We start from the raw sequence: 136,656 nt of genomic DNA on the forward strand, positions 1-136,656 counted from the left end.
CCATGGTATATAGACTGGTACTCTCCTTAAAGTAGGTGTGTCTCTTTCCACCCCCTGTGGAGTGAACAACAGCTACACTGATCCAATAAGGGGATGCAGGAAGAGCATCATACAGCATGGAAGGCCGCAATCCTTACCAATATTTCTGCAGGGAAGCAGAGGAAAGAATGGAACTGCTGTTAGATCTGACCAATGCAATAAATACCGTGGAACCATATGCGTGTGAATCACTGTCTGGGGACATAGAAAGGTGTCAGCATGGACCATCCTACTGCCACAGGATCCTCGCTGACCAGAGGCGCTGCCAATGAATAAGGTACCCTGCAAACCTGTCCTGATCATTGTCGTGGGAGAGGGGGTTTGGCCCGGTATTAAAGGGGTTACACCCCATTTGGCCACCCCCTGCCCTCACCTGGGAGGCGAGAGGTTAACTGGGCTGAGGTCCAGTACTGTGTTTATGCCCCTGCTTCAGCACCAAATGTGTATCCCCCTGTGAATATGTATTTTCCCCATTCCAGTGTCTGCACCAACACTTACACTGGGATCCAGACGGGAGGGAAAGGGTTAATGTTAGTTTAGTGATTATAGCCCTTTGTTCCTTTTTTCTCGCCTTTGCAGGCTCCATTTTGCAGTCTCTCCATAGGTCGCCATTGCAGCTCCATGTAATCCTATGGGGATTCCGGCGATTTGGGCCTGATATCGTAGAAGACCTGCAGGTGGCGCCCGAGAGGAGGAGCGGCGGTTCCCCATTGAAAGTCAATGGAGCCATACATTTCAATGGGGATTCCTCGACTCAGACCTCCAGGAAAGGGTTGGCAGCCATCCAAACCGCAGACCGCAAAAGCGGAAACGTTATCTTGAAAAGTGCTTTGATCAATCCCCAGTCAAGTTCAGGTACAATTGGCGTGGGAAACTTAGGTTCTAGGGCATCCCGGAATAAAATTCTTTTTGGCCCTAGATCCTAGGAACCCCCTCACTCGACCCCAACCGGATCCGACAATCAATGACCCCGGTAAAGGGTCGCGCTCGCTACGAGGGTCGCACCATTGACTCTAATGGCAGAGGTAACAGCCGCGAGTATAAACGGCTAAGTCAGAATGAGCAGAAACCTTGAACCCATAACTCCGGTTCTGTTCAACCTAGAGGGCTGAGATTTGGTCACCATGTAGTCATAGTTCCGGCATGACTGCATGACAAATACCGACCCTCTCAGAGCAAAAGAACGGAGTCAGGTTAATGGTTAAGTTTGGGTTTCTGCCATTGACCTGCATGGCAGAAAAAAGCCTCTTTTGTAAATGTACTTTTAAAACTGTGTTTGTGTAACTCCGGTCCGGTGGGTCACAGCGAGCTGAAACTTGGCCACCATGGAAAGTCCCCTCCGCCATGAGGGTCTGGCAAGTTTCAACCCGCTCGACCCAGCCGAACGGATTATTTTAATATGTTTAGATATTAAGAAATGTACTGTATTTTGGGTCTGGTATAAAAGCCCGCGAAAGATACTGGCTCTGCTAAATGTAAATGCTCAAGGGGGTGGCCACTTGTCTACAACAGACCCCCTGATCAAAGGCTTCACCACTCTGATTGTGTATACTAGGGCCGAGAAACGCAGAGCTTGAGTGGTCTGGAAGTGTTGTAATTCATACTTACAGACAAAGGATTTCCTGACCAGATACATGTCTGGTAGACTGTAAGGCGCCTTTCCTTTAGTGTGGGGCTAGTGAAATGAGACCCCAGGTGGAAAATGTGTGCATGTGCCAACTAGCTGGGGGCATGGTCCAACAATGCTTCCAACGTTTGCTGGCACAGAGGGATTGGGTGCAGGTAATTGTTAAAAACAACCGCTGGCACCCAATGCTAAGGTATAGGGCTGGAATCCCATATAAACCAGTGTAAGCCCTTTACCCAGTGTCTTCGTTATTACATCTACTTGATTCCTGATGACTGAATGAATTGCCAATCCTCTACCTGATTGCTTCATTACCCAACGCTAAGTAAGTGTTATATTCTTGTATGTTATTTGTATAATCCTGTGTGCTCACCTTCAAGGAATAAACTATATTTATTATATCTAAGTCATGTTCAATTCAACCCAGAGATTTTGTGTATATTATATCCCGTCACAAGTTACCGTGACAATCATCACTCCACCATCGCAGAGCACTCAGCCCTCCTGTTACCTCACAGGTATGCACAGCATTGCATGAAAGACACTAGTAACAGCTAAATCTCACAGAGGGTGGGAGGTAAAGGTGCACACACACACACGTTATGGTGGGTAAAAAAAAAGGTGTTACATATATATATGTAACACATCCACACCGGGGGAAGGAACAGCACAGATAACATTCCAAGCGACATTGTTTTTAAGTATACCTTTTGCTTCATTCATTGTAACATCGCCGGAAGAAGAGATCAGTGTATCTCGAAAGCTCGCACAAATAAAAGCATTTCGTTAGCCACAGAACGGTATCATCTATTTATTTTTTGATTATTGAAGCTCGTCTAAAACGGTACTGATACCTCTACATGTATATATATATATATATATATATATATATATATATATATATATATATATATATATATATATATATAATCAAAAAATAAATAGATGATACCGTTCTGTGGCTAACGAAATGCTTTTATTTGTGCGAGCTTTCGAGATACACTGATCTCTTCTTTCGGCGATGTTACAATGAATGAAGAAAGCAAAAGGTATAATTATAAACAGTGTCTCTTGGAATGTTATCTGTGCTGGTCCTTCCCCCGGTGTGGATGTGTTTTAAACGCCTGTCACGGGAGACGCGCTTAATAACACATTTACATTTCGTGGGTCCTGATTGAGCAGAACAGGTTGAGCAAAATAAACTGAGATTTATTCCCTTGATAGGCAAACACACGACAACTGCAGAATAAACTTAAGTAATGAAGACTACCCCATCGAGGGAATTGTAAGGGTGCAACTGGAAATACTCCAACTGAACACCGGCAAGAGACACCCCATATATATATTGTGACATAGTCCAAAGATGTTAGGCAGCTTTCTGTCCCATTTTAGGTCAGAAAGTGCAGGAATAGTTAAAAATGATCCGTTCCACATCTTCCCATTAACTCAGGCAGCTGGATGGAAAATCCAGACCACAGATTACAATGGCTCTAGTTCTCCCTCACCTGCTCTTCTAATCACATGCACAGGTACTTAGAGCAGAGAGGTTTTGCATTTCACTCTCTCTCCTTAGAGCCTGGAGGCTGGGGGTATCGCTGCTCCCCTGTTTCCAGTTTCGGGGTTGACGGCCCCTCCAAGTATCACAGTCCCAGAGGATTTGCCGGACACCTGGGTCCGAGTACCCACCACAAAACAGATAAGCCAAACAAAGATGTATTACTGTTTGTAATGGACTATGCTGTATCTAGTGACCCTAATTGAGAGGGCATTGTTTTAAACTGGGGGAACCAGGTTAGTTGGCCCAGCAGCAGTTAGAGGCTGATTCTATGTGTAGTTAGATCCCTGAAAGGGATAGGATTTTGTTTATATCATTTGGTTTCTTTTTACTTGAAATAACAATGTGGGAAATACTGTAACACTGAAATGTGTGAACTGCTGAATGAAAGTATCTGAGTACCTCTAACCTTCACATGTTAAAGCTGCAGTACATTACTTGGATGAAAATAAAGCAGGCAGAAGCCTGAGTTAAGCAGCTTAATACTTTGCATGATCCTGTTTTTGTATTAAATAACCCTAGAAGACTGTGTCAGGAAGAACCCAGACAGGCGTCGGCACTACAAAAGAGGGGCGTTTGTCACATATGGTGGAGAATGCGGGTCGACACTAAAAAGTCTGTGGGTTTGCAAATAAATGCGGGGGTTTAAAATGGCCGCCGAGCTGAACTAAAGTACAGATGCTATGAGTGAAGTCTGTCCCAATGTGTATATCAGTTGTGCTTCTAGCATACACAGAGAATGTGCGAAGTGTGGATGCAATAGCACCCTGAACCCAAACAGAAAACCAAAATGTTTTGCTGAAGAAAAAATTTTTTTTTTGCATCTAGCAAGTGCTGTTTGTAAAGCTAATGCCTTTTGCTGAAGTGAGTGAATTTGCAGCTAGCAAGTGCTGTATGTAAGTTGCTGAAGTGAGTGAAATTGCAGCTAGCAATTGTCCCTACCGGGTTTCTAAAATGGCCGACTTGAAATGTTTGTTTTGTAATGTACATAATCATGAAAAACAGTGTCCCTTCAGGCCATATGACGATGATGATGATGATGATGATGATGACGATTCGTGTGTGGCCCCTGGAGGAGAGCCATACCTACGGGTGAATTTGGTGTGCTGGACCTGTCGTGAAGTGGGTCACATGGAAGATGTGTGCCCCAAATTTTTCAAAGACAAACAGCTGCAAAAGCAAGCAATGCCCTGTGAGTGCAAGCAAGATGTGGAAGCTGATACCAGTGAGTGTGTGCCCAGTACCACTGATATCTCTGGAGCTAATAAAGCAAAGAGAAAGAAGAAGAAAAAGAAAACTGTTCCTCAAGTTACAGGGGAAGTGACCGAGCCACTTGAACCTGCGCTGTCAGGACATGCGTCAGAAAGGCGCCGAGATGTGCTGCAGACCGGAGGGACCGGCAGAATTGTCACGGGAACAGTGGCAAAGGAAAAGGAGGAGCAGAGGGAAGCTGAATCCTTGAACCAGGATAAAGAGGCTTTGGTTTCTGCACTCCAAGCTGCCCGCCAAGATTATGAAGTCCTGTGGCAGGATTTGGGGAAGGAGCGACAATGTTATAAGAAGGTGCAAGAAGCGAACGCAGAGTTACAGAGGTGTATACTCCCAGCTTTACAAGAGCACGAGGCTTTGAAGAAAACAGAGTCTCTCTTACGGAGTGAGCTGGAAGAGGTGACGACTAGTCTGGAAAAGGCCAACACCGTAATTACTATCCTAAAACAGAAATACGGGAAAGCTCTACAAGAGATTCACGCACTCAGCACAGAGGTGCAAAACTCACGCCTGGAGGGCCACGGTCTGAACACAGAGCTGGGAATGTTGAAGCAAACCCATGAGATTGCCCTGAGTGAGTTAGAGACTGTAAAGCAAGAAAATGAGACTCTGAAATTCGAAAATTCAGATTTGAGTGACCAAGCAGAAAAAGTAAAGAAACAGTTGACTCAGGAAAAGTTAGAAGTGCAGGAAGCACTGATGCACACTCAGAGCCAGCACCAGGAAGAAATGGACGCTCTGAGAACAGAATTGCGACATGTATGCACAAAACAGAATTCTCTTGCGGAGGAACTTAACGTTTTGAAAAAGGAGAAAAGCATTAGAATAATTCAGAAGCACTGCAAAGCTCTTATCCAAGGAAGAAGGGAAAGAGAAAATTATCGGCGTAAACGCGCCGCAACTATCATCCTACAGGCTGCCTACAGAGGGATGAAAATTCGTCAGTTTAATCGCCGGAATAAAGCAGCCTGTGTACTTCAATCATTCTACCGTGCCCGCATGGTACGAAACAGGTTCCTCATTATGAAAGGAGCAACTATAAAGATCCAGTCTCTGACTAGGATGACACAGAACAGGATTCGCTATCAAACCCTGAGAAATGCGTCACTGGTTATACAGCGGTATTTCCACCTTAATAAATGTAGGCCTCAGGAAAGAGAGGCCCAACACTACATGCCTGCCAGCTGCAAAGGTAAAATGCCTCAGGGTACAGCCGGAGTTAGTGAGCGCCCCATCAAGGTAAACAGTGCTTCATCTTCTAAGTACCATATAATTGCCCCAGAGGGGAAATCCCAAATCTCTGAGAGTGATGGTCTTGAGAAAATACATGGCAGTAAGAAGTACCATAAAGGTTCAAAGGTTGCAAAGCAAAAGCGACGAAGGTCAACGCTGGCCTTGAATTTTTCCGGATCTCGCCACTCTGGGCCACAATATAAAGACAAAGACTATCCGGCCCCAGAGTTCTGTCAGAGGCTAAAGAAACAGTCTAGTCATTTGCAGGTTGCAGCAGCCTATGAAATAAAGTCAGGAAACGTAATGGACTGGAAGTCAAAAAAAAAAAAAAACAGTGTTTGGGGAATTGACCGATATTTTTTTTTTGTTATTACACGTGTGGACTATGTCACGGACACTTAACTATGCAAATAAGCTATTGTAGTTAAGGTATATTAGACCTCTAGAATAAGCATTTTGTCAATGTTACAATGTTATATTGGTTCTCTGTGTTGAAAATGTAGCTAAACTACAAATTAATATACAGGGTTGATGGCCCTTTCGGTTGGTAAATTATATAATGAAGTTCATATTCGTGTCATGTGAATACTTAATGTTGTTCTGAAGAATTAGCTCAAGTATTTCAGGTAGGACGCTCACCTCAGTGAGGTCCATGGCCGCTCACCCCAGTAGGTGTGAGCTGGGGAGGGGGATATGTGACATAGTCCAAAGATGTTAGGCAGCTTTCTGCCCCATTTTAGGTCAGAAAGTGCAGGAATAGTTAAAAATGATCCGTTCCACATCTTCCCATTAACTCAGGCAGCTGGATGGAAAATCCAGACCACAGATTACAATGGCTCTAGTTCTCCCTCACCTGCTCTTCTAATCACATGCACAGGTACTTAGAGCAGAGAGGTTTTGCATTTCACTCTCTCTCCTTAGAGCCTGGAGGCTGGGGGTATCGCTGCTCCCCTGTTTCCAGTTTCGGGGTTGACGGCCCCTCCAAGTATCACAGTCCCAGAGGATTTGCCGGACACCTGGGTCCGAGTACCCACCACAAAACAGATAAGCCAAACAAAGATGTATTACTGTTTGTAATGGACTATGCTGTATCTAGTGACCCTAATTGAGAGGGCATTGTTTTAAACTGGGGGAACCAGGTTAGTTGGCCAGCAGCTGTTAGAGGCTGATTCTATGTGTAGTTAGATCCCTGAAAGGGATAGGATTTTGTTTATATCATTTGGTTTCTTTTTTACTTGAAATAACAATGTGGGAAATACTGTAACACTGAAATGTGTGAACTGCTGAATGAAAGTATCTGAGTACCTCTAACCTTCACATGTTAAAGCTGCAGTACCTTACTTGGATGAAAATAAAGCAGGCAGAAGCCTGAGTTAAGCAGCTTAATACTTTGCATGATCCTGTTTTTTGTATTAAATAACCCTAGAAGACTGTGTCGGGAAGAACCCAGACAGGCGTCGGCACTACAAAAGAGGGGCGTTTGTCACAACACACACACACACACACACACACACACACACACACACACACACACACACACACACACACACACACACACACACACACACACACACACACACACACACACACACACGCCGGTAGAGGCACGAAATCATCCCTCCCACCATCTTCGCTGCTGTCTGTCGGCTCCCTGCTCCCTGCCGTGCTCGCGCGTGGCCCTTGTATAGAAGGGCTGGCTGACCTCAGCCATCTATAACTGGCGTGCGCGTGCACGGCGTAGCGCGCACCGCCACTGTAGAACCAGCCGAACCCTGCATTTCAAAGCCCAGGATTACACACCCTAAGTGTCACCTCCTGTTCTGGACTGAATGACGGCGAATCCCCGCCTGTCTATAATGTCAATTTCCGTACTCTTATAACTTTAAAATACCAAAATTACAGGGGGCATTCATTTAATACTGGGGGTGAACGTTAATGCTCAGAAACATCACCCCTTTATGCGTTCGTACCTCAGTAATTCCCACACCAAATATCATCTTTCTAGGATGCTCCTGACGAAAGTTACCGATCGGCTTTGATGTGGTTTAAATCTTTTATTTTAATAAAACAAACGGGCTCAGTCTTATACCTGACTGGAGTGTGGGGTTAAACATTAATCCCTTATGCCCCGTGTAGGTTGGGGGTATTTTTCACACAGTCACAGTAATGCATACACAATGCCCGGGCCCAAGAGCTGACATTCTACATTTTAACTTAAAACCCCTATAACTCTCTTCACCTTATCCCTGGTGAGAGATGTACTGAACCCCACACTGGGGTCTGGGGTTTGGGCATATTCCGAGAACCTTTAATGCAATTCAGTTCCCTGCCCGGTTTTACTGCCCTGGTTTGTGCTGAAGCAGGGGAATTTGGCGGTTGTGAGGATTCGCCATTCCGGCAGTTCTGCCCCTTTAACCCTCACCTCTCCTGCAGGTTCCAGAGTGGTCCGGTCAGGCACTCCAGCGCGGGTTCTCGTGCACGGCGCGCGTTCAGTGCGCGGTTCCTGTCTGTCTCCGCGATTCCCAAGTCTAGGCTGCGCGGCCCTTCCAGCAACGGTGACGCGTTACGCATGTGCGGTGAACATTCCTCCTGGTCTTCCGTGGCCTCCGTTCCCCGACTCCACCCCCGTCCTAACGACAGCGGTGGGCGGCGCAGCAGCCGCACACGCCCCTCCCCCTTCGTGTCTGGTCCCGCCTTCGGTCTCCGCTCCTGTACTGACGCGGGTGTCGTGACGCCTGCGACTGACGTGCGACCGGGTCGCCAACGTGATGCGCGGGTTACGCGTGGGGCGTGCGTGTCCTCCAGAGGTCGCACCCCCATACTTAAACAGCTGCACAATACGACACAACTGCGCGATCCAGCAGCCTATCAGTGAGCCCTCCCGTGCTTCCTGGTTGCCTCCCACTGGTTGGAGGACCTATTTATACCCTCTCTATGCTCTCCTACCTGGCCGAGCATAACTCCTGTTTGTGTGATGCTAGTCTCTTCACCTTGTACCTGTCTGCCTGAACCCTGCTGCCTGGATACTAATCTGTGATACTCTCCTGCACTGACCCTGGCTTTGGAACCACGACGACGCTGCTCTCTCCTGCACTGACCCTGCCTTTGGAACCACGACGACGCTGCTCTCTCCTGCACTGACCCTGCCTTTGGAACCACGACGACGCTGCTCTCTCCTGCACTGACCCTGCCTTTGGAACCTCGACGACACTGCTCTCTCCTGCACTGACCCTGCCTTTGGAACCACGACGATGCTGCTCTCTCCTGCACTGACCCTGGCTTTGGAACCACGACGACGCTGCTCTCCTGCACTGACCCTGGCATTTGAACCACGACGACGCTGCTCTCTCCTGCACTGACCCTGGCATTGGAACCACGACGACGCTGCTCTCTCCTGCACTGACCCTGGCATTGAAATAAGACGACGCTGCTCTCTCCTGCACTGACCCTGGCTTTGGATACGATGACGCTGCTCTCTCCTGCACTGACCCTGGCTTTGGAATAAGACGACGCTGCTCTCTCCTGCACTGACCCTGGCTTTGGTACGACGACGCTTCTCTCTCCTGCACTGACCCTGGCTTTGGTACGACGACGCTGTTCTCTCCTGCACTGACCCTGGCTTTGGAACCACGACGACGCTGCTCTCTCCTGCACTGACCCTGCCTTTGGAACCACGACGACGCTGCTCTCTCCTGCACTGACCCTGCCTTTGGAACCACGACGACGCTGCTCTCTCCTGCACTGATCCTGCCTTTGGAACACGACGACGCTGCTCTCTCCTGCATTGACCCTGCCTTTGGAACCACGACGACGCTGCTCTCTCCTGCACTGACCCTGGCTTTGGAACCACGACGACGCTGCTCTCCTGCACTGACCCTGGCATTGGAACCACGACGACGCTGCTCTCTCCTGCACTGACCCTGGCATTGGAACCACGACGACGCTGCTCTCTCCTGCACTGACCCTGGCATTGGAATAAGACGACGCTGCTCTCTCCTGCACTGACCCTGGCTTTGGATACGATGACGCTGCTCTCTCCTGCACTGACCCTGGCTTTGGAATAAGACGACGCTGCTCTCTCCTGCACTGACCCTGGCTTTGGTACGACGACGCTTCTCTCTCCTGCACTGACCTTGGCTTTGGTACGACGACGCTGCTCTCTCCTGCACTGACCCTGGCTTTGGAACCACGATGACGCTGCTCTTTCCCGCACTGACCCTGGCATTGGAACACGACGACGCTGCTCTCCTGCACAGACCCTGGCATTGGAACACGACGACGCTGCTCTCTCCTGCACTGACCCTGGCATTGGAACACGGCGACGCTGCTCTCTCCTGCACTGACCCCGGCTTTGGAACCACGACGACGCTGCTCTCTCCTGCACTGACCCTGGCTTTGGAATAAGACGACGCTGCTCTCTCCCGCACTGACCCTGGCTTTGGATCACGGCGACGCTGCTCTCTCCTGCACTAACCCTGGCTTTGGATCACGGCGACGCTGCTCTCTCCTGCACTGACCCTGGCTTTGGATCACGGCGACGCTGCTCTCCTGCACTGACCCTGGCATTGGATATGATGACGCTGCTCTCTCCTGCACTGACCCTGGCATTGGATACGATGACGCTGCTCTCTCCTGCACTGACCCTGGCTTTGGAATAAGACGACGCTGCTCTCTCCTGCACTGACCCTGGCTTTGGAACACGGTGATGCTGCTCTCTCCTGCACTGACCCTGGCTTTGGAATACGACGACGCTGCTCTCCTGCACTGACCCTGGCATTGGATACGATGACGCTGCTCTCTCCTGCACTGACCCTGGCTTTGGAACCACGACAACGTTGCTCTCTCTTGCACTGACCCTGGCTTTGGATACGATGACGCTGCTCTCTCCTGCGCTGACCCTGGCTTTGGAACATGGCGACGCTGCTCTCTCCTGCACTGACGCTGGCATTGGAACACGACGACGCTGCTCTCTCCTGCACTGACCCTGGCATTGGAACACGACGACGCTGCTCTCTCCTGCACTGACCCTGGCTTTGGAACACTGCGACGCTGCTCTCTCCTGCACTGACCCTGGCTTTGGAACCACGACGACGCTGCTCTCTTCTGCACTGACCCTGGCATTGGAACCACGACGACGCTGCTCTCTCCTGCACTGACCCTGGCTTTGGATACGACGACGCTGCTCTCTCCTGCACTGACCCTGGCATTGGAACATGGTGACGCTGCTCTCTCCTGCGCTGACCCTGGCTTTGGAATATGACGCTGCTCTCTCCTGCACTGACCCTGGCTTTGGAACATGGCGACGCTGCTCTCCCTGCACTGACCCTGGCATTGGAACCACGAGGACGCTGCTCTCCCTGCACTGACCATGGTATTGGAACCACGATGACGCTGCTCTCTCCTGCACTGACCCTGGCATTGGAACACGGCGACGCTGCTCTCTCCTGCGCTGACCCTGGCTTTGTAACCACGGCGACGCTGCTCTCTCCTGCGCTGACCCTGGCTTTGAAATATGACGCTGCTCTCTCCTGCACTGACCCTGGCTTTGGAACACGACGACGCTGCTCTCCTGCACTGACCCTGGCTTTGGAACCACGGCGACGCTGCTCTCTCCTGCACTGGCCCTGGCTTTGTAACCACGGCGACGCTGCTCTCCCTGCACTGACCCTGGCTTTGGAACCACGGCGACGCTGCTCTCTCCTGCACTGACCCTGGCTTTGTAACCACGGCGACGCTGCTCTCTCCTGCACTGACCCTGGCATTGGAACACGACGACGCTGCTCTCTCCTGCACTGACCCTGGCATTGGAACCACGACGATGCTGCTCTCTCCTGCGCTGACCCTAGCATTGGAACACGACGACGACGCTGCTCTCTCCTGCGCTGACCCGGGCATTGGAACCACGACGACGCTGCTCTCTCCTGCACTGACCCTGGCTTTGGAATACGACGACGCTGCTCTCTCCTGCACTGACCCTGGCTTTGGAATACGACGACGCTGCTCTCCTGCACTGACCCTGGCTTTGGAGCCACGACGATGCTGCTCTCCTGCACTGACCCTGGCATTGGAACACGACGACGCTGCTCTCTCCTGCACTGACCCTGGCATTGGAACACGACGACGCTGCTCTCTCCTGCACTGACCCTGGCATTGGAACACGACGACGCTGCTCTCTCCTGCACTGACCCTGGCTTTGGAACCACGACGACGCTGCTCTCTCCTGCACTGACCCTGGCATTGGAACCACGGCGACGCTGCTCTCTCCTGCGCTGACCCTGGCATTGGAACCACGGCGACGCTGCTCTCTCCTGCGCTGACCCTGGCATTGGAACATGACGACGCTGCTCTCTCCTGCACTGACCCTGGCATTGGAACCACGACGACGCTGCTCTCTCCTGCACTGACCCTGGCATTGGAACACGACGACGCTGCTCTCTCCTGCACTGACCCTGGCATTGGAACCACGACGACGCTGCTCTCTCCTGCACTGACCCTGGCATTGGAACATGACGACGCTGCTCTCTCCTGCACTGACCCTGGCATTGGAACCACGACGACGCTGCTCTCTCCTTTACTGACCCTGGCATTGGAACCACGACGATGCTGCTCTCTCCTGCACTGACCCTGGCATTGGAACCACGACGATGCTGCTCTCTCCTGCACTGACCCTGGCTTTGGAACATGACGACGCTGCTCTCCTGCACTGACCCTGGCTTTGGAACATGACGACGCTGCTCTCCTGCACTGACCCTGGCTTGGCTCCATGACTACCCTACGCTCTCCGACTCTGGCTACGTACCCCAACAATCCGCTGCTCTATACTCCAAGACCCGGCAAGTTCCTCACTTACGCTGTCTTCTGTTACCCTGATCCGGCCTGCACGACTATCCTACACTCTAGACGCGCCCTCGCGATTGTGGCTGGCAGTCTATACAATTCCCTACCTCAGCCGGCAGTCGCGCCTCGTTTGTGGTGAGCTACGCTTTACAGCGGTGAGCTGCAAACTGCGTTCTAGGGAGGATTTTGTCCGGTGATCTGTGTTACTCATGTCCTCCGGAATCTGGAGGGATCTTCACGCGGAAGGTGCAGCCGCGCCGCACTGCAAGATTTTTTAAACTCAATGAAATTTAGTTTAAAATTTGCGACGGAGGCGTGGCCACGCCCCCACCGGGCGTTCACCCAATGAGGGCGAACCAGCCGCGTGATGTAATGGGCACGCCCCCGCAAATCCCCGACCACGCCCCCTCCCGTCGCAAGCTCCCTCTCTCCTCTCAGACCGCAGATCGCGGTTAGCGCTGTGCACGCGCCGCCCCCTCGCCGGGCGCGCGTGTCACAGACATGACTGGGACCGCAGCCTTATTATACCAACAGTTATATACCACAATTGGGTTGAAGAGCTGACACTCCACAGTTCCCCAATATAGCTCAGGGGCACATTTCACACACACTATCATAAATTTTCAGGACTGCAGCCAGCTTTGGACTGCAGAACTGACACTTCACAGTCACCTTTTATGACTCGGGAAACCCCCAGCTGGGCATAATGCTTTAATTGGTGGCTTGGGGACCCCTTCATCGTCACAACTGGGGCAACTCTGAGGGACACGGGGGCGACTCTGAGGGACACGGGGGCGCGTCTCTGAGGGACACAGGGGCGCGTCTCTGAGGGACACGGGGGCGCGTCTGAGGGACATGGGGGCGCGTCTGAGGGACATGGGGGCGCGTCTCTGAGGGACACGGGGGCGACTCTGAGGGACACAGAGGCGCGTCTCTGAAGGACACGGGGGCGTCTCTGAGGGACACGGGGGCGTCTCTGAGGGACACGGGGGCGTCTCTGAGGGACACGGGGGCGTCTCTGAGGGACACGGGGGCGTCTCTGAGGGTGGTACTACCACCGTGGGTGATGTTTATGTAGCCCTTGTACCCACCCCTAAGTGAGATTGGGGGGGGGGGGTGTATGCTCTTTTCAGCTTCTCTGGTGCTGTTTCTTGACCTGCTGGTAACAGGAGGGCTGAGCACTCCGCGGTGGTGTGGGGAGAAAACAGTACATGGACAGGTTACCTGGATCTCTCTGGTGCAGCGCCTCCAGCCAGCAAGGGTCCCCTGTAGATATTCAGGGGATGGACCCTTACTGACACCCCTTCATTCTCAGAGACAGGAACACACACAGCATGACACTTCTGTACGTTATTGACAGGCAGCTCCAGTACAGAGAATAGCAGGGTCACAGGTTTCTCATCCTCATCTGCCTATTTCTCTCCATGTTCTCTAACTGAGAGCTCTGCCCTAAGCAGCATAATTCCCCTCCCTCCCAGCCCCTCATGGGTGGGAGGGAGAGACCTCTCTCTTTTCTCTATCTGCTCACTCCAATCCTTCCAGAACTCAACTGAACTAATTTGGGAGGATGTCCCAATTTCAATATCTTTGGGGAGTGTCTCTGACTCATAGCAAGCCAGAGCCGGATACAGATTGGCCCACACACACCAGGGGGCGTTCCAACCAATATCCACCCCTCAGATTGACATCCTCAGAGTTGCTAGGCCTGCCCTTGAATACTGATACATCATTCAAGGCTGTAACACACACACAGGCCTAAGGAAGGAATTAACCTTTCCACTGCCTGCACTAACAGGACTGACAGAGGAAAGGCCCAGGAAATGAAGCAACTGCCGCCAGGCTATGTTACATTTATTTGATTAATAAATATATTGATTTTTGACCACCTGGCTCCCTGGCAGTGCGCTGCTGTTCTCTTCTTTTTGCGTTGGATCTTCACACCAGCGGCTGGACACGCCATCAGGGACTCATGGAGGCTCAGGAGTGGGTAAGAAACTAGCTTTATTTCTCAATGTTTACAAGGTTATGCAATACCAGTTTTAATTTAGTTTGACTCCAATGAGTTATTTTCACCTTGCTGGTTCACTTCAGGAGACACTATATTATCAACTGACTGGTAATTCACTTATGCTATTAATCCAGACCCACTCCATAATAGAGCATCACTCCAGGGCCTGCATTTATATCATTGATTAAGAAGGATATATATTCCAGACACTTTACTATATTCATTTGTCTGTAGTAACACCCCAGTTTTGGCACCAGGAGGCGCTCACCCCTTCTATAATATGCAAGGCGGTTCTAATGAGGGATTCTGGTTTTGGTGTTTATCTGCGCACTTTGTTTATTTATTTATTTATTTTATAAAATATTTTACCAGGAAGTAATACATTGAGAGTTACCTCTCGTTTTCAAGTATGTCCTGGGCACAGAGAAAAACAAATAATACATGGTTACAAATACAGTTACATAAATGAACAGGGTATACATTATATACAAGACATTGCATGCACAGTTAAAGAAAATATATATTATGGGCGTATGAAACAGTTACAGACCAGATTAAAGTGTGAGACAGCCTTAGATTTGAAAGAACTTAAACTGGTGGTGGATGTGAGAGTCTCTGGTAGGTTGTTCCAGTTTTGGGGTGCACGGTAGGAGAAGGAGGAACGTCCGGATACTTTGTTGAGCCTTGGGACCATGAACAGTCTTTTGGAGTCAGATCTCAGGTGATAAGTGCTGCAGGTGGTAGGGGTGAGGAGCTTGTTCAGGTAGCTGGGTAGCTTGCCCATGAAGAATTTAAAGGCAAGACAGGAAAGGTGAACTTTGCGCCTAGACTATAGTGATGACCAATCTAGTTCTTTGAGCATATTGCAGTGATGTGTGTTGTAGTTGCATTGGAGAACAAAACGACAAATTGAATTGTAGAGGGTGTCAAGTTTGCTAAGGTGGGTTTGAGGTGCCGAGCCGTATACTATGTCTCCATAGTCAATAATTGGCATTAGCATCTGCTGTGCGATACGCTTTCTGACCAGGAGACTTAGGGAGGATTTGTTCCTGTAAAGTGCCCCTAGTTTGGCATAGGTCTTGGTTGTCAGGATATCAATGTGCATCCCGAATGTTAAGTGGGAGTCAAACCATAAGCCCAGATATTTAAAACTAGTGACAGTGGTTAGGGTGGTGTTAGCGTTGGTTCTAATCAGGAGCTCAGTCACTGGAAGCTTTAAAAATTTAGTCTTGGTCCCAAATACCATTGTTACAGTCTTGTCAGTGTTTAAAAACAGTTTGTTTTGGGAAATCCAGTTTTCGAGTCTCAAAAAGTCAGACTGATGTATGTGTTGAAGGTCAGAGAAGCTATGGCTGTGTGCATATAGGATTGTGTCATCTGCATACATGTGTATTGAGGCTTCCTTACAAGCTGTGGGAAGATCATTAATGAACACTGAGAAGAGTAGGGGCCCCAGAACAGAGCCTTGCGGGACACCACAGGTGATGTCCAGGGGGTTGGAGTTAGAGCCTGAGATGGACACATGTTGGGATCTTCCTGATAGGTAGGACTGAAACCAGTTTAAAGCAAGCTTCCCTATTCCAGAGCTCTGGAGTTTGTTAAGCAGGATAGCATGATCAACTGTGTCAAAAGCCTTTGCAAAATCTAGGAATACTGCACCAGTGAGTTGACCCCGTTCCATTCCACACTGGATTTCATTGCAAACTGTTAGCAGGGTAGTTACGGTGGAGTGTTTGGGGCGAAAGCCAGATTGGAATTGGCTAGGGAAATTTGTCTTGTTATAGTAATCGCTTAATTGGGAGTGAACACGTTTCCATGACTTTGGATAGAATTGGGAGAAGATAGATTGGCCTGTAGTTTGAGACAGTGTTTTTGTCCCCACTTTTGAAGATTGGGACAACTCTGGCAGTTTTCCAGGTCTTAGGGATATGGCCAGCAGACAGGATAGAGTTGACTATGGACGCAATTGGTTTGGAAATGGCTGGGACACCAATTCGTAGGAACCTAGATTGTAGTAAGTCAGGTCCGCATTGGCTGCTTAGTTTTAATTTGAGGAGCGCTTGTATAATCTCTTCAGGTACTGGGCCAAATTGAAAATTGTGGGCAGTGTTGGGAGGGGGTGGGACTATAGGGGTACTCCCAGGATGAGATTCAGGTTTGTGGTTTGGGCTGCGTTTTGCTAATAAGTTAGTGGCACACCCCACAAAGTAATCATTGAATGCATTTGCAATGTCAGTGGGGTCTGTCAGAGTAATATCCCCCTTAGTGATATTCCTTGGCTGTTGATGGTTAGAAGGCTGTAATATGTTGTTGATAACCTTCCAGAAGTTAGCTGGGTTTGCTGTATTCTGGAGGAGATTGTCAGAGTAATACAGGCATACCCCGCATTAACGTACGCAATGGGACCGGAGCATGTATGTAAAGCGAAAATGTACTTAAAGTGAAGCACTACCTTTTCCCACTTATCGATGCATGTACTGTACTGCAATCGTTATATACGTGCATAACTGATGTAAATAACGCATTTGTAACAGGCTCTATAGTCTCCCTGCTTGCGCACAGCTTTGGTACAGGTAGGGAGCTGGTATTGCTGTTCAGGACATGATGACAGGCGCATGCGTGAGCTGCCATTTGCCTATTGGGCGATATGTACTTACTCGCGAGTGTACTTAAAGTGAGTGTACTTAAAGCGGGGTATGCCTGTATTGTGCTTTTGTATGCCTTGTTTGCCTTGTGCACACGTTCCGCAGGCATCTGTAGTGATTGAGATCCTTGGTAGTGCCAGTTACTTTGTAGCTTTTCCACAAGGTATCCCTGAGCTGGTAGAGTGCTATAAGGTCAGGTGTAACCCATGGAAGGTGGGCCCCCCGTACCCTTATTCTGCGTAGTGGAGCATGGGTATCGCAGAGTTTTAAGAACTCTGATTGGAAATAGTCGAGCGCAGAATCGGGGTCGGGAATTAAATCGATTCTGTACCAAGGGCAGTTGGTAAGGTCATCCAGAAACTGTTGTGGGTTAAAGTTTTTAAATGTTCTAGTGAGGAGAACTTTAGGGCTTGAATGGGGCGGTTTAATTTTCCTTACACAGTACACTATTGCATGGTCACTGAAAATGTCAGGAAGGATGCCAGAGGATTGGATTCTGCTGGGGTTTGAGGAGAGAATCCATTCTAGCAAGGAATGGTTATGCGACTTCAGGTTTATCCGTGTGGGTACTCCCCGTTGTGTCTTTGTGTCTTTGTCTCCGAGCCGTGGCTGCCACGAGACGTTGAATTTAATAAGAAAGGAGGCTTCATTTCCAGGGCTTATTGGTTTGAACAGAAAGTGCAGGAGGAGCAGTCGTGGGGTTCTGTGTTTATCGGTTAAAAGCTCAAATCAGAATCTCTATTTAGAATATACATGTATATTCCTCTGGCCTAGCACTGCAAGTCCTGGTAATGGCAGGCAGGGCTAGAGTTAACCCGCAGCACATGGCCTGCATGTGAGTGAGTTCCCCAGTATAGGTACTACTGTATGTATGCGTGTGTATGTGTATCTATGTTTTTATTTATATAGCACCATTAATGTGCATAGCGCTCCACAGCAGTAATACACGGGACAATCATAGAAATAACAAATAATACAAATAACAGATTGTCCTGGAACAGGATTCATATATCTGTTTACTACCCCCCACCCCCGTTTGCAGCTCCTTATTTCAGCTGCATGTATATTTGCTCTGAAAACACACTGTGCCTGTGGAACTGATACATTTGTTGCATTTGGGCTTTCCAATTAGCTCATAACCAGGTTGTCTTGGCAACCCCCTTAATCCCCCTGGTTTAGTGGCGTTTCCCTTACTCCCCTGTCTGTATTCACAGATAGTCTCATCCTCAGACTGTTCCTGTTCCCAGAAAGCCATATACTTCCTTTCCCCCCAGGACACTGAGTGAGTGAGTACCTGCCTGCTAACACCTCTGGCAAGGCCTTTCTTACCACAGTCTTACCCTGATATTAGCACTTCATATAGAGAAGCTCTCTCTACCCACACTACGTCTGCAAGTACCTCTCATCCGATGACACTCCTTCAATAAAACTAAGAAAGACAAAAGGACTTGTTGTGCTTTGGAAGAAGGAAGACAGGAGTTAAGCTAACTGGAGCCATTCATACACCATACGTGACCCTGGTTCCAGGATACAGATCATGGGAAGAAGTGCTTCAGGCAAAAGCCCCAGGGGAGGGGGGAGGGGGAAGGGGGTGCACATATCATGGTATAGGAAAATGATCATGCAGGAGCTAGGAACATACAACCTGCACTTTGGGGCTCATTATGTTGGGATCGAGGCTGAACAGTCCGTGGGAATGGGGGAAGCTTCGGTGAAACGGGGACTCCCGTGTTGATCTTGGGTGGGGGAGTCTCACCCCGATTCTCTTTTCCGCAACATCCAAAGATCAGGAACGTAACCCGGGGGCGGAGCTGCTACAGAGACGGCTGCGGTCCAGCAGAAGTTCCTCGCAGGAGAGCTGAGACTTGCGGGTAGTTGGAGGGACTTCGCGGGAGAGGGATGGAAAAGGGCAAAGAGTCCGGGTAAGGTGCGGGGGGGGGGGCAGTGGAGTGGTGGGACGGATGGGTGGGGGAGCGAGAAGCTCGAGCCAGGAACGGGAGCAGGGGGTTCAGAGGGCCGGAGGGGGGAGAGGAGGAGAGAGTGCGCCTCCTCACAGGGACCGGGAATCCGCTCCACCCTCCCCACCCCCCTCTAGATCGATGGCGGATCAGTAGTTGATGGGACCTGCTAGGGCCCACGACCAGAACGACTGCGGATAAAAATAGGGGGTCCTCCGAGAAGAGCTGGATCCTAGTGGGGAGGGTGGAGGGTCCCCGCGGCAAAGGGGTGGTGAGAAGGCAAAGGACAGGGATGGGATGTGGAGGGGCAGTGGAGTGGTGCAGCGGCCGAGGGGGGAGGGGGGAAAGTGGGAGAGTGTGGGTCCCCTCCTGGATCAGCCATCTTGACTTCTGGCATGGGGAGCATAGCAGGTAGGTCTCCGGGGAGGGGCGGGAAGGAATGGAAAGAGGCAGGGAGGGGTGGGGGGGGGGACATCACGTCCATTCCCCCCCCCCCCACCACTCCCTGCCTTTTTCCATTCCTTCCTGCCCCTCCCCAGCGACCTACCTGCTATGCTCCCCATGCCAGAAGTGGACGTGAGGGAGGGGGATATTGATCGTGAGATCGGTTCCTTGCTTGAGGCTTGTAGACCAGGTAGAGCTGGAGAATCGAGAGTATGTTGGGCGTCTAGGGTGGCCGGTTGTTAGGGGAGGCAGGGTGGACCTTTAGGCACGTAGTGGCGCAGGCAGCGACCGTAGCCCCAAGGGGACACAGTGGAAGTTCAGTGAGGCTTCTGGTTGGCTATGCGCTCCGATGCCCGGGGGTATCTGAAGGGTCCGGCCTTGTTGCAGTACGGGGGGGTCGGTCATCCTCTTGCGGAGGGGGCAGTCTAAGGGCTTTCAAGAATTCCTGGGAGTCCTCTGGGGCTGTGATAGTGAAGTGGCGTCCGTTGCGGAGCGCAAGCAGTTTGAAAGGAAAGCCCCATCTATATTTGACTCCCCGGTCTCTCAGATAGCTTGTAAGGGGTTTCATTTCTCTATTTTAACGATGGTGACCCTGGTAAGGTTGCTGAAGATTTGTATGTCGGTATCTTCTATGCGGATGCTCCTCACTCCTCTGGCGGCAGACGTGATTTTTTTTCTGCGTGGTGTAAGCGTGCAACTTCACGATGACGTCCCTGTGGCGGTTCGGGTCCGAGGGCTTGGGAACTAGGGCCCGGTGCGCCCGGTCCATTTGGAGGTCATGTTCGGTCAGTTCCGGGACCAGCTGCAGGAATGCTTTTCGGAGGTAGGTCTGGAGATCATCGTGGGAAACATCTTCAGGAATATTTCCGAGGCGGATATTTTGTCTCCTCTCTCTGTTTTCCAGATCCTCTAGGGCGCTTTTTAGGTCGTTTATTACATAGCCACACCTGGCCACCTCATCCTGTGTATTTGTTTGGGCGGTAAGGACTCCGTCCATTTTGGCCTCTAATTCGTCTGTCCTTTTGGAGAGGGATCCCAGGTCTGATCTTATCCCTTCAAGGGCCGTCTCTATGTCCTCCTGGAACCCTCTCCTCATCTTTAGAAGTTGGGACTCAAAGAATTCCCTGTTCAGGCCGTGATATTCGGGGTCAAATTGCTGCTGCAGACCACTCAGAGCAGCGTGCTCAGGCTCTCCGTCGCCATCTTGGAGCTCGGGGCTCTGCTCTGTCTGCCGTGGCGTGGGAGGGAAAAACGGGTTTTGGGCTTTTCTTATTTTCGCTGCCATGTGCTCAGCCTCGGGTGCAGTGTTGTGAGTTTATTTTCAGCGTTTTTTGGTGGTGAAAAATGCTCTTTCTAGTAGATTTCTTTGGAGGGTGTCAGGAGCTCTTCCCCTAGTCGGCCATCCACAGTGATGTCACCGGAAGCCTCCCCTTTATCTGCATTTTTAACCACAATCTCAGTGTTGTTTTTCAGGGAAGAGATAGCATGTCGTAGCTCTGGTTGTAGATTATCACCGTGCTGAGGATGAGCAGTAAACTGAATTCCTTTCGCCAGGAGTGATAGATCTCTTTCAACCACCTGTTTGAACAAATTAATAACATTATCATTTGTGGTATCTGGACAGAATTTCGATTTATTACATAGTCCTGATGGTTATAGTATTAAATACTATAACCATATCCTGCAGAGCACCTCTCACTTTACACAATTCTCTTGTTATACATGTTGATGCGGTCCCACTAATCTATGCTTTGATAGTCCTGATGGTTGCCTGCCCAAAAAATTGGTTGATAGATCAGATGATTCTTTGTGTTCTTCTGATAGTTCTATCATATCACGAAGGAACCATTGATCGCGAAACGTCATCTGCTTTGAAATGTCAAAGATTGGTAATGTGTGTTCAACTTTTTCGTGAATCAAAGCATTAGAATCTTGTGGTATGGTGGTATGACCAGTGTGGGTTTGTCTGCCCTTCAAATCTTTTGAGAGATAATTTTCTAGTAAATTTATACAAATCTACAATGGTAGAGAAAAGATTGAAATCTCTATTAGGAGCAAAAGTCAAACTAAGGTCTAATACTTTTAACTCTGCTTGTGATTGATTTTTACAGATATTAATGACATTTGTGTCTTCAATTTTCAATATCGACTCCTCTTTGATGTATTTGTTCCTGGATTGTGATTTCGTCCTGTGTCCTTTCTTTCTCTGTTTTTTTGACGACGTTTGGTGTCTGCTAGATGAATTCTGACTCACATATGATCTTCCTGAAGTGCTGGCTTCATCAGCTGATGATGCTAGGGAACCGTACTCAGAAAAAGAGACCCCGTGTATGATGGATTCACTGTCTGTTATTTCTGAACCTGTATTTCTTTTATCAGAATGTTTAGACTTATTTGGTTTCTTTACAATGGATTTAGATGGTTTGCTGCCTCTTTGAGAATGTGTATTTTTTGGTGAGATTTTTTTTGCTGGCTGTGGTTTATGCCCGATGTTTACCTGCCCACGTTTGTTGTCAAGTCTATCTCTGTCATATTTATTCTCTTTAACTTGCATGCTGTTGTTTTCAAATTGTTTAATATTAATGGCTAATTTATCATATTCATTAAATTCATCAATGTGTAAATTCTTCTAACTTGGTCTGTAATTCTTCTACTAGTTGTTTGGCTATTTTTTTCTCTTTCTGTCTATGTTGTATGATAAGGTCAACGAGTTTGAAAGAGCAGTCATCTAGTATAAGACAACACTGCTTTTCAAAATCTCTGTCTGCAAATCCACACGTGGGTGCTTTGGTCATTCTCAACCCTCTGGGGATTCGTTTGGTTTAATTGGTAATTCTCAAGTGTAGTGATTTCCCACCAGATTTTTTTTTTGTTTCAAATTTTATTATTAGGCATTTATAACATTTACAGCTTTTTGAATATTTGTCAACCTTTTAGCCTAATACAAGTTTTCTAACTTTTGTCTGAGGCGGGGGAGAAAGTCCCAACGTTCCCCTGACCTTCAGAGGTCTGTCGGGGTAGCGCGGTTTAAGAAACAGAAAAGGGGAGAGAGAGTGATAGAGGGGGGGGGGGGGTAGGGGGTGAGGGGGGTTGAGATAGGGAGGGGGTGGGATTTGGCTCCCTGATCTTTGGCTGCCTTAGTTTGGGTCTTTATTTATTATTGCTATGGGGTATTTTGGCGTTGGGGGAGCATATACATTAGCCATGAGTCCCAGGTATTGTTGAAAGAGTTGGTGGACCTTTTCAGGAAGGCTGATAGTCTTTCCATTTTTCCCACCAGATTTTTAAGTCATTTGAGATTAGTTTTTCTAATAAAGTAAAATATTTCTTTAGATCTTGAGAATCTTCACAGAATCTCATTATTCTTATCAAATACAGAATTGGCTTTTTTTTTGTTTCTTTCTGTAAGATTAAAACAATTAAAGGCGAAATGTGATTTCGTATTAGATTGTATATTTGATTCCATTTTTGATGTCGATTCCATTATGGAAAACAGTCAATGCAAGTAAAGTCCAGATGTTTTATGGTGTGTCTATAAGTTGCACAAAAAAAATGAATACCACTAAGAGAGTTCACTTGTATGCTTGAAGGAGTTCTTTGTAGAAAAATTGACATTATTTTGGGTTTCTTTGCCATGCTTTGAATATTCCCATTTATGCTATTTTTGGAGCTGAGAGTAGTATCTATCTATACCAGGTGGCAGATAGCATGGTCGGAGTCACAGGCAGAGGTCGGAGGCAGGGGGCAGATAGCGTGGTCAGGGTCACGGGCAGAGGTTGGCAGCAGGGAATCCACAGGGACAGGGCAAGGGACACACAGGGAACAAGCCTATTTGCAGGCAAGGACCTTTTATTCGCAAGGACAAGTACAGGAATCAGGAACAGGTTGTGACAGAGCAGTCCAGGGAATACAAAGCAAATGCTAGGCAGCAAACAGGAAACTATAAGGACTGGCAGAGACAGAAGACAGGAGCACCCAGGAGGAGACAGACAGAGGAAAACCCAGAGCAGACAGAAATAGCAGCACAGCCGGGGAACAGACAAAGGAACTGTGAGAGGGAGATTTAGGAAACTATGTCAGGGCTATTCCTAACACAAGGATTGCTGCCCAATGGGGTGACGTGCTGGGTCACATGACAACCATGGGACAGGCGGTAAAGCAGAGTACTGCCGAGTATGCCTGGAACACTATGGCGTCCAAGGAAAAGATTCTTTGCAGTGAAACCATTTTATTGGAGAAAAACCATAATACACAGAGAGCAGATATACAGCAATCACAACAAGAGTCACAGTAGGCAGGCGGGCGTTCTGGATTTATATTAGTGTTCCTGGCGTGTTATATCAGGGTCACGGGCGTGTTGTATTAGGGTCACGGGCGTGTTGTATTAGGGTGGCTGCTATAGACCTCACATAGCCAGGCATAAAAGAACACGTATCCCACCCTATCTCAGAGAGCTAATACAGATAAGGGGGCGGGGGAGAGAGGGGGCGCTGCCTGTGTAAACTCTTGCTAAACACACAGATATCTGGCAGGGAGCAGCCAGAGGAAATCACCCCCTCCCAAGTCTCAGCTCATCATGTTTACAAACCCACCTACTTTTAGGAGTCAACCACCCAGATGTGACCCCTTAAACATGTCACTGGCACTATGGCACTTTGGCCCGGACTCCAAGGGGGGGGGCTGACCTTTAGGAGACAGAGGGGGAGATTCACTAAGGTCAGATAAGGCGGCTGGAAGCTCGATCTGGTGACTTTCATTCAAGTCAATAGCAGTTACGCTCTGATTCCCCTTATCAGAATTCGGTGAACCCCCCCCCTCATCTCTATCTTTCCCTGTCTCACCCCTCCTCGTTCCCTCATACTACCTTCCTCCCCTCCTTATTATCTTTCTGTTTCCCCCTCCTCTCCCCCTCATACTATCTGCCTCCCCCCTCCTCTCTCTATCTTTCCGCCCCCTATCCTCATTATCTTGCTGTCTCCCCCACCTCTCCCCTTCATACTACCTGCCTCCCCCTCCTCATTATCTTGCTGTCTCCTCCACCTCTCCCCTTAATACTACCTGCCTCCCCCTCCTCATTATCTTACTGTCTCCCCCTCCTCTCCTCCTCATACTACCTGCCTCCCCCTTCCTCCTCTTTATCTTCCCCTCCTACTCCATGTCTATAAACCCTCCCCCCCTCTCCCTGTGTCCCCCCTGGTTCTGTCTCTCAGGATTGAGACCTCAGTGGGTCTGCAGGTGCAGGGCTATCGGTACTGGGGGTTATTGTGGACGGGGTACAGAGGGGACACATTGTTGCCTCTGTAGTCAGGTTGAGGTAGAGTTGGATTCCCGGACATCTCAGGCTGAGTTGCAGAGACCATGGCGATCCTGAAACCATTGCCCCCCTGATTCTCATTGCTGGGGGGCACAGGGTAGGGGTTTGGGTTCCCTGAAACCCCTGGAGGAGCGACACCGACTCCAGGAATCATATAATCATTCTGCATCACAAACACCTGTTGGGTAAAAACATGATACAATGTGACACAGTATGATACCAAATGACAGTGCACCATGAAACAATGTGACACAGCCCGATACCATGAAACAATGTGACAAAGCCCGATACCATGATACAATGTGACACAGCCCGATACCATGATACAATGTGACACAGCCCGATACCATGAAACAATGTGACACAGCCCGATACCATGAAACAATGTGACACAGCCCGATACCATGATACAATGTGACACAGCCCGATACCATGATACAATGTGACACAGCCCGATACCATGATACAATGTGACACAGCCCGATACCATGATACAATGTGACACAGCCCGATACCATGATACAATGTGACACAGCCCGATACCATGAAACAATGTGACACAGCCCGATACCATGATACAATGTGACACAGCCCGATACCATGATACAATGTGACACAGCCCGATACCATGATACAATGTGACACAGCCCGATACCATGAAACAATGTGACACAGCCCGATACCATGATACAATGTGACACAGCCCGATACCATGATACAATGTGATCCAGTATTATACCAAATGAAAGTGCACCATGAAACAATGTGACAGCATGATACAATGTTACACAACGTGAACGATCATGATACAATATGACACAAGAAAACATGACATAATTGGGGTTATTCATTAAGATGCGATAGTGCCACACGGAGCATTATTTCACGGAAACTCACTATCGCAGTTACATTAACCCCAATATGAAATGGCACAACATGATATAATGTTGCACAGGACAACAGGATACAACGTGATACAATGTGACACACCACATTACCATGTGACAGCCCGGCACCATGATACAATGTGACAGTACATCACGTTTCTCCCTCCTTCCTTTCTAATTGACCCCTCTCTCCTTCTCCCCCCTCCCCCCCTCCATCTATCTCCTCTCTCCCACCCATCACAGCGCTGACCCTGTGAAACCAACTAAACTGTGGTAAGTAACACAGATCAAGAAGCTTTCTAAATGTGCGACAATACACTCAACAAGAGAACTTGGAGTAATGAGGCTCAAGCCTCGGTATCCAATGTCACCACTGGCAGATTTAATCTGTCAGCCACAACAGAACAGAGTCTCTCACCCCTCCCTCCATCTCTCCTCCTCTCACCTCCCTCCTCCCCATCTCTCTCCTTTTCCCTCCTCCCCCATCTCTCTCTTTTTCCCTCCTCCTCTACCTCCCCCTCCATCTGCATCTCCTTTTACCTCCTCCTCCTCCTCCTCCTCCTCCTCCTCCTCCCATCTCCTTTCCCTCCTCCGCCTCCCCCTCCATCTCTTTTTCCCTCCGCCTCCCCCTCCATCTCTTTTTCCCTCCACCTCCCCCTCCATCTCCTTTTCCCTCCTCCTCCCCCCCCATCCCCCTTTCCTCCCTCCGCCTCCTCAGCATTGATTTAGGCTTTCCTTGTAGGTGTATCTGCCAGACTCTGGTTCTGTCCGTCTCAAACTGGACACACGACTCCAGGTGAGATCACAAAAATGGTCCATAAAATGTTCTTCTCTGCTGGAGATGGTACCCAGAGTGCAGGACACCTCATTGCCCGCAGCATACACACTTACCAAGCCAGCAGGTCATGGTAACCCTCCTCCTGCAGTGCCCACCACATCTTACCTGGGGAGGTGTGACAGATTGGTGACGCAGAGAACGGCATCCGAAGGTACAGAGAACAACAGAGATGCAGAAATGCAGGATGGAGGCAATGATCAGGAAGATGAGAGCTGTGACTCTGATATCCTGCACAAGAACAACACAACAATGTCACAACAACATCACACGAGCAGTACTAAGACAAAAAAAACCCAACAAGAACCGCACAATGTCACAGTATTTGTTTAGTACCAACCTTTTCAGATCATGAAATAAAAACATATGGCAATAATCAGTGGTCGACAAATCACCAAACAATCTACTCGCCACACAAAAAAATCTACTCGCCACCTAGTACCAAACGTGTGCTGCTTGGGCCAATATTTACTCGCCCGGGGGTTAAATCCACTCGCCCGGGGCGAGCAAATGTATAGGTTTGTCGAACACTGGCAATAATTTGTATTGAATCTTAAGTGTAAAATATTTCCTGTTACCAAAGGGTGCAGTCGTTAATCCCACACTGAATAACAGTAATATAGGAACACGTATCGCCAGGTAATGAAATCTATAAATTGATTAATTTATTTATAACATGTTACCAGGCAGTAATACAGTGAGAGTTACCGCTCGTTCTCACGCATGTCCTGGGCACAGAGTTATAACATGTGTTACAGGCAGTAATACAGTGAGAGTTACCGCTCGTTCTCACGCATGTCCTGGGCACAGAGTTATAACATGTGTTACAGGCAGTAATACAGTGAGAGTTACCGCTCGTTCTCACGCATGTCCTGGGCACAGAGTTATAACATGTGTTACAGGAAGTAATACAGTGAGAGTTACCTCCCATTCTCACGCATGTCCTGGGCACAGAGTTATAACGTGTTACAGGCAGTAATACAGTGAGAGTTACCTCTCGCTCTCACGCATGTCCTGGGCACAGAGTTATAACGTGTTACAGGCAGTAATACAGTGAGAGTTACCTCTCGCTCTCACGCATGTACTGGGCACAGAGTTATAACGTGTGTTACAGGAAGTAATACAGTGAGAGTTACCTCTCGTTCTCACGTATGTCCTGGGCACAGAGTTATAACGTGTTACAGGCAGTAATACAGTGAGAGTTACCTCTCGTTCTCACGCATGTCCTGGGCACAGAGATATAACATGTGTTAAAGGCAGTAATACAGTGAGAGTTACCTCTCGTTCTCACGCATGTCCTGGGCATAGAGTTATAACGTGTTACAGGCAGTAATACAGTGAGAGTTACCGCTCGTTCTCACGCATGTCCTGGGCACAGAGTTATAACGTGTTACAGGCAGTAATACAGTGAGAGTTACCTCTCGCTCTCACGTATGTCCTGGGCACAGAGTTATAACGTGTATTACATGCAGTAATACAGTGAGAGTTACCTCGTTCTCACGCATGTCCTGGGCACAGAGTTATAACATGTGTTACAGGAAGTAATACAGTGAGAGTTACCGCTCGTTCTAAAGCATGTCCTGGGCACAGAGTTATAACATGTGTTACAGGAAGTAATACAGTGAGAGTTGCCTCGTTCTCACGCATGTCCTGGGCACAGAGTTATAACATGTGTTACAGGAAGTAATACAGTGAGAGTTACCGCTCGTTCTAAAACATGTCCTGGGCACAGAGTTATAACGTGTTACAGGCAGTAATACAGTGAGAGTTACCTCTCGTTCTCACGCATGTCCTGGGCACAGAGATATAACATGTGTTACAGGAAGTAATACAGTGAGAGTTACCTCTCGTTCTCACGCATGTCCTGGGCACAGAGTTATAACGTGTTACAGGCAGTAATACAGTGAGAGTTACCTCTCGTTCTCACGCATGTCCTGGGCACAGAGTTATAACATGTGTTACAGGAAGTAATACAGTGAGAGTTACCTCTCGCTCTCACGCATGTCCTGGGCACAAAGTTATAACGTGTTACAGGCAGTAATACAGTGAGAGTTACCTCTCGCTCTCACGTATATCCTGGGCACAGAGTTATAACGTGTATTACAGGCAGTAATACAGTGAGAGTTACCTCGTTCTCACGCATGTCCTGGGCACAGAGTTATAACATGTGTTACAGGAAGTAATACAGTGAGAGTTACCGCTCGTTCTAAAGCATGTCCTGGGCACAGAGTTATAACGTGTTACAGGCAGTAATACAGTGAGAGTTACCTCTCGTTCTCACGCATGTCCTGGACACGGAGTTATAACATGTGTTACAGGAAGTAATACAGTGAGAGTTACCTCTCGTTCTCACGCATGTCCTGGGCACAGAGTTATAACGTGTGTTACAGGCAGTAATACAGTGAGAGTTACCGCTCGTTCTCACGCATGTCCTGGGCACAGAGTTATAACATGTGTTACAGGCAGTAATACAGTTAGTTACCGCTCGTTCTCACGTATGTCCTGGGCACAGAGTTATAACATGTTACAGGAAGTAATACAGTGAGAGTTACCTCTCGTTCTCACGTATGTCCTGGGCACAGAGTTATAACGTGTGTTACAGGCAGTAATACAGTGAGAGTTACCGCTCGTTCTCACGCATGTCCTGGGCACAGAGTTATAACATGTTACAGGAAGTAATACAGTGAGAGTTACCTCTCGTTCTCACGCATGTCCTGGACACAGATTTATAACATGTGTTACAGGCAGTAATACAGTGAGAGTTACCTCTCTTTCTCACGCATGTCCTGGGCACAGAGTTATAATGACAGATACATGGTTACAAATACATAGTTACATAAGTGAACAGGGTTATACATTATATACAAGACATTGCATATGCAGTTAGAGATAATATATATTATAGGCGTATGTAACAGTTACAGACCAGATGAAAATGTCAGTGTGGCAGGACGGCTTGTAGGCAAGGTCAGACAATAATCCACACGTGTAGTTTCAGATTTAAAGCAAATGTTAAGTGGTTTTATTTCTCCACAGCAGAACTAAACATTTGGGCACACTGTCCCTTAAAGGCAACACAAAACTTAGCAAAATAACACCTACTCCACATTGTGAGGTGTGACGGTGAGGTTGTAACTAGACTCACAATAAAGATTAGGCCCGTTTGGTTACCTCTGATCCATGCATTGGGGCTCAAGAGTGCCAGCTCTTGAGCCTAACTGTTGTATAACCATATTGTAAAATTATGTGACAATAAAGAATTTTTGTGTTTTTACCTTTCCAGGAGTGCCAGGGAGCAGAGATTGCTGGGCTATGAGTTTCAAGGGGGGTTTTGCAGAGAAAGTGTTGTCAGAATGTGCTTAGCTAGTCGGGGTCCAGAGTTGTTGGATACCCCAAAAATGTACCCGGGAATCAGGTCGGATTCCCGGATACATATAGACACATTGTCCCTGCAAAATGTTTTGCGCGACTCACCGCTAGGATTCCCTGCTTCAGCACTGACCAGAAAGGTAAATGGAGCATAGGGATGTGAGGTGTCCCTGAACTTGTTAAGGGGGTTACCCAGTTAATTCCCAGGTCACCCAGAACCTGGAGAGAGAGATGCGAGAGAGAGAGGGATGCGAGAGAGAGAGAGAGAGATGCGAGAGAGAGAGAGAGAGAGATTAGAGAGAGATGCAAGAGAGAGAGAGATGCAAGAGAGAGAGAGAGAGATGCGAGAGAGAGAGATGCGAGAGAGAGATGCGAGAGAGAGAGATGCAAGAGAGAGAGAGATGCGAGAGAGATGCGAGAGAGAGAGATGCGAGAGAGAGAGGGGTGCGTGAGAGAGAGGGGTGCGTGAGAGAGAGAGAGGGGTGCGTGAGAGAGGGGTGCGTGAGAGAGAGAGGGGTGAGAGAGAGAGGGGTGTGTGAGAGAGAGAGAAGGGTGAGTGAGAGAGAGAGAGGGGTGCGTGAGAGAGAGGGGTGCGTGAGAGAGAGAGAGGGGTGCATGAGAGGGGTGCGTGAGAGAGAGAGGGGTGCGTGAGAGAGGGGTGCGTGAGAGAGAGAGAGAGGGGTGCGTGAGAGAGAGAGAGGGGTGAGAGAGAGGGGTGTGTGAGAGAGAGAAGGGTGCGTGAGAGAGAGAGAGGGGTGCGTGAGAGAGAGAGGGGTGCGTGAGAGAGAGAGAGGTGCGTGAGAGAGAGAGGGGTGCATGAGAGAGAGAGGGGTGCGTGAGAGAGAGTGGGGTGTGTGAGAGAGAGAGGGGGTGCGTGAGAGAGAGAGAGAGGGGGTGCATGAGAGAGAGAGAGAGAGAGAAAGGGGTGCGTGAGAGAGAGAGAGGGGTGCGTGAGAGAGAGAGGGGTGCGTGAGAGAGAGAGAGAGGGGTGCGTGAGAGAGAGCGAGGGGTGCGAGAGAGAGGGGGTGAGAGAGAGAGAGGGATGAGAGAGAGGGGTGCGTGAGAGAGAGAGGGGTGCGTGAGAGAGAGAGAGAGGGGTGCGAGAGAGAGAGACAGGTGCGAGAGAGAGAGGGGGGTGCGTGAGAGAGAGAGGGGCGTGCGTGAGAGAGGGGTGCGTGAGAGAGAGAGGGGTACGTGAGAGAGAGAGGGGTGCGTGAGAGAGAGAGGGGTGCGTGAGAGAGAGGGGTGTGTGAGAGAGAGAGGGGTGCGTGAGAGAGAGAGAGGGGTGCGTGAGAGAGAGAGGGGTGCGTGAGAGAGTGGGGTGCGTGAGAGAGAGAGGGGGTGCGTGAGAGAGAGAGAGGGGGTGCGTGAGAGAGAGAGAGAGAGAGAGAGAGAAAGGGGTGCGTGAGAGAGAGAGAGAGAGAGGGGTGCGTGAGAGAGAGAGAGGTGCGTGAGAGAGAGAGAGGGGTGTGCATAAGAGAGAGGGGTGCGTGAGAGAGAGAGAGGGGTGCGTGAGAGAGTGGTGCATGAGAGAGAGAGAGAGGGGTGCGTGAGAGAGAGGGGTGCGTGAGAGAGAGAGGGGTGCGAGAGAGAGAGAGATGCGAGAGAGAGATGAGAGAGTGAGACATGCAAGAGAGAGAGATGAGAGAGAGAGATGCGAGAGAGAGGGGTGCGTGAGAGAGAGGGGTGCGTGAGAAAGAGAGGGGTGCGTGAGAGAGAGAGGGGTGCGTGAGAGAGAGAGGGGTGCGTGAGAGAGAGAGAGAGGGGTGCGTGAGAGAGAGAGAGAGGGGTGCATGAGAAAGAGAGAGGGGTGAGAGAGAGAGGGGTGTGTGAGAGAGAAGGGTGCGTGAGAGAGAGAGAGGGGTGCGTGAGAGAGAGAGGGGTGCGTGAGAGAGAGAGGGGTGCGTGAGAGCGAGAGAGAGGGGTGCGTGAGAGAGAGAGAGAGGGTGCGTGAGAGAGAGAGGAGTGCGTGAGAGAGAGAGAGAGGGGTGCGTGAGAGAGAGATGGGGTGCGTGAGAGAGAGAGGGGTGCGTGAGAGAGAGAGGGGTGCGTGAGAGAGAGAGAGAGGGGTGCGTGAGAGAGAGAGAAAGGGGTGCGTGAGAGAGAGAGGGGTGCGTGAGAGAGAGAGGGGTGCGTGAGAGAGAGAGGGGTGCGTGAGAGAGAGAGGGGTGCGTGAGAGAGAGTGAGGGGTGCGTGAGAGAGAGAGGGGTGCGTGAGAGAAAGGGGTGCGTGAGAGAGAGGGGTACATGAGAGAGAGAGAGGGGTGCGTGAGAGAGAGAGGGGTGCGAGAGAGAGAGAGGGGTGCGAGAGAGAGAGGTGGGTGCGTGAGAGAGAGAGGGGGCGTGCGTGAGAGAGAGGGGTGCGTGAGAGAGAGAGGGGTGCGTGAGAGAGAGAGGGGTGCGTGAGAGAGAGAGGGGTGCGAGAGAGAGAGGGGTGCGAGAGAGATTGGGGGGTGTGTGAGAGAGAGAGGGGCGTGCGTGAGAGAGGGGTGCGTGAGAGAGAGAGGGGTGCGTGAGAGAGAGAGGGGTGCGTGAGAGAGAGGGGTGCGTGAGAGAGAGAGAGGGGTGTGCGTAAGAGAGAGGGGTGCGTGAGAGAGAGAGAGGGGTGCGTGAGAGAGAGAGAGGGGTGCGTGAGAGAGAGTGGTGCGTGAGAGAGAGAGAGAGAGGTGCGTGAGAGAGAGAGGGGTGCGTGAGAGAGAGGGGTGCGTGAGAGAGAGAGGGGTGTGAGAGAGAGAGAGATGCGAGAGAGAGAGAGATGAGAGAGTGAGACATGCGACAGAGAGAGAGATGAGAGAGAGAGATGCGAGAGAGATGAGAGAGAGAGAGATGCGAGAGAGAGAGAGAGATGCGAGAGAGAGTGAGACATGCGCGAGAGAGAGAGATGCGAGAGAGAGAGATGCGAGAGAGAGAGAGATGCGAGAGAGAGAGAGATGCGAGAGAGAGAGAGATGCGAGTGAAAGATGTGAGAGAGATGCAAGAGAGAGAGATGCGAGAGAGAGGGATGCGAGAGAGAGGGGTGCGTGAGAGAGAGAGGGGTGCGTGAGAGAGAGGGGTGCGTGAGAGAGGGGTGCGTGAGAGAGAGAGAGGGGTGCGTGAGAGAGAGAGAGAGAGAGGGGTGAGAGAAAGAGAGGGGTGCGTGAGAGAGGGGTGCGTGAGAGAGAGAGGGGTGCGTGAGAGATAGGGGTGCGTGAGAGAGAGAGGGGTGCGTGAGAGAGAGAGGGGTGCGTGAGAGGGGTGCGTGAGAGAGAGAGAGAGGGGTGCGTGAGCGAGAGAGGGGTGCGTGAGAGAGAGAGGGGTGCATGAGAGAGAGGTGCGTGAGAGAGAGAGGGGTGCGTGAGAGAGAGAGGGGTACATGAGAGAGAGAGAGGGGTGCGTGAGAGAGAGAGGGGTGCGAGAGAGAGAGGGGTGCGAGAGAGAGAGGTGGGTGCGTGAGAGAGAGAGGGGCGTGCGTGAGAGAGAGGGGTGCGTGAGAGAGAGAGGGGTGCGTGAGAGAGAGGGGTGCATGAGAGAGAGAGGGGTGCGTGAGAGAGGGGTGCGTGAGAGAGAGAGAGGGGTGCGTGAGAGAGAGAGAGAGGGGTGCGTGAGAGAGGGGTGCGTGAGAGAGAGGGGTGCGTGAGAGAGAGGGGTGCGTGAGAGAGAGGGGTGCGTGAGAGAGAGGGGTGCGTGAGAGAGAGGGGTGCGTGAGAGAGAGGGGTGCGTGAGAGAGAGAGGGGTGCGTGAGAGAGGGGTACATGAGAGAGAGAGGGGTGCGTGAGAGAGAGAGGGGTGCGAGAGAGAGAGAGAGGGGTGCGAGAGAGAGAGGGGGGTGCGTGAGAGAGAGAGAGGTGCGTGAGAGAAAGGGTTGCGTGAGAGAGAGGGGTGCGTGAGAGAGAGAGGGGTGCATGAGAGAGAGAGAGGGGTGCATGAGAGAGAGAGCGGGGTGCGTGAGAGAGAGTGAGGGGTGCGTGAGAGAGAGAGGGGTGCATGAGAGAGAGAGTGGGGTGCGTGAGAGAGAGAGAGGGGGTGCGTGAGAGAGAGAGAGGGGGTGCGTGAGAGAGAGAGAGAGAAAGTGGTGCGTGAGAGAGAGAGAGAGAGGGGTGCGTGAGAGAGAGAGTGGGGTGCGTGAGAGAGAGAGGGGTGCGTGAGAGAGAGAGGGGTGCGTGAGAGAGAGGGGTGCGTGAGAGAGAGAGAGGGGTGCGTGAGAGAGAGAGGGGTGCATGAGAGAGAGAGGGGTGCGAGAGAGAGAGGGGTGAGAGAGAGAGGGGTGCGTGAGAGAGAGAGGGGTGCGTGAGAGAGAGAGGGGTGCGTGAGAGAGAGAGAGGGGTGCGTGAGAGAGAGGGGTACATGAGAGAGAGAGAGGGGTGCGTGAGAGAGAGAGGGGTGCGAGAGAGAGAGAGGGGTGCGAGAGAGAGAGGTGGGTGCGTGAGAGAGAGAGGGGCGTGCGTGAGAGAGAGGGGTGCGTGAGAGAGAGAGGGGTGCGTGAGAGAGAGAGGGGTGCGTGAGAGAGAGAGGGGTGCGAGAGAGAGAGGGGTGCGAGAGAGAGAGGGGGGTGTGTGAGAGAGAGAGGGGCGTGCGTGAGAGAGGGGTGCGTGAGAGAGAGAGGGGTGCGTGAGAGAGAGAGGGGTGCGTGAGAGAGAGAGAGGGGTGCGTGAGAGAGAGAGAGGGGTGTGCGTAAGAGAGAGGGGTGCGTGAGAGAGAGAGAGAGAGGGGTGCGTGAGAGAGAGAGAGGGGTGCGTGAGAGAGAGTGGTGCGTGAGAGAGAGGGGTGCGTGAGAGAGAGAGGGGTGCGTGAGAGAGAGGGGTGCGTGAGAGATAGAGGGGTGCGAGAGAGAGAGAGATGCGAGAGAGAGAGAGATGAGAGAGTGAGACATGCGACAGAGAGAGAGATGAGAGAGAGAGATGCGAGAGAGAGTGAGACATGCGAGAGAGAGAGATGAGAGAGAGAGATGCGAGAGAGAGAGAGAGATGCGAGAGAGAGTGAGACATGCGCGAGAGAGAGAGAGATGCGAGAGAGAGAGATGCGAGAGAGAGAGAGATGCGAGAGAGAGAGATGTGAGAGAGAGAGATGCGAGTGAGAGAGAGATGTGAGAGAGATGCAAGAGAGAGATGCGAGAGAGAGAGATGCGAGAGAGAGGGGTGCGTGAGAGAGAGAGGGGTGCGTGAGAGAGAGGGGTGCGTGAGAGAGAGGGGTGCGTGAGAAAGAGAGAGGGGTGCGTGAGAGAGAGAGAGAGGGGTGAGAGAGAGAGAGGGGTGCGTGAGAGAGAGAGAGAAGGGTGCGTGAGAGAGAGAGAGGGGTGCGTGAGAGAGGGGTGCGTGAGAGAGAGAGGGGTGCGTGAGAGATAGGGGTGCGTGAGAGAGAGAGGGGTGCGTGAGAGAGAGGGGTGCGTGAGAGGGGTGCGTGAGAGAGAGAGAGGGGTGCGTGAGCGAGAGAGGGGTGCGTGAGAGAGAGAGCGGTGCGTGAGAGAGAGGGGTGCGTGAGAGAGAGGGGTGCGTGAGAGAGAGAGGGGTGCGAGAGAGAGAGAGGGGTGAGAGAGAGAGGGGTGCGTGAGAGAGAGAGAGAAGGGTGCGTGAGAGAGAGAGAGGGGTGCGTGAGAGAGGGGTGCGTGAGAGAGAGGGGTGCGTGAGAGAGAGAGAGGGGTGCGTGAGAGAGGTGCGTGAGAGAGAGAGAGGGGTGCGTGAGAGAGGGGTGCGTGAGAGAGAGAGAGAGAGGGGTGCGTGAGAGAGAGAGGGGTGAGAGAGAGAGGGGTGTGTGAGAGAGAGAGAATGGTGCGTGAGAGAGAGAGGGGTGCGTGAGAGAGAGGGGTGCGTGAGAGAGAGAGAGGGGTGCGTGAGAGAGAGGGGTGCGTGAGAGAGAGGGGTGCGTGAGAGAGAGTGGGGTGCGTGAGAGAGAGAGGGGGTGCGTGAGAGAGAGAGAGGGGTGCGTGAGAGAGAGAGAGAGAGAGAGAGAAAGGTGTGCGTGAGAGAGAGAGAGAGGGGTGCATGTGTGATGGATTGGATAAAATGCCTATTTCTTCATCTGTAATACTTTGCTATGATTCCTTACTCAAAATGGCTACCGCAGTTACCCCTCCCTTCAAGTAAGGAAAATGGCACCGAGGAATTCCCCTCAAATGCTGATGTGTCCAAGAAAAACTACAAAAACAAGACCATAAATCACAACAACAAGACCATACAAGGACGAGACCTAACAAAAGAATCACTGAGCTGTCTAGCTCTTTTGCATACAAACCCCCTCCCCTACAGCCCCTGTATATGAACGCAGGCTCTGTAGGAATAAAGTCAGACATTATCATACTGAACGTGTGTCAGCGTGATCTTTTCTCAGTGCACGCATTACCTACGTAGGAAAATAATCTGGACGGGGACAGATATTCTGCAGACGATTGTTCTGATCCAAATCAGTTGGCGCCCAACGTGGGGCTCTGGGTTTTGAACCAACGGACAGCCGTGCGCAGAGGGACCGGGGTGGACCAAGTGCGGACGCGGCAGGAGACTGATCACCTCTGGAGTACGGTAAGATAACATTTATTATCTACCGATACGCACTGTCTCCGCTGTTGGTCTATTTCTGTGTCTCATACGGCTCTCCGAAGGTCACCTAAAGACAGGTAGATATCTTGCCCAGAGCCCGTTTTAAACTCAAACCTGTTACCTAGACTATCTGTCACTCAGTATATGTTTACATGTTGTATATGTTAGTCAGTGCCGCAAGTGGGAGCCCGGAGTGGAGTGGGATTTTTGTCGGCTGACTAGAGATCGTGTCATTGTACGTTGTAAACTTGGTGGAAGGAGGGGTAAAGGGGGAGTAAGGTATAGTCGGTTCAGAGAGGAAACACGGGAATCCCGGTAGTGACTGTGCGGTTTGGCGCGTTGCGAGGGAAGGAGTGTTTAGCGCGTTACGGTTGGTAACTGCGCGGAATCCTGCCGATTGATCCCTGAACAACCTTTCTCTCTCTCGTAATCAAGTTGTATGTTATGTCCAAAATGTGTTTGTGTATTAGTGTTGAGAATTCATGAGGACGGGTGGGGATTGTTGAGAGTAGAAGAGATAGCCCATAGGTGCTTGGGCGATAACCCCTAGACGTTAAACTGCCCGAACTCCTGTTTTTTTCCGCTTTAAGGTACGCTTTGCAGTAGGAAAAAGAAAGTGAATAGGAAAGAAAAGGCAAGTGAATTTGCTGATAGATAATCAAGGCATATGATTGTGTTGTGAAAGTAAGTATTGAGGGTTATTTTTATGAAAGGTTTATATACAGGAATTGGGATACAATTAGAACCTGTGTATATTATTTGGAAGGGAAATAAAATGTTATAAGTGAAGGGAAAGAAGAAAAGGAAAAAAAAGCAGGACATTTTTGCAAGTAATTGCAGTATAGAGAAAAAAAAAAAAAGGTGCAGTTTTAACATTTGAGCACAGGCAAGTAAGACAGGGAAAGGAGTCTTAGCCTGCCACCTAGTGGCGGAAAGAGAGAGAACAGAACGAAGAGGAATGGGAGCAGCTTTCCCGGTAACTGGTAAAGATTTTTTTTTTTTTTTTAAAGGGTTTGTTCGTGCTGGCCACACGAATGGGTCTTTTAAAACCAGAAAATATTCTTTTTCCTTCTGTTCTAATGGCAACTAGAAAGAGGGGTCTTTTTCTGTGGGAGGGAGAAGTTCAGGGAGCGCAGTCTTGTGTGTTTTTTTGAATCCCACAGGGAAACATACCTTACGTTAGTATGGGTCAAAATAATTCTGTTGAGGGACAGAAGGGTCCAGCTGCATTTATTTTATCATTGCCAGGACAGAAGTTAATATAATAACAAGTAAAAAAGAAAGCCAGTAGGCTGTTTAAAGTATGTAGTATTACTGCAGCAGAAGGCAGGTTACAGCCAGAAGAGTGGCGAAAGATATTGAAAGAAAAGAGAGGAATTTTGAATGATAACAACCTGCTGAAGATAGCAGAAGCCTGGTTTAATGTTACCAAGGCTGTCCAGAGAAAAATGGACCGAGCAGGAGATAGAAAAGGGAGGGAAGATTGTTTTAATTGTGGTGGGACTGATTTATCTATACTCACTCCTTTGTTACCTTCGCTCCCAGCTCCAGCAGCACCCCCACCTATACAACCCACTACCCCGCCCACGAATGACAAACCAATTTTGACTGTTTATGTAGCATAACTATATTCTGTGATGCAGGCGGATGGTTCCTATTACACCCCGACTGCGCCCCTAATGCCCATGATGCCAGTCCTTTCACCCCAAACAATCACTGCCCCAGCGTTAGGGATTCAAGTCTACCCTGACACAACAATAGCACACAGACCCAGCAGCAGTGTCCACTACAGTGCGCCCTATAGTTTTGACTCAGATAGTGAGTCACAGGCCGTTGCACAGGAGGCAAACATGACCTGGAATACTAACCCCAGACACCCCCCAGTACCCGACCCCTGCCCATGGTTATATGGGCAGACGCCCAAGCAGGTAGAAAGCGCCCCAATAATGTATGTCACCTCACCCCCTTCCTGGTAGACACAGGTGCAGCCAGGAGCGTAATTAGAGCTGCAGACATACCTGACCCTTCCTATTTGTCTGATATTGATGTTTTATGTGTGGGGGTAGATGGCACACCGCGCTCTAGCCCATTAACACGACCCCTACAGATAGGTCCCTACCCTGAACTATTTGCACGATTTGTAGCTTCCTCTACCTGCCCGCTTAATCTGTTTGGCGCTGATGTTTTATCCAGGTTACAGGCCTCCATAATATTCTCAGAGGACGGCACCATTGATGTAACCTCCCCGCTCTGGGAATCAGATGTCTCTGCCCTTTGTTCCCTTCCAATACTTTTGGCATTAGCGGACAAACCCTCAGCTGCCAGTATACCGCCCGCTGTCATGGATAGGATCCCGTCCAAATTATGATCCACCGGCCCTGAGGATAACGGGCACCTAAGGGTACCACCCATTGTTGTACAGCTCAAACAAGGGCCCCGCTTCCCCATAAACTGCAATACCCCTCTTTTCCCTGTGAAGAAACGCACCGCGAAGGGTGAACCTGATAAGTATAGAATGGTTCAAGATCCTCAAGCAGTAAAAGATGCAACCATTGTACGATGTTTTAACAACAAATCTTTTCCAGATGACCCCAGAGGCTTCCAAGAATTTCACTGTTCTCAAACAGGTAATATCCTCGGCCCCTGCCTTGGGCCTCCCAGACTATGATTTACCCTTTAAGCTTTTCGTATCAGAACGAAATGGACATGCAACTGGAGTGTTAACACAGCCACACGCTGGCCGATGTCGACCTATTGGTTATTACTCCAGCCGTCTCGATGCTGTGGCTCGTGGTGGACCGTCCTGTCTTCGTGCTGTCTTTGCTGCTCAAGCACTGCTGGATAAAACTTCAGACATTGTTCTAGGGCATGACCTCATTCTTCTGGCACCACATGACATTGCTGCTATTCTCAATCAGACACCTCAGGTTGCAATGCTTGCTTCTCATTCCAGACAATGTCACCCTTCTCTGGTGCCAAGTGCTTAACTCCTCCACTCTTCTTCCACTTCCCGAGGGGGGAGATGTGCAGGGACACGAACAAGAATAAAGCACAGCTGGAGTCGACCTACCCCATGATTGCTTCGAACTCATGAAGCTAGAAACAGCTCATCTGCCCACGGTGAGTGAAACGCCGATACAGAACCCAGATCTAATCCTGTTTGTGGATGGTTCTCGATAAGCTGATCAACAAGGCACCTACTATACGGGTTATGCTGTCACCACAGACACTGTGGTCCTATTGGCAAGCACACTACCGTCAACAGCATCTGCACAAGAGGCTGAACTACAAGCCCTCACTGCAGCGTGTAAACTGGCAGAAGGACAAACGGCGAATATCTACACTGACTCTAGATGTGCCTTTGGAGTAGCACATGATTTTGAGAGGGGTGCGTGAGAGAGAGAGAGAGGGGTGCGTGAGAGAGAGAGGGGTGCGTGAGAGAGAGAGAGGGGTGCGAGAGAGAGGGGTGCGAGAGAGAGAGGGGGGTGCGTGAGAGAGAGGGGCGTGCGTGAGAGAGGGGTGCGTGAGAGAGCGGGGTGCATGAGAGAGAGAGGTGTGCGTGAGAGACAGAGAGGGGTGCGTGAGAGAGAGAGAGAGGGGTGCGTGAGAGAGAGAGAGAGGGGTGCGTGAGAGAGAGTGGTGCGTGAGAGAGAGAGAGAGGGGTGCGTGAGAGAGAGAGGGGTGCGTGAGAGAGAGGGGTGCGTGAGAGAGAGAGGGGTGAGAGAGAGAGATGCGAGAGAGAGAGAGATGAGAGAGTGAGACATGCGACAGAGAGAGAGATGAGAGAGAGAGATGCGAGAGAGATGAGAGAGAGAGAGATGCGAGAGAGAGAGAGAGATGCGAGAGAGAGTGAGACATGCGCGAGAGAGAGAGATGCGAGAGAGAGAGATGCGAGAGAGAGAGAGATGCGAGAGAGAGAGAGATGCGAGAGAGAGAGAGATGCGAGTGAAAGATGTGAGAGAGATGCAAGAGAGACAGATGCGAGAGAGAGGGATGCGAGAGAGAGGGGTGCGTGAGAGAGAGAGGGGTGCGTGAGAGAGAGGGGTGCGTGAGAGAGGGGTGCGTGAGAGAGAGAGAGGGGTGCGTGAGAGAGAGAGAGAGAGAGGGGTGAGAGAGAGAGAGGGGTGCGTGAGAGAGGGGTGCGTGAGAGAGAGAGGGGTGCGTGAGAGATAGGGGTGCGTGAGAGAGAGAGGGGTGCGTGAGAGAGAGAGGGGTGCGTGAGAGGGGTGCGTGAGAGAGAGAGAGAGGGGTGCGTGAGCGAGAGAGGGGTGCGTGAGAGAGAGAGGGGTGCATGAGAGAGAGAGGGGTGCAAGAGAGAGAGGGGTGCGAGAGAGAGAGGTGGGTGCGTGAGAGAGAGAGGGGCGTGCGTGAGAGAGAGGGGTGCGTGAGAGAGAGAGGGGTGCGTGAGAGAGAGGGGTGCATGAGAGAGAGAGGGGTGCGTGAGAGAGGGGTGCGTGAGAGAGAGAGAGGGGTGCGTGAGAGAGAGAGAGAGGGGTGCGTGAGAGAGGGGTGCGTGAGAGAGAGGGGTGCGTGAGAGAGAGGGGTGCGTGAGAGAGAGGGGTGCGTGAGAGAGAGAGGGGTGCGTGAGAGAGGGGTACATGAGAGAGAGAGGGGTGCGTGAGAGAGAGAGGGGTGCGAGAGAGAGAGAGAGGGGTGCGAGAGAGAGAGGGGGGTGCGTGAGAGAGAGAGGGGCGTGCGTGAGAGGGGTGCGTGAGAGAGAGAGAGGTGCGTGAGAGAAAGGGTTGCGTGAGAGAGAGGGGTGCGTGAGAGAGAGAGGGGTGCATGAGAGAGAGAGAGGGGTGCATGAGAGAGAGAGTGGGGTGCGTGAGAGAGAGTGAGGGGTGCGTGAGAGAGGGGTGCATGAGAGAGAGAGTGGGGTGCGTGAGAGAGAGAGAGGGGGTGCGTGAGAGAGAGAGAGGGGGTGCGTGAGAGAGAGAGAGAGAAAGTGGTGCGTGAGAGAGAGAGAGAGAGAGAGAGGGGTGCGTGAGAGAGAGAGTGGGGTGCGTGAGAGAGAGAGGGGTGCGTGAGAGAGAGAGGGGTGCGTGAGAGAGAGAGAGGGGTGCGTGAGAGAGAGAGAGGGGTGCGTGAGAGAGAGAGAGAGAGAGGGGTGAGAGAGAGAGAGGGGTGCGTGAGAGAGGGGTGCGTGAGAGAGAGAGGGGTGCGTGAGAGATAGGGGTGCGTGAGAGAGAGAGGGGTGCGTGAGAGAGAGAGGGGTGCGTGAGAGGGGTGCGTGAGAGAGAGAGAGAGGGGTGCGTGAGCGAGAGAGGGGTGCGTGAGAGAGAGGGGTGCATGAGAGAGAGGTGCGTGAGAGAGGGGTGCGTGAGAGAGAGAGGGGTACATGAGAGAGAGAGAGGGGTGCGTGAGAGAGAGAGGGGTGCGAGAGAGAGAGGGGTGCGAGAGAGAGAGGTGGGTGCGTGAGAGAGAGAGGGGCGTGCGTGAGAGAGAGGGGTGCATGAGAGAGAGAGGGGTGCGTGAGAGAGAGAGAGGGGTGCGTGAGAGAGAGAGAGGGGTGCGTGAGAGAGGGGTGCGTGAGAGAGGGGTGCGTGAGAGAGAGGGGTGCGTGAGAGAGAGGGGTGCGTGAGAGAGAGAGGGGTGCGTGAGAGAGAGGGGTGCATGAGAGAGAGAGGGGTGCGTGAGAGAGAGAGAGGGGTGCGTGAGAGAGAGAGAGAGGGGTGCGTGAGAGAGGGTGCGTGAGAGAGAGGGGTGCGTGAGAGAGAGGGGTGCGTGAGAGAGAGGGGTGCGTGAGAGAGAGGGGTGCGTGAGAGAGAGAGGGGTGCGTGAGAGAGGGGTACATGAGAGAGAGAGGGGTGCGTGAGAGAGAGAGGGGTGCGAGAGAGAGAGAGAGGGGTGCGAGAGAGAGAGGGGGGTGCGTGAGAGAGAGAGGGGCGTGCGTGAGAGGGGTGCGTGAGAGAGAGAGAGGTGCGTGAGAGAAAGGGTTGCGTGAGAGAGAGGGGTGCGTGAGAGAGAGAGGGGTGCATGAGAGAGAGAGGGGTGCATGAGAGAGAGAGTGGGGTGCGTGAGAGAGAGTGAGGGGTGCGTGAGAGAGAGAGGGGTGCATGAGAGAGAGAGTGGGGTGCGTGAGAGAGAGAGAGGGGGTGCGTGAGAGAGAGAGAGGGGGTGCGTGAGAGAGAGAGAGAGAGAAAGTGGTGCGTGAGAGAGAGAGAGAGAGGGGTGCGTGAGAGAGAGAGTGGGGTGCGTGAGAGAGAGAGGGGTGCGTGAGAGAGAGAGGGGTGCGTGAGAGAGAGAGGGGTGCGTGAGAGAGAGAGAGGGGTGCGTGAGAGAGAGAGGGGTGCATGAGAGAGAGAGGGGTGCGAGAGAGAGAGAGAGGGGTGAGAGAGAGAGGGGTGCGTGAGAGAGAGAGGGGTGCGTGAGAGAGAGAGGGGTGCGTGAGAGAGAGAGAGGGGTGCGTGAGAGAGAGGGGTACATGAGAGAGAGAGAGGGGTGCGTGAGAGAGAGAGGGGTGCGAGAGAGAGAGGGGTGCGAGAGAGAGAGGTGGGTGCGTGAGAGAGAGAGGGGCGTGCGTGAGAGAGAGGGGTGCGTGAGAGAGAGAGGGGTGCGTGAGAGAGAGGGGTGCATGAGAGAGAGAGGGGTGCGTGAGAGAGGGGTGCGTGAGAGAGAGAGAGGGGTGCGTGAGAGAGAGAGAGAGGGGTGCGTGAGAGAGGGGTGCGTGAGAGAGAGGGGTGCGTGAGAGAGAGGGGTGCGTGAGAGAGATAGGGGTGCGTGAGAGAGGGGTACATGAGAGAGAGAGGGGTGCGTGAGAGAGAGAGGGGTGCGAGAGAGAGAGAGAGGGGTGCGAGAGAGAGAGGGGGGTGCGTGAGGGAGAGAGGGGCGTGCGTGAGAGAGAGGGGTGCGTGAGAGAGAGAGAGGTGCGTGAGAGAAAGGGTTGCGTGAGAGAGAGGGGTGCGTGAGAGAGAGAGGGGTGCATGAGAGAGAGAGAGGGGTGCATGAGAGAGAGAGTGGGGTGCGTGAGAGAGAGTGAGGGGTGCGTGAGAGAGAGAGGGGTGCATGAGAGAGAGAGTGGGGTGCGTGAGAGAGAGAGAGGGGGTGCGTGAGAGAGAGAGAGGGGGTGCGTGAGAGAGAGAGAGAGAAAGTGGTGCGTGAGAGAGAGAGAGGGGTGCGTGAGAGAGAGAGTGGGGTGCGTGAGAGAGAGAGGGGTGCGTGAGAGAGAGAGGGGTGCGTGAGAGAGAGAGGGGTGCGTGAGAGAGAGAGAGAGGGGTGCGTGAGAGAGAGAGGGGTGCGTGAGAGAGAGAGGGGTGCGAGAGAGAGAGAGAGGGGTGAGAGAGAGAGGGGTGCGTGAGAGAGAGAGGGGTGCGTGAGAGAGAGAGGGGTGCGTGAGAGAGAGAGAGGGGTGCGTGAGAGAGAGAGGGGTGCGTGAGAGAAAGGGGTGCGTGAGAGAGAGAGGGGTGCGTGAGAGAGAGGGGTGGATGAGAGAGAGAGTGGGGTGCGTGAGAGAGAGAGAGGGGTGCGTGAGAGAGAGAGAGGGGTGCGTGAGAGAGAGGGGTGCGTGAGAGAGAGAGAGGGGTGCGTGAGAGAGAGAGTGGGGTGCGTGAGAGAGAGGGGGCGCGTGAGAGAGAGAGAGAGGGTGCGTGAGAGAGAGAGAGAGAGAGAGAGAAAGTGGTGCGTGAGAAAGAGAGAGAGAGGGGTGCGAGAGAGAGAGAGGGGTGAGAGAGAGAGGGGTGCGTGAGAGAGAGAGGGGTGCGTGAGAGAGAGAGGGGTGCGTGAGAGAGAGTGAGGGGTGCGTGAGAGAGAGAGGGGTGCGTGAGAGAAAGGGGTGCGTGAGAGAGAGTGGGGTGCGTGAGAGAGAGAGAGGGGTGCGTGAGAGAGAGAGGGGTGCATGAGAGAGAGAGGGGTGCGTGAGAGAGAGAGAGGGGTGCGTGAGAGAGAGAGTGGGGTGCGTGAGAGAGAGAGGGGGTGCGTGAGAGAGAGAGAGGGGGTGCGTGAGAGAGAGAGAGAGAGAAAGTGGTGCGTGAGAGAGAGAGAGAGAGGGGTGCGTGAGAGAGAGAGTGGGGTGCATGAGAGAGAGAGGGGTGTGTGAGAGAGGGGTGCGTGAGAGAGAGAGGGGTGCGTGAGAGAGAGAGAGGGGTGCGTGAGAGAGAGAGGGGTGCGAGAGAGAGAGAGAGGGGTGAGAGAGAGAGGGGTGCGTGAGAGAGAGAGGGGTGCGTGAGAGAGAGAGAGGGGTGCGTGAGAGAGAGAGGGGTGCGTGAGAGAAAGGGGTGCGTGAGAGAGAGAGGGGTGCGTGAGAGAGAGGGGTGCATGAGAGAGAGAGTGGGGTGCGTGAGAGAGAGAGAGGGGTGCGTGAGAGAGAGAGAGGGGTGCGTGAGAGAGGGGTGCGTGAGAGAGAGAGAGGGGTGCGTGAGAGAGAGAGTGGGGTGCGTGAGAGAGAGGGGGTGCGTGAGAGAGAGAGAGGGGGTGCGTGAGAGAGAGAGAGAGAGAAAGTGGTGCGTGAGAGAGAGAGAGAGAGGGGTGCGTGAGAGAGAGAGTGGGGTGCATGAGAGAGAGAGAGGGGTGCGTGAGAGAGAGAGTGGGGTGCGTGAGAGAGAGAGGGGTGCGTGAGAGAGAGAGAGGGGTGCGTGAGAGAGAGAGGGGTGCGTGAGAGAGAGAGGGGTGCGAGAGCGAGAGAGAGAGAGAGAGGGGTGAGAGAGAGAGAGGGGTGCGTGAGAGAGAGGGGTGCGTGAGAGTGAGAGGGGTGTGTGAGAGAGAGAGAGGGGTGCGTGAGAGAGAGAGGGGGTGCGTGAGAGAGGGGGTGCGTGAGAGAGAGAGAGAGAGAGAAAGGGGTGCGTGAGAGAGAGAGAGAGAGGGGTGCGTGAGAGAGAGAGAGAGAGGGTGCGTGAGAGAGAGAGAGAGGGGTGCGTGAGAGAGAGAGAGGGGTGCATGAGAGAGAGAGAGGGGTGCGAGAGAGAGAGAGAGAGGCATGCGTGAGAGAGAGGGGTGCGTGAGAGAGAGAGGGGTGCGTGAGAGAGAGAGGGGTGCGTGAGAGAGAGAGGGGTGCGTGAGAGAGAGAGAGGTGTGTGAGAGAGAGAGGGGTGTGCGTAAGAGAGAGGGGTGCGTGAGAGAGAGAGGGGTGCGTGAGAAAGAGTGGTGCGTGAGAGAGAGAGAGGGGTGCGTGAGAGAGAGAGGGGTGCGTGAGAGAGAGAGGGGTGCGTGAGAGCAACAGGGGTGCAAGAGAGAGAGAGATCCGAGAGAGGGAGAGATGAGAGAGTGAGACATGCGAGAGAGAGAGATGAGAGAGAGAGATGCGAGAGAGTGTGAGACATGCGAGAGAGAGACATGCAAGAGAGAGAGATGAGATAGAGAGAGATGCGAGAGAGAGAGAGAGAGATGCGAGAGAGAGTGAGACCTGCCAGAGAGAGAGAGAGATGCGAGTGAGAGAGATGCGAGAGAGAGAGATACGAGTGAGAGAGAGATGCGAGTGAGAGAGAGATGCGAGAGAGAGAGATGCGTGAGAGAGAGAGGGGTGCGTGAGAGAGAGGGGTGGGTGAGAGAGAGAGAGGGGTGCGTGAGAGAGAGGGGTGCGTGAGAGAGAGAGTGGTGCGTGAGAGAGAGAGAGGGGTGTGTGAGAGAGAGAGAGGGATGAGAGAGAGAGGGGTGCGTGAGAGAGAGAGAGGGGTGCGTGAGAGAGAGGGGTGCGTGAGAGAGAGAGTGGTGCGTGAGAGAGAGAGAGGGGTGTGTGAGAGAGAGAGAGGGATGAGAGAGAGAGGGGTGCGTGAGAGAGAGAGAAGGGTGCGTGAGAGAGAGAGGGGTGCGTGAGAGAGAGAGAAGGGTGCGTGAGAGAGAGAGGGGTGCGTGAGAGAGAGGGGTGCGTGAGACAGAGAGGGGTGCGTGAGAGAGAGAGGGGGGTGCGTGAGAGAGGGGTGCGTGAGAGAGAGAGAGGTGCGTAAGAGAGGGGTGCGTGAGAGAGAGAGAGGGGTGCGTGAGAGAGAGGTGCGTGAGAGAGAGAAAGAGAAAGAGAGGGGTGCGTGAGAGAGAGAGGGGTACATGAGAGAGAGAGGGGTGCGTGAGAGAGAGAGGGGTGCGACAGAGAGAGAGAGGGGTGCGACAGAGAGAGAGGGGGTGCGTGAGAGAGAGGGGTGCGTGAGAGAGAGAGGGGTGCGTGAAAGAGAGGGGTGCGTGAGAGAGAGAGGGGTGCGTGAGAGAGAGAGAGAGAGGGGTGCGTGAGAGAGTGGTGTGTGAGAGAGAGAAAGGGGTGCGACAGAGAGAGAGGGGGTGCGTGAGAGAGAGGGGTGTGTGAGAGAGAGAGGGGTGTGTGAGAGAGAGAGGGGTGTGCGTAAGAGAGAGGGGTGCGTGAGAGAGAGAGGGGTGCGTGAGAGAGAGAGGGGTGCGAGAGAGAGAGAGATGCAAGAGAGAGAGAGATGAGAGAGGGGTGCGTGAGAGAGAGAGGGGTGCGAGAGAGAGAGAGATGCAAGAGAGAGAGAGAGTGAGACATGCGAGAGAGAGATGAGAGAGAGAGATGCGAGAGAGAGTGAGACATGCGAGAGAGAGAGATGCGAGAGAGAGTGAGACATGCGAGAGAGAGAGATGAGAGAGAGATGCGAGAGAGAGAGATGCGAGAGAGAGAGATGCGAGAGAGAGAGAGATGCGAGAGAGAGATGCGAGAGAGAGAGATGCGAGAGAGAGATGCGAGAAAGAGAGAGAGGGGTGCGTGAGAGAGAGAGGGGTGCGTGAGAGAGACAGAGGGGTGAGAGAGAGAGGGGTGCGTGAGAGAGAGAGAGAAGGGTGCGTGAGAGAGAGAGAGGGGTGCGTGAGAGAGGGGTGCGTGAGAGAGAGAGAGGAGTGCGTGAGAGAGGGGTGCGTGAGAGAGAGAGAGGGGTGCGTGAGAGAAAGAGGGATGCGTGAGAGAGAGAGGGGTGCGTGAGAGAGAGAGGTGCGTGAGAGAGAGAGGGGTGCGTGAGAGTGAGAGAGGGGTGCGAGAGAGAGAGAGAGGGGTGCGAGAGAGAGAGGGGGTGCGTGAAAGAGAGAGGGGCATGCGTGAGAGAGAGAGGGGTGCGTGAGAGAGAGGGGTGCGTGAGAGAGAGAGGGGTACATGAGAGAGAGAGAGGGATGTGTGTGAGAGAGAGGGGTGCATGAGAGAGGGGTGCGTGAGAGAGAGAGAGAGAGAGAGAGAGGTGCGTGAGAGAGAGAGAGGTGCGTGAGAGAGAGTGGTGCGTGACAGAGAGAGAGAGAGAGGGGGATGCGTGTGAGAGAGAGGGGTGCATGAGAGAGAGAGAGGGGTGCGTGAGAGAGAGAGAGGGGTGCGTGAGAGAGGGTTGCGTGAGAGAGAGAGGGGTGCGTGAGAGAGAGGGGTGCGTGCGAGAGAGAGGGGTGCATGAGATAGAGAGAGAGAGGGGTGCGTGAGAGAGAGAGAGAGGGGTGCGTGAGAGAGAGGAGTGCGTGAGAGAGAGGGTTGCGTGAGAGAGAGAGAGGGATGCGTGAGAGAGAGAGGGATGCGTGAGAGAGAGAGGAGTGCGTGAGAGAGAGGAGTGCGTGAGAGAGAGAGGAGTGCGTGAGATAGAGAGGGGTGCGTGTGAGAGAGGGGTGCGTGTGAGAGAGAGGGGTGCGTGTGAGAGAGAGATAGGGGTGCGTGGGAGAGGGGTGAGTGAGAGAGAGATAGGGGTGCGTGGGAGAGGGGTAAGAGAGAGAGAGGGTGTGTTATATTCTTAATTATTTCAGGACGGGTGTAAGTTAAATCGTGCCATTGAAACCATGCGGGTAAATGACGTGACTGACTTACCCCCTTCCTGAAATTATTAAGAATATTAGCGGAACCAACTTTTCCAATTGTGAATATGTTATTTTGAATATGAAATATGAATGCATGTAATATTTATTCATTTAGAATGACCCCCCCCCCTTCTCTAACGCAGGGGGCTCAACTCCAGTCATCAAGCCCCCAACAGGTCAGGTTTTTAGGATATCCCTGCTTCAGACAAAAATAGAAATAGGGCAGAGCAAGGCCACAAATAAAACTGGAGGAGCGTCGCATTAGAAAAAGAAGAAGCTTTATTGGATCATTAAAGACCTGTAAGAGACGTGTGCAGAGGTAAGCAATAGACTGGTTTTAAGGTGAACAAAAATAAGGCTTTTATTGCGCCTGCTTCTTTAACACATGAAAATCATCAAACGTATTCAAATAAGGGGTTAAACAAAGCCTCTGCTCCACTTGGGAGTATTTCTAGTTAAACATATGCAGTCCAGAACTCCCTTTAGATAGCATGTTTTCCAGCCCCAAACATATATTTTGATATGTGCAGATATAGAACAGTCTTAGAAAGTAAAGCTTATCTGTCTCTTGTAGTTGTAGGGGAAGGCTTCTCTGTTCTCCTGGTTGTCCGCACCCTTGTGTGCAAAGGCAATGTCAGGATCCAGGTTAAGAATCTTGTCCCCTTTGTCTTGTTATCAGCTTGCAGCTCAAGACCTGAGTTCCTGTGCAGTCTTTCCTTGGTTCAGCCCCACGTCACGTGTGAGACTAAGGCCCCGGACATGTTACCTGCTTGCTGAGCCCCTACAGCCGCAATTAGAGCGGCTTTAGTAGGGGCTCACCTGCGCTTCCGCGCGCTTGCGGAAGCGCAGGTCTTGGGGGAATTTAAAATTCCCCCGCTTGCCGGCGAGACTGGCCGGTCACGTGAGCGGTTTGCCCAATGAGGGCGAACCAGCTCCGTAATGTCACTGGCCCGCCCCCGGCCAGTGACGCACCCGCCCCCGGACCGCCCCCTGACGGCTGCTGAGAGCGCTTGCGGTAAGCAACCGCAAGGCCAGGGAAAGCACCCGCTTTCCCTGCGCCTCAGTGCGCCTCAGCACGCCAGCAGGGACCATGGACTCGGCCCAAGGCCTCGTTCAGGGTGCCAGAGGCAGGAGTTGGAGGGCGGGCGTTTGCGAGGGCGGGCGGCAGTCTGCTGGGCGATGTGTGTACATCCTTCCCAGCAGACTTTTTCAGGAGTTGAGGGGGCGGGGCTACAGACCTGAGGTTAGGGATCAAAGTTGCAGTCTTGAAATCATTCTCAAAAATGATTTCATTGGCTGCTGAGGTCCCAGTGACGCTGCTGCAGCTTCAAAAAAACAACTTGGGTTGTTTATTGAAACTGTAGCCAGTGTCAACTCCGTACTTCGGAGACAGGGCAGCTGCTACCCTGACAACCAGTATTCAATTTGAAAACATTGTGTCCCACAGCAGCTCGCACGTAAGCACGCCCTCCCTCCGAAGCCAGCACCCTGAACGAGGCCTAAGGAATTCCCTGCTCTTTCTGTTTCCTGGGTCAGCTCAACTCAGTGTGAGCTCAGGAAGAATCTCCTTCCTCTCTCAGAGGCAGGTTCTTTCTGACACCTGTAATCAGCCAGGTGGTGTTGGTTAATTGTCTAACAGCAGTTAACCACCACACTGCTGGATTAGAGGCACATTTTTGAACAGGGATAAAGTCCCCTGTTACAGACCCCTGATACAAAAAAGCGCACCTATGCGTTTTGAGCCGTGAGCCCGTTATCAGGGTACTTACACCTTGATAATTACACGCAGATTCTGCACGCCGTCTGATCTTCCCTATGGACTCCAATGATGGACAGGATACCCAGTGAGTGAGTTGTTTCAGCCCAGTTTCCACATTTAGGACTTATTATTCAGTCTGGGGACAAATATTGTACTGTTATCTTTTGTGCCATTGGGGGCAGCAGGCACTAGTTCCCCAGTCCCAGGTATGGGATGCTGCTACTTTCAGGAATCTATATGGAGTCCTATTGAGGAGTTTTTATGTCATCATATGGACACAATTAATCTTTGAAGCACCGGTTTTCTCCTTATATCCCTGCTTCAGCACAGGTGGCTTAATCAGAGGCTCAATCTGCAGCCGGGATGACTTGGGCCGTAGCCTTAGGCTGGAATTATAGTGGCCGCGAGTGCGCACGAGGCGGAGTGCATGACATCACGTGCACTAGGAACCTGCGTTAGGCCTTGTCCAGGGTGAGATTGCGCTCGCTGGCGCTCGAGTGCTGTGACGTCAGGCGCACATGTTGCCCGGGCGATTCCTGGCCTTCTAGTTGCGTGCCGGGGGGGCGGTGGGGGGTGGAGGGGCGCGTGCCTGTGACATCACGTGAGCGGTTCGCCCTCATTAACTGAACCGCGCACGTGACCAGGGAAAGCGCGACAAATGCAAACACAATTGTCTTGGCAAGCAGCTGAGCGCGGAGCGCTCACGGGACCAACGCATTCTCGCAATTTGTTTGATTGCGCAGAGCACGAGCGCGCATGCGCGTCCAGCTTCACCCTGGACGTGGCCTTAGACACGTTTCAGCATGGAAAGTGTCCCGTTACAGCCAGTAACAGGCTGAGAGACATACTTACTATCCGTCACACACACACTTAGTGATACTCACCCAGACTGTGTAGCTGCAGTTACAGTACTGCGAGTTGCAGTAAGAATAACAATTATAAAGCAGAGTATCCGTGATGAACAGACCAAGGGCAGCAAACGAGATGATGGAGCTGATAACATTCATAGCCACAGACCCTCTGACCTGCACAGAGAGGAAAAGGTGAGGGAGTGATACTCTGCAGATCTGGGATTGGGGGGGGGGGGGTGGAGGGGGTGATACTCTGCAGATCTGGGATGGGGGGTGGGGGTGATACTCTGCAGATCTGTGATGGGGGGTGGGTGGTGATACTCTGCAGATCTATGATGGGGGGTGGGAGGTGATACTCTGCAGATCTGTGATGGGGGGTGGGGGGTGATACTCTGCAGATCTGTGATGGGGATGGGAGGTGATACTCTGCAGATCTGTGATGGGGGTGAGTGGGGGGTGATACTCTGCAGATCTGTGATGGGGGTGAGTGGGGGGTGATACTCTGCAGATCTGTGATGGTGGGTGTTGAGGATGTGATGCTCTGCAGGTCTGTGATAGGGGGAGGTGAGGGAGTGATACTCTGCAACTGTGATAGGGGAGAGGTGAGGGAGTGATACTCTGCAGATCTGTGATGAGGTGATACTCTGCAGATCTGTGATGGGGTGATACTCAGCAGATCTGTGAAAGGGGGTAGGTGAGGTTGTGATACTCTGCAGGTCTGACAGCAGGAGGTGAGGGAGTGATACTCTGCAGGACTGACAGCAGGAGGTGAGGGAGTGATACTCTGCAGGTCTGACAGCAGGAGGTAAGGGAGTGATACTCTGCAGGTCTGTGATGGGGGAGGGTAGGGAGTGATACACTGCAGGTCTGTGAAGGGGAGGGAGTGATACTCTGCAGGTCTGTGACGGGGGAGGTGAGGGAGTGATACTCTGCAGGTCTGTGACGGGGGAGATGAGGGAGTGATACTCTGCAGGTCTGTGACGGGGAGGTGAGGGAGTGATACTCTGCAGGTCTGTGACGGGGGGAGATGAGGGAGTGATACTCTGCAGGTCTGTGACGGGGGAGGTGAGGGAGTGATACTCTGCAGGTCTGTGACGGCGGAGATAAGGGAGTGATACTCTGCAGGTCTGTGACGGGGGAGATGAGGGAGTGATACTCTGCAGGTCTGTGACCGGCGAGGTGAGGGAGTGATACTCTGCAGGTCTGTGACGGGTGAGATGAGGGAGTGATACTCTGCAGGTCTGTGACGGAGGGAGATGAGGGAGTGATACTCTGCAGGTCTGTGACGGGGGAGATGAGGGAGTGATACTCTGCAGGTCTGTGACTGGGGAGATGAGGGAGTGATACTCTGCAGGTCTGTGACGGGGGAGGTGAGGGAGTGATACTCTGCAGGTCTGTGACTGGGGAGATGAGGGAGTGATACTCTGCAGGTCTGTGACGGGGGAGATGAGGGAGTGATACTCTGCAGGTCTGTGACGGGGGAGATGAGGGAGTGATACTCTGCAGGTCTGTGACGGGGGAGATGAGGGAGTGATAATCTGCAGGTCTGTGACGGGGGAGATGAGGGAGTGATACTCTGCAGGTCTGTGACAGGGAGATGAGGGAGTGATACTCTGCAGGTCTGTGACGGGGGAGATGAGGGAGTGATACCCTGCAGGTCTGTGACAGGGGAGGTGAGGGAGTGATACTCTGCAGGTCTGTGACGGGGGAGGTGAGGGAGTGATACTCTGCAGGTCTGTGACTGGGGAGATGAGGGAGTGATACTCTGCAGATCTGTGACGGGGGAGATGAGGGAGTGATACTCTGCAGGTCTGTGACGGGGGAGATGAGGGAGTGATACTCTGCAGGTCTGTGACGGGGGGAGATGAGGGAGTGATACTCTGCAGGTCTGTGACGGGGGAGATGAGGGAGTGATACCCTGCAGGTCTGTGACAGGGGAGGTGAGGGAGTGATACTCTGCAGGTCTGTGACGGGGGAGGTGAGGGAGTGATACTCTGCAGGTCTGTGACGGAGGGAGATGAGGGAGTGATTCGGCAGGTCTGTGACTGGGGAGATGAGGGAGTGATACTCTGCAGGTCTGTGATGGGCGAGATGAGGGAGTGATACTCTGCAGGTCTGTGACTGGGGAGATGAGGGAGTGATACACTGCAGGTCTGTGAAGGGGAGGGAGGGATACTCTGCAGGTCTGTGACGGGGGAGGTGAGGGAGTGATACTCTGCAGGTCTGTGACGGGGGAGGTGAGGGAGTGATACTCTGCAGGTCTGTGGCGGGGGAGGTGAGGGAGTGATACTCTGCAAGTCTGTGACAGGCGAGATGAGGGAGTGATACTCTGCAAGTCAGTGACTGGGGAGATGAGGGAGTGATACTCTGCAGGTCTGTGACGGGGGAGGTAAGGGAGTGATACTCTGCAAGTCTGTGACAGGCGAGATGAGGGAGTGATACTCTGCAAGTCGGTGACTGGGGAGATGAGGGAGTGATACTCTGCAGGTCTGTGACGGGGGAGGTGAGGGAGTGATACTCTGCAGGTCTGTGACGGGGGAGGTGAGGGAGTGATACTCTGCAGGTCTGTGACGGGGGAGGTGAGGGAGTGATACTCTGCAGGTCTGTGACGGAGGGAGATGAGGGAGTGATTCGGTAGGTCTGTGACTGGGGAGATGAGGGAGTGATACTCTGCAGGTCTGTGACGGGCGAGATGAGGGAGTGATACTCTGCAGGTCTGTGACTGGGGAGATGAGGGAGTGATACTCTGCAGGTCTGTGACGGGGGGAGATGAGGGAGTGATACTCTGCAGGTCTGTGACGGGGGAGATGAGGGAGTGATACTCTGCAGGTCTATGACGGGTTAGATGAGGGAGTGATACTCTGCAAGTCTGTGACGGGGGAGATGAGGGAGTGATACTCTGCAGGTCTGTGACGGGGGAGATGAGGGAGTGATACTCTGCAAGTCTGTGACGGGGGAGATAAGGGAGTGATACTCTGCAGGTCTGTGACGGGGAGGTGAGGGAGTGATACTCTGCAGATCTGTGACGGGGGAGATGAGGGAGTGATACTCTGCAGGTCTGTGACGGGGTAGATGAGGGAGTGATACTCTGCAGGTCTGTGACGGGGGAGGTGAGGGAGTGATACTCTGCAGTTCTGTGACGGGGGAGGTGAGGGAGTGATAATCTGCAGGTCTGTGACGGAGGGAGATGAGGGAGTGATTTGGCAGGTCTGTGACTGGGGAGATGAGGGAGTGATACTCTGCAGGTCTGTGACTGGGGAGATGAGGGAGTGATACTCTGCAGGTCTGTGACGGGGGAAATGAGGGAGTGATACTCTGCAGGTCTGTGACGGGGGAGATGAGGGAGTGATACTCTGCAGGTCTGTGACGGGGAGGTGAGGGAGTGATACTCTGCAGATCTGTGACGGGGAGATGAGGGAGTGATACTCTGCAGGTCTGTGACAGGGGAGGGAGTGATACTCTGCAGGTCTGTGACGGGCAGAGAACTCACCAGGCAGCGGGACTGCTTATTCTCAGCAGCGACCGACAGCGATCCTGAGATAATGTACTGCAGGGAGCAGAACACACGCATTACATACATGTTACTCACACACTACACACGTGACATACACACATGCATATTGTACAGTAGACACACATATTACACACATGTTAAGCATAAACACATTAAACATGTTGTACACTGTGGCATATTGACCTGCTTCCTTGCAGGTTGGGGAGCTCGGTGAGGCCCTGCTTCCTTGCAGGTTGGGGAGCTCTGTGAGGCCCTGCTTCCTTGCAGGTTGGGGAGCTCGGTGAGGCCCTGCTTCCTTGCAGGTTGGGAGCACTGTGAGGCCCTGCTTCCTTGCAGGTTGGGGAGCTCGGTGAGGCCGTGCTTCCTTGCAGGTTGGGGAGCTCGGTGAGGCCCTGCTTCCTTGCAGGTTGGGAGCTCTGTGAGGCCCTGCTTCCTTGCAGGTTGGGGAGCTCGGTGAGGCCCTGCTTCCTTGCAGGTTGGGGAGCTCTGTGAGTTCCTGCTTCCTTGCAGGTTGCGAGCTCTGTGAGTTCCTGCTTCCTTGCAGTTGGGAGCTCTGTGAGGCCCTGCTTCCTTGCAGGTTGGGGGGCACTGTGAGGCCCTGCTTCCTTGCAGGTTGGGGAGCTCGGTGAGGCCCTGCTTCCTTGCAGGTTGGGAGATCTGTGAGGTCCTGCTTCCTTACAGGTTGGGGAGCTCGGTGAGGCCCTGCTTCCTTGCAGGTTGGGAGCTCTGTGAGAACCTGCTTCCTTACAGGTTGGGGAGCTCGGTGAGGCCCTGCTTCCTTGCAGGTTGGGGAGCTCGGTGAGGCCCTGCTTCCTTGCAGGTTGGGGAGCTCGGTGAGGCCCTGCTTCCTTGCAGGTTGGGGAGCTCTGTGAGGCCCTGCTTCCTTGCAGGTTGGGAGCTCTGTGAGGCCCTGCTTCCTTGCAGGTTGGGAGCTCGGTGAGGCCCTGCTTCCTTGCAGGTTGGGGAGCTCGGTGAGGCCCTGCTTCCTTGCAGGTTGGGGAGCTCTGTGAGGCCCTGCTTCCTTGCAGGTTGGGGAGCTCGGTGAGGCCCTGCTTCCTTGCAGGTTGGGAGCTCGGTGAGGCCCTGCTTCCTTGCAGGTTGGGGAGCTCGGTGAGGCCCTGCTTCCTTGCAGGTTGGGGAGCTCTGTGAGTTCCTGCTTCCTTGCAGGTTGGGGAGCTCTGTGAGGCCCTGCTTCCTTGCAGGTTGGGAGCTCTGTGAGGCCCTGCTTCCTTGCAGGTTGGGGAGCTCTGTGAGACCCTGCTTCCTTGCAGGTTGGGGAGCTCGGTGAGGCCCTGCTTCCTTGCAGGTTGGGGAGCACCGTGAGGCCCTGCTTCCTTGCAGGTTGGGGAGCTCGGTGAGGCCCTGCTTCCTTGCAGGTTGGGGAGCACCGTGAGGCCCTGCTTCCTTGCAGGTTGGGGAGCTCTGTGAGGCCCTGCTTCCTTGCAGGTTGGGGAGCTCTGTGAGGCCCTGCTTCCTTGCAGGTTGGGAGCTCGGTGAGGCCCTGCTTCCTTGCAGGTTGGGGAGCTCGGTGAGGCCCTGCTTCCTTGCAGGTTGGGGAGCTCGGTGAGGCCCTGCTTCCTTGCAGGTTGGGGAGCTCGGTGAGGCCCTGCTTCCTTGCAGGTTGGGAGCTCTGTGAGGCCCTGCTTCCTTGCAGGTTGGGGAGCTCTGTGAGACCCTGCTTCCTTGCAGGTTGGGGAGCTCGGTGAGGCCCTGCTTCCTTGTAGGTTGGGGAGCACCGTGAGGCCCTGCTTCCTTGCAGGTTGGGGAGCTCGGTGAGGCCCTGCTTCCTTGCAGGTTGGGGAGCACCGTGAGGCCCTGCTTCCTTGCAGGTTGGGGAGCTCTGTGAGGCCCTGCTTCCTTGCAGGTTGGGAGCTCGGTTAGGCCCTGCTTCCTTGCAGGTTGGGAGCTCGGTGAGGCCCTGCATCCTTGCAAGTTGGGAGATCTGTGAGGCCCTGCTTCCTTGCAGGTGTGGGAGCACTGTGAGACCCTGCTTCCTTGCAGGTTGGGGAGCTCTGTGAGGCCCTGCTTCCTTGCAGGTTGGGGAGCTCTGTGAAGCCCTGCTTCCTTGCAGGTTGGGAGCTCGGTGAGGCCCTGCTTCCTTGCAAGTTGGGAGATCTGTGAGGCCCTGCTTCCTTGCAGGTTGGGAAGCTCGGTGAAGCCCTGCTTCCTTGCAGGTTGGGAGCTCGGTGAGGCCCTGCTTCCTTGCAGGTTGGGAGCTCGGTGAGGCCCTGCTTCCTTCCAGGTTGGGAGCTCTGTGAGGCCCTGCTTCCTTGCAAGTTGGAAGATCTGTGAGGCCCTGCTTCCTTGAAGGTTGGGAGCTCGGTGAAGCCCTGCTTCCTTGCAGGTTTGGAGCTCGGTGAGGCCCTGCTTCCTTGCAGGTTGGGTAGCTCTGTGAGGCCCTGCTTCCTTGCAGGTTGGGAGCTCGGTGAGGCCCTGCTTCCTTGCAGGTTGGGAGCACCGTGAGGCCCTTCTTTCTTGCAGGTTGGGGAGCTCTGTGAGGCCCTGCTTCCTTGCAGGTTGGGAGCTCTGTGAGGCCCTGCTTCCTTGCAGGTTGGGGAGCTCTGTGAGACCCTGCTTCCTTGCAGGTTGGGGAGCTCGGTGAGGCACTGCTTCCTTGCAGGTTGGGGAGCACCGTGAGGCCCTGCTTCCTTGCAGGTTGGGGAGCTCGGTGAGGCCCTGCTTCCTTGCAGGTTGGGGAGCACCGTGAGGCCCTGCTTCCTTGCAGGTTGGGGAGCTCTGTGAGGCCCTGCTTCCTTGCAGGTTGGGAGCTCGGTGAGGCCCTGCTTCCTTGCAGGTTGGGAGCTCGGTGAGGCCCTGCTTCCTTGCAAGTTGGGAGATCTGTGAGGCCCTGCTTCCTTGCAGGTGTGGGAGCACTGTGAGACCCTGCTTCCTTGCAGGTTGGGGAGCTCTGTGAGGCCCTGCTTCCTTGCAGGTTGGGGAGCTCTGTGAAGCCCTGCTTCCTTGCAGGTTGGGAGCTCGGTGAGGCCCTGCTTCCTTGCAAGTTGGGAGATCTGTGAGGCCCTGCTTCCTTGCAGGTTGGGAAGCTCGGTGAAGCCCTGCTTCCTTGCAGGTTGGGAGCTCGGTGAGGCCCTGCTTCCTTGCAGGTTAGGAGCTCGGTGAGGCCCTACTTCCTTCCAGGTTGGGAGCTCTGTGAGGCCCTGCTTCCTTGCAAGTTGGAAGATCTGTGAGGCCCTGCTTCCTTGAAGGTTGGGAGCTCGGTGAAGCCCTGCTTCCTTGCAGGTTTGGAGCTCGGTGAGGCCCTGCTTCCTTGCAGGTTGGGAGCTCTGTGAGGCACTGCTTCCTTGCAGGTTGGGAGCTCGGTAAAGCCCTTCTTCCTTGCAGGTTGGGGAGCTCGGTGAGGCCCTGCTTCCTTGCAGGTTGGGGAGCACCGTGAGGTCCTGCTTCCTCGCAGATTGGGGAGCACTGTGAGGCCCAGCTAGCTTGCAGGTTGGGAGCTCTGTGAGGCCCTGCTTCCTTGCAGGTTGGGAGCTCGGTGTGGCCCTGCTTCCTTGCAGGTTGGGGAGCTCGGTGAGGCCCTGCTTCCTTGCAGGTTGTGGAGCTCGGTGAGGCCCTGCTAGCTTGCAGGTTGGGAGCTCTGTGAGGCCCTGCTTCCTTGCAGGTTGGGAGCTCGGTGAGGCCCTGCTTCCTTGCAGGTTGGGGAGCTCGGTGAGGCCCTGCTTCCTTGCAGGTTGGGGAGCACCGTGAGGTCCTGCTTCCTCGCAGATTGGGGAGCACTGTGAGGCCCTGCTAGCTTGCAGGTTGGGAGCTCTGTGAGGCCCTGCTTCCTTGCAGGTTGGGAGCTCGGTGAGGCCCTGCTTCCTTGCAGGTTGGGGAGCTCGGTGAGGACCTGCTTCCTTGCAGGTTGGGGAGCTTGGTGAGGCCCTGCTAGCTTGCAGGTTGGGAGCTCTGTGAGGCCCTGCTTCCTTGCAGGTTGGGAGCTCGGTGAGGCCCTTCTTCCTTGCAGGTTGGGAGCTCGGTGAGGCCCTGCTTCCTTGCAAGTTGGGAGCTCGGTGAGGCCCTGCTTCCTTGCAGGTTGGGAGCTCGGTGAGGCCCTGCTTCCTTGCAGGTTGGGGAGCTCGGTGAGGCCCTGCTTCCTTGCAGGTTGGGGAGCTCTGTGAGTTCTTGCTTCCTTGCAGGTTGGGGAGCTCGGTGAGTTCCTGTTTCCTGGCAGGTTGGGGAGCTCGGTGAGGCCCTGCTTCCTTGCAGGTTGGGGAGCACCGTGAGGCCCTGCTTCTTTGCAGGTTGGGGAGCTCTGTGTGGCCCTGCTTCCTTGCAGGTGTGGGAGCTCGGTGAGGCCCTGCTTCCTTGCAGGTTGGGAGCTCTGTGAGGCCCTGCTTCCTTGCAGGTTGGGGAGCTCGGTGAGGCCCTGCTTCCTTGCAGGTTGGGAGCTCTGTGAGGCCCTGCTTCCTTGCAGGTGTGGGAGCTCGGTGAGGCTCTGCTTCCTTGCAGGTTGGGAGCTCGGTGAGGCCCTGCTTCCTTGCAGGTTGGGGTGCTCGGTGAAGCCCTGCTTCCTTGCAGGTTGGGGAGCTCGGTGAGGCCCTGCTTCCTTGCAGGTTGGGGAGCACCGTGAGGTCCTGCTTCCTTGCAGGTTGGGAGCTCTGTGAGGCCCTGCTTCCTTGCAAGTTGGGAGATCTGTGAGGCCCTGCTTCCTTGCAGGTTGGGGAGCTCTGTGAAGCCCTGCTTCCTTGCAGGTTGGGAGCTCGGTGAGACCCTGCTTCCTTGCAGGTTGGGGAGCTCTGTGAGGCCCTGCTTCCTTGCAGGTTGGGGAGCTCTGTGAAGCCCTGCTTCCTTGCAGGTTGGGAGCTCGGTGAGGCCCTGCTTCCTTGCAAGTTGGGAGATCTGTGAGGCCCTGCTTCCTTGCAGGTTGGGAAGCTCGGTGAAGCCCTGCTTCCTTGCAGGTTGGGAGCTCGGTGAGGCCCTGCTTCCTTGCAGGTTAGGAGCTCGGTGAGGCCCTACTTCCTTCCAGGTTGGGAGCTCTGTGAGGCCCTGCTTCCTTGCAAGTTGGAAGATCTGTGAGGCCCTGCTTCCTTGAAGGTTGGGAGCTCGGTGAAGCCCTGCTTCCTTGCAGGTTTGGAGCTCGGTGAGGCCCTGCTTCCTTGCAGGTTGGGAGCTCTGTGAGGCACTGCTTCCTTGCAGGTTGGGAGCTCGGTAAAGCCCTTCTTCCTTGCAGGTTGGGGAGCTCGGTGAGGCCCTGCTTCCTTGCAGGTTGGGGAGCACCGTGAGGTCCTGCTTCCTCGCAGATTGGGGAGCACTGTGAGGCCCAGCTAGCTTGCAGGTTGGGAGCTCTGTGAGGCCCTGCTTCCTTGCAGGTTGGGAGCTCGGTGTGGCCCTGCTTCCTTGCAGGTTGGGGAGCTCGGTGAGGCCCTGCTTCCTTGCAGGTTGTGGAGCTCGGTGAGGCCCTGCTAGCTTGCAGGTTGGGAGCTCTGTGAGGCCCTGCTTCCTTGCAGGTTGGGAGCTCGGTGAGGCCCTGCTTCCTTGCAGGTTGGGGAGCTCGGTGAGGCCCTGCTTCCTTGCAGGTTGGGGAGCACCGTGAGGTCCTGCTTCCTCGCAGATTGGGGAGCACTGTGAGGCCCTGCTAGCTTGCAGGTTGGGAGCTCTGTGAGGCCCTGCTTCCTTGCAGGTTGGGAGCTCGGTGAGGCCCTGCTTCCTTGCAGGTTGGGGAGCTCGGTGAGGACCTGCTTCCTTGCAGGTTGGGGAGCTTGGTGAGGCCCTGCTAGCTTGCAGGTTGGGAGCTCTGTGAGGCCCTGCTTCCTTGCAGGTTGGGAGCTCGGTGAGGCCCTGCTTCCTTGCAGGTTGGGAGCTCGGTGAGGCCCTGCTTCCTTGCAAGTTGGGAGCTCGGTGAGGCCCTGCTTCCTTGCAGGTTGGGAGCTCGGTGAGGCCCTGCTTCCTTGCAGGTTGGGGAGCTCGGTGAGGCCCTGCTTCCTTGCAGGTTGGGGAGCTCTGTGAGTTCTTGCTTCCTTGCAGGTTGGGGAGCTCGGTGAGTTCCTGTTTCCTGGCAGGTTGGGGAGCTCGGTGAGGCCCTGCTTCCTTGCAGGTTGGGGAGCACCGTGAGGCCCTGCTTCTTTGCAGTTTGGGGAGCTCTGTGTGGCCCTGCTTCCTTGCAGGTGTGGGAGCTCGGTGAGGCCCTGCTTCCTTGCAGGTTGGGAGCTCTGTGAGGCCCTGCTTCCTTGCAGGTTGGGGAGCTCGGTGAGGCCCTGCTTCCTTGCAGGTTGGGAGCTCTGTGAGGCCCTGCTTCCTTGCAGGTGTGGGAGCTCGGTGAGGCTCTGCTTCCTTGCAGGTTGGGAGCTCGGTGAGGCCCTGCTTCCTTGCAGGTTGGGGTGCTCGGTGAAGCCCTGCTTCCTTGCAGGTTGGGGAGCTCGGTGAGGCCCTGCTTCCTTGCAGGTTGGGGAGCACCGTGAGGTCCTGCTTCCTTGCAGGTTGGGAGCTCTGTGAGGCCCTGCTTCCTTGCAAGTTGGGAGATCTGTGAGGCCCTGCTTCCTTGCAGGTTGGGGAGCTCTGTGAAGCCCTGCTTCCTTGCAGGTTGGGAGCTCGGTGAGGCCCTGCTTCCTTGCAGGTTGGGGAGCTCTGTGAGTTCTTGCTTCCTTGCAGGTTGGGGAGCTCGGTGAGTTCCTGCTTCCTGGCAGGTTGGGGAGCTCGGTGAGGCCCTGCTTCCTTGCAGGTTGGGGAGCACCGTGAGGCCCTGCTTCTTTGCAGGTTGGGGAGCTCTGTGTGGCCCTGCTTCCTTGCAGGTGTGGGAGCTCGGTGAGGCCCTGCTTCCTTGCAGGTTGGGAGCTCTGTGAGGCCCTGCTTCCTTGCAGGTTGGGGAGCTCGGTGAGGCCCTGCTTCCTTGCAGGTTGGGAGCTCTGTGAGGCCCTGCTTCCTTGCAGGTGTGGGAGCTCGGTGAGGCTCTGCTTCCTTGCAGGTTGGGAGCTCGGTGAGGCCCTGCTTCCTTGCAGGTTGGGGTGCTCGGTGAAGCCCTGCTTCCTTGCAGGTTGGGGAGCTCGGTGAGGCCCTGCTTCCTTGCATGTTGGGGAGCACCGTGAGGTCCTGCTTCCTTGCAGGTTGGGAGCTCTGTGAGGCCCTGCTTCCTTGCAAGTTGGGAGATCTGTGAGGCCCTGCTTCCTTGCAGGTTGGGGAGCTCTGTGAAGCCCTGCTTCCTTGCATGTTGGGAGCTCGGTGAGGCCCTGCTTCCTTGCAAGTTGGGAGATCTGTGAGGCCCTGCTTCCTTGCAGGTTGGGAAGCTCGGTGAAGCCCTGCATCCTTCCAGGTTGGGAGCTCGGTGAGGCCCTGCTTCCTTGCAGGTTGGGAGCTCGGTGAGGCCCTGCTTCCTTCCAGGTTGGGAGCTTTGTGAGGCCCTGCTTCCTTGCAAGTTGGGAGATCTGTGAGGCCCTGCTTCCTTGCAGGTTGGGAAGCTCGGTGAAGCCCTGCTTCCTTGCAGGTTGGGAGCTCGGTGAGGCCCTGCTTCCTTGCAAGTTGGGAGATCTGTGAGGCCCTGCTTCCTTGAAGGTTGGGAGCTCTGTGAAGCCCTGCTTCCTTGCAGGTTGGGAGCTCGGTGAGGCTCTGATTCCTTCCAGGTTGGGAGCTCTGTGAGGCCCTGCTTCCTTCCAAGTGTGGGAGCTCTGTGAGGCCCTGCTTCCTTGCAGGTTGGTAGCACTGTCAGGCCCTGCTTCCTTGCAGGTTGGGAGCTCGGTGAGGCCCTGCTTCCTTGCAGGTTGGGGAGCTCTGTGAGGCCCTGCTTCCTTGCAGGTTGGGGAGCTCGGTTAGGCCCTGCTTCCTTGCAGGTTGGGAGCTCGGTGAGGCCCTGGTACCTTGCAGGTTGGGAGCTCGGTGAGGCCCTGCTTCCTTCCAGGTTGGGAGCTCTGTGAGGCCCTGCTTCCTTGCAAGTTGGGAGCTCGGTGAGTTCCTGCTTCCTTCCAGGTGTGGGAGCTCTGTGAGGCCCCGCTTCCTTGCAGGTTGGTAGCACTGTCAGGCCCTGCTTCCTTGCAGGTTGGGGAGCTCTGTGAGGCCCTGCTTCCTTGCAGGTTGGGGAGCTCGGTGAGTTCCTGCTTCCTTGCAGGTTGGGAGCTCGGTGAGGCCCTGCTTCCTTGCAAGTTGGGAGATCTGTGAGGCCCTGCTTCCTTGCAGGTTGGGGCGCTCGGTGAGGCCCTGCTTCCTTGCAGGTTGGGAGCTCGGTGAGTTCCTGCTTCCTTCCAGGTGTGGGAGCTCTGTGAGGCCCCGCTTCCTTGCAGGTTGGTAGCACTGTCAGGCCCTGCTTCCTTGCAGGTTGGGGAGCTCTGTGAGGCCCTGCTTCCTTGCAGGTTGGGGAGCTCGGTGAGTTCCTGCTTCCTTGCAGGTTGGGAGCTCGGTGAGGCCCTGCTTCCTTGCAAGTTGGGAGATCTGTGAGGCCCTGCTTCCTTGCAGGTTGGGGCGCTCGGTGAGGCCCTGCTTCCTTGCAGGTTGGGAGCTCTGTGAGGCCCTGCTTCCTTCCAGGTTGGGGAGCTCTGTGAGGCCCTGCTTCCTTGCAGGTTGGGGAGCACCGTGAGGTCCTGCTTCCTTGCAGATTGTGGAGCTCTGTGAGGCCCTGCTTCCTTGCAGGTTGGGAAGCTCGGTGAGTTCCTGCTTCCTTGCAGGTTGGGAGCTCGGTGAGGCCCTGCTTCCTTGTAAGTTGGGAGATCTGTGAGGCCCTGCTTCCTTGCAGGTTGGGGAGCACTGTGAGGCCGTGCTTCCTTGCAGGTTGGGGAGCTCGGTGAGGCCCTGCTTCCTTGCAGGTTGGGGAGCACTGTGAGGCCCTGCTTCCTTGCAGGTGTGGGAGCTCGGTGAGGCCCTGCTTCCTTGCAGGTTGGGAGATCGGTGAGGCCCTGCTTCCTTGCAGGTTGGGAGCTCTGTGAGTTCCTGCTTCCTTGAAGGTGTGGGAGCACTGTGAGACCCTGCTTCCTTGCAGGTTGGGGAGCTCGGTGAGGCCTTGCTTCCTTGCAGGTTGGGGAGCTCGGTGAGGCCCTGCTTCCTTGCAGGTTGGGGAGCTCTGTGAGGCCCTGCTTCCTTGCAGGTTGGGGAGTTTGGTGAGGCCCTGCTTCCTTGCAGGTTGGGGAGTTTGGTGAGGCCCTACTTCCTTGCAGGATGGGAGCTCGGTGAGGCCCTGCTTCCTTGCAGGTTGGGAGCTCTGTGAGGCCCTGCTTCCTTGCAGGTGTGGGAGCTCGGTGAGGCCCTGCTTCCTTGCAGGTGTGGGAGCTCGGTGAGGCCCTGCTTCCTTGCAGGTTGTGGAGCTCGGTGAGGCCCTGCTTCCTTGCAGGTTGGGAGCTCTGTGAGGCCCTGCTTCCTTGCAGGTTGGGGAGCTCGGTGAGGCCCTGCTTCCTTGCAGGTTGGGAGCTCTGTGTGGCCCTGCTTCCTTGCAGGTGTGGGAGCTCGGTGAGGCTCTGCTTCCTTGCAGGTTGGGAGCTCGGTGAGGCCCTGCTTCCTTGCAGGTTGGGGTGCTCGGTGAAGCCCTGCTTCCTTGCAGGTTGGGGAGCTCGGTGAGGCCCTGCTTCCTTGCAGGTTGGGGAGCACCGTGAGGTCCTGCTTCCTTGCAGGTTGGGAGCTCTGTGAGGCCCTGCTTCCTTGCAAGTTGGGAGATCTGTGAGGCCCTGCTTCCTTGCAGGTTGGGGAGCTCTGTGAAGCCCTGCTTCCTTGCAGGTTGGGAGCTCGGTGAGGCCCTGCTTCCTTGCAGGTTGGGGAGCTCTGTGAGTTCTTGCTTCCTTGCAGGTTGGGGAGCTCGGTGAGTTCCTGCTTCCTGGCAGGTTGGGGAGCTCGGTGAGGCCCTGCTTCCTTGCAGGTTGGGGAGCACCGTGAGGCCCTGCTTCTTTGCAGGTTGGGGAGCTCTGTGTGGCCCTGCTTCCTTGCAGGTGTGGGAGCTCGGTGAGGCCCTGCTTCCTTGCAGGTTGGGAGCTCTGTGAGGCCCTGCTTCCTTGCAGGTTGGGGAGCTCGGTGAGGCCCTGCTTCCTTGCAGGTTGGGAGCTCTGTGAGGCCCTGCTTCCTTGCAGGTGTGGGAGCTCGGTGAGGCTCTGCTTCCTTGCAGGTTGGGAGCTCGGTGAGGCCCTGCTTCCTTGCAGGTTGGGGAGCTCGGTGAGGCCCTGCTTCCTTGCAGGTTGGGGAGCACTGTGAGGCCCTGCTTCCTTGCAGGTGTGGGAGCTCGGTGAGGCCCTGCTTCCTTGCAGGTTGGGAGATCGGTGAGGCCCTGCTTCCTTGCAGGTTGGGAGCTCTGTGAGTTCCTGCTTCCTTGAAGGTGTGGGAGCACTGTGAGACCCTGCTTCCTTGCAGGTTGGGGAGCTCGGTGAGGCCTTGCTTCCTTGCAGGTTGGGGAGCTCGGTGAGGCCCTGCTTCCTTGCAGGTTGGGGAGCTCTGTGAGGCCCTGCTTCCTTGCAGGTTGGGGAGTTTGGTGAGGCCCTGCTTCCTTGCAGGTTGGGGAGTTTGGTGAGGCCCTACTTCCTTGCAGGATGGGAGCTCGGTGAGGCCCTGCTTCCTTGCAGGTTGGGAGCTCTGTGAGGCCCTGCTTCCTTGCAGGTGTGGGAGCTCGGTGAGGCCCTGCTTCCTTGCAGGTGTGGGAGCTCGGTGAGGCCCTGCTTCCTTGCAGGTTGTGGAGCTCGGTGAGGCCCTGCTTCCTTGCAGGTTGGGAGCTCTGTGAGGCCCTGCTTCCTTGCAGGTTGGGGAGCTCGGTGAGGCCCTGCTTCCTTGCAGGTTGGGAGCTCTGTGTGGCCCTGCTTCCTTGCAGGTGTGGGAGCTCGGTGAGGCTCTGCTTCCTTGCAGGTTGGGAGCTCGGTGAGGCCCTGCTTCCTTGCAGGTTGGGGTGCTCGGTGAAGCCCTGCTTCCTTGCAGGTTGGGGAGCTCGGTGAGGCCCTGCTTCCTTGCAGGTTGGGGAGCACCGTGAGGTCCTGCTTCCTTGCAGGTTGGGAGCTCTGTGAGGCCCTGCTTCCTTGCAAGTTGGGAGATCTGTGAGGCCCTGCTTCCTTGCAGGTTGGGGAGCTCTGTGAAGCCCTGCTTCCTTGCAGGTTGGGAGCTCGGTGAGGCCCTGCTTCCTTGCAGGTTGGGGAGCTCTGTGAGTTCTTGCTTCCTTGCAGGTTGGGGAGCTCGGTGAGTTCCTGCTTCCTGGCAGGTTGGGGAGCTCGGTGAGGCCCTGCTTCCTTGCAGGTTGGGGAGCACCGTGAGGCCCTGCTTCTTTGCAGGTTGGGGAGCTCTGTGTGGCCCTGCTTCCTTGCAGGTGTGGGAGCTCGGTGAGGCCCTGCTTCCTTGCAGGTTGGGAGCTCTGTGAGGCCCTGCTTCCTTGCAGGTTGGGGAGCTCGGTGAGGCCCTGCTTCCTTGCAGGTTGGGAGCTCTGTGAGGCCCTGCTTCCTTGCAGGTGTGGGAGCTCGGTGAGGCTCTGCTTCCTTGCAGGTTGGGAGCTCGGTGAGGCCCTGCTTCCTTGCAGGTTGGGGTGCTCGGTGAGGCCCTGCTTCCTTGCAGGTTGGGGAGCTCGGTGAGGCCCTGCTTCCTTGCAGGTTGGGGAGCACCGTGAGGTCCTGCTTCCTTGCAGGTTGGGAGCTCTGTGAGGCCCTGCTTCCTTGCAAGTTGGGAGATCTGTGAGGCCCTGCTTCCTTGCAGGTTGGGGAGCTCTGTGAAGCCCTGCTTCCTTGCATGTTGGGAGCTCGGTGAGGCCCTGCTTCCTTGCAAGTTGGGAGATCTGTGAGGCCCTGCTTCCTTGCAGGTTGGGAAGCTCGGTGAAGCCCTGCATCCTTCCAGGTTGGGAGCTCGGTGAGGCCCTGCTTCCTTGCAGGTTGGGAGCTCGGTGAGGCCCTGCTTCCTTCCAGGTTGGGAGCTTTGTGAGGCCCTGCTTCCTTGCAAGTTGGGAGATCTGTGAGGCCCTGCTTCCTTGCAGGTTATGAAGCTCGGTGAAGCCCTGCTTCCTTGCAGGTTGGGAGCTCGGTGAGGCCCTGCTTCCTTGCAAGTTGGGAGATCTGTGAGGCCCTGCTTCCTTGAAGGTTGGGAGCTCTGTGAAGCCCTGCTTCCTTGCAGGTTGGGAGCTCGGTGAGGCTCTGATTCCTTCCAGGTTGGGAGCTCTGTGAGGCCCTGCTTCCTTCCAAGTGTGGGAGCTCTGTGAGGCCCTGCTTCCTTGCAGGTTGGTAGCTCGGTGAGGCCCTGCTTCCTTGCAGGTTGGGGAGCTCTGTGAGTTCTTGCTTCCTTGCAGGTTGGGGAGCTCGGTGAGTTCCTGCTTCCTGGCAGGTTGGGGAGCTCGGTGAGGCCCTGCTTCCTTGCAGGTTGGGGAGCACCGTGAGGCCCTGCTTCTTTGCAGGTTGGGGAGCTCTGTGTGGCCCTGCTTCCTTGCAGGTGTGGGAGCTCGGTGAGGCCCTGCTTCCTTGCAGGTTGGGAGCTCTGTGAGGCCCTGCTTCCTTGCAGGTTGGGGAGCTCGGTGAGGCCCTGCTTCCTTGCAGGTTGGGAGCTCTGTGAGGCCCTGCTTCCTTGCAGGTGTGGGAGCTCGGTGAGGCTCTGCTTCCTTGCAGGTTGGGAGCTCGGTGAGGCCCTGCTTCCTTGCAGGTTGGGGAGCTCGGTGAGGCCCTGCTTCCTTGCAGGTTGGGGAGCACCGTGAGGCCCTGCTTCCTTGCAGGTGTGGGAGCTCGGTGAGGCCCTGCTTCCTTGCAGGTTGGGAGATCGGTGAGGCCCTGCTTCCTTGCAGGTTGGGAGCTCTGTGAGTTCCTGCTTCCTTGAAGGTGTGGGAGCACTGTGAGACCCTGCTTCCTTGCAGGTTGGGGAGCTCGGTGAGGCCTTGCTTCCTTGCAGGTTGGGGAGCTCGGTGAGGCCCTGCTTCCTTGCAGGTTGGGGAGCTCTGTGAGGCCCTGCTTCCTTGCAGGTTGGGGAGTTTGGTGAGGCCCTGCTTCCTTGCAGGTTGGGGAGTTTGGTGAGGCCCTACTTCCTTGCAGGATGGGAGCTCGGTGAGGCCCTGCTTCCTTGCAGGTTGGGAGCTCTGTGAGGCCCTGCTTCCTTGCAGGTGTGGAAGCTCGGTGAGGCCCTGCTTCCTTGCAGGTGTGGGAGCTCGGTGAGGCCCTGCTTCCTTGCAGGTTGTGGAGCTCGGTGAGGCCCTGCTTCCTTGCAGGTTGGGAGCTCTGTGAGGCCCTGCTTCCTTGCAGGTTGGGGAGCTCGGTGAGGCCCTGCTTCCTTGCAGGTTGGGAGCTCTGTGTGGCCCTGCTTCCTTGCAGGTGTGGGAGCTCGGTGAGGCTCTGCTTCCTTGCAGGTTGGGAGCTCGGTGAGGCCCTGCTTCCTTGCAGGTTGGGGTGCTCGGTGAAGCCCTGCTTCCTTGCAGGTTGGGGAGCTCGGTGAGGCCCTGCTTCCTTGCAGGTTGGGGAGCACCGTGAGGTCCTGCTTCCTTGCAGGTTGGGAGCTCTGTGAGGCCCTGCTTCCTTGCAAGTTGGGAGATCTGTGAGGCCCTGCTTCCTTGCAGGTTGGGGAGCTCTGTGAAGCCCTGCTTCCTTGCAGGTTGGGAGCTCGGTGAGGCCCTGCTTCCTTGCAGGTTGGGGAGCTCTGTGAGTTCTTGCTTCCTTGCAGGTTGGGGAGCTCGGTGAGTTCCTGCTTCCTGGCAGGTTGGGGAGCTCGGTGAGGCCCTGCTTCCTTGCAGGTTGGGGAGCACCGTGAGGCCCTGCTTCTTTGCAGGTTGGGGAGCTCTGTGTGGCCCTGCTTCCTTGCAGGTGTGGGAGCTCGGTGAGGCCCTGCTTCCTTGCAGGTTGGGAGCTCTGTGAGGCCCTGCTTCCTTGCAGGTTGGGGAGCTCGGTGAGGCCCTGCTTCCTTGCAGGTTGGGAGCTCTGTGAGGCCCTGCTTCCTTGCAGGTGTGGGAGCTCGGTGAGGCTCTGCTTCCTTGCAGGTTGGGAGCTCGGTGAGGCCCTGCTTCCTTGCAGGTTGGGGTGCTCGGTGAGGCCCTGCTTCCTTGCAGGTTGGGGAGCTCGGTGAGGCCCTGCTTCCTTGCAGGTTGGGGAGCACCGTGAGGTCCTGCTTCCTTGCAGGTTGGGAGCTCTGTGAGGCCCTGCTTCCTTGCAAGTTGGGAGATCTGTGAGGCCCTGCTTCCTTGCAGGTTGGGGAGCTCTGTGAAGCCCTGCTTCCTTGCATGTTGGGAGCTCGGTGAGGCCCTGCTTCCTTGCAAGTTGGGAGATCTGTGAGGCCCTGCTTCCTTGCAGGTTGGGAAGCTCGGTGAAGCCCTGCATCCTTCCAGGTTGGGAGCTCGGTGAGGCCCTGCTTCCTTGCAGGTTGGGAGCTCGGTGAGGCCCTGCTTCCTTCCAGGTTGGGAGCTTTGTGAGGCCCTGCTTCCTTGCAAGTTGGGAGATCTGTGAGGCCCTGCTTCCTTGCAGGTTATGAAGCTCGGTGAAGCCCTGCTTCCTTGCAGGTTGGGAGCTCGGTGAGGCCCTGCTTCCTTGCAAGTTGGGAGATCTGTGAGGCCCTGCTTCCTTGAAGGTTGGGAGCTCTGTGAAGCCCTGCTTCCTTGCAGGTTGGGAGCTCGGTGAGGCTCTGATTCCTTCCAGGTTGGGAGCTCTGTGAGGCCCTGCTTCCTTCCAAGTGTGGGAGCTCTGTGAGGCCCTGCTTCCTTGCAGGTTGGTAGCACTGTCAGGCCCTGCTTCCTTGCAGGTTGGGAGCTCGGTGAGGCCCTGCTTCCTTGCAGGTTGGGGAGCTCTGTGAGGCCCTGCTTCCTTGCAGGTTGGGGAGCTCGGTTAGGCCCTGCTTCCTTGCAGGTTGGGAGCTCGGTGAGGCCCTGGTACCTTGCAGGTTGGGAGCTCGGTGAGGCCCTGCTTCCTTCCAGGTTGGGAGCTCTGTGAGGCCCTGCTTCCTTGCAAGTTGTGAGATCTGTGAGGCCCTGCTTCCTTGCAGGTTGGGAGCTCGGTGAGTTCCTGCTTCCTTCCAGGTGTGGGAGCTCTGTGAGGCCCCGCTTCCTTGCAGGTTGGTAGCACTGTCAGGCTCTGCTTCCTTGCAGGTTGGGGAGCTCTGTGAGGCCCTGCTTCCTTGCAGGTTGGGGAGCTCGGTGAGGCCCTGCTTCCTTGCAGGTTGGGAGATCGGTGAGGCCCTGCTTCCTTGCAGGTTGGGAGCTCTGTGAGTTCCTGCTTCCTTGAAGGTGTGGGAGCACTGTGAGACCCTGCTTCCTTGCAGGTTGGGGAGCTCGGTGAGGCCTTGCTTCCTTGCAGGTTGGGGAGCTCGGTGAGGCCCTGCTTCCTTGCAGGTTGGGGAGCTCTGTGAGGCCCTGCTTCCTTGCAGGTTGGGGAGTTTGGTGAGGCCCTGCTTCCTTGCAGGTTGGGGAGTTTGGTGAGGCCCTACTTCCTTGCAGGATGGGAGCTCGGTGAGGCCCTGCTTCCTTGCAGGTTGGGAGCTCTGTGAGGCCCTGCTTCCTTGCAGGTGTGGGAGCTCGGTGAGGCCCTGCTTCCTTGCAGGTGTGGGAGCTCGGTGAGGCCCTGCTTCCTTGCAGGTTGTGGAGCTCGGTGAGGCCCTGCTTCCTTGCAGGTTGGGAGCTCTGTGAGGCCCTGCTTCCTTGCAGGTTGGGGAGCTCGGTGAGGCCCTGCTTCCTTGCAGGTGTGGGAGCTCGGTGAGGCTCTGCTTCCTTGCAGGTTGGGAGCTCGGTGAGGCCCTGCTTCCTTGCAGGTTGGGGTGCTCGGTGAAGCCCTGCTTCCTTGCAGGTTGGGGAGCTCGGTGAGGCCCTGCTTCCTTGCAGGTTGGGGAGCACTGTGAGGCCCTGCTTCCTTGCAGGTTGGGGAGCACCGTGAGGTCCTGCTTCCTTGCAGGTTGGGAGCTCTGTGAGGCCCTGCTTCCTTGCAAGTTGGGAGATCTGTGAGGCCCTGCTTCCTTGCAGGTTGGGGAGCTCTGTGAAGCCCTGCTTCCTTGCAGGTTGGGAGCTCGGTGAGGCCCTGCTTCCTTGCAGGTTGGGGAGCTCTGTGAGTTCTTGCTTCCTTGCAGGTTGGGGAGCTCGGTGAGTTCCTGCTTCCTGGCAGGTTGGGGAGCTCGGTGAGGCCCTGCTTCCTTGCAGGTTGGGGAGCACCGTGAGGCCCTGCTTCTTTGCAGGTTGGGGAGCTCTGTGTGGCCCTGCTTCCTTGCAGGTGTGGGAGCTCGGTGAGGCCCTGCTTCCTTGCAGGTTGGGAGCTCTGTGAGGCCCTGCTTCCTTGCAGGTTGGGGAGCTCGGTGAGGCCCTGCTTCCTTGCAGGTTGGGAGCTCTGTGAGGCCCTGCTTCCTTGCAGGTGTGGGAGCTCGGTGAGGCTCTGCTTCCTTGCAGGTTCGGAGCTCGGTGAGGCCCTGCTTCCTTGCAGGTTGGGGTGCTCGGTGAGGCCCTGCTTCCTTGCAGGTTGGGGAGCTCGGTGAGGCCCTGCTTCCTTGCAGGTTGGGGAGCACCGTGAGGTCCTGCTTCCTTGCAGGTTGGGAGCTCTGTGAGGCCCTGCTTCCTTGCAAGTTGGGAGATCTGTGAGGCCCTGCTTCCTTGCAGGTTGGGGAGCTCTGTGAAGCCCTGCTTCCTTGCATGTTGGGAGCTCGGTGAGGCCCTGCTTCCTTGCAAGTTGGGAGATCTGTGAGGCCCTGCTTCCTTGCAGGTTGGGAAGCTCGGTGAAGCCCTGCATCCTTCCAGGTTGGGAGCTCGGTGAGGCCCTGCTTCCTTGCAGGTTGGGAGCTCGGTGAGGCCCTGCTTCCTTCCAGGTTGGGAGCTTTGTGAGGCCCTGCTTCCTTGCAAGTTGGGAGATCTGTGAGGCCCTGCTTCCTTGCAGGTTATGAAGCTTGGTGAAGCCCTGCTTCCTTGCAGGTTGGGAGCTCGGTGAGGCCCTGCTTCCTTGCAAGTTGGGAGATCTGTGAGGCCCTGCTTCCTTGAAGGTTGGGAGCTCTGTGAAGCCCTGCTTCCTTGCAGGTTGGGAGCTCGGTGAGGCTCTGATTCCTTCCAGGTTGGGAGCTCTGTGAGGCCCTGCTTCCTTCCAAGTGTGGGAGCTCTGTGAGGCCCTGCTTCCTTGCAGGTTGGTAGCACTGTCAGGCCCTGCTTCCTTGCAGGTTGGGAGCTCGGTGAGGCCCTGCTTCCTTGCAGGTTGGGGAGCTCTGTGAGGCCCTGCTTCCTTGCAGGTTGGGGAGCTCGGTTAGGCCCTGCTTCCTTGCAGGTTGGGAGCTCGGTGAGGCCCTGGTACCTTGCAGGTTGGGAGCTCGGTGAGGCCCTGCTTCCTTCCAGGTTGGGAGCTCTGTGAGGCCCTGCTTCCTTGCAAGTTGTGAAATCTGTGAGGCCCTGCTTCCTTGCAGGTTGGGAGCTCGGTGAGTTCCTGCTTCCTTCCAGGTGTGGGAGCTCTGTGAGGCCCCGCTTCCTTGCAGGTTGGTAGCACTGTCAGGCCCTGCTTCCTTGCAGGTTGGGGAGCTCTGTGAGGCCCTGCTTCCTTGCAGGTTGGGGAGCTCGTGAGTTCCTGCTTCCTTGCAGGTTGGGAGCTCGGTGAGGCCCTGCTTCCTTGCAAGTTGGGAGATCTGTGAGGCCCTGCTTCCTTGCAGGTTGGGGCGCTCGGTGAGGCCCTGCTTCCTTGCAGGTTGGGAGCTCTGTGAGGCCCTGCTTCCTTCCAGGTTGGGGAGCTCTGTGAGGCCCTGCTTCCTTGCAGGTTGGGGAGCACCGTGAGGTCCTGCTTCCTTGCAGATTGTGGAGCTCTGTGAGGCCCTGCTTCCTTGCAGGTTGGGAAGCTCGGTGAGTTCCTGCTTCCTTGCAGGTTGGGAGCTCGGTGAGGCCCTGCTTCCTTGTAAGTTGGGAGATCTGTGAGGCCCTGCTTCCTTGCAGGTTGGGGAGCACTGTGAGGCCGTGCTTCCTTGCAGGTTGGTAGCACTGTCAGGCCCTGCTTCCTTGCAGGTTGGGAGCTCGGTGAGGCCCTGCTTCCTTGCAGGTTGGGGAGCTCTGTGAGGCCCTGCTTCCTTGCAGGTTGGGGAGCTCGGTTAGGCCCTGCTTCCTTGCAGGTTGGGAGCTCGGTGAGGCCCTGGTACCTTGCAGGTTGGGAGCTCGGTGAGGCCCTGCTTCCTTCCAGGTTGGGAGCTCTGTGAGGCCCTGCTTCCTTGCAAGTTGTGAAATCTGTGAGGCCCTGCTTCCTTGCAGGTTGGGAGCTCGGTGAGTTCCTGCTTCCTTCCAGGTGTGGGAGCTCTGTGAGGCCCCGCTTCCTTGCAGGTTGGTAGCACTGTCAGGCCCTGCTTCCTTGCAGGTTGGGGAGCTCTGTGAGGCCCTGCTTCCTTGCAGGTTGGGGAGCTCGGTGAGTTCCTGCTTCCTTGCAGGTTGGGAGCTCGGTGAGGCCCTGCTTCCTTGCAAGTTGGGAGATCTGTGAGGCCCTGCTTCCTTGCAGGTTGGGGCGCTCGGTGAGGCCCTGCTTCCTTGCAGGTTGGGAGCTCTGTGAGGCCCTGCTTCCTTCCAGGTTGGGGAGCTCTGTGAGGCCCTGCTTCCTTGCAGGTTGGGGAGCACCGTGAGGTCCTGCTTCCTTGCAGATTGTGGAGCTCTGTGAGGCCCTGCTTCCTTGCAGGTTGGGAAGCTCGGTGAGTTCCTGCTTCCTTGCAGGTTGGGAGCTCGGTGAGGCCCTGCTTCCTTGCAGGTTGGGGAGCTCTGTGAGGCCCTGCTTCCTTGCAGGTTGGGGAGCACTGTGAGGCCGTGCTTCCTTGCAGGTTGGGGAGCTTGGTGAGGCCCTGCTTCCTTGCAGGTGTGGGAGCTCGGTGAGGCCCTGCTTCCTTGCAGGTTGGGAGGTCTGTGAGGCCCTGCTTCCTTGCAGGTTGGGAGCTTGGTGAGGCCCTGCTTCCTTGCAGGTTGGGGAGCACTGTGAAGCCCTGCTTCCTTGCAGGTGTTGGAGCACTGTGAGGCCCTGCTTCCTCCAGGTTGGGGGGCACTGTGAGGCCCTGCTTCCTTGCAGGTGTGGGAGAACTGTGAGACTCTGCTTCCTTGCAGGTTGGGGAGCTCTTTGAGGCCATGCTTTCTTGCAGGTTGGGGAGCTCGGTGAGGCCCTGCTTCCTTGCAGGTTGGGAGCTCGGTGAGGCCCTGCTTCCTACCAGGTTGGGAGCTCTGTGAGGCCCTGCTTCCTTGCAGGTTGGGGAGATCTGTGAAGCCCTGCTTCCTTGCAGGTTGTGGAGCTCAGTGAGGCCCTGCTTCCTTGCAGGTTGGTGAGCACTGTGAGGCCCTGCTTCCTTGCAGGTTGTGGAGCTCGCTGAGGGCCTGCTTCCTTGCAGGTGTGGGAGCTCGGTGAGGCCCTGCTTCCTTGCAGGTGTGGGAGCTTGGTGAAGCCCATCTTCCTTGCAGGATGGGAGCTCGGTGAGGCCCTGCTTCCTTACAGGTTGGGGAGCTCGGTGAGGCCCTGCTTCCTTGCAGGTTGGGGAGCTCGGTGAGGCCCTGCTTCCTTGCAGGTGTGGGAGCTTGGTGAAGCCCATCTTCCTTGCAGGATGGGAGCTCGGTGAGGCCCTGCTTCCTTACAGGTTGGGGAGCTCGGTGAGGCCTTGTGAAGCTCTGTTAAACCCTCTGCGAACCTGCTCTCCTTCAGGTTAGGGATCCTTGAGAAAGGAGTACGTCTTTTAAACTCCACTTTCCAATCAGGAGTGGATTGGAACACCCTACTAGACCTGGAAGCTAGGGTGTGGCCTCCTATGCCTGGAAAAGTGAGGGAGTTAAATTCTTGAAGCCCTCACAACACACACATTACACGTGTTACACACACATTACACGTGTTACACACACATTACACTTGTTACACACACATTACACGTGTTACACGCACATTGCATATTTTTATCTGTCTTTAATATCACGTCTCCACATATTCGGTATATAATGGCGGTGAGTGAACAATTGAAACGACGCCCCTGATAAAGCAAAGTGCGAAACGTACGTCGGGTTGCAGTTGAGAGACGACATCCTTGCAGCATGGAGTCTTTGGCGCCTGTCCACTCCTAGATACAATCTTTTTGTGTCCTTATTTGGGACTGTGGACGCCTCATTTACGGACGATTCCTCTGCAGACTGTGCGGTGATATTGAGTGAACACTCTTCCTCTTTATACTTCCATCTATAACGGGGCTGCACTTCTTAATTAGCCATTATTGAGAGATATTGTTCTGTTTATGTACACTTTAGAATTAGTCTCCTTATATCCATTCCCTTTTTTGGACCCGGGCACAGGTATTATCTCCTGTGAGGATCCTTCTGACTTCCGGCATAGATTACATTATTTTGCTGATCTTATTATTATTATTATTATTATTATTATTATTATTATTATTATTATTATTATGTAGCCCTCTGTGTCTGCAGGCAACACAGGACACTGCCCCTTTAACTGGTATGCTCTCCATAGGACATGTGACTATGATAAGCCAGTAAGAGAGCTGATGAAGGAGACAGACAGTGTAACTGTTAGACAGGGAGCCAGCCACCTTGAGGGTCAGAGTTGCATGGAGTTTGGAGTGTATGTATGGTGTGGCCCTAATTATAAGGGTCACTTGAGTATTGCAGCTCTGTGTTTATACCTGTTCCAATGTATAGATATAGATATAACGTTTGTTAGAATTCATTACAGTTGTGTTGTGTCCAGTTTCTCTGGCCTCACACCACATATACCCCACACTATAAGAGTTAAACCATAATCCACAGGACTCAGGCCCCCACCTCAGTGGCAGGTTCTATAGTCTGAGGTACAATAAAGAGGGGTTTCATACAGTTAGCTCAGAGATCTACGATGAAGCATTTGTGAAACATGTTAGATTTTTGGACTTGCTGAGCCACCATAGCTCCCTACAACGTGTGACGTGGGGCGAGGATTCCCCTTTGCTGGCCCTGCAGTTACGAGTGTGAATGAGACACTGCTGCTGTAATATCTCCTCCCGGCACCCCTGACCGTGCGCAAGGTACAGGGGAGTAGGAGAGGTGCAGTGTCCCCCCTCAAGGAAATCGGAGGTGACGGGCGCAGCAGACACACAGCGGAAGGGGACTGTGAACTCTACAATATGTGAGCAACATTACCATCAAAGCAAAGAGTTCCTACCACACGCTGGGAAGCGATCCAAAAACGCTGTGTGTGATTATACCGGCTGTAAGTGATTATACCGGCTGTAAGTGATTATACCGGCTGTAAGTGATTATACCGGCTGTAAGTGATTATACCGGCTGTAAGTGATTATACCGGCTGTAAGTGATTATACCGGCTGTAAGTGATTATACCGGCTGTGTGTGATTATACCGGCTGTAAGTGATTATACCGGCTGTGTGTGATTATACCGGCTGTGTGTGATTATACCGGCTGTGTGTGATTATACCGGCTGTGTGTGATTATACCGGCTGTAAGTGATTATACCGGCTGTAAGTGATTATACCGGCTGTGTGTGATTATACCGGCTGTAAGTGATTATACCGGCTGTAAGTGATTATACCGGCTGTAAGTGATTATACCGGCTGTATGTGATTATACCGGCTGTAAGTGATTATACCGGCTGTAAGTGATTATACCGGCTGTAAGTGATTATACCGTCTGTAAGTGATTATACCGGCTGTAAGTGATTATACCGGCTGTAAGTGATTATACCGGCTGTAAGTGATTATACCGGCTGTAAGTGATTATACCGGCTGTAAGTGATTATACCGGCTGTAAGTGATTATACCGGCTGTAAGTGATTATATCGGCTGTGTGTGATTATACCGGCTGTAAGTGATTATACCGGCTGTGTGTGATTATACCGGCTGTAAGTGATTATACCGGCTGTAAGTGATTATACCGGCTGTGTGTGATTATACCGGCTGTAAGTGATTATACCGGCTGTAAGTGATTATACCGGCTGTGTGTGATTATACCGGCTGTGTGTGATTATACCGGCTGTAAGTGATTATACCGGCTGTAAGTGATTATACCGGCTGTAAGTGATTATACCGGCTGTGTGTGATTATACCGGCTGTGTGTGATTATACCGGCTGTAAGTGATTATACCGGCTGTAAGTGATTATACCGGCTGTGTGTGATTATACCGTCTGTGTGTGATTATACCGGCTGTGTGTGATTATACCGGCTGTGTGTGATTATACCGGCTGTGTGTGATTATACCGGCTGTAAGTGATTATACCGGCTGTAAGTGATTATACCGGCTGTGTGTGATTATACCGGCTGTAAGTGATTATACCGGCTGTAAGTGATTATACCGGCTGTAAGTGATTATACCGGCTGTAAGTGATTATACCGGCTGTAAGTGATTATACCGGCTGTAAGTGATTATACCGGCTGTGTGTGATTATACCGGCTGTAAGTGATTATACCGGCTGTGTGTGTGTGATTATACCGGCTGTGTGTGATTATACCGGCTGTAAGTGATTATACCGGCTGTGTGTGTGTGATTATACCGGCTGTGTGTGATTATACCGGCTGTAAGTGATTATACCGGCTGTGTGTGATTATACCGGCTGTAAGTGATTATACCGGCTGTGTGTGATTATACCGGCTGTAAGTGATTATACCGGCTGTGTGTGATTATACCGGCTGTGTGTGATTATACCGGCTGTAAGTGATTATACCGGCTGTGTGTGATTATACCGGCTCTAAGTGATTATACCGGCTGTAAGTGATTATACCGGCTGTAAGTGATTATACCGGCTGTGTGTGATTATACCGGCTGTAAGTGATTATACCGGCTGTAAGTGATTATACCGGCTGTAAGTGATTATACCGGCTGTAAGTGATTATACCGGCTGTGTGTGATTATACCGGCTGTAAGTGATTATACCGGCTGTAAGTGATTATACCGGCTGTGTGTGATTATACCGGCTGTGTGTGATTATACCGGCTGTGTGTGATTATACCGGCTGTAAGTGATTATACCGGCTGTAAGTGATTATACCGGCTGTAAGTGATTATACCGGCTGTAAGTGATTATACCGGCTGTAAGTGATTATACCGGCTGTATGTGATTATACCGACTGTAAGTGATTATACCGGCTGTGTGTGATTATACCGGCTGTATGTGATTATACCGACTGTAAGTGATTATACCGACTGTAAGTGATTATACCGGCTGTATGTGATTATACCGACTGTAAGTGATTATACCGGCTGTATGTGATTATACCGACTGTAAGTGATTATACCGGCTGTAAGTGATTATACCGGCTGTAAGTGATTATATCGGCTGTAAGTGATTATACCGGCTGTGTGTGATTATACCGGCTGTAAGTGATTATACCGGCTGTGTGTGATTATACCGGCTGTAAGTGATTATACCGGCTGTAAGTGATTATATCGGCTGTAAGTGATTATACCGGCTGTGTGTGATTATACCGGCTGTAAGTGATTATACCGGCTGTAAGTGATTATACCGGCTGTAAGTGAGTATACCGGCTGTAAGTGATTATACCGGCTGTGTGTGATTATACCGACTGTGTGTGATTATACCGGCTGTAAGTGATTATACCGGCTGTAAGTGATTATACCGGCTGTAAGTGAGTATACCGGCTGTAAGTGATTATACCGGCTGTAAGTGATTATACCGGCTGTAAGTGATTATACCGGCTGTACGTGATTATACCGGCTGTAAGTGATTATACCGGCTGTGTGTGATTATACCGGCTGTGTGTGATTATACCGGCTGTAAGTGATTATACCGACTGTAAGTGATTATACCGGCTGTAAGTGATTATACCGGCTGTGTGTGTGTGATTATACCGGCTGTAAGTGAGTATACCGGCTGTAAGTGATTATACCGGCTGTAAGTGATTATACCGGCTGTAAGTGATTATACCGGCTGTACGTGATTATACCGGCTGTAAGTGATTATACCGGCTGTAAGTGATTATACCGGCTGTAAGTGATTATACCGGCTGTAAGTGATTATACCGGCTGTAAGTGATTATACCGGCTGTAAGTGATTATACCGGCTGTAAGTGATTATACCGGCTGTAAGTGATTATACCGGCTGTGTGTGATTATACCGGCTGTAAGTGATTATACCGGCTGTAAGTGATTATACCGGCTGTGTGTGATTATACCGGCTGTAAGTGATTATACCGTCTGTAAGTGATTATACCGGCTGTAAGTGATTATACCGGCTGTAAGTGATTATACCGGCTGTAAGTGATTATACCGGCTGTGTGTGATTATACCGGCTGTAAGTGATTATACCGGCTGTGTGTGATTATACCGGCTGTAAGTGATTATACCGTCTGTAAGTGATTATACCGGCTGTAAGTGATTATACCGGCTGTAAGTGATTATACCGGCTGTAAGTGATTATACCGGCTGTAAGTGATTATACCGGCTGTAAGTGATTATACCGGCTGTAAGTGATTATACCGGCTGTAAGTGATTATACCGGCTGTAAGTGATTATACCGGCTGTAAGTGATTATACCGGCTGTAAGTGATTATACCGGCTGTGTGTGATTATACCGGCTGTAAGTGATTATACCGGCTGTGTGTGTGTGATTATACCGGCTGTAAGTGATTATACCGGCTGTAAGTGATTATACCGGCTGTAAGTGATTATACCGGCTGTGTGTGATTATACCGGCTGTGTGTGATTATACCGGCTGTAAGTGATTATACCGGCTGTAAGTGATTATACCGGCTGTAAGTGAGTATACCGGCTGTAAGTGATTATACCGGCTGTGTGTGATTATACCGGCTGTAAGTGATTATACCGGCTGTGTGTGATTATACCGGCTGTAAGTGATTATACCGGCTGTAAGTGAGTATACCGGCTGTAAGTGATTATACCGGCTGTGTGTGATTATACCGGCTGTAAGTGATTATACCGGCTGTGTGTGATTATACCGGCTGTGTGTGATTATACCGGCTGTAAGTGATTATACCGGCTGTAAGTGATTATACCGGCTGTAAGTGATTATACCGGCTGTAAGTGATTATACCGGCTGTAAGTGATTATACCGGCTGTAAGTGATTATACCGGCTGTAAGTGATTATACCGGCTGTAAGTGATTATACCGGCTGTAAGTGATTATACCGACTGTAAGTGATTATACCGGCTGTAAGTGATTATACCGGCTGTAAGTGATTATACCGGCTGTAAGTGATTATACCGGCTGTGTGTGATTATACCGGCTGTAAGTGATTATACCGTCTGTAAGTGATTATACCGGCTGTAAGTGATTATACCGGCTGTAAGTGATTATACCGGCTGTGTGTGATTATACCGGCTGTGTGTGATTATACCGGCTGTAAGTGATTATACCGGCTGTAAGTGATTATACCGGCTGTAAGTGATTATACCGGCTGTAAGTGATTATACCGGCTGTAAGTGATTATACCGGCTGTAAGTGATTATACCGGCTGTAAGTGATTATACCGGCTGTAAGTGATTATACCGGCTGTAAGTGATTATACCGGCTGTAAGTGATTATACCGGCTGTAAGTGATTATACCGGCTGTACGTGATTATACCGGCTGTAAGTGATTATACCGGCTGTGTGTGATTATACCGGCTGTGTGTGATTATACCGGCTGTGTGTGATTATACCGGCTGTAAGTGATTATACCGGCTGTACGTGATTATACCGGCTGTAAGTGATTATACCGGCTGTGTGTGATTATACCGGCTGTGTGTGATTATACCGGCTGTAAGTGATTATACCGGCTGTGTGTGATTATACCGGCTGTGTGTGATTATACCGGCTGTGTGTGATTATACCGGCTGTGTGTGATTATACCGGCTGTGTGTGATTATACCGGCTGTAAGTGATTATACCGGCTGTGTGTGATTATACCGGCTGTGTGTGATTATACCGGCTGTGTGTGATTATACCGGCTGTGTGTGATTATACCGGCTGTAAGTGATTATACCGGCTGTAAGTGATTATACCGGCTGTAAGTGATTATACCGGCTGTGTGTGATTATACCGGCTGTGTGTGATTATACCGGCTGTGTGTGATTATACCGGCTGTAAGTGATTATACCGGCTGTACGTGATTATACCGGCTGTAAGTGATTATACCGGCTGTGTGTGATTATACCGGCTGTGTGTGATTATACCGGCTGTAAGTGATTATACCGGCTGTGTGTGATTATACCGGCTGTGTGTGATTATACCGGCTGTGTGTGATTATACCGGCTGTGTGTGATTATACCGGCTGTGTGTGATTATACCGGCTGTGTGTGATTATACCGGCTGTAAGTGATTATACCGGCTGTAAGTGATTATACCGGCTGTGTGTGATTATACCGGCTGTGTGTGATTATACCGGCTGTAAGTGATTATACCGGCTGTAAGTGATTATACCGGCTGTAAGTGAGTATACCGGCTGTAAGTGATTATACCGGCTGTGTGTGATTATACCGGCTGTAAGTGATTATACCGGCTGTAAGTGATTATACCGGCTGTAAGTGATTATACCGGCTGTAAGTGATTATACCGGCTGTAAGTGATTATACCGGCTGTAAGTGATTATACCGGCTGTAAGTGATTATACCGGCTGTAAGTGATTATACCGGCTGTGTGTGATTATACCGGCTGTGTGTGATTATACCGGCTCTAAGTGATTATACCGGCTGTAAGTGATTATACCGGCTGTGTGTGTGTGATTATACCGGCTGTAAGTGATTATACTGGCTGTAAGTGATTATACCGGCTGTAAGTGATTATACCGGCTGTAAGTGATTATACCGGCTGTAAGTGATTATACCGGCTGTAAGTGATTATACCGGCTGTAAGTGATTATACCGGCTGTAAGTGATTATACCGGCTGTAAGTGATTATACCGGCTGTAAGTGATTATACCGGCTGTGTGTGATTATACCGGCTCTAAGTGATTATACCGGCTGTGTGTGATTATACCGGCTGTAAGTGATTATACCGACTGTAAGTGATTATACCGGCTGTAAGTGATTATACCGGCTGTGTGTGATTATACCGCCTGTAAGTGATTATACCGGCTGTAAGTGATTATACCGGCTGTAAGTGATTATACCGGCTGTAAGTGATTATACCGGCTGTGTGTGATTATACCGGCTGTAAGTGATTATACCGGCTGTAAGTGATTATATCGGCTGTAAGTGATTATACCGGCTGTAAGTGATTATATCGGCTGTAAGTGATTATACCGGCTGTAAGTGATTATACCGGCTGTAAGTGATTATACCGGCTGTAAGTGATTATACCGGCTGTAAGTGATTATACCGGCTGTGTGTGATTATACCGGCTGTAAGTGATTATACCGTCTGTAAGTGATTATACCGGCTGTAAGTGATTATACCGGCTGTAAGTGATTATACCGGCTGTGTGTGATTATACCGGCTGTGTGTGATTATACCGGCTGTGTGTGATTATACCGGCTCTAAGTGATTATACCGGCTGTAAGTGATTATACCGGCTGTAAGTGATTATACCGGCTGTAAGTGATTATACCGGCTGTAAGTGATTATACCGGCTGTGTGTGATTATACCGGCTGTGTGTGTGTGATTATACCGGCTGTGTGTGATTTATACCGGCTGTAAGTGATTATACCGGCTGTGTGTGATTATACCGGCTGTAAGTGATTATACCGGCTGTAAGTGATTATACCGGCTGTAAGTGATTATACCGGCTGTAAGTGATTATACCGGCTGTGTGTGATTATACCGGCTGTGTGTGATTATACCGGCTGTGTGTGATTATACCGGCTGTAAGTGATTATACCGGCTGTAAGTGATTATACCGGCTGTAAGTGATTATACCGGCTGTAAGTGATTATACCGGCTGTAAGTGATTATACCGGCTGTAAGTGATTATACCGGCTGTGTGTGATTATACCGGCTGTATGTGATTATACCGGCTGTAAGTGATTATACCGGCTGTAAGTGATTATACCGGCTGTGTGTGATTATACCGGCTGTAAGTGATTATACCGTCTGTAAGTGATTATACCGGCTGTAAGTGATTATACCGGCTGTAAGTGATTATACCGGCTGTAAGTGATTATACCGGCTGTAAGTGATTATACCGGCTGTGTGTGATTATACCGGCTGTAAGTGATTATACCGGCTGTAAGTGCAATATTGTTCTTAATCTCGTCTTTTGTAATAAATGTTTTGTGCCACGATCTTTTCTCTCTTCTATTTCCATTGCAACTCTGTATATATTGGAGACCCAGCCTGTCTAGATTAACCTCTGACACTCCGGATAGGAAAAGAATTACCACACAAGCTATGCAAAATTGTAAGTGCATGAATTCAAAGGTATGAACTTTAAGGGTTAATTAACCAGTATTGATATATTGCTATGTTCTCTTATTTTTATTTTGGACTTAAACGAATATACTTGAGACAACGAGCCGGAGGACATTTTTCTCCTTTCCGCATGGCAGGGCCGCTGTCGGACTTTCACCCCGATCACACGCATAGACCGTGGCGGAGCTCGGTACTCACAAACACACACACACACTGAACACTTTACGCATGGCAGGGCCGCTGTCAGACTTTCTCCACGATCACACGCATAGACTGTGGCGGAGCTCGGTACTCACAAACACTGCTCCCCAGAAGTTGATGCCGCTGTATACGCTGATTGTTACAAATTCAATCGTGGTGAGGATCAGGACGGTCCCCAGGGCAATTTCTAAGAGCGCCAGAATGATGTGCGTGGTCTGCGGACAGAGAGAAGGGAGAGCAGAAAATGCTCTAAGTATCAGTGCAAAGAAAAGTGTGTGTTGGTGCAACACTCCCGCCCGATCTCACAGTCAGATCCCCGCCATGCGAGAACGTTCTGGCTCAGGTTGTTACCTTGGGGACACCTCAGGTTGTTACCTGGGGGACACCTCAGGTTGTTACTTGGGGGAACACCTCAGGTTGTTACTTGGGGGAACACCTCAGGTTGTTACTTGGGGTAACACCTCAGGTTGTTACCTGGGGGACACCTCAGGTTATTACCTGGGGGACACCTCAGGTTGTTACTTGGGGGAACACCTCAGGTTGTTACTTGGGGGAACACTTCAGGTTGTTACTTGGGGGAACACCTCAGGTTGTTACCTGGGGGACACCTCAGGTTGTTACCTGGGGGACACCTCAGGTTGTTACTTGGGGGAACACCTCAGGTTGTTATTGGGGAACACCTCAGGTTGTTACCTGGGGGACACCTCAGGTTGTTATTGGGGAACACCTCAGGTTGTTACTTGGGGGAACACCTCAGGTTGTTACTTGGGGGAACACCTCAGGTTGTTACTTGGGGGAACACCTCAGGTTGTTACTTGGGGGAACACCTCAGGTTGTTACTTGGGGGAACACCTCAGGTTGTTATTGGGGGAACACCTCAGGTTGTTATTGGGGGAACACCTCAGGTTGTTACTTGGGGGAACACCTCAGGTTGTTACTTGGGGGACACCTCAGGTTGTTATTGGGGGACACCTCAGGTTGTTATTGGGGAACACCTCAGGTTGTTACCTGGGGGACACCTCAAGTTGTTATTGGGGGAACACCTCAGGTTGTTACTTGGGGGCATACCTCAGGTTTTTATTGGGGGAACACCTCAGGTTGTTACTTGGGGAAACACCTCAGGTTGTTATTGGGGGAACACCTCAGGTTGTTACTTGGGGGAACACCTCAGGTTTTTATTGGGGGAACACCTCAGGTTGTTACTTGGGGGAACACCTCAGGTTGTTATTGGGGGACACCTCAGGTTGCTACTGTGACGGTGCTGTCACGGTAGACCAGGTCTCTTAACATATTTATATTTAAGGGATCGGTCAATAGGCAAAACAAAGGCAGTGAAATAAAATGAGGGTTATTGGGATAAGACCTCGGAAACACACAGAAATACAAAATACAGAGAATATACACACTTACTTTGGGTCTGGGGGTAAAAACTAAGCTTTCCTAGGTGCAAGGTGCCTGCTTCAGCAAAGGCTGACCCCATGGGGTCTCTGTTCTCCAGAACCAGTACTTCGCCCTGCCCTGTCCACGTAGCACCCCGACACCTCTCAACATCCCGTCTCCTCCATCTATGGACACTATGCAAACTAGCTGGCACCTTAACCATATGCCTGGGCTGTCTGTATAGAGCCTTATGGTAAACGCAAAACACGATATAAAGTACACTTCATTACAGAATATACTTTGGGGGACCTTATACTTATTTCCCTTATAACTTGGGGATATTTGGGCTCGAAATCCAGGAGTCTGGGGGACACAGGGAAGCCCCGGTGTAATTCACCCTGCGTACCGGCAAATCATGCCTGCTCGCTGGGAAGAATGAAATGACTACCGGCAACTTTGGCCCCCCAACTCCTGCAACCAAAATAATTGTATTTCAACCCAAATATCCCCCCTAAAACTGACACACAAGAAATGTCACAGTTCTAGGGCTAAGGGAGCATGAAATAGGAAAAATACAGGGTCATCTTATTTTCCAGCATGTATTGTCCCTGGCTTATGGAGGAACCAGGGACCCCACGGGTTCAGGGGTAACCAGCAGGCTTAACCTTTGTTAGATAGCCTGATTACCCCCTCCCGTCACACCTCCCCCCCAAGACCAAGGCTCTGGGGCGGTCACCCCCGCAGGTGGCTCCACAGACCTGGAGATCCGGGAAGTTTTCTGGTCACTGGGGATGTCCTGTCGGGAGAGTCCATCTGCATTCCCGTGCTCACTACGTTTCTTGTGCTGGATACTGAAGTCATATTCCTGCAAGGCCAGGCTCCAGCGCAGAAGTTTGCCATTGTCCCCCGACACCCTCTGTAACCAGCTGAGGGGATTGTGATCAGTGATCACAGTAAAAGCTCTGCCATACAGGTAGGGCTGGAGTTTCTTTAGTGCCCATACGATGGCCAGGCACTCGTTCTCAATGGTGGCATAAGCCACCCCCAGAGGCAACAGCTTGCAGCTCAGGTAGATGATTGGGTGCTCTCCCCCATCCTCGTCTACCTGGCTGAGTACAGCACTGACACCATAGTCCGAGGCATCGGTCTGCACCACGAACCACTTGCTGTTATCAGGGGCTGCCAGGATGGGAGGACTAGCCAGGGACGCCTTCAGAGCCTGGAATGCCTCCTCACAAGCGGGAGACCAGGTAACCAGAACCGAGAGTTTCTTGTGGGTCAGGTCAGTCAGGGGTTTGGCCAGAGCGCTGTACTGGGGGGGACAAACTTCCTATAGTAGCCAGCAGTGTCTAAAAAGCCATAACCTGCTTCTTTATTCGGGGCACTGGCCACTCGAGAATTGCCCCTACCTTAGTCGGCTCCGGTAGCTTGAGATGCCCCCCGCCTACTCTATGCCTGAGGTACAGTACCTCTGCTATCCCGACTAGACATTTAGATGGTTTGAGTGTCAGCCCGGCTTTGCTATCCGTTTCAGCACCGCTGCTACATGCACTATGGGGGCTATGCACTAAGCTCTGAGCTTTCGCGCTGGCCTGGAAAAAATTAGCACGTCCGATAAAAAATGAAGCCGGCGGCGCGATTCACTAAGGCCCGCAGCCCATTTTTTATCGGACGTGCCCAAAACTGGCTTATCGTGCGTGCAATGTATTTCCCCCCTGCTATCGCACTTAAAGTTCCCGTACGCTAGCTGATTGAAAAAAAAGCCGCTTGTAACATTTGCATGGAGATTTAGCATCTCCATTCAAGGCTGTTACAGGCGATCGTACAATAAATAAATACATTTTAATTATAGTGTACATGAGCAGGGGGTCTCCCGAGCTGAACCGCATTGGTTTCAGGTCCGAGGACCCCCTACTTCAGGAGATACAGGCCCCGTTATGGGGTGCCGGTATCCCCTGTAGAATTTCAATGTCCCGGTCACGTGACGCGGACGCTTGAAAGTGCAGGGGATACTGGCACCCCATAACGGGGCCTGTAACTCCTGAAGTAGGGGGTCCTCGGACCTGAAACCAACGCGGGTCAGCTCCGGAGACCCCCTGCACATCTACACTATAATTAAAATGTACATTTAAAAAAGAATTAACAAACATCAATACACGACCCCCCTCCCCCCCTCCGCCCTAACACATACAGTACAATAATGTGCAAAATAACTATTATCCAGATATGGATAATAGATTATTTGCCCATTATTAAACACTGCATTAGCATACCTAAATAAAGTCAATAAAAACAGTAGCCAGGTAATCCAATCAATACAAGCAATAGCAACATCAACAATGAATTAATTAAACCATTAACCAATGAAACCAATTAATTCCTAAACCAACTCAAAATGAATAGTAACACTAACTAATCAAACCAATTAATTACAACAACATTAATGAATGTAACATTAAAAGACAAAGAAATACATACAAACAATCTCTGAAAGAACCATAAAACGCATTAGCCAACATAATACAACATTAACTACAAACGAACACCAATCGCAAACATTTTATTACATTAAGCAGGAAAAATACAAACAATGACATCCACATAAGAAACTGACATTAAAAACACCAACAGCAATACCAAGCCAGAAATGCCCCCCAAATATTGTCATAATAATGTATTAATCTGTACCCTAAAGTGGTACAGATTAATATATTATCAGTCAATGTGCCTCCCCCAAAAAATCAAAAATCACATCCAATGAAAACACCTGTAAAAAGAGACATTTACAAAGATTCTATATATTACTTACCATTAGAAGCGGTGGCCCTCCGACTCCCGGGGTAACAGGAAGCTCACGTACCTTGAAGGCCTCAAAAAGCATCCGATGCCATCCGCCATGATGATCCGGCTCAGGTACCCAAATCTTCTTTTTTCTTTCTTTAATCACCTTCTTCTATCTTCATCTGTCACCATTTCTTCATCTTCTTTATCTTCTTTCTTCACCTGTCAATCCAAAATACCCCATGTTAAATCCCAGCCGATGCTGTCTCGTCGGCTTCTTGGGCTCAAATGAGGCGTCACGGCCTTAAATATGGCTTGTGACGTCACATTTAGCCTCAAAATGGTTAACAGCCACCTGATTGGCTGTTCAAACCATGTTCCGACTTAAATTTTTTTTTGTTGACATGACGTCACTTAAAGGGAATGATGCCAGCCAATCAGAATGGCTGTGCTTCATTTGCCTTTAAGATGACGTCATGAAGCCAGCGTCACATGGTATTTCAGCCAATCAGATTTTGGGAACCAATTCCACACTCTGATTGGCTGAAATACCATGTGACGCCGGCCATCTTGAATTTCGTGACGTCAACTTAAAGGCAAATGAAGCACAGCCATTCTGATTGGCTGGCATCATTCCCTTTAAAGCTGCAGTTCAGTCATTTTTTTTTTTTTACATTTATTTTTTTACTTCAATAGTTTCATGTGGGCAATCTCTAATTAGCGGCCTAGGAGGTCGGGCAGAGCAGGGCTCACTGGGTCCTCCATCGGTGGGCTACAGATAGCTATCACCGATGCCACACTCTGGAAGTACTCCTTCAACATGTTTATGTGATATGTTCTATGTCTCCCTGTCTCCTGATCTAATTGTACAACATAGTTGCACTCGTTCATCCGCCGGAAAAATGTATACAGGCCAGCCCAGGCAGCCATGAGTTTGTTCTGCCGAGTGGGCTTCAGAACAAGCACTTGCTGCCCAGGGATGAACTCTCTATTCCGGGCATTCTGATCATTTCAAGTCTTCTGCTTGGTCTGAGCATCCCTGAGGTTAGCCTGTGCTAACCCCATGAGTCGGTCTATCCGGTCTCCTGAGAGTTAGTATATACTGTAGCACAGAAGCATCAGTAGTAGTAGTCTCCCCTTCCCACCCCTCATGGAACAGGTCAAGCGGTCCACTGACCCTGCGACCGTATAGAAGCTCAATGGTGAAAACCCAGTAGATTCTTGCGGTACCTCATGGTAGGCAAACAGCAAGTGCTGCAGATGAATCTCCCAGTCTTTCCCTTCAGCCTCTATATAGGTTCGCAGCATCTGCTTCAGGGTACCATTAAACCTCTCACATAATCCGTTTGTCTGGGGGTGGTAGGGGCAGTGCGGAGGGTTGTCACCCCGCACACCTCCCAGAGACAGTGGCGCAATTCAGACATGAATTGGCATCCCCTGATCGGTTAAAATCTCACTAGGGGAAACCTACCCTATAGAAAATCCCTATCAGAGCCACTGCACCTTCTTAGCTTCGATCGAGGACAGTGCCACAGCCCCAGGGTATCGGTCGCAAAATCGACCATCGTGAGGAGGTAGTGCTTCCGTCCAGCTAGGGACCCATAAGGGGTCCCACTATGTCTACCGCTACCCTCTGGAAAGGTTCACCTATCACCGGTAGTGGTCTCAGGGGGACTCTCACACGGTCACCCGCCTTGCCTACCGCGCTGGCAGGCATCACATGAGCGACAAAAATCTGCACAGCCCGTGATGCCCCGGCCAGTAGAAATGCTGCAATAGCCAGGCTCTGGTGCGGGTGACCTCCTGATGTCTCTCTAGTTGTATGGAGTGGGCTGCCTGCAACAACTGCTGCCTATACTCCCCGGGGTACCACTAACTGTCTCCTACCTTCCATACCCTATCTGGCGCGCCTTGAGCTTGCTCTCTGTACAAGAGCCCATGTACCAGAGATACCAATCCGACCCACCCTCAGAGGCAGACTTGGATGTCTGAAGTCTCATGCCCTCTATGCTGGGATCAGCCCCCCGCCACCTGCTTCTTGGAACCGTGTACCCTGCTCTGGCCACTCAGCCTCAGTCACTAGTCAGGGGATAGGGAAACAGGGACAATGGTAGGGAGGTCAGGACACAGTACAGACTCTGTCTGGCTTACCTGGTCGGCCTCCGCAGGAATCAAGTGCTCCAACTGCAGGGGGACGGTGATCTCCTCAATTGGCAGGGGTACCAAGGCTCCCCTGCCTGGGCAAGTGCCCGACTTTGGCTCCTTGTGACTGCGGCCACAGTAGCAACTTCACTGGAAAAAGAGCAGATTAGGTGTCCTAGGTCGTACCGAGTAGCACCTCAGTATCCAACCCAGGCAAAACACCCCACCATCCCTCACGCCTCGGCCAGCACCCAGTTCAAGAAATACTTGGGCAACCTGGATTGAACGGGGTCCCCCGTCTGGCATGGTGACCTGCATTCCTGGTCCAGGGAGCATATCCTCTGGGCGAACCATATCAGGACGCACCAGGGTAACTGTAGCACCGGAGTCGATCAGGCCGGCTGCCTGGTGAGCTCCGATGGGTCACTGGTCGCAAATGCTTCCTCCGGACATCATTGGCTTGCAGTCCGATGTCTGCAACTGGGGTCCCGTCTGTCTCTGCTGCTGTGCCGCCTGTAGGGACCGCCACCTGGGTCCCGCTGCTGGACCTGTTGGATGGCTGCCTGCTGCTCCACAGTTGGTGCCAGTCCATGGGGTTGAGTAGTTTTACTGCTGGAGGGCATTGCCCCGGAGGGGGATAACTGGAATGCCGCAGGTCGGGGCACTGAGGCTTCATGTGCCCGGTCTGGTTACAATGGTAGCACTGCGTCTCATGCGCAAAGCCTGTAGGCTTGGGCTGCAGTCTCCCCAATGGGATGCTTGGACCTCCAAGTTGGGAGAGCGTTAGAAGTGGCTGCGAGCTTACCTGCCCGAGTGGCAGGCGCTGCAGTCGGTGGTGCCACTCGCGTCCTATGCTGAGGTCGGGTGGTCACAAAATCTTGTAAGCGTATTTGTAGTCGGTAAGAAGGCAGGGGTCAGGGCTGGCGGCAGTGGTGCAAAGTCCAGGCAACAGGCAAAGGTCAGGGCAGGCGGAAGGCAGCGAGGTCGGGCTCACGGTCCGGGTCAACAACAGTGATTCCAAATAGGTGAAAGGGTAATGTGTGACTGCAGACTGCCAGTATCCAAAATGGCCACATTGAGCAGAAAGGGCAGGAGAGCCAAAAAACCTGGACCGTTGTGAAAAAACCGCACGGACCAGCAGAATCCTACAGTTACTTGGGGGACACCTCAGGTTGTTACTTAGGGGCGACACCTCAGATTGTTACTTGGGGGACACCTCAGATTGTTACTTGGGGGACACCTCAGCTTGTGGGTGCTTTAGGGACAGGCCCCTCAGATAGGGACTTTGCCCCATTAGTTTATCATGTTAAGGACACAGCAGCGATGCGCACAATACTTGCGGCCTGTGGTCTGGGACTAGACACCACCGTAAGATATTAGAGACGCTCCTCACGGTGGGACACTCCCAGTCAGAGTCCACTCCACGCAGAGGCGGACCGCCGTCGCGGACGAACGACCACGTGAGACAGACTGATCTTCTCAACGGCTGACGGGACCCGGGGCTGGAGCTCCCGGCAGGTATCCAACTCATCAATTGCACCAACAAATCACACACGTTATGTGGGTAGCACTACTGCACACTTTGGGGTTGGGTTGTGGCTTCTGTGGACACCGGGTGTTTAGGTTGCCCAGGGTACCTCAGTAATTTGGGTAGAAACTTCACCAGATTGTGGACAAGAAGGGACGGCCTTTCCGAGGTCCGTATAATATGTGTTATGGTGTTATCTATGTTCAGTAAACCTGTTATTATATACTCATGTATGTGTTTCATTGTAATTGGGTCTTGTGACAATGTTATCCAGCGCTGCTAGGATCCCTCACATGCGGAGGCGCTGTGACCAGAGCAAATCAGGTACACCTCCAGGAAAACCGCGCCACATGTAGTTCACCTCTAGACAGGGGAAAGGCCAAGCTACACATATAATTCCTCCTATTAACCCCATATAACTGCTCCCGATAACTCCCCCCCTATTACCCCATTATACCCCCCTCCCTATAAACTCCTCCTATTACTCCTATAAACCCCCTCCCAATAACTCCTCTATTACCCTATATAACCTCTCCCTATAACTCCTCCTATTACCCCATATAACCCCTCCCTATAACTCCTCCTATTACCCCATATAACCCCTCCCTATAACTCCTCCTATTACCCTATATAACCTCTCCCTATAACTCCTCCTATTACCCATATAACCTCTCCCTATAACTCCTCCTATTACCCCCATATAACCCCCTCCCTATAACTCCTCATTTACCCCATATAACCTCTCCCTATAACTCCTCCTATTACCCTGTATAACCCTCTCTAAGCTCTTCCTATTACCCCATATAACCTCTCCCTATAGCTCTTCCTATTACCCCCATATAACCTCTCCCTATAGCTCTTCCTATTACCCCATATAAGCGCTCCCTATAACTCCTCCTATTACCCCATATAAGCGCTCCCTATGACTCCTCCAATTACCCCATATAAGCGCTCCCTATAATTCTCCCTATTACCCCCATATAACCCCTCCCTATAAATCCTCCTATTACCCATATAAGCGCTCCCTATAACTCCTCCTATTACCCCATATAGCGCTCCCTATAACTCCTCCTATTACCCCATATAAGCGCTCCCTATTACGCTCCTTTTTCCTCTCTCCTTGGGTTTGTCCCCTATTATTTTTCTCTGTTGGACTTTTATGTTCTCCTATCTTTATCCTGATTAATGATTTTGTAATAAACATGAGAACTATGGAAAGTATAAAAAAAATCTCTTTATCTGCTTGTTAATGAAAAACGGATTGTTTTGCCAAATACCAACATCTGAAATACAATGATTGCCTCCTTCCTATTTCCTTCTCGATATCAGAGGACGGCCATCTTGGATTTGTGATGTAATGTAACTCATCATCTGGCTTCTGTTTCTCCTGCATCAGCACCAACCTGTCCAATCCCTTCCCCCTCCGTGTACTGACTCTTCCTGTCCCTCCCCTACTATGTCTCCTGGTTTCCAGTTATTAATGTTCCCAATTCAGGGTCAAAACTCACCCCCAGAGCTTTCATTTGCCCCTTCTGTAACGCTTGGTAAAATGCAGATGTTTGTGCCGCAGTGGGAGTCGCCATCGGGTGGGGCGGCACGGCCATGTTCCCCTGTGGGTACAGGATGTAGGGACCGCTGACTGCATTCCCTGGGAAAGCCATTACAGGATCTCTGTGGAAAGGAGAGAACCAGGACTGACTTACCAAGGAACTTACTGGGGGGAGCGAGAGAACCAGTACCTGAACTTTCTGGGGGAAGGTGGGTAGGGGGGGGAGAGAACCAGTAAGTGAACTTACTTGGGGGGGGGGGGAGGTGGGGAGAGGACAGGTAAAAGAATTTACAGTGGGGGAAGAGAGAGAGAGAAAACCAGGTACAGGGGGGGAGGGGGGGAAGAGAGAGGGGAGCCAGTAACTGAATTTAATGGGGGAAGAAAGAAAACCGACTGAGGGGGGGGGGGGGAGAGAGAAAACAAGTTACAGAACTTACTGGGGGGAGAAAGAGGATCGGTTACAGAAATTACTGGGGGGAGAGAGAGGACCAGTTACAGAAATTACTGGGGAGAGAGAGGGGACCAGTTACAGAAATTACTGGGGGGAGAGAGGACTAGTTACAGAAATTACTGGGGGGAGAGAAAGGACCAGTTACAGAAATTACTGGGGGGAGAGAGGACCAGTTACAGAAATTACTGGGGGGAGAGAGGACCAGTTACAGAAATTACTGGGGAGAGAGAGGACCAGTTACAGAGATTACTGGGGGGAGAGAGGACCAGTTACAGAAATTACTGGGGGGAGAGAGAGGACAAGTTACAGAACTTACTGGGGGGAGAGAGAGGAGCAGTTACAGAAATTAATGGGGGGGAGAGGACCAGTTACAGAAATTACTGGGGGGAGAGAGGAGCAGTTACAGAAATTACTGAGGGAGAGAGAGGACCAGTTACAGAAATTACTGGGGGAGAGAGAGGACCAGTTACAGAAATTACTGGGGGGGGGGAGAGAGGAGCAGTTACAGAAATTACTGGGGGAGAGAGAGGACCAGTTACAGAAATTACTGGGGGGAGAGAGGAGCAGTTACAGAAATTACTGGGGGGAGAGAGGAGCAGTTACAGAGATTACTGGGGGGAGAGAGGACCAGTTACAGAGATTACTGGGGGGAGAGAGGACCAGTTACAGAAATTACTGGGGGGAGAGAGGACCAATTACAGAGATTACTGGGGAGAGAAAGAGACCAGTTACAGAAATTACTGGGGGAGAGAGAGACCAGTTACAGAAATTACTGGGGGGAGAGAGAGGACCATTTACAGAAATTACTGGGGGGAGAGAGGACCAGTTACAGAACTTACTGGGGGGAGAGGACCAGTTACAGAAATTACTGGGGGGAGAGAGGTAAGTTTACAGAAATTACTGGGGGGAGAGAGGGGACCAGTTACAGAAATTACTGGGGGGAGAGAGAGGACCAGTTACAGAGATTACTGGGGGGAGAGGACCAGTTACAGAAATTACTGGGGGGGAGAGAGAGGGACCCAGTTACAGAAATTACTGGGGGGGAGAGAGGAGCAGTTACAGAACTTACTGGGGGGAGAGAGGAGCAGTTACAGAAATTACTGGGGGGAGAGAGGAGCAGTTACAGAAATTACTGGGGAGAGAGAGAGGACCAGTTACAGAAATTACTGGGGGGGGGGAGAGAGGACCAGTTACAGAATTACTGGGGGGGGGGGGGGGAGAGAGGACCAGTTACAGAAATTACTGGGGGGGGGGGGGGAGAGGACCAGTTACAGAGATTACTGGGGGGAGAGAGGGGATCAGTTACAGAAATTACTGGGGGGAGAGAGGACCAGTTACAGAAAATATTGGGGGGGGGGGAGAGGACCAGTTACAGAAATTACTGGGGGGGGAGAGGACCAGTTACAGAGATTACTGGGGGGAGAGAGGGGATCAGTTACAGAAATTACTGGGGGGAGAGAGGACCAGTTACAGAAAATACTGGGGGGGAGAGGACCAGTTACAGAAATTACTGGGGGGGGAGAGAGGAGCAGTTACAGAGATTACTGGGGGGAGAGAGGAGCAGTTACCGAAATACTGGGGAGAGAGAGAGGACCAGTTACAGAAATTACTGGGGGGAGAGAGGACCAGTTACAGAAATTACTGGGGGGAGAGAGGACCAGTTACAGAAATTACTGGGGGGAGAGAGGAGCAGTTACAGAAATTACTGGGGGGAGAGAGAGGACCAGTTACAGAAATTACTGGGGGGGGGGGGGGGAGAGGACCAGTTACAGAAATTACTGGGGAGAGAGAGGACCAGTTACAGAAATTACTGGGGGGGGGGGGGAGAGAGGACCAGTTACAGAAATTACTGGGGGGGGGGAGGGAGAGGACCAGTTACAGAAATTACTGGGGGGGGGGGAGAGGACCAGTTACAGAGATTACTGGGGGGAGAGAGGGAGACCAGTTACAGAAATTACTGGGGGGAAGAGAGGACCAGTTACAGAAATTACTGGGGGGGAGAGAGGAGCAGTTACAGAAATTACTGGGGGAGAGAGGAGCAGTTACAGAAATTACTGGGGAGAGAGAGGAGCCGTTACAGAAATTACCGGGGGGAGAGAGGACCAGTTACAGAAATTACTGGGGGGAGAGAGGACCAGTTACAGAAATTACTGGGGAGAGAGGAGCAGTTACAGAAATTACTGGGGGGAGAGAGAGGACCAGTTACAGAAATTACTGGGGGGAGAGAGGGGATCAGTTACAGAAATTACTGGGGGGAGAGAGGACCAGTTACAGAAAATACTGGGGGGGGGGGGGGGAGAGAGGACCAGTTACAGAAATTACTGGGGGGGGGGGGGGGAGAGGACCAGTTACAGAGATTACTGGGGGGAGAGAGGGGACCAGTTACAGAAATTACTGGGGGGAGAGAGGACCAGTTACAGAAATTACTGGGGGGAGAGGACCAGTTACAGAAATTACTGGGGGGGGAGAGAGAAGCAGTTACAGAAATTACTGGGGGGAGAGAGGACCAGTTACAGAAATTACTGGGGGGAGAGAGGAGCAGTTACAGAAATTACTGGGGAGAGAGAGGACCAGTTACAGAAATTACTGGGGGAGAGAGGACCAGTTACAGAACTTACTGGGGGGAGAGAGAGGACCAGTTACAGAAATTACTGGGGGGGAGAGGACCAGTTACAGAAATTACTGGGGGGGGGAGAGAGGAGCAGTTACAGAAATTACTGGGGGCGAGAGAGGACCAGTTACAGAAATTACTGGGGGGAGAGAGGAGCAGTTACAGAAATTACTGGGGAGAGAGAGGACCAGTTACAGAAATTACTGGGGGGAGAGAGGACCAGTTACAGAACTTACTGGGGGGAGAGAGAGGACCAGTTACAGAAATTACTGGGGGGAGGGGGGGAGAGAGGACCAGTTACAGAAATTACTGGGGGAGAGAGAGGACCAGTTACAGAAATTACTGAGGGGAGAGAGGACCAGTTACCGAAATTACTGGGGGGAGAGAGGACCAGTTACAGAAATTACTGCGGGGAAGAGAGGACCAGTTACATAAATTACTGGGGAGAGAGAGAGGAGCAGTTACAGAAATTACTGGGGGAGAGAGGACCAGTTACAGAACTTACTGGGGAGAGAGAGGACCAGTTACAGAGATTACTGGGGGAGGGGGAGAGAGAGGACCAGTTACAGAAATTACTGGGTGAAAGAAATCCAGTCAGTGATATTATTATATCGTAATATGGGGGCTATGCACTAAGCTCCGAGCTTTCGCGCCGGCCTGAAAAAAATTAGCACATCCGATACAAAATGAAGCCGGCGGCGCAATTCACTAAGGCCCTCAGCCCATTTTTATCGGATGTGCCCAAAACTGGCTTATCCTGCGTGCAATGTATTTCCCCTGCTAGCGTTCTTAACCTTTCCGTACGCTAGCTGATAGAAAAAAAAGCCGCTTGTACATTTGCATGGAGATTTGTCATCTCCATGACAGAAATTTACTGAGGGGAGAGAGGACCAGTTACAGAAATTACTGGGGGGGAGAGAGGACCAGTTACAGAAATTACTGGGGGGGGGGGGGGGGGGAGAGGACCAGTTACAGAGATTACTGGGGGAGAGAGGGGATCAGTTACAGAAATTACTGGGGGGAGAGAGGACCAGTTACAGAAAAATATTGGGGGGGGGGGGGAGAGGACCAGTTACAGAAATTACTGGGGGGGGGGGGGGGAGAGGACCAGTTACAGAGATTACTGGGGGGAGAGAGGGGATCAGTTACAGAAATTACTGGGGGGAGAGAGGACCAGTTACAGAAAATACTGGGGGGGAGAGGACCAGTTACAGAAATTACTGGGGGGGGGAGAGAGGAGCAGTTACAGAGATTACTGGGGGGAGAGAGGAGCAGTTACCGAAATTACTGGGGAGAGAGAGGACCAGTTACAGAAATTACTGGGGGGGGGGGGAGAGAGGACCAGTTACAGAAATTACTGGGGGGGGGGAGAGAGGACCAGTTACAGAAATTACTGGGGGGGGGGGAGAGGACCAGTTACAGAGATTACTGGGGGGAGAGAGGGGACCAGTTACAGAAATTACTGGGGGGAGAGAGGACCAGTTACAGAAATTACTGGGGGGGAGAGAAGAGCAATTACAGAAATTACTGGGGGGAGAGAGGAGCAGTTACAGAAATTACTGGGGAGAGAGAGGAGCCGTTACAGAAATTACTGGGGGGAGAGAGGACCAGTTACAGAAATTACTGGGGGGAGAGAGGACCAGTTACAGAAATTACTGGGGAGAGAGGAGCAGTTACAGAAATTACTGGGGGGGGGGGGGAGAGGACCAGTTACAGAGAGTACTGGGGGGAGAGAGGGGACCAGTTACAGAAATTACTGGGGGGAGAGAGGACCAGTTACAGAAATTACTGGGGGGGGAGAGAGGAGCAGTTACAGAAATTACTGGGGGAGAGAGGAGCAGTTACAGAAATTACTGGGGGAGAGAGAGGAGCCGTTACAGAAATTACCGGGGGGAGAGAGGACCAGTTACAGAAATTTACTGGGGGGAGAGGGGACCAGTTACAGAAATTACTGGGGGAGAGAGGAGCAGTTACAGAAATTACTTGGGGGGAGAGAGAGGACCAGTTACAGAAATTACTGGGGGGAGAGAGGGGATCAGTTACAGAAATTACTGGGGGAGAGAGGACCAGTTACAGAAATACTGGGGGGGGGGGGGAGAGAGGACCAGTACAGAAATTACTGGGGGGGGGGGGAGAGGACCAGTTACAGAGATTACTGGGGGGAGAGAGGGGACCAGTTACAGAAATTACTGGGGGGAGAGAGGACCAGTTACAGAAATTACTGGGGGGGAGAGGACCAGTTACAGAAATTACTGGGGGGAGAGAGGACCAGTTACAGAAATTCTGGGGGGAGAGAGGAGCAGTTACAGAAATTACTGGGGAGAGAGAGGACCAGTTACAGAAATTACTGGGGGGAGAGAGGACCAGTTACAGAACTTACTGGGGGGAGAGAGAGGACCAGTTACAGAAATTACTGGGGGGAGGGGGGGGAGAGAGGACCAGTTACAGAAATTACTGGGGGAGAGAGAGGACCAGTTACAGAAATTACTGAGGGGAGAGAGGACCAGTTACAGAAATTACTGGGGGGAGAGAGGACCAGTTACAGAAATTACTGCGGGGAAGAGAGGGACCAGTTACATAAATTACTGGGGAGAGAGAGAGGAGCAGTTACAGAAATTACTGGGGGGAGAGAGGACCAGTTACAGAAATTACTGCGGGGAAGAGAGGACCAGTTACATAAATTACTGGGGAGAGAGAGAGGGAGCAGTTACAGAAATTACTGGGGGGAGAGAGGACCAGTTACAGAACTTACTGGGGGAGAGAGGAGCAGTTACAGAACTTACTGGGGGGAGAGAGAGAGGAGCAGTTACAGAAATTACTGGGGGGGAGAGAGTACCAGTTACAGATCTTACTGGGGGGAGAGAGAGGACCAGTTACAGAACTTACTGGGGAGAGAGAGGACCAGTTACAGAGATTACTGGGGGAGGGGGAGAGAGAGGACCAGTTACAGAAATTACTGGGTGAAAGAAATCCAGTCAGTGATATTATTATATCGTAATATGGGGGCTATGCACTAAGCTCCGAGCTTTCGCGCCGGCCTGAAAAAAATTAGCACATCCGATACAAAATGAAGCCGGCGGCGCGATTCACTAAGGCCCTCAGCCCATTTTTATCGGATGTGCCCAAAACTGGCTTATCCTGCGTGCAATGTATTTCCCCCTGCTAGCGTTCTTAACCTTTCCGTACGCTAGCTGATAGAAAAAAAAGCCGCTTGTAACATTTGCATGGAGATTTGTCATCTCCATGACAGAAATTACTGAGGGAGAGAGAGGACCAGTTACAGAAATTACTGGGGGGAGAGAGGACCAGTTACAGAAATTACTGGGGGGGGGGGGGGGAGAGGACCAGTTACAGAGATACTGGGGGGAGAGAGGGGATCAGTTACAGAAATTACTGGGGGGAGAGAGGACCAGTTACAGAAAATATTGGGGGGGGGGGAGAGACCAGTTACAGAAATTACTGGGGGGGGGGGGGGGGGGGAGAGGACCAGTTACAGAGATTACTGGGGGGAGAGAGGGGATCAGTTACAGAAATTACTGGGGGGAGAGAGGACCAGTTACAGAAAATACTGGGGGGGAGAGGACCAGTTACAGAAATTACTGGGGGGGGGGAGAGGAGCAGTTACAGAGATTACTGGGGGGAGAGAGGAGCAGTTACCGAAATTACTGGGGAGAGAGAGAGGACCAGTTACAGAAATTACTGGGGGGAGAGAGGACCAGTTAGAGAAATTACTGGGGGGAGAGAGGACCAGTTACAGAAATACTGGGGGGAGAGAGGAGCAGTTACAGAAATTACTGGGGGAGAGAGAGGACCAGTTACAGAAATTACTGGGGGGGGGGGGGGGAGAGGACCAGTTACAGAAATTACTGGGAGAGAGAGGACCAGTTACAGAAATTACTGGGGGGGGGGGGAGAGAGGACCAGTTACAGAAATTACTGGGGGGGGGAGAGAGGACCAGTTACAGAAATATACTGGGGGGGGAGAGAGGACCAGTTACAGAGATTACTGGGGGGAGAGAGGGGACCAGTTACAGAAATTACTGGGGGGAGAGAGGACCAGTTACAGAAATTACTGGGGGGGGAGAGAGGAGCAGTTACAGAAATTACTGGGGGGAGAGAGGAGCAGTTACAGAAATTACTGGGGGAGAGAGAGGAGCCGTTACAGAAATTACTGGGGGGAGAGAGGACCAGTTACAGAAATTACTGGGGGGAGAGAGGACCAGTTACAGAAATTACTGGGGGAGAGAGGAGCAGTTACAGAAATTACTGGGGGGAGAGAGAGGACCAGTTACAGAAATTACTGGGGGGAGAGAGGGGATCAGTTACAGAAATTACTGGGGGGGAGAGGACCAGTTACAGAAATTACTGGGGGGGGAGAGAGGAGCAGTTACAGAAATTACTGGGGGGAGAGAGGACCAGTTACAGAAATTACTGGGGGGAGAGAGGAGCAGTTACCGAAATTACTGGGGGAGAGAGAGAGGACCAGTTACAGAAATTACTGGGGGGAGAGAGGACCAGTTACAGAAATTACTGGGGGGAGAGAGGACCAGTTACAGAAATTACTGGGGGGAGAGAGGAGCAGTTACAGAAATTACTGGGGGGAGAGAGAGGACCAGTTACAGAAATTACTGGGGGGGGGGGGGGGGAGAGGACCAGTTACAGAAATTACTGGGAGAGAGAGGGACCAGTTACAGAAATTACTGGGGGGGGGGGGAGAGAGGACCAGTTACAGAAATTACTGGGGGGGGGGGGGGAGAGGACCAGTTACAGAAATTACTGGGGGGGGGGAGAGGACCAGTTACAGAGATTACTGGGGGGAGAGAGGGGACCAGTTACAGAAATTACTGGGGGGAGAGAGGACCAGTTACAGAAATTACTGGGGGGGAGAGAGGAGCAGTTACAGAAATTACTGGGGGGAGAGAGGAGCAGTTACAGAAATTACTGGGGGAGAGAGAGGAGCCGTTACAGAAATTACCGGGGGGAGAGAGGACCAGTTACAGAAATTACTGGGGGGAGAGAGGACAGTTACAGAAATTACTGGGGGAGAGAGGAGCAGTTACAGAAATTACTGGGGGGAGAGAGAGGACAGTTACAGAAATTACTGGGGGGAGAGAGGGGATCAGTTACAGAAATTACTGGGGGGAGAGAGGACCAGTTACAGAAAATACTGGGGGGGGGGGGGGGAGAGAGGACCAGTTACAGAAATTACTGGGGGGGGTTGGGGAGAGGACCAGTTACAGAGATTACTGGGGGGAGAGAGGGGACCAGTTACAGAAATTACTGGGGGGAGAGAGGACCAGTTACAGAAATTACTGGGGGGGAGAGGACCAGTTACAGAAATTACTGGGGGGGGAGAGAGAAGCAGTTACAGAAATTACTGGGGGGAGAGAGGACCAGTTACAGAAATTACTGGGGGGAGAGAGGAGCAGTTACAGAAATTACTGGGGGGAGAGAGAGGACCAGTTACAGAAATTACTGGGGGGGGGGGGGGGAGAGGACCAGTTACAGAAATTACTGGGGAGAGAGAGGACCAGTTACAGAAATTACTGGGGGGGGGGGGGAGAGAGGACCAGTTACAGAAATTACTGGGGGGGGGAGAGAGGACCAGTTACAGAAATTACTGGGGGGGGGAGAGAGGACCAGTTACAGAGATTACTGGGGGAGAGAGGGGACCAGTTACAGAAATTACTGGGGGGAGAGAGGACCAGTTACAGAAATTACTGGGGGGGAGAGAGGAGCAGTTACAGAAATTACTGGGGGGAGAGAGGAGCAGTTACAGAAATTACTGGGGGAGAGAGAGGAAGCCGTTACAGAAATTACTGGGGGAGAGAGGACCAGTTACAGAAATTACTGGGGGGAGAGAGGACCAGTTACAGAAATTACTGGGGGAGAGAGGAGCAGTTACAGAAATTACTGGGGGAGAGAGAGGACCAGTTACAGAAATTACTGGGGGGGAGAGAGGGGGATCAGTTACAGAAATTACTGGGGGGAGAGAGGACCAGTTACAGAAAATACTGGGGGGGGGTGGGGAGAGAGGACCAGTTACAGAAATTACTGGGGGGGGGGGGGGAGAGGACCAGTTACAGAGATTACTGGGGGAGAGAGAGGGACCAGTTACAGAAATTACTGGGGGGGAGAGGACCAGTTACAGAAATTACTGGGGGGGGGAGAGAGGAGCAGTTACAGAAATTACTGGGGGAGAGAGGACCAGTTACAGAAATTACTGGGGGGAGAGAGGAGCAGTTACAGAAATTACTGGGGAGAGAGAGGACCAGTTACAGAAATTACTGGGGGGAGAGAGGACCAGTTACAGAACTTACTGGGGGGAGAGAGAGGACCAGTTACAGAAATTACTGGGGGGAGGGGGGGGAGAGAGGACCAGTTACAGAAATTACTGGGGGAGAGAGAGGACCAGTTACAGAAATTACTGGGGGGAGAGAGGACCAGTTACAGAAATTACTGCGGGGAAGAGAGGACCAGTTACATAAATTACTGGGGAGAGAGAGAGGAGCAGTTACAGAAATTACTGGGGGGAGAGAGGACCAGTTACAGAAATTACTGCGGGGAAGAGAGGACCAGTTACATAAATTACTGGGGAGAGAGAGAGGAGCAGTTACAGAAATTACTGGGGGGAGAGAGGACCAGTTACAGAACTTACTGGGGGAGAGAGGAGCAGTTACAGAACTTACTGGGGGGAGAGAGAGAGGACCAGTTACAGATCTTACTGGGGGGAGAGAGAGGACCAGTTACAGAACTTACTGGGGAGAGAGAGGACCAGTTACAGAGATTACTGGGGGAGGGGGAGAGAGAGGACCAGTTACAGAAATTACTGGGTGAAAGAAATCCAGTCAGTGATATTATTATATCGTAATATGGGGGCTATGCACTAAGCTCCGAGCTATCGCGCCGGCCTGAAAAAAATTAGCACATCCGATACAAAATGAAGCCGGCGGCGCAATTCACTAAGGCCCTCAGCCCATTTTTATCGGATGTGCCCAAAACTGGCTTATCGTGCGTGCAATGTATTTTCCCCCTGCTAGCGTTCTTAACCTTTCCGTACGCTAGCTGATAGAAAAAAAAGCCGCTTGTAACATTTGCATGGAGATTTGTCATCTCCTTGCAAGGCTGTTACAGGCGATTGTACAATAAATAAATACATTTTAATTATAGTGTAGATGTGCAGGGGGTCTCCGGAGCTGAACCGCATTGGTTTCAGGTCCAAGGACCCCCTACTTCAGGAGATACAGGCCCTGTTATGGGGTGACGGTATCCCCTGCAGAATTTCAATGTCCCGGTCACGTGACGCGGACGCTTGAAAGTGCAGGGGATAGATTCAGTTACATTGGGATGGTATTTTAGTTATATTGATTGTGCCGCTGTGCTGAGTTCTCTGTAGAGAAGCTGTGGGGGACATTTGAGTGACTATAGAGAACTGTGGTTAGAGCTGATGCAACCGTAAGAGCCTTTGGCATCTGGTTAGATCTATCCAGAAGAAATGCCATACTAGGTTATTCTCTGTATGGAGGGTGGGCAGTTCCTTATTAGATATGACATCAGTTTGAAACCGAAGGACCTTACCTGGTAGGAGAAATAGATAGCAAGATTAAGGGATATTATCTGGATAAATATCTAGCAGGGGGTAGCTAGGAAGAGTATTACACCAGGAGGATGTGAGAGGGTTAACACCGAGATGAAGGAGCAAAGCTTTAACACCATGATACTAAGATTCCATGGATTCCACTCAGGAACAGAATATTATGCAGCCATCTCTGAGGATATACTAACTTTTGAGGTCATCATTTCTACCCCCTTTGTATCTAAAGCCCTCTCCCGCCTTAAACCTTTCTCTCTTACTGCCCCACACCTCTGGAATGCCCTTCCCCTCAGTACCCGACTAGCACCCTCTCTATCCACCTTTAAGACCCACCTTAAGACACACTTGCTTAAAGAAGCATATGAATAGCACTGTGAACATTCTGAACACATGATACATAAAGCTTGGCCCCCTGCAGACGCACTTACCAGAACTCCCTCCTACTGTCTCTGTACGTTCTCCCTACCTACCAATTAGACTGTAAGCTCCTTGGGGCAGGGACTCCTCTTCCTTAATGTTACTTTTATGTCTAAAGCACTTATTCCCATGATCTGTTATTTATATTATCTGTTATTTATTTGATTACCACATGTACTACTACTGTGAAGCGCTATGTACACTAATGGCGCTATATAAATAAAGACATACAATACAATACAATACATCACCACTTTGTATTATTTTTATATGTGAGTATTTATCAGAGAGAGAGAGAGAGAGAGAGAGAGAGAGAGAGAGAGAGAGAGAGAGAGAGAGAGAGAGAGAGAGAGAGAGAGAGAGAGAGAGAGAGAGAGAGAGAGAGAGAGAGAGAGAGAGAGAGAGAGAGAGAGAGAGAGAAATATAAATATAAATAAAGAAAAAGAACTTGCTGGTGGAGAGAGGACCAGTAACAGAACTTTTTTGGGGTGTGGCCAGAGAGAGAAAAAAAGCCAGTAACAGAACTTCCTAACACTTTCCTGTTCTAAGGTTCAATATTAGCGTTCCCCCTTATCAGTGGGGGAGGGAGGGTGTACGTGGCTGATTGATTAGAGTTGGCAGGTAATAGGGCTGTAAGAGGAAGGAGCTTGGTTTGTGCTATTTCTCTAATGAGAAAAGACAGGGTCATTAAGCTATAAACACAACCTATGAACACACAACATGCAATGTGTGTACAGATAACAATGTACAGTATGGGGAGGGGAGGAGGGAGGGAAAGCTTGGGCAGACATTGGGCGGAACGGGGAAGGAAGGAGGGAAGCCAACATCACCAGGGGGAGAGTATTGGGGTCTATGGGAAGCGGAAAGATGGAGCTCGGAATGCCAGTAACGCTTAGGATTCCTTACAACATTCTCTGAACGTCTTCACGACCAACCCACCAGGGAGACATTCAGTGAACGCCATGCTATTAATGTTCATTTTCTAGGGCACCAATTTCTTCAAAGTGCAGGTCTCCTCTGGGACAGAGATACTGGGACATAGATACACAGTGCAGGTCTCCTCTGGGACAGAGACACACAGTGCAGGTCTCCTCTGGGACCGGGATACACAGTGCAGGTCTCCTCTGGGACAGAGATACACAGTGCAGGTCTCCTCTGGGACAGAGATACACAGTGCAGGTCTCCTCTGGGACAGAGATACACAGTGCAGGTCTCCTCTGGGACAGAGATACACAGTGCAGGTCTCCTCTGGGACAGAGACACACAGTGCCGGTCTCCTCTGGGACCGGGATACACAGTGCAGGTCTCCTCTGGGACAGAGATACACAGTGCAGGTCTCCTCTGGGACAGAGATACACAGTGCAGGTCTCCTCTGGGACAGAGACACACAGGGCAGGTCTCCTCTGGGACAGAGACACACAGTGCAGGTCTCCTCTGGGACCGGGATACACAGTGCAGGTCTCCTCTGGGACAGAGATACACAGTGCAGGTCTCCTCTGGGACAGAGATACACAGTGCAGGTCTCCTCTGGGACAGAGATACACAGTGCAGGTCTCCTCTGGGACAGAGATACACAGTGCAGGTCTCCTCTGGGACAGAGACACACAGTGCAGGTCTCCTCTGGGACAGAGATACACAGTGCAGGTCTCCTCTGGGACAGAGACACAGTGCAGGTCTCCTCTGGGACAGAGACACACAGTGCTGGTCTCCTCTGGGACAGAGACACACAGTGCAGGTCTCCTCTGGGACAAAGACACACAGTGCAGGTCTCCTCTGGGACAGAGATACACAGTGCAGGTCTCCTCTGGGACAGAGATACACAGTGCAGGTCTCCTCTGGGACAGAGATACACAGTGCAGGTCTCCTCTGGGACAGAGACACACAGTGCAGGTCTCCTCTGGGACACAGATACACAGGGCAGGTCTCCTCTGGGACAGAGACACACAGTGCAGGTCTCCTCTGGGACAGAGACACACAGTGCAGGTCTCCTCTGGGACAGAGACACACAGTGCAGGTCTCCTCTGGGACAGAGATACACAGTGCAGGTCTCCTCTGGGACAGAGACACACAGTGCAGGTCTCCTCTGGGACAGAGATACACAGTGCAGGTCTCCTCTGGGACAGAGATACACAGCGCAGGTCTCCTCTGGGACAGAGATACACAGTGCAGGTCTCCTCTGGGACAGAGATACACAGTGCAGGTCTCCTCTGGGACAGAGATACACAGTGCAGGTCTCCTCTGGGACAGAGATACACAGTGCAGGTCTCCTCTGGGACAGAGATACAAAGTGCAGGTCTCCTCTTGGACAGAGATACACAGTGCAGGTCTCCTCTGGGACAGAGATAAACAGTGCAGGTCTCCTCTGGGACAGAGATCCAAAGTGCAGGTCTCCTCTAGGACAGAGATACACAGTGCAGGTCTCCTCTAGGACAGAGATACACAGTGCAGGTCTCCTCTAGGACAGAGACACACAGTGCAGGTCTCCTCTAGGACAGAGATACACAGTGCAGGTCTCCTCTAGGACAGAGACACACAGTGCAGGTCTCCTCTGGGACAGGTACACAGTGCAGGTCTCCTCTGGGACAGAGACATACAGTGCAGGTCTCCTCTGGGACAGAGATACACAGCGCAGGTCTCCTCTGGGACAGAGATACACAGTGCAGGTCTCCTCTGGGACAGAGACACACAGTGCAGGTCTCCTCTGGGACAGAGATACACAGTGCAGGTCTCCTCTGGGACAGAGATACACAGTGCAGGTCTCCTCTGGGACAGAGATACACAGTGCAGGTCTCCTCTGGGACAGAGATACACAGGGCAGGTCTCATCTGGGACAGAGACACACAGTGCAGGTCTCCTCTGGGACAGAGATACACAGTGCAGGTCTCCTCTGGGACAGAGATACACAGTGCAGGTCTCCTCTGGGACAGAGACACACAGTGCAGGTCTCCTCTGGGACAGAGATACAAAATGCAGGTCTCCTCTGGGACAGAGATACACAGTGCAGGTCTCCTCTGGGACAGAGATACACAGGGCAGGTCTCATCTGGGACAGAGACACACAGTGCAGGTCTCCTCTGGGACAGAGATACACAGTGCAGGTCTCCTCTGGGACAGAGATACACAGTGCAGGTCTCCTCTGGGACAGTGACACACAGTGCAGGTCTCCTCTGGGACAGAGATACACAGTGCTACACGTACAGAAAACCCGCACTGCTAATATTAACCTGTGAGGTGCTGACTGGATGGAGACGTGATAGTATCGATTAGAGAAAAAGAACCCAGTCTTGTAGCACTCGTACACAACAATTGTATAGTGATAATTTTAAAATACTTTATTGATAACTATGAATAAAAAATAGGGTGTTAAAATGTAATTAAATACTGTGTAGAACAGCACGTGACTGTATCCTTTGGTAACCCACCCTTATATAGGTGGGTAGATATGGTATGATCCCTGATTGGTACTAGAGATCAGATGTTATAAATTTTAGCGACCTAAAATATAGGAGAGGAGCCAAGGAAAACCCACCGAGAAAAGACTGTCTCTATTAGAGTGCATCTAAGCGTGGAATGCGCTCTAGAGGGATACACTCATAATAATGTGGCATATGCTGCGCTAAGTGAGACCTATAGGTATCTCCCCCCCCCCCCAGATAGAGATTTCTCTGATTTCAGTGTAAATTCACCCCATGATATGAGCTACATCTCTATAAGGGATATATATTGCCTATTCTCTGAGGTGCAGGCTATTAGGCAAGCAGTGATTACTGTTGTAAAGTGTAGAGCTAGAGCAGCTATAGGAGATCACCTAAACACCTAGGAGATAATATAAGCCCAGATAGGTACTCCTACAGTGTTATGGGTAGGTTATTGGTGATGTCTGCTTTTCTGCTGTTATTGATGCAGTGCCCCTTACTGTTATAGCACAGTGTAAATTGACTGACAGAAATCTCTATCTGGGGGGGGGAGATACCTATAGGTCTCACTTAGCGCAGCATATGCCACATTATTATGAGTGTATCCCTCTAGAGCGCATTCCACGCTTAGATGCACTCTAATAGAGACAGTCTTTTCTCGGTGGGTTTTCCTTGGCTCCTCTCCTATATTTTAGGTCGCTATAATTTATAACATCTGATCTCTAGTAACAATCAGGGATCATACCATATCTACCCACCTATATAAGGGTGGGTTACCAAAGGATACAGTCACGTGCTGTTCTACACAGTATTTAATTACGTTTTAACACCCTATTTTTTATTCATAGTTATCAATAAAGTATTTTAAAATTATCACTATACAATTGTTGTGTACGAGTGCTACAAGACTGGGTTCTTTTTCTCTAATCGATACTACAGAGATACACAGTGCAGGTCTCCTCTGGGACAGAGATACACAGTGCAGGTCTCCTCTAATACAGAGATACACAGCGCAGGTCTCCTCTGGGACAGAGATACACAGCGCAGGTCTCCTCTGGGACAGAGATACACAGTGCAGGTCTCCTCTGGGACAGAGATACACAGTGCAGGTCTCCTCTCGGACAGAGACACACAGTGCAGGTCTCCTCTGGGACAGAGATACACAGTGCAGGTCTCCTCTGGGACAGAGATACACAGGGCAGGTCTCCTCTGGGACAGAGATACACAGTGCAGGTCTCCTCTGGGACAGAGATACGCAGTGCAGGTCTCCTCTGGGACAGAGACACAAAGTGCAGGTCTCCTCTGGGACAGAGATACACAGTGCAGGTCTCCTCTGGGACAGAGATACACAGTGCAGGTCTCCTCTGGGACAGAGATACACAGTGCAGGTCTCCTCTAATACAGAGATACACAGCGCAGGTCTCCTCTGGGACAGAGATACACAGTGCAGGTCTCCTCTGGGACAGAGATACACAGTGCAGGTCTCCTCTGGGACAGAGATACACAGTGCAGGTCTCCTCTGGGACAGAGATACACAGGGCAGGTCTCCTCTGGGACAGAGATACACAGGGCAGGTCTCCTCTGGGACAGAGATACACAGTGCAGGTCTCCTCTGGGACAGAGATACACAGTGCAGGTCTCCTCTGGGACAGAGATACACAGTGCAGGTCTCCTCTGGGACAGAGATACACAGTGCAGGTCTCCTCTGGGACGAGGAATACAGAAGGCAGGTCTCCTCTGGGACAGAGATACACAGGGCAGGTCTCCTCTGGGACAGAGATACACAGTGCAGGTCTCCTCTGGGACAGAGATACACAGTGCAGGTCTCCTCTGGGACAGAGATACACATTGCAGGTCTCCTCTGGGACAGAGATACACAGTGCAGGTCTCCTCTGGGACAGAGATACACAGCGCAGGTCTCCTCTGGGACAGAGATACACAGCGCAGGTCTCCTCTGGGACAGAGATACACAGTGCAGGTCTCCTCTAATACAGAGATACACAGCGCAGGTCTCCTCTGGGACAGAGATACACAGTGCAGGTCTCCTCTGGGACAGAGACACACAGTGCAGGTCTCCTCTGGGACAGAGATACACAGTGCAGGTCTCCTCTGGGACAGAGATACACAGTGCAGGTCTCCTCTGGGACAGAGACACACAGTGCAGGTCTCCTCTGGGACAGAGACACAGTGCAGGTCTCCTCTGGGACAGAGATACACAGGGCAGGTCTCCTCTGGGACAGAGATACACAGTGCAGGTCTCCTCTGGGACAGAGATACACAGTGCAGGTCTCCTCTGGGACAGAGATACACAGTGCAGGTCTCCTCTGGGACAGAGATACACAGTGCAGGTCTCCTCTGGGACAGAGATACACAGTGCAGGTCTCCTCTGGGACAGAGATACGCAGTGCAGGTCTCCTCTGGGACAGAGACGCACACTGCAGGTCTCCTCTGGGACAGAGACACACAGTGCAGGTCTCCTCTGGGACAGAGACGCACACTGCAGGTCTCCTCTGGGACAGAGACACACAGTGCAGGTCTCCTCTGGGACAGAGACACACAGTGCAGGTCTCCTCTGGGACAGAGACACACAGTGCAGGTCTCCTCTGGGACAGAGACACACAGTGCAGGTCTCCTCTGGGACAGAGACACACAGTGCAGGTCTCCTCTGGGACAGAGACGCACAGTGCAGGTCTCCTCTGGGACAGAGATACACAGTGCAGGTCTCCTCTGGGACACAGATACACAGTGCAGGTCTCCTCTGGGACAGAGACGCACAGTGCAGGTCTCCTCTGGGACAGAGATACACAGGGCAGGTCTCCTCTGGGACAGAGATACACAGTGCAGGTCTCCTCTGGGACAGAGATACACAGTGCAGGTCTCCTCTGGGACAGAGGTACACCGTGCAGGTCTCCTCTGGGACAGAGGTACACAGTGCAGGTCTCCTCTGGGACAGAGATACACAGTGCAGGTCTCCTCTGGGACAGAGATACACAGTGCAGTTCTCCTCTGGGACAGAGACACACAGTGCAGGTCTCCTCTGGGACAGAGATACAAAGTGCAGGTCAATGAGAGGACAGATAACCCTGGGGCAATGAGAGGACAGATAACCCCGGGGGCAATGAGAGGACATATAACCCTGGGGCAATGAGGGGACAGATAACCCCGGGGGCAATGAGAGGACCTATAACCCCGGGGCAATGAGAGGCCCAATAAACCCGGGGCAATAAGAGGACCTATAGCCCCGGGGCAATGAGAGGTCAGAAAACCCCGGGGCAATGAGAGGTCCAATAAACCCGGGGCAATAAGAGGACCTATAACACCGGGCAATGAGAGGTCAGAAAACCCCGGGGCAATGAGAGGACAGATAACCCCGGGGCAATGAGTTACCTAAGGCTGTGCTTATAGTCAAGGCGACGGGACTATAATGTATTGTATCTGCCGCTTGCACTTCTTGTAGGAGTGACGTGGCGGCACGATGGCTTGGTCGCGATCGCTGGAAGTCAGTTCTATTTGATTTTTTCAGCGACCGCAGCGTGACGTCAGCGTCGCCAGGACTATAAGCGCGGCCTCAATAGTGGATAGCAGCACCACAATTTGTCTATGTGAGGTGGATACTAGGAGAACTGCGCATTGTGCCTGAAATATTATAAATCAACAACTGCTCGGCAGAGAACAGTGGGGCTGAGAATCCTGAAGTAACACCGGGAGTCGGGTAAGGAAAGGACTCACCAAATCGTGTGCTTATTAGGGTAAGAAAGGACTCACCAAATCGTGTGCTTATTTAGGGTAAGAAAGAACCTCACCAAATCGTGTGCTTATTTAGGGTAAGAAAGAACCTCGCCAAATCGTGTGCTTTTTTAGGGTAAGAAAGAACCTCACCAAATCGTGTGCTTATTTAGGGTAAGAAAGGACCTCACCAAATCGTGTGCTTATTAGGGTAAGAAAGGACTCACCAAATCGTGTGCTTATTTAGGGTAAGAAAGGACTCACCAAATCGTGTGCTTATTTAGGGTAAGAAAGGACCTCACCAAATCGTGTGCTTATTTAGGGTAAGAAAGAACCTCACCAAATCGTGTGCTTATTTAGGGTAAGAAAGAACCTCACCAAATCGTGTGCTTATTTAGGGTAAGAAAGAACCTCACCAAATCGTGTGCTGCTTTAGGGTAAGAAAGGACTCACCAAATTGTGTGCTTATTTAGGGTAAGAAAGAACTCACCAAATCGTGTGCTTATTTAGGGTAAGAAAGAACCTCACCAAATCGTGTGCTTATTTAGGGTAAGAAAGAACCTCACCAAATCGTGTGCTGCTTTAGGGTAAGAAAGGACTCACCAAATTGTGTGCTTATTTAGGGTAAGAAAGAACCTCACCAAATCGTGTGCTTATTTAGGGTAAGAAAGGACCTCACCAAATCGTGTGCTTATTAGGGTAAGAAAGGACTCACCAAATCGTGTGCTTATTTAGGGTAAGAAAGGACTCACCAAATCGTGTGCTTATTTAGGGTAAGAAAGGACCTCACCAAATCGTGTGCTTATTTAGGGTAAGAAAGGACTCACCAAATCGTGTGCTTATTTAGGGTAAGATAGGACTCACCAAATCGTGTGCTTATTTAGTGTAAGAAAGGACTCACCAAATCGTGTGCTTATTAGGGTAAGAAAGGAATCACCAAATCATGTGCTTATTTAGGGTAAGAAAGGACGTGACCAAATCGTGTGCTTATTTAGGGTAAGAAAGGACTCACCAAATCGTGTGCTTATTTAGGGTAAGAAAGAACTCACCAAATCGTGTGCTTATTTAGGGTAAGGAAGGACTCACTAAATCGTGTGCTTATTTAGGGTAAGAAAGGAGTCACCAAATCGTGTGCTTATTTAGGGTAAGAAAGGACTCACCAAATCGTGTGCTTATTTAGTGTAAGAAAGGACTCACCAAATCGTGTGCTTATTTAGGGTAAGATAGGACTCACCAAATCGTGTGCTTATTTAGCGTAAGAAAGGACCTCACCAAATTGTGTGCTTATTTAGCATAAGAAAAGACTCACCAAATCGTGTGCTTATTTAGGGTAAGAAAGGACTCACCAAATTGTGTGCTTATTTAGGGTAAGAAAGGACTCACCAAATCGTGTGCTTATTTAGCGTAAGAAATGGCCTCACCAAATCGTGTGCTTATTTAGGGTAAGGAAGGACTCACCCAATCGTATGCTTTTTTAGGGTAAGAAAGGACCTCACCAAATCGTGTGCTTATTTAGGGTAAGAAAGGACTTACCAAATCGTGTGCTTATTTAGGGTAAGAAAGGACTCACCAAATCGTGTGCTTATTTAGGGTAAGGAAGGACTCACCAAATTGTGTGCTTATTTAGGGTAAGAAAGGACGTGACCAAATCGTGTGATTATTTAGCGTAAGAAAGGACTCACCAAATCGTGTGCTTATTTACAGTAGGGTAAGAAAGAACTCACCAAATCGTGTGCTTATTTAGGGTAAGGAAGGACTCACCAAATCGTGTGCTTATTTAGGGTAAGAAAGGACTCACCAAATCGTGTGCTTATTTAGGGTAAGAAAGGACCTCACCAAATCGTGTGCTTATTTAGGGTAAGAAAGAACCTCACCAAATCGTGTGCTTATTTAGGGTAAGAAAGAACCTCACCAAATCGTGTGCTTATTTAGGGTAAGAAAGAACCTCACCAAATCGTGTGCTGCTTTAGGGTAAGAAAGGACTCACCAAATTGTGTGCTTATTTAGGGTAAGAAAGAACTCACCAAATCGTGTGCTTATTTAGGGTAAGAAAGAACCTCACCAAATCGTGTGCTTATTTAGGGTAAGAAAGAACCTCACCAAATCGTGTGCTTATTTAGGGTAAGAAAGAACCTCGCCAAATCGTGTGCTTTTTTAGGGTAAGAAAGAACCTCACCAAATCGTGTGCTTATTTAGGGTAAGAAAGGACCTCACCAAATCGTGTGCTTATTAGGGTAAGAAAGGACTCACCAAATCGTGTGCTTATTTAGGGTAAGAAAGGACTCACCAAATCGTGTGCTTATTTAGGGTAAGAAAGGACCTCACCAAATCGTGTGCTTATTTAGGGTAAGAAAGAACCTCACCAAATCGTGTGCTTATTTAGGGTAAGAAAGAACCTCACCAAATCGTGTGCTTATTTAGGGTAAGAAAGAACCTCACCAAATCGTGTGCTGCTTTAGGGTAAGAAAGGACTCACCAAATTGTGTGCTTATTTAGGGTAAGAAAGAACTCACCAAATCGTGTGCTTATTTAGGGTAAGAAAGAACCTCACCAAATCGTGTGCTTATTTAGGGTAAGAAAGAACCTCACCAAATCGTGTGCTGCTTTAGGGTAAGAAAGGACTCACCAAATTGTGTGCTTATTTAGGGTAAGAAAGAACCTCACCAAATCGTGTGCTTATTTAGGGTAAGAAAGGACCTCACCAAATCGTGTGCTTATTAGGGTAAGAAAGGACTCACCAAATCGTGTGCTTATTTAGGGTAAGAAAGGACTCACCAAATCGTGTGCTTATTTAGGGTAAGAAAGGACCTCACCAAATCGTGTGCTTATTTAGGGTAAGAAAGGACTCACCAAATCGTGTGCTTATTTAGGGTAAGATAGGACTCACCAAATCGTGTGCTTATTTAGTGTAAGAAAGGACTCACCAAATCGTGTGCTTATTAGGGTAAGAAAGGAATCACCAAATCATGTGCTTATTTAGGGTAAGAAAGGACGTGACCAAATCGTGTGCTTATTTAGGGTAAGAAAGGACTCACCAAATCGTGTGCTTATTTAGGGTAAGAAAGAACTCACCAAATCGTGTGCTTATTTAGGGTAAGGAAGGACTCACTAAATCGTGTGCTTATTTAGGGTAAGAAAGGAGTCACCAAATCGTGTGCTTATTTAGGGTAAGAAAGGACTCACCAAATCGTGTGCTTATTTAGTGTAAGAAAGGACTCACCAAATCGTGTGCTTATTTAGGGTAAGATAGGACTCACCAAATCGTGTGCTTATTTAGCGTAAGAAAGGACCTCACCAAATTGTGTGCTTATTTAGCATAAGAAAAGACTCACCAAATCGTGTGCTTATTTAGGGTAAGAAAGGACTCACCAAATTGTGTGCTTATTTAGGGTAAGAAAGGACTCACCAAATCGTGTGCTTATTTAGCGTAAGAAATGGCCTCACCAAATCGTGTGCTTATTTAGGGTAAGGAAGGACTCACCCAATCGTATGCTTTTTTAGGGTAAGAAAGGACCTCACCAAATCGTGTGCTTATTTAGGGTAAGAAAGGACTTACCAAATCGTGTGCTTATTTAGGGTAAGAAAGGACTCACCAAATCGTGTGCTTATTTAGGGTAAGGAAGGACTCACCAAATTGTGTGCTTATTTAGGGTAAGAAAGGACGTGACCAAATCGTGTGATTATTTAGCGTAAGAAAGGACTCACCAAATCGTGTGCTTATTTACAGTAGGGTAAGAAAGAACTCACCAAATCGTGTGCTTATTTAGGGTAAGGAAGGACTCACCAAATCGTGTGCTTATTTAGGGTAAGAAAGGACTCACCAAATCGTGTGCTTATTTAGGGTAAGAAAGGACTCACCAAATCGTGTGCTTATTTAGGGTAAGGAAGGACTCACCAAATTGTGTGCTTATTTAGGGTAAGAAAGGACGTGACCAAATCGTGTGATTATTTAGCGTAAGAAAGGACTCACCAAATCGTGTGCTTATTTAGGGTAAGAAAGAACTCACCAAATCGTGTGCTTATTTAGGGTAAGGAAGGACTCACCAAATCGTGTGCTTATTTAGGGTAAGAAAGGACTCACCAAATCGTGTGCTTATTTAGGGTAAGAAAGGACTCACCAAATCGTGTGCTTATTTAGGGTAAGAAAGGACTCACCAAATCGTGTGCTTATTTAGGGTAAGGAAGGACTCACCAAATTGTGTGCTTATTTAGGGTAAGAAAGGACGTGACCAAATCGTGTGATTATTTAGCGTAAGAAAGGACTCACCAAATCGTGTGCTTATTTAGGGTAAGAAAGAACTCACCAAATCGTGTGCTTATTTAGGGTAAGGAAGGACTCACCAAATCGTGTGCTTATTTAGGGTAAGAAAGGACTCACCAAATCGTGTGCTTATTTAGTGTAAGAAAGGACTCACCAAATCGTGTGCTTATTAGGGTAAGAAAGTACTCACCAAATCGTGTGCTTATTTAGGGTAAGAAAGGACTCACCAAATCGTGTGTTATTTAGCGTAAGAAAGGACCTCACCAAATCGTGTGCTTATTTAGCGTAAGAAAAGACTCACCAAATCGTGTGCTTATTTAAGGTAAGAAAGGACTCACCAAGTCGTGTGCTTATTTAGGGTAAGAAAGGACCTCAACAAATCGTGTGCTTATTTTGGGTAAGAAAGGACCTCAACAAATCGTGTGCTTATTTAGCGTAAGAAAGGACCTCACCAAATCGTGTGCTTATTTAGGGTAAGAAAGGACTCACCAAATCGTGTGCTTATTTAGGGTAAGAAAGGACGTGACCAAATCGTGTGCTTATTTAGGGTAAGAAAGGACTCACCAAATCGTGTGCTTATTTAGGGTAAGAAAGGACCTCAGCAAATCGTGTGCTTATTTAGGGTAAGAAAGGACTCACCCAATCGTGTGCTTATTTAGGGTAAGAAAGGACTCACCAAATCGTGTGCTTATTTAGGGTAAGAAAGGACCTCACCAAATCGTGTGCTTATTTAGCGTAAGAAATGACTCACCAAATCGTGTGCTTATTTAGGGTAAGAAAGGACTCACCAAATCGTGTGCTTATTTAGTGTAAGAAAGGACTCACCAAATCGTGTGCTTATTTAGGGTAAGAAAGGACTCACCAAATCGTTACTTATTTAGCGTAAGAAAGGACCTCACCAAATCGTGTGCTTATTTAGCGTAAGAAATGACTCACCAAATCGTGTGCTTATTTAGGGTAAGAAAGGACTCACCAAATCGTGTGCTTATTTAGGGTAAGAAAGGACTCACCAAATCGTGTGCTTATTTAGGGTAAGAAAGGACTCACCAAATCGTGTGCTTATTTAGGGTAAGAAAGGACTCACCAAATCGTGTGCTTATTTAGCGTAAGAAAGGGCCTCACCAAATCGTGTGCTTATTTAGGTAAGAAAGGACTCACCAAATCGTGTGCTTATTTAGTGTAAGAAAGGACTCACCAAATCGTGTGCTTATTAGGGTAAGAAAGGACTCACCAAATCGTGTGCTTATTTAGGGTAAGAAAGGACGTGACCAAATCGTGTGCTTATTTAGGGTAAGGAAGGACTCACTAAATCGTGTGCTTATTTAGGGTAAGAAAGGAGTCACCAAATCGTGTGCTTATTTAGGGTAAGAAAGGACTCACCAAATCGTGTGCTTATTTAGTGTAAGAAAGGACTCACCAAATCGTGTGCTTATTTAGGGTAAGATAGGACTCACCAAATCGTGTGCTTATTTAGCGTAAGAAAGGACCTCACCAAATTGTGTGCTTATTTAGCATAAGAAAAGACTCACCAAATCGTGTGCTTATTTAGGGTAAGAAAGGACTCACCAAATTGTGTGCTTATTTAGGGTAAGAAAGGACTCACCAAATCGTGTGCTTATTTAGCGTAAGAAATGGCCTCACCAAATCGTGTGCTTATTTAGGGTAAGGAAGGACTCACCCAATCGTATGCTTTTTTAGGGTAAGAAAGGACCTCACCAAATCGTGTGCTTATTTAGGGTAAGAAAGGACTTACCAAATCGTGTGCTTATTTAGGGTAAGAAAGGACTCACCAAATCGTGTGCTTATTTAGGGTAAGGAAGGACTCACCAAATGGTGTGCTTATTTAGGGTAAGAAAGGACGTGACCAAATCGTGTGATTATTTAGCGTAAGAAAGGACTCACCAAATCGTGTGCTTATTTACAGTAGGGTAAGAAAGAACTCACCAAATCGTGTGCTTATTTAGGGTAAGGAAGGACTCACCAAATCGTGTGCTTATTTAGGGTAAGAAAGGACCTCACCAAATCGTGTGCTTATTTAGGGTAAGAAAGGACTCACCAAATCGTGTGCTTATTTAGGGTAAGAAAGGACTCACCAAATCGTGTGCTTATTTAGGGTAAGGAAGGACTCACCAAATTGTGTGCTTATTTAGGGTAAGAAAGGACGTGACCAAATCGTGTGATTATTTAGCGTAAGAAAGGACTCACCAAATCGTGTGCTTATTTAGGGTAAGAAAGAACTCACCAAATCGTGTGCTTATTTAGGGTAAGGAAGGACTCACCAAATCGTGTGCTTATTTAGGGTAAGAAAGGACTCACCAAATCGTGTGCTTATTTAGTGTAAGAAAGGACTCACCAAATCGTGTGCTTATTAGGGTAAGAAAGTACTCACCAAATCGTGTGCTTATTTAGGGTAAGAAAGGACTCACCAAATCGTGTGTTATTTAGCGTAAGAAAGGACCTCACCAAATCGTGTGCTTATTTAGATTAAGAAAAGACTCACCAAATCGTGTGCTTATTTAAGGTAAGAAAGGACTCACCAAGTCGTGTGCTTATTTAGGGTAAGAAAGGACCTCAACAAATCGTGTGCTTATTTAGGGTAAGAAAGGACCTCAACAAATCGTGTGCTTATTTAGCGTAAGAAAGGACCTCACCAAATCGTGTGCTTATTTAGGGTAAGAAAGGACTCACCAAATCGTGTGCTTATTTAGGGTAAGAAAGGACGTGACCAAATCGTGTGCTTATTTAGGGTAAGAAAGGACTCACCAAATCGTGTGCTTATTTAGGGTAAGAAAGGACCTCAGCAAATCGTGTGCTTATTTAGGGTAAGAAAGGACTCACCCAATCGTGTGCTTATTTAGGGTAAGAAAGGACTCACCAAATCGTGTGCTTATTTAGGGTAAGAAAGGACCTCACCAAATCGTGTGCTTATTTAGCGTAAGAAATGACTCACCAAATCGTGTGCTTATTTAGGGTAAGAAAGGACTCACCAAATCGTGTGCTTATTTAGTGTAAGAAAGGACTCACCAAATCGTGTGCTTATTTAGGGTAAGAAAGGACTCACCAAATCGTTACTTATTTAGCGTAAGAAAGGACCTCACCAAATCGTGTGCTTATTTAGCGTAAGAAATGACTCACCAAATCGTGTGCTTATTTAGGGTAAGAAAGGACTCACCAAATCGTGTGCTTATTTAGGGTAAGAAAGGACTCACCAAATCGTGTGCTTATTTAGGGTAAGAAAGGACTCACCAAATCGTGTGCTTATTTAGGGTAAGAAAGGACTCACCAAATCGTGTGCTTATTTAGCGTAAGAAAGGGCCTCACCAAATCGTGTGCTTATTTAGGTAAGAAAGGACTCACCAAATCGTGTGCTTATTTAGTGTAAGAAAGGACTCACCAAATCGTGTGCTTATTAGGGTAAGAAAGGACTCACCAAATCGTGTGCTTATTTAGGGTAAGAAAGGACGTGACCAAATCGTGTGCTTATTTAGGGTAAGAAAGGACTCACCAAATCATGTGCTTATTTAGGGTAAGAAAGAACTCACCAAATCGTGTGCTTATTTAGGGTAAGGAAGGACTCACCAAATCGTGTGCTTATTTAGGGTAAGAAAGGAGTCACCAAATCGTGTGCTTATTTAGGGTAAGAAAGGACTCACCAAATCATGTGCTTATTTAGTGTAAGAAAGGACTCACCAAATCGTGTGCTTATTAGGTTAAGAAAGGACTCACCAAATCGTGTGCTTATTTAGCGTAAGAAACGACCTCACCAAATCGTGTGCTTATTTAGCGTAAGAAAAGATTCACCAAATCGTGTGCTTATTTAGGGTAAGAAAGGACCTCACCAAATCGTGTGCTTATTTAGGGTAAAAAAGGACTCACCAAATCATGTGCTTATTTAGGGTAAGAAAGGACCTCAGCAAATCGTGTGCTTATTTAGCGTAAGAAAAGACTCACCAAATCGTGTGCTTATTTAGGGTAAGAAAGGACCTCAGCAAATCGTGTGCTTATTTAGCGTAAGAAAAGACTCACCAAATCGTGTGCTTATTTAGGGTAAGAAAGGACCTCACCAAATCGTGTGCTTATTTAGGGTAAGAAAGGACCTCAGCAAATCGTGTGCTTATTTAGCGTAAGAAAAGACTCACCAAATCGTGTGCTTTTTTAGGGTAAGAAAGGACCTCACCAAATCGTGTGCTTATTTAGGGTAAGAAAGGACTCACCAAATCGTGTGCTTATTTAGGGTAAGAAAGGACTCACCAAATCGTGTGCTTATTTAGCGTAAGAAATGTCTCACCAAATCGTGTGCTTATTTAGGGTAAGAAAGGACTCACCAAATCGTATGCTTATTTAGGGTAAGAAAGGACTCACACGATCGTGTGCTTTTTTAGGGTAAGAAAGGACCTCACCAAATCGTGTGCTTATTTAGGGTAAGAAAGGACTCACCAAATCATGTGCTTATTTAAGGTAAGAAAGGACTCACCAAATCGTGTGCTTTTTTAGGGTAAGGAAGGACTCACCAAATTGTGTACAGATAACAGATCTCACCCCCAGGTCCTGGAGGATGGGAATGACAAGCGGTTGACCCTTTCTCTGCATCTCTTGCAGTATTTCTGCATGGGGGGTGTTGTTTCTTTTCTGGGTTGGGGGGCGGGGGAGTTTAGGGGGCTTGGAAGAGGGATGGTTTGAGTGGTGGGGGTGAAACAAAGTTAAAGCTTCAAGAAGCAGCAGCAAGGCAGACAAGGGGGGCTGAGCTCAGCTAGTCAGATGAGCGCAGGTAAACCGAGTGCAGGTAATCGGAGTGCAGGTAAACCGAGTGCCGGTAAACTGAGTGCAGGGAAACCGAGCACAGGAAATCGGAGTGCAGGCAAACCGAGCGCAGGTAATCGGAGTGCAGGGAAACCGAGTGCAGGTAATCGGAGTGCAGGTAATCGGAGTGTAGGCAAACCAAGTGCTGGTAAGCCGAGTGCAGGAAAACTGAGTGCAGGCAAACTGAGAGCATTTAATCTGAGTGCAGGTAATCTGAGTGCAGGTAATCTGAGTTCAGTTAATCTGAGTGCAGGTAATCTGAGTGCAGGTAATCTGAGCGCAGGTAATCTGAGAGCAGGTAATCTTAAAGCAGGTAATCTTAAAGCAGGTAATCTGAGTTCAGGTAATCTGAGCGCAGGTAATATGAGCGCAGGTAATATGAGTGCAGGGAAACCAAGCGCTGGTAATCGGAGTGCAGGTAATCGGAGTGTAGGCAAACCGAGTGCTGGTAAACCAAGTGCAGGCAAACTGAGTGCAGGCAAACTGAGAGCATTTAATCTGAGTGCAGGTAATCTGAGTGCAGGTAATCTGAGTGCAGGTAATATGAGTGCAGGTAATCTGAGCGCAGGTAATCTGAGTGCAGGTAATATGAGCGCAGGTAATCTGAGCGCAGGTAATCTGAGAGCAGGTAATCTGAGAGCAGGTAATATGAGTGCAGGTAATATGAGCGCAGGTAATCTTAGAGCAGGTAATATGAGCTCAGGTAATATGAGCTCAGGTAATATGAGCGCAGGTATATGAGCGCAGGTAATATGAGCGCAGGTAATATGAGCGCAGGTAATATGAGCGCAGGTATATGAGCCCTGGCAAACTGAGCGCAGGTAATATGAGCACAGGTAATCTGAGCGCAGGTAATATGAGCGCAGGTAATCTGAGCGCAGGTAGTATGAGACCAGGTAATATGAGCGCAGGTAATATGAGCGCAGGTAATATGAGCGCAGGTAATCTGAGCGCAGGTAATTTTAGCGCAGGTAATCTGAGTGTATGTAATCTGAGCGCATGTAATCTGAGCGCAGGTAATATGAGTGCATGTAATATGAGCGCAGGTAATATGAGCGCAGGTAATCTGAGTGCAGGTAATCTGAGCGCAGGTAATCTGAGTGCATGTAATCTGAGTGCAGGTAATATGAGCGCAGGTAATATGAGCCCTGATAATATGAGCCCTGGCAAACTGAGCGCAGATAATATGAGCCCTGGCAAACTGAGTGCAGGTAATATGAGCGCAGGTAATATGAGCCCTGATAATATGAGCCCTAGCAAACTGAGCGCAGGTAATATGAGCCCTGGTAAACCGAGCGCAGGTAAACCGAGTGCAGGTAAACCGAGCGCAGGTAAACCGAGTGCAGGTAAACCGAGCGCAGGTAATCTGAGCGCAGCTAAACCGAGCGTAGATAAGCCGAGTGCAGGTAAGCCGAGAGCAGGTAAGCCTAGTGCAGGTAATCTGAGCGCAGCTAAAATGAGTGCAGGTAAACCAAGCGCAGGTAAAACGAGCGCAGGTAAACCGAGTGCAGGTAATCTGAGCACAGCTAAAACGAGTGCAGGTAATCTGAGCACAGCTAAAACGAGTGCAGGTAAACCAAGCGCAGGTAAGCCGAGTGCAGGTAAACCGAGAGCAGGTAAGCCAAGCGCAGGTAAGCCGAGTGCAGGTAATCTGAGCGCAGCTAAAACAAGTGCAGGTAAGCCGAGCTCAAGTAAACCGAGCGCAGGTAAGCCGAGAGCAGGTAAGCCGAGTGCAGGTAATCTGAGCGCAGCTAAAACAAGTGCAGGTAAACCGAGCGCAAGTAAACCGAGTGCAGGTAAGCCGAGCGCAGGTAAGCCGAGCGCAGGTAAACCGAGAGCAGGTAAGCCAAGAGCAGGTAAGCCGAGCGCAGGTAAGCCGAGCGCAGGTAAGCCGAGCGCAGGTAAGCCGAGCGCAGGTAAACTCTGATGGGCACTTTCTGGCAACACTCACTGTCAAAGAACGAATGGAGGTTCAGGGGCAGGATCCTATTTAAAACAATTAGGGGCGGGATACACGACCCCCCCCCCCCCCCCCACAAATACAGGTTTTTACCCTTACAGTTATCTGCCTGTGTTCAAATGTGGGGTCTAAATATGTAATAATATTACAAAAAAGGCAGGATGTGCTCCGTATACTCACAGTGTCTCTCTCTGGTACTGTACGCTCTCACGGGAAAGTGTCTCCCACTGCCTCTCTCCTTATTATAGCGCCTGTGCGTGCACCTTATCAGAGAGAGCGCCTGTTTATGGCTATATGTGACTGCTGTCCTGCCTTCTCTCCCCATAATCACACACAGGGGGTTTCCACTCATTTCCTGCAGTGAGTCAGTGTAAATCTGCGGTCCCGTCTGATTATAATATTATTACAGAGATAAGAGAAGCCGGGAGCCGGGAGAAGGATTTACTGGATGCATGGACCCACGTGTCCAAAGAGCTTACAATCTAAATGGTATGGACAAAGCCCTGTGTCACATGCACCACACAATGACACACATGCACCACACAATGACACACAGGCTCCTTGTATGAGTAAAGTATTTCTGTGTGACAGATACGTGCGAATATGTGAGGTACAATATAGAGTGTGTGAGTACATGTGAGTACGAGTATAAGACGTATAGTGAGTGTGTGCGTACATGTGAGTATATGAGGTATAGTGAGTGTGTGCTTACATGTGAGTATGTGAGGTATAGTGAGTGTGTGCGTACATGTGAGTGTGTGTGTGCGTACATGTAAGTATGTGAGGCATAGTGAGTGTGTGCGTACATGTGAGTATGTGAGGTATAGTGAGTGTGTGCATACATGTGAGTATGTGAGGTATAGTGAGTGTGTGCACACATGTGAGTATGTGAGGTATAGTGAGTGTGTGCATACATGTGAGTATGTGAGGCATAGTGAGTGTGTGCGTACATGTGAGTATGTGAGGTATAGTGAGTGTGTGCGTACATGTGAGTATGTGAGGTATAGTGAGTGTGTGCATACATGTGAGTGTGTGTGTGCGTACATGTGAGTATGTGAGGTATAGTGAGTGTGTGCGTACATGTGAGTGTGTGTGTGCGTACATGTATGTGAGGCATAGTGAGTGTGTGCGTACATGTGAGTATGTGAGGTATAGTGAGTGTGTGCATACATGTAAGTATGTGAGGCATAGTGAGTGTGTGCATACATGTGAGTATGTGAGGTATAGTGAGTGTGTGCATACATGTAAGTATGTGAGGCATAGTGAGTGTGTGCGTACATGTGAGTGTGTGTGTGCGTACATGTAAGTATGTGAGGCATAGTGAGTGTGTGCGTACATGTGAGTATGTGAGGTATAGTGAGTGTGTGCATACATGTGAGTATGTGAGGTATAGTGAGTGTGTGCGTTCATGTGAGTATGTGAGGTATAGTGAGTGTGTGCGTACATGTGAGTGGGTGTGTGCGTACATGTAAGTATGTGAGGCATAGTGAGTGTGTGCGTACATGTGAGTATATGAGGTATAGTGAGTGTGTGCGTACATGTGAGTGTGTGTGTGCGTACATGTAAGTATGTGAGGCATAGTGAGTGTGTGCGTACATGTGAGTATGTGAGGTATAGTGAGTGTGTGCGTACATGTGAGTATGTGAGGTATAGTGAGTGTGTGCATACATGTGAGTATGTGAGGTATAGTGAGTGTGTGCGTACATGTAAGTATGTGAGGCATAGTGAGTGTGTGCGTACATGTGAGTATGTGAGGTATAGTGAGTTTGTGCGTACATGTGAGTATGTGAGGTATAGTGAGTGTGTGCGTACATGTGAGTATGTGAGGTATAGTGAGTGTGTGCGTACATGTGAGTATGTGAGGTATAGTGAGTGTGCGTACATGTGAGTATGTGAGGTATAGTGAGTGTGTGCATACATGTGAGTATATGAGGTATAGTGAGTGTGTGCTTACATGTGAGTATGTGAGGTATAGTGAGTGTGTGCGTACATGTGAATATATGAGGTATAGTGAGTGTGTGCGTACATGTGAGTGTGTGTGTGCATACATGTAAGTATGTGAGGCATAGTGAGTGTGTGCGTACATGTGAGTTTGTGAGGTATAGTGAGTGTGTGCGTACATGTGAGTGTGTGTGTGCATACATGTAAGTATGTGAGGCATAGTGAGTGTGTGCGTACATGTGAGTATGTGAGGTATGGTGAGTGTGTGCGTACATGTGAGTATGTGAGGTATAGTGAGTGTGTGCGTACATGTGAGTGTGTGTGTGCGTACATGTAAGTATGTGAGGCATAGTGAGTGTGTGCGTACATGTGAGTATGTGAGGTATAGTGAGTGTGTGCGTACATGTGAGTGTGTGTGTGTGCGTACATGTGAGTATGTGAGGCATAGTGAGTGTGTGCGTACATGTGAGTGTGTGTGTGCGTACATGTGAGTATATGAGGTATAGTGAGTGTGTGCATACATGTAAGTATATGAGGTATAGTGAGTGTGCGCGTACATGTGAGTATGTGAGGCATAGTGAGTGTGTGCGTACATGTGAGTGGGTGTGTGCGTACATGTAAGTATGTGAGGCATAGTGAGTGTGTGCGTACATGTGAGTATGTGAGGTATAGTGAGTGTGTGCGTACATGTGAGTATGTGAGGTATAGTGAGTGTGTGCATACATGTGAGTATGTGAGGTATAGTGAGTGTGTGCGTACATGTAAGTATGTGAGGCATAGTGAGTGTGTGCGTACATGTGAGTATGTGAGGTATAGTGAGTTTGTGCGTACATGTGAGTATGTGAGGTATAGTGAGTGTGTGCGTACATGTGAGTATGTGAGGTATAGTGAGTGTGTGCATACATGTGAGTATGTGAGGTATAGTGAGTGTGCGTACATGTGAGTATGTGAGGTATAGTGAGTGTGTGCGTACATGTGAGTATATGAGGTATAGTGAGTGTGTGCTTACATGTGAGTATGTGAGGTATAGTGAGTGTGTGCGTACATGTGAGTATATGAGGTATAGTGAGTGTGTGCGTACATGTGAGTGTGTGTGTGTGCATACATGTAAGTATGTGAGGCATAGTGAGTGTGTGCGTACATGTGAGTATGTGAGGTATAGTGAGTGTGTGCGTACATGTGAGTGTGTGTGTGCATACATGTAAGTATGTGAGGCATAGTGAGTGTGTGCGTACATGTGAGTATGTGAGGTATGGTGAGTGTGTGCGTACATGTGAGTATGTGAGGTATAGTGAGTGTGTGCGTACATGTGAGTGTGTGTGTGCGTACATGTAAGTATGTGAGGCATAGTGAGTGTGTGCATACATGTGAGTATGTGAGGTATAGTGAGTGTGTGCGTACATGTGAGTGTGTGTGTGTGCGTACATGTGAGTATGTGAGGCATAGTGAGTGTGTGCGTACATGTGAGTGTGTGTGCGTACATGTGAGTATATGAGGTATAGTGAGTGTGTGCATACATGTAAGTATATGAGGTATAGTGAGTATGCGCGTACATGTGAGTATGTGAGGCATAGTGAGTGTGTGCGTACATGTGAGTGAGTGTGTGCATACATGTAAGTATGTGAGGCATAGTGAGTGTGTGCGTACATGTGAGTATGTGAGGTATAGTGAGTGTGTGCGTACATGTGAGTGTGTGTGTGCATACATGTAAGTATGTGAGGCATAGTGAGTGTGTGCGTACATGTGAGTATGTGAGGAATAGTGAGTGTGTGCATACATGTGAGTATGTGAGGTATAGTGAGTGTGTGCGTTCATGTGAGTATGTGAGGTATAGTGAGTGTGTGCATACATGTGAGTGTGTGTGCGTACATGTAAGTATGTGAGGCATAGTGAGTGTGTGCGTACATGTGAGTATGTGAGGTATAGTGAGTGTGTGCATACATGTGAGTATGTGAGGTATAGTGAGTGTGTGCGTACATGTGAGTATGTGAGGTATAGTGAGTGTGTGCATACATGTGAGTATGTGAGGTATAGTGAGTGTGTGCATACATGTGAGTGTGTGTGTGCGTACATGTAAGTATGTGAGGCATAGTGAGTGTGTGCGTACATGTGAGTATGTGAGGTATTGTGAGTGTGTGCATACATGTGAGTATGTGAGGTATAGTGAGTGTGTGCGTACATGTGAGTGTGTGTGTGCATACATGTAAGTATGTGAGTCATAGTGAGTGTGTGCGTACATGTGAGTATGTGAGGTATAGTGAGTGTGTGCGTACATGTGAGTGTGTGTGTGTGCGTACATGTGAGTATGTGAGGCATAGTGAGTGTGTGCGTACATGTGAGTGTGTGTGTGCGTACATGTGAGTATATGAGGTATAGTGAGTGTGTGCATACATGTGAGTATATGAGGTATAGTGAGTGTGCGCGTACATGTGAGTATGTGAGGCATAGTGAGTGTGTGCGTACATGTGAGTGAGTGTGTGCATACATGTAAGTATGTGAGGCATAGTGAGTGTGTGCATACATGTGAGTATATGAGGTATAGTGAGTGTGTGCATACATGTGAGTATATGAGGTATAGTGAGTGTGTGCGTTCATGTGAGTATATGAGGTACAGGAGGTTGGTTTGTGCTATTTCTGTAAATAGAGGAGACTGTGTTATTAAGCAATAAACACAACCTATGAGCACACACCATGCGGAGAGATAGCAATGTACTGTGTGGGGAGGGGGGAGGGAAAGCTCGGGCAGACATTGAGTGGGAAGGGGAGAGATACTGTATAGCTTGTGCCTTTGTAATACTCTGTCTCTCTCCGTCTCTCAGTCTCTCTCCGTCTCTCTGTCTCTCACCGTCTCTGTGTCTCTCTCCGTCTCTCTGTCTCTCTCCGTCTCTCTGTCTCTCTCCGTCTCTCTGTCTCTCTCCGTCTCTCTCCGTCTCTCTCCGTCTCTCTCCGTCTCTCTCCGTCTCTCCATCTCTCTCCGTCTCTCTCCGTCTCTCCATCTCTCTCCGTCTCTCTGTCTCTCTCAGTCTCTCTGTCTCTCTCCATCTCTCTCCGTCTCTCACTCTCTCCGTCTCTCACTCTCTCCGTCTCTCACTCTCTCTGTCTCTCCGTCTCTCACTCTCTCCGTCTCTCACTCTCTCTGTCTCTCCGTCTCTCACTCTCTCCGTCTCTCACTCTCTCTGTCTCTCCGTCTCTCACTCTCTCCGTCTCTCAGTCTCTCCGTCTCTCACTCTCTCCGTCTCTCACTCTCTCCGTCTCTCTGTCTCTCCGTCTCTCCGTCTCTCCGTCTCTCACTCTCTCCGTCTCTCACTCTTTCTGTCTCTCCGTCTCTCACTCTCTCCGTCTCTCACTCTCTCCGTCTCATGGTATTCAGAAGCTCCGAAGACCTGAGATAGCAAAATGACCAAAACTGGCGAGAAGCCGGCGGCGGGATTCGCCTCTCACCCGGCGGCCTGCAGCGATCTGGCCTGCGCATGTCTCGCCAGCGAACGCAAGATTTTAATAAAAATGTTAATACTTGTGTATGTGAGCAGGGGTCTCTGGAGCAGAATCGCGTTAATTTCAGGTCAGGGGACCCCCTGCTTCCCGAGATACAGGCCCCGTTATCTCCCATGCATTTAAATGTCTCGCGTCACGTGACCGTGGGAATAAAATGCCCATAATGGGGCCTGTATCTCGGGAAGAAGGGGGTCTCCGGACCTCAAATCAATGCGGTCCTGCTCCGGAGACCCCTGCACACATACACTAGTATTACATTTTTTATTAAAACAGCTTCATTACCTTAGCGGCTAGCCGCGAAGGCAATGAAGGGGTTAAACCTCAATAGCCTGTTTCTTGGGGAAGAGGGGGTGGATGAAGGTGGTAGTAGTCCCAGGGTGGGTGGTTAGGCCTGCCTGGAAGGTTGCAGGAAGAGTTAACCCCTTCACTACCATAGCGGTGGGAACCGCTATGGTAATGAAGGGGTTAACCAGTAGAAAAAACGAATGGTGCATAGCCAGGGAGTCAGGGGTGGAGTAAAAAAACTTTTTCTTTATTGCTATGTCCAATAGAAAAAGCCCTGCTACCCCCCGGTAGGCCTAAACACCCACCGTTGGGGCTACTACCCCCCTTCACCCAATCACTCTACCCCAAGAAACAAAAACAGAACAACCCTACTATCCACCTCTTCTAACCCCAACCCCCTCCCCCCTCCCCCCAACTCATACAGTACGGTAATGGGCAAAATTACTATTATCCACATATGGATAATAGCTCATTTGCCCATTCTAAAATCAAACATTATCCAGCCAGCATAAATAAAGTAAATGCAACTTCTACTTACCCCTGCCATGATGAAGGGCGTCCTCATCACCATCCTCCAGGTCCATGTCCTCCGTTGGCAGCAAGAGTATAAGAAAAAATACAATCTAATGGCCCCTAACCCCTTAATCACCTTAGTGGTTTATAACCGCTATAGTAATTAAGGGGTTAACCACCCTCCCCTGCTATCCGAAAAATACACAACAATTAAAGAAAAACACAAGCACCAATACGCCACAACAATAAAAGAACTACAAAGCCTCAACTACACATGAATAAAATTATTCTAGCACCAAAACCAGAAAAGAATTAAAAATGATGTTATACCAAAATACTAGAATACAATGAAAGCCGCAGTTCCAGCAATATCCTACGTGTGTGTTTAATAAATCACTTCTGTACTGTGAGAACATAGTTGTAGCATTGTAAAAATTCAAAAAAATACATTTTTAATGTTTCTAATGTAGGAGCATTCCCAAAGTCACACCCCCTTTTCCTTCTGACAGGCGCTGGCTCTGAGCCCCGCCCTCTCTCTAGCAGTGTACCAATTGTATCTAGTAACTGCCCAGTCAGTCATATTCCAGGACTACATTGCCCAGAATGCTGTGCAAGAACTGAATTAAATAGCCCCGAGCAAGCGATCGATAACAGGAGAACGGATCGATCTGCAGCTTCGCTAATCACCTGTCAGTGTGCAGATTGTATTGATGCACATATTGATCTGCAGCTTCGCTAATCACCTGTCAGTGTGCAGATTGTATGGATGCACATATTGATCTGCAGCTTCGCTAATCACCTGTCAGTGTGCAGATTGTATGGATGCACATATTGATCTGCAGCTTAGCTAATCACCTGTCAGTGTGCAGACTGTATTGATGCACATATTGATCTGCAGCTTAGCTAATCACCTGTCAGTGTGCAGACTGTATTGATGCACATATTGATCTGCAGTTTAGCTAATCACCTGTCAGTGTGCAGATTGTATTGATGCACATATTAATCTGCAGTTTAGCTAATCACCTGTCAGTGTGCAGATTGTATTGATGCACATATTGATCTGCAGCTTAGCTAATCACCTGTCAGTGCGCAGACTGTATTGATGCACATATTGATCTGCAGCTTAGCTAATCACCTGTCAGTGTGCAGATTGTATTGATGCACATATTGATCTGCAGCTTAGCTAATCACCTGTCAGTGTGCAGATTGTATTGATGCACATATTGATCTGCAGCTTAGCTAATCACCTGTCAGTGTGCAGATTGTATTGATGCACATATTGATCTGCAGCTTAGCTAATCACCTGTCAGTGTGCAGACTGTATTGATGCACATATTGATCTGCAGCTTAGCTAATCACCTGTCAGTGTGCAGATTGTATTGATGCACATATTGATCTGCAGCTTAGCTAATCACCTGTCAGTGTGCAGACTGTATTGATGCACATATTGATCTGCATCTTAGTTAATCACCTGTCAGTGTGCAGATTGTATTGATGCACATATTGATCTGCAGCTTAGCTAATCACCTGTCAGTGTGCAGACTGTATTGATGCACATATTGATCTGCAGTTTAGCTAATCACCTGTCAGTGTGCAGATTGTATTGATGCACATATTGATCTGCAGCTTAGCTAATCACCTGTCAGTGTGCAGATTGTATTGATGCACATATTGATCTGCAGCTTAGCTAATCACCTGTCAGTGTGCAGATTGTATTGATGCACATATTGATCTGCAGCTTAGCTAATCACCTGTCAGTGCGCAGATTGTATTGATGCACATATTGATCTGCAGCTTAGCTAATCACCTGTCAGTGCGCAGATTGTATTGATGCACATATTGATCTGCAGCTTAGCTAATCACCTGTCAGTGTGCAGATTGTATTGATGCACATACTGTATTGATCTGCAGCTTAGCTAATCACTTGTCAGTGTGCAGATTGTATTGATGCACATATTGAATGGGAAAAAAATATATATTTAAAAAAAAAAAAAGGCAGCTTGAACTGCAGCTTTAAATACACACTTAACCAACAAAACAATTGAAGAAATACAACCGTTAACCAATCCTAAAATATACTAAAAACAAGCCATCCAAATACCAAACAATTTAGTGCAAACAATAAGCAGAAATAGAAAAAATAATCAATTGTAAAAAAGCATTTGCCAGAAAATGCATTGCCTGTCACTGTATTTATCTGTACCCTAAAGGGGCACAGATTAATACATTAGCAGTCAATGGGCAATCACAAACATAAAAAATAAACAAATACAATCAAAAAACCTAAAAAAAGACAATTACATACATTCAATATTTATCGTACCTTTATAAGTCTTCCCCCTCCGAATCCCGGCGTATGAGGAAGCTCTCGTTCCGCGACGTCCTCCCCCGCAACCCGCCTGCCTCCTTCTTGAAGAACAGCATCAGGTACAAAATTGTCAAGACGTCATAACACCGTTTCTCTGCTGAAAGAATGAAGAAACCCACAATTAGGAGTTTTGAAACGCGTTGGACAATTTTGGCACAGCAGGGACACCGTAGCAGTACATACCAGTGGTGACGTCAGCAGAGGAGCCGATCGATGAGACTCTGGCAGCAGCTGACTCCGAGCACGGAAGGCGGATCTCCTAGAGGTATTCGTTTAAAGGAACAGGACTATATCCACGGTCCAATCTATTCTCACAGGCCACCCCTTGCCTCAGCGCCACAAAGGGTTTATTATCCCTGTCAAGGGAGAGGGGGTTTGGCCCAGGATTAAAGGGGTTATACCCCATTTGGCCACCCCCTGCTCTCACCTGGGAAGCAAGGGGTTAACTGGACTGTGGTCCAGTAATGTGTTTTTACCTTGCTTCAGCATCCTAATGTATATTCCCCTGTAAAAATGTATTGTTTCTGTTCCAGTGTTTGCACCAACACATACACTGGGATTGATGCGGGAGGCTTAAGGGGTTAATGAGCTACAGTTTAGGAAAATACAAATATCTGTGGTGTCTTTTCAGAAATATCTGGGCTTCAACAGGCTTGATTGAAGTTGGGTGTGAAAAGTACAGAGGGGGTTTAGTGTACAGTATGTTAATACCTAATTTGCAGGCCAAGGGTATATTGCTGTTAGAGACAGCTAGGACCCAGGTCTGGGGGATTGGGTGTGAAATATAGCACCTGTGACAAATGTTCGCTACACACAGGCCCAGCTTCAAAGGATTTCTTGACAAGGGGTTATGGGGGCCAGGGGTGCGGTTACACAAGGAGATATCAGAATGAGTGACCTTATTAAATATAAGAATATTATGAGATGTCCTCGGCTGAATGTGCTAAAAGCTACATGTGTGTATTCGTGGGACTGATTTGCACATAAGGATTACAGACACATGATGTCTAGCAGGTACTAAGAGACAGATATTAATATCTCTCTTAATTTTAGTATTACACGGTAATATTTAGTCTTATTGGGAGCATCATGCGTGTCGGAATGTATTAATATGTCTCACGTGCCAGTAAGTATCACTGAACTGAAGTAATGAAGTTATTTAGATTGGAAAAGCAGTTTTTAAACATCCTTGGGTGGGAGGAGTTTTACTCTGGGGAAGACTGTCAACCTCACCACTGATTTATGAGAGGGTCTGGGTTTAGGTTGTGTTCAATGGGAAATAATTGTATAAGAACCAGGCTCAGCCTATGCTGTATTGTCTTTCGTGTCTTGATGATTATGAAGATTGCTGTATGAACTGCCAGTCTAGATTTGACTGTTTCATCATTCCATCTTAAGTAAGTGTCATATTTTGTTTGTTATTTCTTGTTGTGTTCACCTTTTTCAAGGAATAAATTATATTTTATCATATCTAAGCCTTGTTCAGTTCAACCCAGGTATTTTTGGTGTATTATTATAGCCTGTCACAAAGTTACCGTCACAGGCTTTATAGTAAAACTGGTGGCAGCGGTGGGATTGAACTGGACCTGTATTACAGTGTACTGCGGGACTCTGTAATATAGTGGGAACTCGATGGTAATTGCGAGTTCCTGGGACTAAAGATATTGAACACACAGTGTACAACATATAACACAAGATATGGCACCTCCTCACTGTTCCCCTACTTGTGAGAAGCATTGCCTCCAGAACAAAAGTGCCGGCCATCCGTGTAACTGGAGCCGGGCACCGAGACCGGAGGAGTGCATCAAGTCGGCGCGGGGACCAGCAGCCGGCAAGGTTGAGAGAGGGGCGGCGATCGGTGAGCATGAAACCCGGCCGGCAAAGAACCACCGCTGCAGCCTCCTTAACCATCAAACCGCCCGGAGAGCAGGGAATGGACCCAGCTCCGGGACGGCAGAGACTTGGGGAGGGAGCGAGTGGTCACGGAGACCACTGAAGTCTTGCTCCAGGAGAGGTAACGGCCGTTGCAGTGGCCCGTCCATTTTCCCTGAAAGAGCTAGCACTGGTGTGTGCGTTGAGAAAGACGTGGTTCCCGGCGAAGTGGACCCAGTTCATGGCGTTGGTGCCGCACCGACCCGCTTACCCCCTCCCAGAACCCGGCGCTCGAGCAACTCTGGACTCTGGACTCAGCAGCCCCTTGCGTGGGGTAGTCCACCGGCGGCGGAGAAGCTCCGGAATGAGCCCGGTGATCGAGCACCTCCACTCTGGACTCAGTCGCCCCTTGCAGGGGGTAGTCCACCGGCGGCGGAGAAGCTCCGGCAGGCACCGCGGCACTGCCAACAAACGGGCCACAATAATGGCCGGTGCCCGGACCGTGCATGGTCGGATGAAGAAGCCCCTCAGGGCCAGCGCTCACGAGCTGCGGAAAAGATGACCCCGGTAGCGGCATCCTCCGATGGCTCCCGCCCAGCCGGGACGACAACCCTTCGCGGGACGTCTCCTGGAGAACCTGGCCGGGCTGCATCGGCAACAGCGGCAGAGAGCGGTGGCCATCCATTAGATCCCGGCGGAGAACCGGCAGCGGCGGAGAAGAAGCCGCCATTCCGGCATCCGGCCGGCAGCAATTTTATTTGGGGGGAGGGTTGGGGTGTCCGGAAAGTGGGTGTTTCACATTGTTTGGCGGAGTCTGCGATTCGCAGCGATGACCAGAGCCCCACGATCCACGCCGGCGACCCTGTACCAACGCCGGGTGCTGTTGCGGCAGCTACCCAGGGCTCACCCATGGCGGAGACGGCGGCGGAAGAGCCGCGATTCTGGCAAAGTGCCGGAGCCCTTCCTGAGTGGGGGGAGGGACAGGGTTTGCGGGAGGGGGTTATTTTACCTGGTTTGCATGGAGCCGTGTTACTCCACAAGCACCTGGGACCCTTGTCCTGCACCGTTTTACCTGTACCAAACCCAGGCGCTGTTGCAGCAGCGGGCCGTTGCTTCCCAGCCCAGATGATGCCGGCGGCGGCCACTCCAGTCCCCCTGCAATCGGGACCAACGAAAGCGGCAGTCTCTGCGGGGACCAGCGAGGTAAGCCAGACCAAGTCGCAGACTGACTCTGACTTATTTTTTCCTACGACTGTACCCTGTTTTTTCACTATAGGGGTGACCGGGGGGTGGCAGGAGATAGGGGTACCAGGGGAGGGGAAGGAAGGGAAGCTTGTAGGGCAGCTAGGCTTCCCCATTACCCTGGCGGAGCAGCAAGGGGACTCTCAGTTAAGAGCCCCACTGTTGCAGCCTTGCTATGGGCTGGAGGTATCAGGGGTTGTGTCAAAGTTAGACCACCCCAGGGTTACCTACCAGCCAGGAGCTAAGGTGGGTGCATCTGCACCAGCAACCCTGAGCTCACCTCCGGTAATGGGGGCACAGCTTCAGGGAGAAGGGCTAGCCCCGTTAGCACCCAGCTCTAGGGTAGGATTGCCTGGGAGAGGGTTGGGTGAGCCAGTGGGTACCGGGGAGGGAAGGCAGCAAGTGAGCCATCCAGATTTCCCCATTACCCTGGCAGAGCCTCAGGGGGTCTCTCGGTTTAGAGCCCCACTGTTGATGCCTGGCTGTGGGTTGGAGGTATCAGGGGCAGTGGCAAAGATAGCTCACCCCCAGACTACCTGCCAGCCAGGAGCCAAGGTAGGTGCTTCTGCACCAGTGCTTCTGGGCTCCTCTCCGGTAATGGGGAGGCAGTGTCCGGGAGATGGCCTCACTCAGGTGTCCTTAGGGTCCAGGTTAGGATTAGCTAGGGAGAAGCGGAGTGAGGGAAGGCTGAAGGTAGGTAGCCAGCACCAGGTCTCAGTAGGAGATGAAGGGCTAGTGGTAGCCAGGGAGGGAAAGCAGCAGGTATGGTAGCTAGAGTTTCCCATTATCCTGGCAGAGCCTCAGGGGGTCTCTCAGATCAGCAACCCCCTGTTGTAGCCTGGCTATGGACTGGGGGTATCATGGGCAGTGGCAGACTTGTGCCACCCCAGGGATACCTGCCAGCCAAGAGCTAAGGCGGTTGCACCTGGAGAGGTGCCCCTGAGCTCATCCCTGGTAAGGGGGAGACAAGGTCAGGGAGGTAGGGGCACTCAGGTAGTTCCAGTGTCAGGGTTAGGATTGCCTAGGGCGGAACGGAGTGAAGGTGGGCTGTAGGGAGGTAAGCAGCATGAGTCATCAGCAGGGGCTGAGGTGTTGGGCCTAGGGGGGGCTAGGCAGGGAGACACTGTGGAGCAGGGGGAGATAGGAGGTCAGTGGGGTGTCAGGCAGCTGGCAGAAGCTAGGGATGGGCCAGGTAGGCAGGAGGTCCCTTGTTCTGACTGGCCAGGAGTGACCCCCCTGACAGATTCCCCAGGGTTCCCAGAGGTGGGGCTGTGGGTAGGTAGGCAGCCAGGAGCAGTAGCCAGGGCTAGGTGGGTACAGCAGTGGGTTCTGTCCCCAGGGCAGCCAAGGGTAGCTACATGGAGGAAGGGCAGCACAGGGGAGTGGAGTGGAGTGATGCTGGCCCTAGCAGCAGTGGCGGTAGCAGGTGTTTGTTTCCTGACCTTCAGTTTTGAGAGGGCAGGGGCAAAGCACCTGGGTACCAGGGACCCCAGTACAGGATACTGGGAGATTGCCTTGTCCCAGGGGGCACAGGAGAGGGTAGGAGTCAGCACCCCAGGTGGTTTCTGGATTCCAGAAGTGATGCCACTCGGGGTGGGGACTGCCCTAGAGCCAGGGAGGAGAGGCAAGGGTATAGCGGAGCAGCTACAGGTGGGCTCAGGGCCAGGGCAGGTAGGATCCCTACAGGGTAGGGACATAGCTCTTTCCCAGACTTGGTTGACAGGAAAGCGACGGTCTGTGCTTGATAGCTGGCCTCTCGCTGGTGCAGAGACATGCCAGTCTCTGGGCAGCATGCAGCCTGGTCTGCAGAGGTGCCCCTTCACAATGGGCTTGGTTCACCAGGCACTGGGTGGGGGGCAGAGGGTGGCAAAGGAGGATGCCCGGTGGCCACGTTGGAGCCCTGCTCAGCAGGATCTGGACTTCACTATCCAATGTGGCCAGGACAATGTACTGGACAATGCCGGAGGACAATTTTGCCAGGCCACCCCTGAGGACTTATTGAGTGCTTCAAGGATGCCCGTGGTGTCCCAGTGCCAGGGCGGGAAGCTGGGGCACCAGGCACCCATTGAGCAGGGGAGGTGCCAAGGGAGAGAGGTTTTGGCCTGGGATTAAAGGGGTTGCACCCCATTGGCCACCCCCTGCTCTCACCTGGGAAGCAAGGGGTTAACTGGACTGTGGTCCAGTAATGTGTTTTTACCTTGCTTCAGCAACCTAATGTATATTCCCCTGTAAAAATGTATTGTTTCTGTTCCAGTGTTTGCACCAACACATACACTGGGATTGATGCGGGAGGCTTAAGGGGTTAATGAGCTACAGTTTAGGAAAATAGAAATATGTGTGGTGTCTTTTCAGAAATATCTGGGCTTCAACAGGCTTGATTGAAGTTGGGTGTGAAAAGTACAGAGGGGGTTTAGTGTACAGTATGTTAATACCTAATTTGCAGGCCACGGGTATATTGCTGGTAGAGACAGCTAGGACCCAGGTCTGGGGGATTGGGTGTGAAATATAGCACCTGTGACAAATGTTCGCTACACACAGGCCCAGTTTCAAAGGATTTCTTGACAAGGGGTTATGAGGGCCAGGGGTGCGGTTACACAAGGAGATATCAGAATGAGTGACCTTATTAAATATACTGTAAGAATATTATGAGATGTCCTCGGCTGAACGTGCTAAAAGCTACATGTGTGTATTCGTGGGACTGATTTGCACATAAGGATTACAGACACATGATGTCTAGCAGGTACTAAGAGACAGATATTAATATCTCTCTTAATTTTAGTATTACACGGTAATATTTAGTCTTATTGGGAGCGTCGTGCATGCCAGAATGTATTAATATGGCTCGTGTGCCAGTAAGTATCACTGAACTGAAGTTATGAAGTTATTTAGATAGAAAAAGCAGTTTTTAAACATCCTTGGGTGGGAGGAGTTTTACTCTGGGGAAGACTGTCAACCTCACCACTGATTTATGAGAGGGTCTGGGTTTAGGTTGTGTTCAATGGGAAATAATTGTATAAGAACCAGGCTCAGCCTATGCTGTATTGTCTTTCGTGTCTTGATGATTATGAAGATTGCTGTATGAACTGCCAGTCTAGATTTGACTGTTTCATCATTCCATCTTAAGTGTCATATTTTGTTTGTTATTTGTACTATCTTGTTGTGTTCGCCTTTTTCAAGGAATACATTATATTTTATCATATCTAAGCCTCGTTCAGTTCAACCCAGGTATTTTTGGTGTATTATTATAGCCTGTCACAAAGTTACCGTCACAATCCCTACTTAGGGAAGGGACAATGAAATAACCAGGATTCAGGTTAGCAGTTCATCAGGTATCAGATATTATTCAGGTAAAATCACGAAGAACAACAGGCATAGAGCTTACAATCGTTTACACTGGCGACACACTTTATTCGAGCTGGGCTAGTCCCACGAATTCGGGTATACCCGGGTGTATTGAGGTTTGTGACTGTTTTCTGCCCGAGTGCATTGAGGTATTTTCCAAGCAGGGATTGAAGCATTTTATTCCCGCTGGCTGCAATACTGCACAGTATATATATATATATATACTGCATTACAATTCATGAATTTATGCCATCTGGTAGACACGCGAAGCATTGCAGCCTATTAAATCCTAATCATTATCATTTAACAGATCAGCCGCCCGTCAGCCAGGCATGAACCCAGGCTGGG

The 136,656-nt window shown here is 51.3% G+C and overlaps 1 protein-coding gene across 1 annotated transcript; it reads right to left on the reverse strand.

Annotated features, from left to right (window-relative positions):
• Positions 1–24,760: 24,760 nt before the first annotated feature.
• On the reverse strand, positions 24,761–121,544 carry LOC142484858 (membrane-spanning 4-domains subfamily A member 15-like). Its single transcript, XM_075584090.1, has 7 exons — positions 121,431–121,544; positions 91,976–92,138; positions 82,732–82,851; positions 54,326–54,382; positions 50,869–51,009; positions 26,760–26,882; positions 24,761–25,107 (listed from the first exon to the last, which is right to left on the reverse strand). The coding sequence occupies exons 2-7, from the start codon at positions 92,126–92,128 to the stop codon at positions 24,859–24,861; spliced, it is 843 nt and encodes a 280-aa protein (XP_075440205.1). The 5' UTR covers positions 92,129–92,138; positions 121,431–121,544; the 3' UTR covers positions 24,761–24,858.
• Between the last annotated feature and the right edge of the window lie 15,112 nt (positions 121,545–136,656).

The sequence above is a fragment of the Ascaphus truei genome, unplaced genomic scaffold, assembly GCF_040206685.1.
Source record: "Ascaphus truei isolate aAscTru1 unplaced genomic scaffold, aAscTru1.hap1 HAP1_SCAFFOLD_444, whole genome shotgun sequence".
NCBI lineage: Eukaryota > Metazoa > Chordata > Amphibia > Anura > Ascaphidae > Ascaphus > Ascaphus truei.

Coding starts and splice junctions, on each gene's coding strand:
- LOC142484858 (XM_075584090.1), bottom strand. CDS start 92,128: ATGGCTTTCCCAGGGAATGCAGTCAGCGGTCCCTACATCCTGTACCCA. Junction 26,883..50,868: donor ACTGCAGCTACACAGTCTGG/GTGAGTATCACT, acceptor GTTCTTGTGCAG/GATATCAGAGTCACAGCTCT. Junction 25,108..26,759: donor AATCTGTCACACCTCCCCAG/GTAAGATGTGGT, acceptor TTTACCCAACAG/GTGTTTGTGATGCAGAATGA.